Source organism: Thalia democratica, chromosome 9 (genome assembly GCF_965202585.1).
Source record: "Thalia democratica chromosome 9, ktThaDemo2.hap1.1, whole genome shotgun sequence".
Lineage (NCBI taxonomy): Eukaryota > Metazoa > Chordata > Thaliacea > Salpida > Salpidae > Thalia > Thalia democratica.
The window spans coordinates 39907180-40051358 of NC_139173.1; the positions used below are offsets into that span (position 1 = coordinate 39907180).

The window sequence follows — 144179 nt, forward strand, 5'->3', positions numbered from 1 at the left end:
CTTTACTAAATCGAATCTTTCAAATCACAAACCTAACACTTAAAATTACTAGATGTCGTTTAAAGATAAATAACAGATATTAAAACTATTATACAACTGAATGTGCGTTACTCTGGCCTTATTTTTTATATCGGTGGATAGGTTTTTTCAAATCGAAACATAAATGTTGTGTACAAATTTTAATTTACAGTTTTCATACTATTTTATTATTTGAAAAAGACCACTAAATTTTAATTTACAAAATATTTTGACTTTTAGACTAGTATTCTTGCAACAATTCGATTTTTATAACGAATGCCTGAAGTTTACTTTATGTAAATTAAACCTAGTTTCTGAACGAAATTGGACTATCCTCGAGGTAGAGACAAGTATGTCATTACCACACACTCCAGGAAATTTCCAAGTTAGAAAAATCTTACTGGTTTTTAGATTTGTTCTGTTCAACTCCCGGCAGTTTTGATAGTATCTATATAGTCAGGATATTTTAAACATTCTTAAAATCTCAGGGTATATTTTATCTCTGTATTTAGCATGAGATTTAGTTAATCCCGTTTTGAAATATTGTGGAATAAGTTAATTTTATTCAATTACTTATTTTTTAAGCCTTGCGACTATTTCTTCCATATTCTTAAACTAAAATTAATTTTTTACTAAATAATAGAAATTTTAATTAAGGATTTATAAAACCTCGGGAAGTTTCGAGTCACTTTTTGACCCGAAGAGCGACAACCCTCTTACTAGAGAGCCCTTTTATCTCACGTATTTTATATCTTTGAAACCACAAACTTAACCATTATGAAACTAGTTAAGTTATAAATTTCTTTGGTTAGGATGACAGGTGTTATCTTTTAATACGAAAACATAGTGCTTTGTTTGTTTCAGAAATATTTATTGTTGCAACATTTACACTCTTAAATAAAGTGCCCGCAAATGCTTGAAAGACAAACTTTTTTACAACTGTTTAACTTTTAATTAAAAACCCTACAACAACAAATTTTACTTTCAACTTGCAAAGCACAATTTAGCTTATAAACTTTTAAGTTAAACTTGATTAAACTTTAGCTCTTAGTAAACCTAATTGAGATGACTAAATGCTCCAAATATTGTCAACATTAATTTTTCAAATTAGTTAAATTTTGAATATTGTGCCTTATATATGTACAAATTCTTTTAGGTAAAAAATAAAAAGAATCTATCAAGGACAAAATTTGAAGAGCTTGCATTAAGGCTATCAAATGTATCCTATTTTAAGCAAGATTTCTAGATAATATACCTTAAGTTAAATAAATAAAAAACACAGGCGACTAAATAAACAATGCAAAAAAAAAAACAATAACAACACGAGAATAAAAACAAGTTATTTACAGCAAGAAGCAATTGATGATATTTAAATAATCAATATTAGATAGTTGAATTTTCTAGCAAAAAATAATATTAAGTTTGTAAGTTTTATATCAATTTATAGACTGGTTAGTTAAGTCAACTGGGTATATTAGTTATTATTATAAATTGTTATAAGCCAGACTTAAATTTTTTAATTTATCTTTTTAATTGTAAATTTTTTATTTAGAACAATTATTCAAAGTTTAGTTTCTAAATATTATCATAGCTTTATTCAACAGATTGCTACTCTGCTAACAATGTTTTACCTGTAAGGATTCTCAGAGCTTAAAAGTAACAATAAAAAATAACATGATGCGTACAAATATGTAGTAGGATAAAATTAATAAGTAATCGAAAAATAAGAAGGTAATTAGTAATTATTCATTTAATTATGTACATAAATAAATCTATTGAAAAATAATTGAAAAAGTTTTTTTTTTAATTAACGATACTTAATAAAAAACAGAGTTAACACCAATTCAGCCGAGTTTCATTTAAAACAAGATGGCAACAGAAGTACAGAAATCTCAAACAACAACCCTGTCTAAATTCCCTATATCAAACAACATCGAATTCTAAAAAATTAAATGGCAAATGCTACTTAAAATTAACAACTCAGCACCAAGAAAGGCAGACAGTTGTTTTATTTGTAATCGAATGGACATTGCTGAAGCAGATAGAATTGTACCATTAAGCATAAAAAGGATTTAATTGTCATGTGCCCCCACTTAGATCTTCTTATTTTTTTATTCATCAACTACTTACATATTTTTGTACCTAATTCATGTATTTTTGCACTACCCATAAGTTTTTTATTTTTCATTAGTATATTTTTATTTATTATCATTTTATATTTTTGATTAATGTCTTTACAGTTTTTATCAAGTGTTATTAAGTTTTAAAAAACGTTTTTTAATTATTTTCTTATAGGTTTGTTTAGATATATCATTAAAATAATTAATTACTATTTATCTTTTTACTGCTTGATTACTTGTTTACTTGATCTTACAACATATTTGTTATTTCATTTTTATTGCTACTTTTAAGCCTTGAAGATCCGTATAGGTGAAACATTGTTAGCTGAGTAATAGTCTGTTGAATTAATTTATGATAAATAAGCTCTCTGGTATTTTATATAGATTGAGCAATTAAATTCATATAGTTCTTTTACTTATGTGTTTCCCAGTAATGGTTGATTGAAATAGTTTCTACCATATAAGCTTCTGTTTATTTTTTTATTTTGGAGCACTAACAGTTATTAATAGTTAATACGTAGTAGTAATTAAATAAAAAAAAAAGAGCAAGTAAGACATATAAGAAAATATCTGAAACAAATAAAACTTTACTGTTACATTTTTTATCCTACAGATTTGTATTACATCTTTTAAATTACTCTTAAGTTGATATAATACCTAATAAATACTGGTTAAAGTGAAAAAGTTGTTAAAAAAAACTATTCAAATAAAAATTAAGAGAAAGTTATTGCCATTACAATACGTCAAATTGTTATGAATTTTTTTTGTATAATTCCAAATCAATTCATTTTTTATCTATGAGCTATATAACTACTTGTCAACCATAAGGTATATCATAAAATCTACATTAAATATTAAAAATATAAGCGAAATGATGTACATTTGTATAATTTTATTTATATTAGTATTAACAAAGATGACTACAAATAGTTTATAATTCTATACTTATGCAACCATTAACTATTGACAGAGTTTAATAGAATAGAATAATTAATATTAACTATCTAATTAGTATTACTAAGTGTAAATAAAATATTAAGGTAATCACTGAATACATTTTTTATTTGGTATTATAACATTGTAAAATAATATATTGAGTTTTTACCGAAAGAAAGAAATATGGTAGATGCTTGATTTACAACATTAATGTTTTACTAAGCTCTGGTATACCTTATGGTTGCTAAAGTACTTAGAATAGCCCAGCACATAAACAAAAACAACTTAAAATTTTTAAAACAATTTTTTAATCTTTACTTAGTCCACATTAAAAAAAATCTGTTTGCAACAACCAAAATTAAATAGCTAACATATCAACATTTATCAAAGATATTTTTTTAATGTTCTTATAACATAAAAATATTAAATTAAATTAGATTACATTTAATCTTACTTTAATTATTTCAGTTTTTCTTAATAACAGAAAAGCATAGCTTTAACTTCCAACTATTAGTAATAGTATATTTTTGAACTAGTTAAGAACTTTTTTTAGATAATACCCTTACAATTCTTAAATTTTAACTAAATACTACTAAAAAAATTATCAGAGCTTAATAGGAAAATTAAAATCTACAAGTTGGTTTTTATTGAAAGACTTTAATCTTAGCTTTTAGGATACATCTATAACTTCAATAAAACTTAAATGATTCCTTATAAAGGTATACTTTTAAACTGAAAAGGAAAATGTAAACAAAAATCTGATTTTTTCTATATTTACTAACATGGAAGTTATATTTTTTAGAGTGCTTTATTTATGACTAAAATAAATATGCAAAACCAGAAGATAAAAACTAGATTTTCGTCTTACATTTTTCTAAATTGATAACAACAAGCTGTTTAAGTTTTAAGAAAACAATAATAGTTATTATGATTTAAAATTTTAAACATTACTGACGATTAAATATACAATAAAATATACAATAAAATACACAAGACACACAATTCAGTAAACTTAATATATTTCGAGCAATTCTCATCAGTAGACTACAAAGCTTACAAGAGATAAGATTTACAAACTTATATAGTAACAAAGTAATCAAGAGAGTAATAAAAAGACAAAAGCAACTAGTAACAGTTGAAATCATTTAAACTTACTTACATTATAATTAAGCTGTAGTAAAACTATACATTAAAAAATGACAATAACACGCCTTATAAAGGTTTACGAAAATAAAGAAACAGTATAATCAAAATATTTTTGCTTTCACAAAACAAGTTTTCTCAATAAAATACAAATAGCTTCTAGTTTAATGAAATTAAAAACATCACTACAATTAATTATCATTTTAAATCTATTTAGATTATAACTATTTGCACACGTTGAGTTATTATATAACAAATGTTCTGCAATAGACGAATGTTTTGAAGCTTTAAGAACTTTTACAGGTATATCATACTTCTTTTCTAAGTAGCAAAAATTCTCGACACTCTTGGGGACATGCTCTTTTGTCCTTTTTCTTACTTTCTTGTTGTCAATTTGATATAGCTTGCTTTACAACAACAGGTAAATTGGTAAATTACCATGCTTTTATTTAAGTTGGATATCGGATCTTTACCACCTGGTGTTATTGGTGGTTTTGACGTAAAGACAATTCTTGGGTTTAAATTAAATATTTTTATGCAGCAAAATAAAGGATTGTCTTTACGTCAAAACCACCAATAACACCAGGTGGTAAAGATCTGATATCTAACTTAAATAAAAGCATGGTAATTTACCAATTTACCTGTTGTTGTAAAGCAAGCTATATCAAATTGACAACAAGAAAGTAAGAAAAAGGACAAAAGAGCATGTCCCCAAGAGTGTCGAGAATTTTTGCTACTTAGAAAAGAAGGATGATATACCTGTAAAAGTTCTTAAAGCTTCAAAACGTTCGTCTATTGCAGAACATTTGTTATATAATAACTCAACGTGTGCAAATAGTTATAATCTAAATAGATTTAAAATGATAATTAATTGTAGTGATGTTTTTAATTTCATTAAACTAGAAGCTATTTGTATTTTATTGAGAAAACTTGTTTTGTGAAAGCAAAAATATTTTGATTATACTGTTTCTTTATTTTCGTAAACCTTTATAAGGCGTGTTATTGTCATTTTTTAATGTATAGTTTTACTACAGCTTAATTATAATGTAAGTAAGTTTAAATGATTTCAACTGTTACTAGTTGCTTTTGTCTTTTTATTACTCTCTTGATTACTTTGTTACTATATAAGTTTGTAAATCTTATCTCTTGTAAGCTTTGTAGTCTACTGATGAGAATTGCTCGAAATATATTAAGTTTACTGAATTGTGTGTCTTGTGTATCTAATTGTATTTTATTATTTAAAGGCATAGGGGAGGGTAAACACCCCTTTTTGGTTTTTGATCTTATTTTACTTAGTTTTTACTAAACTACAAGATGCTTTTTACAGATTTTAAAAATTCAAAATAATTTTTGAGATATAGCTGGTCAAAGTCGGAGGCAACAATAGGATCCTTATGGGAGGCGCAAACTAAAACGGCTAATAACTAGAAATCACTAAAAATCTATCTCCTCCTACGCTTTTTAAGATAACTACCTCAAATTTTCAGGAAATATTCCTTGCTATTTTTAGAAAATTCTGTTGGAACAGATTTTAAAAAAATTAAAAAACAAAAATTTTATAACAAAAAAAATAAAAAAAACTGTTTTTTATTTCTTTATTTTTTATATAAATGTTTATTTTTTAATTTTTAAAAATTCTTTCCAACAGAATTTTCTAAATATATCAAGGAACATTTCCTGAAAATTTGAGGCAGTTATCTCAAAAAACGTAGGAGAAGATAGATTTTTAGTGAAATAGTCTATTTTTGCCGTTTTAGTTTGCGCCTCCCATAAGGAACCAATTGTTGCCTCCAACTTTGACCGGCTATATCTCAAAAATTTTTAAATTTTTTAAATCTGTAAAAAGCATTTTGTAGCTTAGTAAAAACTATATAAAATAAGATCAAAAATAAAAAAAGGGTGTTTACCCCCTCCCTATGCCCTTAACTTCTTCAATATTTTTATTAAACATATTAGATGTAAAATTATAATCTGAGACCAATTTATACTATTGATTATTGTCATAAAGTTGTAAGAAAAAAGTGGGTGGGTGATATCCAAATAACAACAAAATTTTCAACTTTTTTATCTGTTTAAATTGCATTACATAGTAAGAGGATGAAACTTGAAAATTGTAAAGATAAACAGGTTTTATATGTAACACCCCCCTATTTTATTTCAAACTTTATTTGGCACACAAACATAAAAGCCACTGAGCTAATTTTACATTTAAGAACAAATATATAAACCTCTGTGTCTTAACATTTTTTAAAATTTATCTCTTTACATATTTTTTTATTAACTCAATTGAGTATATAATTTTTGTTTAGACTGTCAGTAACCTTAAAAATATATCAACACAAAAATTTAAAATTTTAAGTACTAACTGTTAATCAACCAAAATAAATTGTAAGGGACCTTTTAATATCAAATCTCAAATTTTAACATATTTTAAATTTTTTATAGGTTCTAAAACTTTGAAGGTTTCAATGGAGTGTACAACCACACTTGAAACCATTATTAAATTGAACCTAAGCTAATATTAAATAATACTTAAAGCTACTCTACATAAAACTTATTCAAAATAAAACTAAAAAACATTGATATCTATCATTAAATTTAATAAATTCAATTTATTTACTTTTACTGGCAGTTGTTGGACAAATAAACATTTGTATTAAATTATCCATTAAATACTAATTAATAACTAATTTGTAATTTGTTATAATATAAGTTAAATTTAATTTAAGTACATTTAATTAATTATTAGTTTATTTAATAGAACTAGCTTAACTTAAAATACAGTTACTAACTTATTTTAAAGTTAATGCTATTTTAAAGTAGCTTCTTGCTGTATAAATATCAAAAAGTAAAAATTATACTATATTCTAATTAGCTGTGCACCCCTCCCACACTCCGTTGTTCCTTGGAGCCGAAAAGGACCACATCTGTGTACAATTTCCTGAAACATCTGCCTCCATGAAACTTCTGTGGAATGAAGTTGGCTTCTCCTTGCTCGCAGTTGTTCCAATTTCCTTGAGATCCACTGATTTAGCATTCCTAAGCGGTTCTGTTGTTAAAAATAAATGTTTGGAAAAAATTTTTGTAATAGAAAACTAACAAAAACTACAAGAAACTGAATTGTCAAAAACTGTAACTCTAGTATTCGATCATCAACTTTTTTAAAGCAGCAGGCTGCACTATAAAGATAAAGTAATTTTAGTATTTAACATAAAAGTTCTTTTTTAAACCAAAGTAGTGATAAAACAAGCAATAATTATAGAACTAGTAATTAACATTATTCAAAATAGAGCCAAATTGTAAGTTCTTACCCAATAAAAAACTTTTTTATTGTTTCAAAAAAGTCTGTTTAAAATACCTTTTGGGCCTGCAGATTTTTGCTTTTTAGACCACATTTGGCCATGGGCAAGTTTACCAACCCTAGCTTTAGTCTAATTAAAGAAACTTGTGTTTGTAGAAAATTAAAAATAGATACAAAAGTGTATGAGGGTCATAACCACAATACAGACATTGATAAAGTAGCTTTAAATCTTGAAAAAAGTGAATTATTTCAAAATGACATTTTATAGAAAAAACTAAGTAAAGGCCATTAGAGGGGGCTCAAGATTTTTTACAAAAAATAACATCAGCTCTTGTTTGAAAGTTTAGCAGGGTTTCCCAAACTCTTTTTCATTAAGCCCCTTTGAAGAATTTAAAAAGCTATGGCCCCCTTTATCAAAAAATAAATGTTAAGTACACTTAAGACCTTATTTGTTCTGTTCTTTATCATCAACTCTAGATTATCTAGTTGACGTTTCAAATTTTATGGCCTTACGGCCCCCTAAATTTATAAAAGGGAAGCCCTGGTCTATAAAGTTTTAAATTACCCTTAAATACGCATAAGTCCTTATTTAATTTCAGATTATGTAGAATAAGTTTCAGGTTATGGCCTCATGGCCCACATTGCCCCTTTTGCAGCTTATGGCCACCTAAGTTTCTGAAATGGTTCCCATAGGAACCCCTGGTCTATGTACTCCAAGACAGGCTACAGTTAGAAAATTGTGAATACTTCATTGAAATATCTTTTATTTCTTAAAGTTATTTGATTTTGTAATTCTTGACACGTCATGGTCACAGTGGTAAATATTCTGCTAAGAACTTGGTATAAATTTAGTTGTGGCACCATAATAAAAAGTCTAAACAAAATCAAATTATTTAGACAGATTACCAAGATTTAAAACAGATGGTTTTGATAACTCTTTATAGTTCTTTAAACATTGTTTTATTTCAAGAGGGAAGTCACGGTTTTTATTCCTAACAAATTGGTGCTAATTAAATGCTTCTTTTCAGTTACTAATAGCACAAAATACTATGTTAAATATAAAAGGAGCCGACCCAATAATAATATTTTAAGGGAACAAAATGTTATGAAACATTTTGAAAAACACTTCATATTTTAATTAAGTTCTTGACGATAGAATTAGGTAGGAGATCTGGTTGACCAAAAACACAACCTTAGATTAATCACCTCGTTCTAAGACCAACCTTTAGTCTAAACTAAAAAGCAATAAAATATCAAAACTTAAGTATAATATTTTACATGTCAATCGGAATTAAAAATTTCAACAGCCCATAACATTATCTGACTTACAAAACAAAAAGTTTTAAAAAATTTTAGATTAAATATTAATTAACATGTTACTACATACTATTTAAATAAATAGGTTAAAAACTCCTGGAATAAAATAACTAACTTATGTTAAATGTTTATCAAAGGATAACTACTGTTAATTATTTCCATTGTATAATTTAGTTTTATTTTTAAGTTAACTATTTTATCAAAAAAAAAAATTAACTTAACTGTGGCTTAACATGTAAATTTAATGTACTTTAAAATGTACTTTAACATGTACTTTTCATGATTAAATTACAAAAGACTAAGTTAATCTTTAAAAATATCAAAAATGGCATATAATTTTACATTTACCTAAAAAATAAGTAAAAATTAAAAGCACATTTAACAACAATAAAATTAAATTATTACTGTTCAAAATTGTTACCATACATATTTTGTAGAAAACAAATAAACATACCCAAGCACCCTTCCACCTTGTATCATCACTATGTCTGTTGTTGAGCAAAGGCTTTTGAGAATTGAACTTGAAGATTCAAAAATTTGAGAACTCATTACCAAGAACACTTTTTAAAATTTTAAAGTTTTAAAGCAGGTCTTTTTAGCATCAGGTCTGACTTTTTAAAGTTGCAAATTACTATAGTTGGAATTTAATCTTTGTAGAACAAAACAAAAAACTTTACTTTGTTTTAAATTCTAACCATACCTTTAAAAAAATACAGTTAGTCTCGTTTACATATGCAAATGGTAAAAGTATTACCTATTACCCAGTTCTTAGAAAAGAAAAATAACCGATAATTTTTTTTAGAATATTATTATCCAAAAAACCAATTATAAACTTTAATATATCATTCAATTCGATAGTTAAAATACCGATATTGACAGTATCGATTAAATATTATCTTCTTGAAACTTCAAGAATTTTTATCCTCAAAAAATTTTGATAATTTATTTTACTATATCTTATATAACTCCACATTAATTTAATAATGTTTATTACTTTAAATGAAATTATAAGTGGTAGTAGAAGTAATTTTTATAGACTTAAAGACTTAATTTTAAGCAATACATTTTAATTAAAACTTTTTGTGGCGTAAAATCTTATAAACTGCAATATAAGTAGTGATACAATATAAAATGTTATTTTTTATTCATTTACTCACAAGTATTTTAAAAATAACTTTTTATATGTATTTGTTTCTTTAAAATTCTAGAAATAACAAAAGTATTCTTTTAGAACTAAGTTTTCTCCTTTAAATCTTATCAGAGAGTCTTTTTATTTTTGAAGTAAAAAATTTCTTTAAAGTTATAAAAAAAATATCTTTACAAAGTATAGTAACACTAAATATAATAATATTTAAAGCTAACTTTACTTTTATCAAAAAAATAGTTTAAAGTTATATCAAAATTAATTTAAATCAAAGTTGCTACTTTAATAGCAGTTAAAATTATTTAATTCGTTCAAAAGGTTTTATAACCTAGTCTTAACTTATCAAAACTAACGGATAATTTTAAAAAACTATTAAAAAAGTCATTTACAACTGGTAAATCTAAAATATATCAGTTTGTGGCTACTAATATCTAATGTATTAAAAAAATCGAAACAAAATGTTTTTGCTTTATTCAACAGAAGAATAAGGGACGTGAAATATCTTAAAGATTTGTTTTACATACATATCTATTTAATAAATACTTGTATAAACAATAAAAAAGCTTTAAAAACTTGGTATTTTACATCCAAAAGACAAACACATTAGTAAAACTAACTCTACTACTTCTAATGCTTAAATAATATAAAGACATACAATGAGCACACAATTTATATATAAGTTATCACATAAGAGTTTTAATTTTATTATTAATAATTTATAACGAAGTAAAAAAAAATTTAAAGTTTACTTTTAAACTTAGAGCAATATCAAGCATGTACTAAAACACGTTAATATTTAAAATACTCTACGGTAAATACTTATTTGTAGTTAAAACAATAAAACAAGTATTAAAACTTTCTTTTGTTATTTTTGTTTTGTTTTACTACTGAAAACTATAGCACATTTTTAAACAAAAGCTTTTACAGTCATAAAATGTTGTGCTTATTTGTAAATGAAAAACATCTAAAACCAACAAAGCTTTTGTTTAAATAGCTATGATATAAATATGCTATAATAAATAAAAAATAAATCTTTTTATATTTCTTTTGTAAAAGAAATATAAAACTATTAGGTTACCTGTTTTTAGTATTTTATTTTATATAATATAAGAAAAAGAATTTTTACGAACAAAAACTCGACTTTGTTATCTAGAAAACTAAAAAAGTTTTCAAAGTTTTGTAAAGATTTCCTCGTTATCATAAACGTTACCTTTAAATATAAAATTTATTAAAAAACTATAATAGTAGTTGATTTTAAAGTTCATATTGGTTACAGATATTAATAAGAAACTTAATATCAAACACTTAACAAAAGTTTATTTGTTTTATGCTTTTGGGACATTTAAAAAAACATAGATAAATGTCTTCTGTTTTTTAAGCATCACAAGCTAGTATCATGATCTTAAAAATTTAAAGTTCTTCTAATAAAAATCAAACAGATAATTTAATCATCGTACAATAGATCCAATGTCAATTTGTATTTTCAACAAATATATTCTTAATATCTACTTAAGTTCTTGCTGCAGTCAAAGTTTTACATCTTTATCAATTTTAAACAAGTTAAACAAAATATAAGGTCAGAAACTTTCAAACTTTGTGGTACTGCGCACCTAACTTATACAAATACATTTACATTGTATTAAATGCTTATAAACAAATTTATGTTTTCAGTTGGAATTAAGTTTGTAGATATAAAAAAATAAATGAATACCTAAAAGTTTTAACTATTTCATTTAACTTTTGATTAAAAAATAGAAGTGTTTAATATTACAATGGGTGTAAACAAAGTATATTTTAAAAAATACTTAAAATAGTCTATAGAATTATTACTTTTACATTTTAGTATTTATTTTAACAAGACTTTTATCAGGTTTCATTTAAAACAAGCATAATTAAAATCCCTAAAGTAAAGACCAGTAAAAGTTAATGAGATTAACTAGTTACTTAAAGTTTCAATTGCTAAAAACACTTCAGAAGGGTTTTTATTACGTCATAATACTTTTGTGCGTTTTTAAAGTACTTCTTTTGTGAAATGAACAAGTTTTGGTTCCTATAATTATATTACCAATTAACAAGTCGTTTCTCATAAAACTTATAAAAAAATTAAACTATTTTTAAGTTCTAAGATTTTTGAAAGTTTCTGCAACGATAAAATTAGTTTTAAACTTTCAATTTAACTTTTATTGGAATAATATATAAACATATAGCGAACTGTAATTATAAAAGTTTACATAACCCAGTTTATAAAAGTTATAAAATTCAAATGAAACACAAACTTTTCATTTAGACTTTATTAAGCTCGTTTAGATTTAATATTGTATTATTCTATACATATATCTACCATACTTACTCACAAAGATTTTATATATAATATTAAAAAAATATTTATTTACTAAAACAGTTTTAATTAAGTTAACCCAAAAATTTTTTAAGTATAAAACATAATGCAGTTTTCAAATGAGAAATTAACTTTTGAGTGTTCAATTAGCAAGCATGTATTTCATAAAAAATTTAATTTTTAAGGTTCGAAAACATACTTACACATAAATGAAAATATGTTTTTATTAACAACAAACAGTTAAGGTATTAAAGGTATCTAGGCAGTAGTTCTAATGTAAATACGACTATTATATGGAATAATACAAAAGCAAACATGCGTTTGGACAATCAAACAAAAACTTTTCCTTTTGTTTGGACAACTTTTGAGTGTTTTACAGCGAGTTTTTAACAAATTTCAATACAAATTTTGTTGCTGTTTTATTCTGTTTAAGATATGAGGTTTTATTCATTTTTAAAAATTTTCCTATTTAGAAAATTTCTTAAACTTTTAATTTTTTTTTAATCATAGTTAAAAGGAATGTTTGAATATTTTATTTTTGAATCTAAAACAGTATTTAGTTGTATATTTTTGGTTGAAAAGTATATAAAAACTTAATTTGAAGTTATCATAAACACTTATGTTTAAAACATTTTAAATTGAATTAACTTAGTTTTGTTTTGTTAGTTAGCATTCGATTGTTTTATTCGAAACATAAAAATGAAACAAAAAAGCAATTAAATATACATAAATACTAAAAAAAGTTGCAAATATTATTTTGTTAAATTATGTTTTTAAACAAAAATTTGTAATAGTTGTAAGTAAAAACCTTATGGTAGATAACCGATTTTTGTATACAGTTATTAGTTTTTAGTAACTAACTTAAAAACAGCTCATATTTTTTTTATAAAATGATAATTCCAGAATCTTTAAACGAATTTGAAGATGAAAATATAAGAAACAAAGAAGAAAAGGTTAGTTTAATTTTAAATTTAACAGTATGAAATATTACTTTTTGATTTTGTTAATAATCTTTAGATTTATTTAAGCACTGACGAGGTCTTTGACCGAAACTTAGTTTGTAAAATAAACTGTTTAAAGAATAAATATATAAAATATTAACTTATTTTTACCCTCATGTGCTTTCTTTTCGTATGAATTTTTTTTTAAATCTTGCACTAAAAATCAACTAGTTTGTAATTTCAAATACATAACAGTTTGCGATGCGTTAAACTGTATTTTGTAAACAAAAACTCTTTTTTACATCGGTCGCGAAACGGAGCTAAGAAACAACTTCAGAAAAGAATTTAAGTTTTAAATCCCGAGCGAGTATATGTATTGATTTATCGCGAAATAGCGGAGAATCGTCGAAGTTTTAGAATAAGCACTAATGAGAGATGTTTTAATCGAATTTTGTCAATAAACATATGTGAAACTGTAAACTCTGGGGTTTTGAGTTGAAATTAATCATTCATATAACAACGATAGTTTTTTAGCCCATAATGCACTTTTTAAACTTAACTTTCAAAAATAACTTGCAGTAATAAACTAAAAAGTATGCTTAAAGTTTTTGAAGAGACAATGAAATTATATTATAAGATTGATTCTCAGAAAACTTAGTTTGCTGAAATTTTTGATTAAAAAATAAAAAAAAATGTTGAGCACTTGAATCTACTTGAATATAATTGTGTTGTGTTTTTTTATGTGGTATGTAAACCTTTGAAAAATATTTCTACAAGCTAAACATAAATTTTGTATAACTCTATATATAATAAAGTTAGACTTACTTTTTATTCTTTGGAAATAATGTAAAAAATTATTCTAAACATTTTTTAAAGCAATGTCTTATGTATACCAGTATTTTAATGATCTGCAAAATTTATGAAGGTTGAAATTAGACAAATACTAAAAAATAACTTTTTTTCATAGAATATATTAACCGACGAGCTTGCACATTTAGAAAATAAATTATCAACTTTAGAACAAAAAGACCTTCTTCAAGTAAGTAAAACATTATAATGTAACTTATAAAAATAACTAATTGGTTGTTCAATTTAAGCTGTACTAGAAACATTTGGAGTCAAAATTCTAAAATTTCATTTAAATTACCGTATTGTTATAGTTAAACATAAGCTAACGAGATTAAAATCAATAAACTTTATATAACTTTAAAAAAGTCTAAACTAGTTACGAAAAAACAAAATAAAATTTTAAAAGTGTTTAAATTGTTATGTTTTGTAGCTCACATAATAAATACCTACGGACGTTAATTGAAAAAATACATCTTTATCAAGTTAAAGTAAAAACAAAACAAAAATTAAGTTTGATCAAATTTTACAGAAAATATTGTTCAAACTATTACTAATATTTTTAATAGGAATTACTAAGCACTGGAAACAGATTGGACGATTTGTATCGTGCTTGCAAGTCGTCAACGTACAAGTTAAAAGACGATTATGACGTCATAACTAAAAAGGCGAAGGTTGTCGGAGTTCTCCACGAATTATATTACAATTCACTTGTTGGTAAGAAAAATTATGAGGAGGATAGAGACAATTTCTTTAAAGTTTGTTTGTTTTAATTATTTGCGGAAAAGTAGCATTAGTTTATTGTTCGTTTGTTGAGAGCTCACAAATTCGATATTTTTATAAATATCTTCACACAAGGTACTTAATTATCTATGCATATTTAAACTTGAGATATTTTTTAGATTTACAGTAACCTCTCGGATCTTTACGCACTCGTGACGTTACGCACTCTCGTTTAGTTACGCATTTCAGAATTCTATAAAATTCAGAAAATAAAATTTTAATTTTTTTATAATAATGTACAAATTAGGTTAAATGTATATTTTTAAACTAAAATATGTTTATGAATGCTAACACACCTCTCTATATCTTTAGACTTTGTAAATTTATGTTCCTTGACTAATTGATAAACATTTAGTTATACCTCAGTATATCAGAAGTTTTGTTAACAATAAGAGATTAAATCAAAATTCTGAAATAAACATGACTGTGTTAAATAATAAAAGTATAATGAATTAATGAGAGTTTAAAACACAAAGAAATAATACAGCAGTCTTGCCCTATATATTAATAAACACCATTTTATAATTGTAAAGAAATACTTAATTATAAATTGAATTTGCTAAGTAGAATAGAATATAAATGTCACATATAAATAAAAATAATTTCTTCTTATTATTAAAATAGTAAAATTATTTCTACTCGTTTTATTATTTTATATAAATTCAAATCAAATCCTTTTTTTTAGTATATGTATAGTTTTATCTGTTGTTTTCATATTTATAAGAAAATAGATAGATAGTTAAAAGTGCCCAGTCTGCTTTTAACTAGAAGCAATATTAAAAAACAGCCATTATAGTGAGTATATTTGGTACCTCTCGTTTCTTTACGATCTCTCATATCTTTACGCACTTTTTCTGTGGACACAATGTGCGTAAATAAGCGAGAGGTTACTGTACAGTAACTTTATCATTTATGTGGTTGAAGTATTTTTCCAAAATGTTTATTTACTTTTATAGTATGTTGTAAAAAAAGAAAGCTTTAATAAAACCAAATTCAGTAACAGTTTACGCATGAAAATATTTTATGATTATAAACCTTTTAGTGCTTAGTAAGTTTTTAAACTTATGAATAGATGTTTTAACAGTTTTGATAAATTTTACTACAATAGTAAAAGAAACGAATTTTTCAAAAAATAGTTGTAAACTTTACCGATTATTAGCACACAAAAATGTTATTTTTGTTGTAAACTATTTTAAACATTATTCTAACTTTTATATATATTCACAGCAAGAGAAGGAATTAGAACAAATGAGAAAAGATTTTGTTGAAAATTCTCAATCCTATGCCTTCGATAATTCACAATATGTAGAATATAATCAAAGATTTAGTAAGGAACGAGAAAAAAATATAAAACATTTAATGGAAGATGTTGAATTATTAAAAATAAAAAATAAGAAACTGAAAGAGCAAGCTAATAAAGATAAACATGAAGTTTGTTTTTGTACTTATTTTAATAAATTTGTATTTTTCTACATATTTATATTAATTAAATTTTTAATTTAGTTCTAGTTCAAATATTTATTTTACTTTTTTGGACATTTTCATAGTAAACTCTGTTTAAACTTAATTTATAAAAAAATCCATTAAAATTTAACTTGTTAACAAATTATTTAAATAAACTTAAAATAGTATTATATTTTAAGGTCATTATTTAAAAAAATAACTTATTTGTGTATATAAGTGCTTATACATTAATAATTAATTAACAAAGTTAAATTTTAAAACTTAATATTTTCATATACTTCAAATTATATTTCAAATATTAAAAGGATTAGATTAAATACCAACATACAAAGTAATTTAATAATATTCCTGACAAACTTTTGGCTTATTTATATACAATGTAGTTTTTTGTTTAAGCTTTTTATCAATTCGTTATATGATATTATGGTGTTTTCATACTTGGTTGAAAAAGTATTGGAATTATATCAAATACTTTTGTTTTAATATAAAGGTTTTTAAGTATCAAAAAACTTAAAAGTAAAATTGTCTTAAATTTAGGGATGTAAAAATAATAAAGTTAACCGAAGATTGACTAGATTTTTATTTAATAAATCGATCCAAAATTTGTTGAATGAAAATGTCATAAATGAAAATGTTGATTATTAGCGGAGAGTAGCAAGCAGACAAAGACGATTTTTGACATTTAATAATAATACAGTAGTTTTATTTGTAAAGATTAAAACTTCAAAAAGAAAAGAGTATATCTAGGTATGAAATAGATACGAACAAATATATTAAAAACACAAGGAGCCTTTAATCTATAAAAAATTTACTTATTAAATTTAAGATATTATATATAACTGAAATTAGGAAAAGCCAAACTTTTTGAATACTTATACCAAAGTTTACTAAGTTCAGAGCTAAAAACTAATAAAAAAACATCTTAATAATGGGAACTTATTTCACGGGTTTTAAATAGCAAACTAGTATATATTTCATAAGTAAGATTTTTTGTCAAACTTTTATATTCAAAATACAAGTTTTTTGGTTTATACGAAGTTGTATAGATCCAATTTTTCATAAAATTTATAATTACTTATTTAAGCTTCTAAGATTTTTAATTTAATAAGCTCTAGTTTATTTATGACAAATTTGAAATAAAATTTTAACATATTTAAGCTAGTTTCGTATCAAACTCAATACTATGAGCAAAAACGAAAAATAGAAAATTTAGAAGAAATAAACAAAAATTTGAATCAAAAAATAGAAAACTTGGAAAAAGTCTTCGAAGAGGAAAAAATTGAAAAAGAAAAACTCATTTGTGATATAAACATTTTAAATGGTAAAATTTATATAAACTAATTATTTCTTATCTAGAAGTGTTTTGTGATTAATTACAAACGTATATCACCATATGGCATATTTGAATTATATCAATTTCAGGCGAAAATAAAGAATTGCAAAATAAATTTCACAAATCTTCAGAGAATATTAAGGTGGCTCAAAATAAAATTAAAGAAATTTTAATGCAAATTGAAAAGATAACTAAAGAAAAAGAAAATTTAAAAGAAAGGTTTGCATTTGTTAATTAACTAAATTTAAAAATTTTTACAACCATATAATACGCGTTAATTTTTTTGTGCTTTTATGTATACTTTTACAGATAAAGATTAACCTTTTGTTTAGGAATTAGTTAACTAAAAATAACTTGGTATTCACCATTCAAATTAAAGAAAGCCTAAAAAAACTTTTTAGAGCTCAAACATTATGTCTTTTTTTTAATTTATAAAGTTATTAAACAAAGTATTTTACGAAATTAAATACATAACTTTCATAACTAAGAAAAATCAATTTAGCTTAAATAGAGCAATTTTCTTTTGTGGAACTTTCTGCCAAATATTTGTTTAACTTTCCACATGAATAAGCAACTACCAACAAAAAAAAGTTGTGTTAAATTTTATGTTTATTGTGATAACATAGTTAATGTAAACTCACTGAAAAAAAAAAAATACGTTTACAATATGTTGTAATGGTTAAAAAGTTTATATAATTTGTACAGTATTATACCTTTTAATTTTATTAAAGGTTTAAAAAAATATCAGTATTATTGACTTTACAAGTCTTTATTTCTATACCTTATAAAACATTTGAAATTTCTTTTATAGTTTGTACATACATATTATACCATAATTATTTAATTTTATTTACTTTGAGTTCATCAAAGCTCTAATGAAAACTAATAGAGAAATTTACAGGTTTATGAAAAAAGCTATGAACGGTATATAGGTTTTTATAAGTAATTCTGATAACCTCATCTTATCATTGAAACAATTTTATTTAAAGGTGGTCTTATATTTTATATATGTTATGTATATATCCACAAACAAAACATAAATTGATTTATTTGAAACCCAAAGTAGATTATCTTCACTCTGCGAATATTTTAAGCTCGAATTTAGGGAAAAGTTTGCTTTATAAAAACACAAAATATTTTGTATATTCTGCGAGCGTTTAAAAGACAAACTAAATATTCGAACTAATAAATTATTCAGTGATGCGGCGGTCTGGTTTCCATAGCAACGTTTTGTTTATGCCGATTAAAAAGATGTTTTGTTTATTTTAGCTTCAAGACACGTATCAAACAAATGACGATAGTAATAAACATTAAACATTTTGTATACGTGGTTTTGTGGTAAGCGGACATGAATTAATAAAAGCAAATAAGATTTTTCAAAGATATAAATAAAATAAAGTTTTACTTTTTAAAAACAATGTTTTCATGTATACAACTCATTTTTATTGACTTTTATTATGTTTTCAAATAAACAAGTGATATAAGTACTCCTGTGTTTTTAATGAGAGCACTTAAAGTTTAATTACGCAGTAATTACTATATTACTGCAATAAATTGTAACGACCAAAAAAACACATTTGTACTTAAATTCAATTGCTATTAAGTCTTAAAAATTCTTTTAAAGACTTTCAAAACATAAAAACAAAATACAAATTAAACTGTTTACTGCTAAAAATACTTAATATTACCTAATAAATACTTTTAATGGTTTGCTTACGAACTAACCTGTAAAATTTGTGTAAAATTTTGATAATTTAAGAAACAACAAGCAAGCATTTTATTTTGACAAACATAAAAACAAGTTCAGCAAATTTAAAAATAAAAACTCAACTTTACAGCTTCTAGCTTTAAACTAACAAAGTCAGCATTTATTATTATTAAAAAAAATTGTTAACAATATATTTTGTAAAGCCATTTTATTGTTATTTCAATCTACGGATATTACTCTTTTGTTAAGTTTTGAAGTCATTTGCCTTGTTAAAACTATTGAATATATCTAAATAAAATTTCAGTGTTTATCAAGATTTATAAAACAAACTTTGAATTTCAAAGAATGCTTATATAAAACAATTTTTTGTCCTATAAGACTCTTTAGTTAAAATAAATCTCAGGAAATTAAAAGAAACATATACGAAGACAATTATTATCTCTTTTAAGAACTCTATTATAACAAGCCAAAAGTATGAAGCGAATTTAAAATGCTTATTTAACTTTTTCAACAAACTTCACAGATGCGACCGTTTTGAACTTTATACCGTGGAATTAGAAAAAGAGATTGAGAAATCTAGACAACAACAACTTATAAAAGCTGAAGAAAATAAAAAAGCAACTGAAGAACTTATACAAGAAATAAAGTTGACAAAAGAAAAAATGAACAAGTTGCAGAAAGTAAATTATTCTACAATGTTAAGAAATCAACAACTACATGAAAAGTATGTTTTCGTTTTAGTGTTAATTTAATATTATTTATATTTTGCGCTTTTCTAGCGTTTTTAGTCACTTTTGTCGATTTACTAGTAAAAATCTAAACCATAATAAAAAAAGTTAGATTTGTACAAACTGTTATACTACAATTTATCAATTTTTTTTCAAAATAGTTGTTTTTTGATTCGACCAATTGTGTTTATGTAAAATAATCTAACATTACAAATGTAGAAAACGTTATAAACAAGTTATGGATATAAAATATATTTTATCGTATTTTTTGATGTACACAAATAAAAGCGAGTTTATGCATGTTAGCAAAAAATTCAATTCAGTGTTTTCATTATTTTTAATATAATAAGAAAAATTATAAAGAAAAACACATCAATTTTAAGAGTTTTAAACAAAAAGTTTATGCCTTGAAGTATTTCACTTCAACATTTTATGTTCATATTCGACAAATAAAATTCAAATTAAAGTTCGACAATCGTTCTACAAAGTAATAAAAAAACAATTATTATCAAATTGAATTTGTTTCACTTGATCTCAAGCGTGAATAATTTTGTATTTTACCAACAAACCTAAAAGACCTACTTAATATTTGTCTATACTTGAATAAACTCAAATTTAAAACATTTATTTCTTGTAATTTGTTGTAAAACATGTGATTACAAATTTATTTTATGTTGTATTCATCTGCTATTCTAAACTATAAATAAAAGTTTAAATTTTGAACTTATTAATACGTTTTACATCGAATTTAAAACCTTACAGTGTATTTTATAACTTTGTCTAAAGTTTCCATCAAACCTGTATTATTTAAATCTTTTAAAATATGTTATTTTAGTAGTCTGAATTAAAAATATTTTAATTCAAGTTTTTTTAGAATGACTTTTTGTGTCAATCAAGTTATATGTCCAGACAAACAAAATTAAGTAAAAGTAATATATTAACGTAATCTAATTGTTTTTTATAGAGATTTAATTAAATTAGAACAAAAAATAATCAAGTGTTTTAAGTTTTAGCGGGCTATTTCAAAACCGTTATAAATGATTAAAAAAAAGTTTTAAATATGGTGAAAATAATATAAAGAAATTTTTTAAACACGTTTTTTAAGCACAAAACAAATGAGCTAGTTATTTTTGTTTATAAATGTAAACTTTTACTTATAAAAAAGAAAAAGTTTAAAACTAAAGTAAGAAACTAATTCAGTTGCGTTTTCAGTTTGATGCTCATGCAAAATTTAAAAATATACAAAAGTTTTGAAACGTATCAAAGATAAATTAAATAAATTTATTGATTTTATCAAAAAATTTAAGGCTCAAAAAAGCGAATTTCGAATTAGAAGGAATGAAAAACTTTAAAGCAAACTGTTTGGTCGGAACTGAAAAAATTAAAAAAAGAAATGTCCATCTGAAACAAGAAAAACTACATCTCATACATGAGGTATTATTACGTCACAAAGCAAAACTATTGAATTTACCCGCCAAAAGTTGATACTACGAATATTTGCTAATAATCTTGACTTTCAATGACTCATCCCAACTAAATTAATTATCTTTTGCCATTTTGATTAAATTATTTTGTCACTTTAATTAAATTAGTTATATCTCAAGGGATCTATTGCGGTCGATCAAAGATGTTAAGCTGACATTTTTATAACAATATTTCCGACGCTCTTAAGTTTTAACTAGCTCATAATTTTTAAATTTTCTTTAAGTAAGTTATTCGATATATTGTCTTACTTAAACTAAAGTTAAAGAAATTAACAAGTATAAATAAAATTAAAAATCAGTACAAAAATTTATAAAGCTTTATTTAAAAATTTTAGGTAGTCGAAATGAAACATGACTTTTTGGAAGACAGAAAAAGAATTCTAAGTGCAGGAAAAATAAACACAAGACTAAGAAAGGAAAATGACGATTTAAAAGAAAAGGTAAATTTATTTTGTTGTAATTTTACATACACTTTTTTTTTGTTGTTGTAAGTTTTAAATCATTGTACAGCCTTCAAAAATAGATCATTTAAATTTGAAAAAGTTGTAATACAAATAGACAATGTAATATTTTATTATGAATTTTGTGCTGTTAAAACATTAGTGCAAGAAACAAAAAAAAACAACAAAGAATAGTGCAAAGTTCAGCATATGTTTCATACAAACACCTGTGACTAAATCAAAATCTGTATATAAAAAAGTTTTTTGTATTAAAAGTAAAAAAAAAATTAAACAAAAATGTTTACTGAACTTAGACGCACAATACAAAGAATACACAATGACGTGTTTATTAAAATAAACAAAAGTTATATCCATAAATGGAAAAGAGAAAAAAAGTTGCGGGGTTCCAATTACCTCAAAACATCACGCAAAATTCTCAGGTGAAATTATTGAGAAATGGGCTCCAAAAAACTTTCTAAAAATAGAAAGTCTGAAGCACTGTTGTTTCTCCCCATTAAAAATCTTGCAACAATAGAAAGTGAATTGATGCTTGAGACAAATTCGTTTGGTCTCGACAATTTGTTTTTTTCAATTCTTTTTGTTTGGAAAGCAAACAAGAAAACAAAACAAATTTTGTATTTTCTGCGTTAGACGTGATTAATTGTTAGACTTTTCAATGATAAATTGTTGAATGTTCTTCTTACTTGAATATATTACTAAATGACTAATTAAATACTTTATTTGAAATTTTGTTTAAATGAGAATATTTCTTTTTAAGTTATATAAGTTACAAATAAAGTCCCTTTTAAACTTCTGAATATAATTTTAAATGATATACCATGCAACAAAACATATGTTTTTTACTTAGTATAGACAGCAATTAATGTTTAAAACAAAATTTTTAAAAGCTACAATTTCGACCGAGAAGTTAAGTCTACCTGTAAAGTCAACATTAAACATTTGTTTAATTTTTTTTAATTTTTACTTCTATATTAGTTTTTTTTTTAACTCTTAAACTTAATGTTTATAAAATTTAAGCCAAGTTAGATGTAATAAAAGCAAAGTTGAACTTTATTACCTTAACTATATAATAATTTGCATCAGTTTTCATCAAATCATTAAATTTTGTTAGAGAGTTGTTTATAAGAATCATCAGCTTTACAACTAAATTATCACAAACTTATTATTTTACTTTGAAACTTTTGAACACTTACTTTTACTAAAGTTTTTAAGTATATTTTAGCTGAAATGTTTATCCAAGTTGTTATGTTCTTTTTAAAAATAGATTATGTTTTTTACTGATTTTTAATATTTTGTGCAGATTATTATGTTGAAAGAGAATCGTTCGGCATTCGAAATGTTGGAAGACGCGAGACATTTGAGGGTCGAGACAGCTAACAAGTTCACATTGAACAAAAGTTGCAACAGCCGAACAACAAGCAGAATACTCAACACAAGGCCTTCCACAGTCAGTTGTGACGTCACAATAAAGCTCTTGTGACGTCACAATGCATTCAGGTGCTCGTGAGATCGTTCAACCGTGAAATTTTGCGCCTCTCTACCTTTTACAACTGAAAATTTTACTTTTGTATTTTTTACTTCAATTTCTGCCTTTTCACTGCGAAATAAAACTTTATTTTGAAATTCATTTGTTTTTTATTATTTCAATTGATTTGCGGTTTTTTATTGGAGCGATATTTGTTGTATAAAAAAGTTTCCGGCCTATAATTTAAATTAAAATAATATTCAGTTTATTAGGAAATGCACTTATTATATGCGACATAAAATCATTGTTTATTTTTATTTTTTTATGCTTCTACAAAATTTTCACTAGACTACTTATGATATGGGTAATTTAAGTGCATTAAAGCCTCAGAAAATCTTCAGAATTTAGTGAAATAATTGGGTGTAACCGTTAAATTTTTACTAAAAGCTTTATGGCTATCTGAGCGTAAAAATTGATAAGTAAAATTTAATACTAACTAGACTTTCTTGTTCAAATAGTTTTTCGTTTACTTAAGGAATTACAAGCTTAAAAACCTTAAAAGTTATCATAAAATTATTTTTATCCAAAATCTGGCTTTTAATCTGACATATGAATTAATTAAAACAAATTTATTAGTAATAAAACAACTTTTTACTTGTAAAAACAAGCATTAACCTTTAAATAACCCAAAGAAACAATATAACTTAATAATACCTGAAAGCTGTATAATTTTCTGAGAAAAGTGCAGAGTAAAAATGTATAATTTAAGTAATTTAGGAAGCAAACCTTACTATGTATCACATTCTACTACCTATTTCGTTATAAGTAAGAAAATTTTTATTTTTCTCAAAAGATTTAATCACAAGCTTTTGTATGACTGATCAAGTTCTCATTTAGCTTTACTGATTTGAGTTTGTTTTATTCAAAACGCGTCAATTCTCAAAAAATAAAATGTTAATTTAACTACAGGTAACTTCATTCAGATTATATAAATCTTTATCTCTTCAGAAACTATCAAAATTTCAACTCATAATTTTTGTTAAAGTAGTACAATTTTCAAAACTAAAAATACAATTAACAAAAATTATTCAAAATTTTTAAAACCTTAACACAATATTTGGAGTGTGATAAACATCCTATGCAAGCCAGCCGAATATGTTTATTTTTAAACACTTGTAATAACAATTGCTAAACTTCTATAAGTTGTAACTGTATAATTTGTTTGTGTTTTAACACCTGGAAAACTATAAAACCCGTTTCATTTAGTTTTAATTAACTTTCAGGGGTTAAAGTTTACAACTTGTAAAATTTCAGAATGAAGTTTTTTACGACAAGCGAATTAAATTTTCTACTATTGTTTTCTCACAAGCGTGGTATAAGTAAAATAATTAAATTTATTTTTTGCCTTTATTTTTTGCCAATTGCTAAACTTCTATAAGTTGTAACTGTATAATTTGTTTGTGTTTTAACACCTGGAAAACTATAAAACCCGTTTCATTTAGTTTTAATTAACTTTCAGGGGTTAAAGTTTACAACTTGTAAAATTTCAGAATGAAGTTTTTTACGACAAGCGAATTAAATTTTCTACTATTGTTTTCTCACAAGCGTGGTATAAGTAAAATAATTAAATTTATTTTTTGCCACAGGTCACGTCTTAAAGATTATCGTTTATTTTTAACGCCTAAATAAGAAAATACTCTAACTTTGAAGTTAAGAAACAATTATTTTCTAATTATATATTTACTATTGAAGAAACTTTTGATGGTTATTGACTTTCATAAATTATGGTTATAATTTTGTTGGACAACTTATTTTCAAAAGTTTTCCTCAACATACTCTTAGTGTTAACTTTGATACATATATCAAACTTTTAATTATAATAAATAAAACAAGAAACAACTTTTTTATCAACTAACGAATTTATTAATGTACCAAACAAAATTCAGACACTTAATTTTTGTATCGTATAAAAAACAAGCACCTTTTTTATGAGACACTTTTTCTGTAGCAACCTATTTGTTTTAAACGGCAAAAATGTAACAAAAGGAACATAATTTAGACACAAGAAACATAATCAGAAACAAATTGGAAACACTAATTAAAAAGAAGAATGTGTAATTTAAAATAGAATGTATGAAAGAAACACAATTTGTAGCAAGAAGTTGTAACGTTTTTTATGTGTAAAAATTTTGTGTCGTTTTCAAATAATTCACAATGTCTAAAATAATAAAATATTTAAATCAGGAATAAAATCAGCTAAGTCATTTCTGTACAATCCTTCTAATATAAATGACTGACTATTTACTCTTATAAGAGGGAAAGTACCCTCCTTATTGTTACCATGGCAACTCAGTTTTCTTCCTCCTGTTGCGGTTGGTTACCGTATACGTCAGCAATCTTCCCGAATCGTGGCCCCCATTCGTGCAAGTAATCGTAGTTGTGTGACCCTGTTGTTAGGGAAGTTGTTGTCAGGGAGAGTTAAGCAGGGTAATAAAGATTGAAATTCATATTTGTAATACAAAATTCGTAAGATTATAAAAAATAGTTTTATAAATAGTAACAAACCATCAGTGGTTCCGGTGCCGATAGATGTCAGGCTTCCCGCTTCGGAACCGACGCCTTCGAAGTCGAAAACCAACAAACTGTCGAACGGTGGCGCCCCTGAGTCCCCGTCAGCAGCATCCTTCGCCTGTTCATTGGTTAGAATGTTTGAATGGAGGGTTTTCATTGGTTAATAATTTGAGTAGAGGGTTTTTGTTAATTTAAGTATTTTGATGAATTGGTTTTAATCATGATTTTCCAAAACTCGTTTTTATAATAGCCCTCCTTGACAGATATTTAAATAATTTTTGTTCCCTTTATTTAATATTTTTTTCTTTAGTAGATCCCTTTACTTTTTCGCAAACTTACTGGTTACTACCGCTAGAATTTTGACAATAAAGGTGATAATGATCACTTTGGGGGAAATCCTGTTTAACGCCCCTTGGTAGCAAGAATCTCCCCTAAATATACGATAATGCACATTTTAAGAAACCCTTATTTATCTGGTTGTTGTTTAATTGTATACGGTTGTTACTTAGACAACAGATTTTCTTATTTTATTGTTCTTAAATATAAAAAAATGCTTTACCAAGTCTCTAATATCAATTAAACTCTTTTTTTTTTCTTATATTCACTTAAATTTTTAAAAGATTATCAAAAACCAAATACTTGATAAAACCGGATTTAAAATAAGTGCTGATGTTTTTACAAGTCATAAAATTCACACCGTAATAAAAACATCAACGGTTGTAAAATAAAATTTTCACACAAATTATTTTTCTCTCAACGTAAAGCATATGTAAGATGAATTTCACTAAGTGCCTCAGGCTACTAACAAATTAAAAAGTGAGACAATTTTCTAGAAACATTTTCACATTTTACAACTTTTAACGCTTGCTAGTATTTCTTGCATGGATTTTTTAAACATGATAAAGCTTTAATCAATGTTACTTAATAAAAAATGCTACTAGTTAAATAGTTCATTATGCTTTATTTTGAAAGTTTGATATAATAGTCCAATTTTTAATATAAAACATTTTAAAAATAGATATTTTATGTAAACTTTTTTAAATAACATTAAAACTATATTAAGTTAATAATAGAATATTAAAAACATAAATTAGTAAGAATATATATATTGTGATATGTATAACAAATACGGAGCTAATAAACAAGATGTATAAGTTATTAAACAAGCTATACAAAACAATAAACAACATATTAACACATGTTAATATGTAAAAAGGTTAGTTATATTAGTTTGTTATACATGTGATGTTATAAATTAAATTATATCTAGTAATACATTTAAATTTTGGAAAACCAACAAAACAAAGCCCTAGTTATAAAAAAATATATATGGTAGACAATAATTACAAGCTATTTTAAAACTTGTAGACAAAAAAAATATATATTTATTTTTATTCAATATGTTTTGGAATTAAGCCATGTATGTGCTTTTAATAAACCATTATTTTACTTTAATTGAGGTTTAATATTAATAAAGCTATAAAAAAACTCAAACAGTTCTTACTATCTTTACATTGAGTCTAAAATTGAATAAGACTTAAAAATAAATACACTAAATAAGTTTTTTTTTTCATTAAGACCCATAAAATTAATTATTGATTAGTTTTATTGAAAACCATTTTATTGAACGTGTTAAAAGCGTTGAATAAATCTATTAAAAAATTTATTGATTATACTGATATAAGCAAATAATTGAAATTATTAGAATAGTTCAGATTCAAAGTTTATTTTTAAACTTTTAAAAAATTATTTTATTCTACCGGCCGGTTTATTGATTGAAATAAAATCGATAATTTTTTGCAGAAATTTATTATAATTTCAGTAATATAATTTATTAACTTGCAACTTGCGTTATCCATCATAGTAAATAGTTTTTTACATTGTACTTTTAATTTTTTTATATATTTTTACTTTATCAACCCTATAAAACACTTGTGATAAACTTTTTAAAAACTTTCATTTAAAACAGTATTTTTTTAAGTTGTCACTTGATTGAAATAAATGTTTTTTTTGTTAAATACACAAAGACCAAACAAAACCTTTTTAAATTTATTTTTATAAACCATTGTGCGGTTTTTACCCACCAAAAACAATATTTTTTTAAAACTGTTTAATAAATCTCATGATCATAATATTAAATATCAACTTATGATGATTATTTTTGCAACTAAAAACAATGATCTTAAAACATTTTACTACTTTACTATATTTTTCTAGACTTAAAAATTTTTTAATATATATCATATTAGTTGCTGTAAATCTTCAACTAGAATATTCATGTTTCCTTATATTATAAATTATTAATGTTTTATGATCAACTTGTAGTAATTAATTTTAATAAAATACTGCTTACATTGTTAACTAGCTTGAAATGGTGTAAACTTATAGTATTGATTTAACTAACATCATTGATATATTATTTAATTCTTCATTAATATAATAATTTAACTAACATCATTGATATATTTAGAAACATCAGTTCCTTCAGGCAGATTGTACATGTCAGCTCTATTAAGTGGTTTTTCGTGAACCAAATAATCAGGATTGTTCAGGATTCCAATATCAAAATCACCCTGAAATATTATGAGAATGTTTAATAAAATCTTTATTTCAGTTTCTGTAATTTAGTAAATAAATTTTCACACTAATTCAAATTAATATTTTTGAAACTTTATCACTAATTGGTATATGATGATATATTAATTCTTGGCTCCTTCAATTGTTATTATCGACTGCTTGTAGACAAAAAGTGTTTTTATACTTATTTATAACTTTTTGAATACAATATCAGAGAAATAGACTTTTGTAGTCACCAGAACTAATAGAAAGTTTATAAAGATTATGTACCAGACATTTTATTAGTTACATGCAAAAAATGCTAACTTTTTTTATCTAGTTGTTTTTTAATAAAACTTAAGTTTAATAAGGCTTTAAGAAAGCTTTTAATTTATTATTTATACCTATACATAAATCAGTAAAAAAGTTCAAATTTAATATTAACCAGTTTTACAATCTTTTTATTATTAACTGAAGAATATAAGCTTGTCAATAAGTTTGCAAATAAACATTTAACACTTTTTTGATGACTTTTAATTTATTTTACAACTTCTTAAAGCTGATTTATAAGATTTTAAAAAGTGTTATAAAAAATTTATAAACATACAGTAAAAATAAATGCTGACTAAGTTAATAAGCTCTTGTAAAATACATAGTTGCTTATTTAAACTTTTTCTCCAAAACTTTGCAGATTTTTGAAGTACATACTGTAAATTTTGTGAGAAAAGTTTTAGGTTTTCTTTTCTGTAAGTTTTTTGTCACTTCAACTTTTGTGTTTATATAAAGAAAGTAAACAAATAAGAGCTATAAAAAACCAAAAAAAGTTTTTACTGAAATTTTAACAAATTGTTTACAACTTTTTGACAATAATATTCAATTTCACAAAGAAAATTATAAAAAAAATTGTTTTTAAGGAACAATTTTGTTCACGGATGGCAAATTTGGTGATTTAACGGATAATTTAACAACTGAAGTGATTATTACGTCATAATTGTGAGTTAACGGACCAAATAAGGCGACTTGTTCATCACAGGTAATAGACTGCTGGTTTGAAATTAAATATTATATTCGATGTTTCATATAAATGAGTTTTAAGAAATGAAAATATTAATTGTCAAAAGAAAAATATATTTATGATTTTATAACTCGGCTTTAAATTGAATAATAAAAAAGTTTTAAAAACTTATAAATAAATAAGTAGTTAAGAATTGACATTTATAACGTATTGTCAAAATAATTTATAAACTTACATCTGTTATTTTTTTAAAACAGAAGGCATTTCGTGTTTAGTGTCAATTAAAAAAGGATCAAGCACTTAACTTTATTAAAAACAAACAACTAATTTAAACTGATTATATCAGGCGAGAAACTTCTAGACAATTCAAAAAGAACTTTAAGTGTAATTTGATTATTTCAAGGAAATTTTAATCAAGTTGTGTGAAAATTAAATCTTTTCAAAATTATAAAGCGTGAGTTTATTGAATCATTGAAATTTTTATTTCAAATTAGCAATATAAATATTATACATCACTCCTATTTAATGTAACTTATTAAATGTCATAAAGATGAGCGAACATATTTTATTATATAAATTAATGTTTGTTTGAAAACAAAAAAATTAATAAAATATTGTGAAAATTATTTTTCCGTTACTTTCGTTGAAATATTAATGAATATTTTGGCCAAGCTGCAAAAACTTGCCAAATAAAAATTTAACTGTTAATTTGTGTTAGGTGTGAACTAAATTCAAATTATACTTTTTTATCTTGTAAAAACAATTAATTTAATTTTGGTTGCCAAAAAAAATGTTGTATAACTTTAGTCTTTAATTTTTGCAGTTAAAAACGTTTTGATTTGAAGACAAACGAAACTTTGTTAATTTTTATTATTTAACTTTAGTACTCAGTTAAACTTAATTATCATTCTAAAATGAATTTGCTAAATTACTATTTTAGCAATGTTTTTACAAACTGTAGCTTGCTGGTAATTTTAGGGAGTATAAATTTATTTTATTTATTTGTAGAATTACCTGTTTATAGTGGGATAAATTCTCATAACAATTTGTTATGTATAAATCTCATTAACATGAATTTATACACCTAATGTTATTTTTATAATATGTTTTTATACCATACCAAAGATATAAAACATTTATATACATTTTTTTAATGAAGGAGAAATGAGCTTTTTAGTGAATCTCTTGATTTCCGAGAAAATTGAAAAAAATTTGTTCTGTTTGATTCAGAATTTTTTTATAACAATCAATATCAAATAAAATATTTTTTTTTTAACTGGCTTATAATTAATTAATTTAGTTTTAAGAGCCAATGTTATTTTCTGTAAAAATGTTGGACCTCTTTAAACTTCTTTTAAAGTAAATTTAAAGATAAATAAAAACAAACATTATCTTCTTCGCCTCCTCCCTCAATATTAACTTTATTGATGTGCTCTCTGATGTCGTCTTCATCATACAAAAGTTGTTTGCTGTCTTCGGCCTGTCTTCTGCGTTGGTACACAAGCGCCACCACTATGATGCCTATTTGTTTGTATTTAATTAAATCCGGATACTAGATCAAAATTCTTTACTTTAATATCTTTTTTTAATGTTTATAGGTTAAATATTAAAAAATACTTTATATATATGTATAAATATACTTTTTAAAGAAACTATTAAGAAACTAAATTTGTAATAAAAAGCTACCAGCTATTTTGTTGTATCATTAGAAATAAAATACTCATAAGTAAGTATCAAATTTTTTAAGCTTTTAATCATTAATTTTATTTTCAAGCATATAAAGCATTTTAATTAGCACAGCAAGCATTTAGAAAATCATTAGTAAATTAGAAAAATTTAATGTTCCTAGCATTCACTAATTACAAAGCCATTAATCACATAATTAAAACAAATAAAATAAGCGGTTTACGAAATCACCATTAAGTTATAAGCCTCTAACAACTTAATCGTTTTATAGAAAATAAAAATTAATTGAAAAAATGTTATCTTTAATCTAACTACAAAATAATATTAAACAATTTATCCTTATATGGACACTCAAATCGAGTGTATTATGACGTCACTGCAACTAACAGACGAGTGCCATGGCAACTACAACGGCAATGATCCACGTGATTGAACTACCAGAAGAAGCTAAACCGGCAATTTGACAATTTGGTATTCTATCACTTCCGCAACTATATAATTATTTGTTAGTAGCTAAATCGCATTGTTAGTATATGTTGATTGTTAAGCATGTATCATAATATCGTGATGTTAATATGATTAATATATAGCTTACATTTTGTTAATTAAAAAGCATGTCCACCTGATAACACACTCTTTTGCAAGAAATTTCGGACACATATATTGGTAAAACAGGAATTTATTGTGGACAAGTTTACTTAGATTTCTGAAACCCATTAATTCTTAACACACTTTGTCTCAAGAATTAAATCTTGGACAAAAAGTAGGTGTATGTGTTCAAGTGAGCCAAAAATTCTGGTTAATTTCTATTATTACATTTGATAATGTCTTGCTTACTTGATTTGTAGAAATCTAAGGAACTTTAATTGATAATGAAATATAATTTTCTTATTCAACAAGAGCAATGAAATAACCAGTTATTTTAAATTGATGAAGGTCAAAACGTTGATTTAGTAGCAAATCAAATTTGTTTTAGTATCAAAATATTAATCAGCTTTTCAGCTGTAAAAGTTTTTTAAAATGTCATAAGTCTTAGAACAGAAATAGAACTGATTTAATTGTTTACTACTAAAACAAGCTAACAATCATTTTGTTTATCTTTATAAATATTCACTAGAGTGTAAAAAAAGTTGACATTAGTTTTTATTATTGCTTTAAAAATTTAAGCACACACTTATATATTAGCAAACCATGCTTAAGCTTTTTATTTGAAGCATTTGTAGTTTTCAAAAACTATTTGCATATGTACTGCTAAAAAGTGGTATAAAGCAAGATCGAAATTCCAGTTTTTTGTTGCAGCCACGTGAAAAGAAAAAAGAAATGTTATCATTCGATTAGAAATTCAATTATTAGTTTTTCACGAGTTTCAGACTGGTTGCATACTCACTAATAAGCAAGAGAAGTCCTAACAAAACTCCGATAAGGATGAGATAATTGAAACCCCCTGGAGCTACAACTGCTTCCCTACACACTGAGTTTTCATCACATCTGATTTATTAACACATCTGATTTATTAACACATCTAATTTATTAACACATCTGATTTATTAACACATCTGATTTATATTTGTATTTTGGTAAAACAGTCATACTTTATTGGTGAGAAAAGTAGAAAGTATTTTTGTTATCTATCTTAATAAAAACTCTATAACAAGTTGTTAAATAGTCGTACAAATATTTGATATATTTTGAAAACTCAATATCATTGGTTAGATTGAAAAAAATTTCACCTTAATTTTCAATAAAAATGTCAAATATTAAATAAATATTCAAACCTGCAAGCTCTAACGGTCAACTCAGCAGTTAAAGATTGTTTGGGAGTTCCCGAATCAGAGATGATTATTTTTTGCTTGTATACTTTATCAACTGTATAAGCAGGCAACGCTGGAATAACCCCAATTGTTGTGTCGTTTTCTGTAATAAATAATAATCCTTAAATTAATACTTTAGTTGTGCAATCATCTTAAACTTTGTAGGAACTTAAAACAGATATTTCAAGCAAGCAGCTTGTAATTAATAACATTTAAATCATATTCAAGGCTAAAATATCGATCATCTGCTAGTAGCTAATATATATATATATAAGGTAATTGCAAACCAAATTCTAATCTGAAGTATTTATCATCTACTAGTATATTACAAACCATATTCTAATCTGAAGTATTTATCATCTACTAGTATATTACAAACCAAATTCTAATCTGAAGTATTTATCATCTACTAGTATATTACAAACCAAATTCTAATCTGAAGTATTTATCATCTGCTAGTATATTACAAACCAAATTCTAATCTGAAGTATTTATCATCTACTAGTATATTACAAACCAAATTCTAATCTGAAGTATTTATCATCTACTAGTATATTACAAACCAAATTCTAATCTGAAGTATTTATCATCGGGGTACAACTCGAATGTGAATGGTCCCTGGTTGGATGGACCGTCGATGTCTTGTACGTGGAGTGTGGTGATTGAACCTATCATCTGATCTTCATCGTACTGATGACACATCGACACGTCCCAACCCTCGCCAACTGGTTTCGGTGCGTTGTCGTTCTTATCGCCAATTATGACGTCATAATACACGTAGTTGGTAGCTCCTTCCTCTGCGATTGTATAAAAAAATTAATGGGAAGTTATGGAAAATTATTTAATTAAGATAAATATGGAGTAATAACTCAATTTAAGATTAACTTAATAGTAATGTTTTATTAAAACACGTAAAATACATGTATAAATACTTTATAATATTTTATTTTAAATAACAAACTGTCAGTTGCGGAGATTTGTATTTTGTAGACACCATCGATAACAGCAGAATTTTCTCGATCGAGGGGCTTTTTGCTGCTAATTTCTCCTCTTTTGCTGATTGTGAACCAGTTGAGAGGGTCGTTTGTAATGTTGTAACTGAAATAAATAGTTACAAAAATGTATAAAGTTTGTAATGTTGTAACTGAAATAAATAATTACAAAAATGTATGAAGTTTGTAATGTTGTAACTAAAATAAATAATTACAAAAATGTATGAAGTTTGTAATGTTGTAACTGAAATAAATAGTTACAAAAATGTATGAAGTTTGTTATAAATAAAATTACAAAAACTTATTAAGTGTAAAATATTAAACATGTCATGAACTTTACATAGGTCAGCTACTAGTAAAAGTGAAAATCCACGTAAAAAACTACTTGATTGTGAAAAAGTACTAAGTTGATTATGAAAAGCGTTTAAATGTAATTCTATACTTTAATAAAAACATTTAAAGGCCAGGGTTACAGTTTAAGATAATTAAAATTTACAACCATAGCTTTTGAAAGATTTTCAAACATAAAGTGGATTATTAATCAGGGAAAATGTACAATTTTAATTTAGGATAGAAAACATGATTTCAAGCATAAAAAAGACTGATAATAATTTATCTCATAAAGTATCTTTTTCAAATTTTGTCACCCTTGAAATTTTTAAACTACCCTAAATTGAAAAATATAGTACCACCCATAAAGTAACCACCTATTATGACGTATCAACTATATTATGACGTAACAATCACCTGACAAAATCCTGCCCTTCATCCTCGTCAACAGCAACCACACTGCCAACAGCTTGTCCGGGTTCTCCTTCCATAATATTTCCCTGGTACGATTCAGTGTTCTTGAATACAGGAGCCTCATTCACATCTTCAACATCTATTATCACTGCGAATTCCGTCTGTTTTTGAAAATAAATATAATAGTGTTATATTTATTAGTATTTTTACGTATCTATAAAAGTTCTATAAATTACTAAAAAATTCTATATAAGCTTTATATTAAAATAATAATTATATTAAAGTATCTTATAAAATTTTAGTAAATTTTAGCAAATATTTTAGTAAATATAAATATCTTTTAATCTAATTCCTTCATATAAGCATCAATTGACAAAACAAATGGTTTTTTAGATTTATCCAAGTAATATTAGTTATTTTATTTTGAAATTAGATGAACTGTTTAATAATAATAAAAATAAGTTTTGTTGAAAAAATAAATCTTAAATATTTTGCATTGAATATACAACTTAAGCCTTTATACAAAAAATGGTGAAAAAAAAACTTATAATAAATTATGTTCAATTAAATTTAACTTTTTATATTCAGTTTAAAAAAAAACATTGTTTTTAGTGTGAAAATAAGTTTTTATTTACCACATTAAAACCACATATTGACAACTTTTCAAATTGTGAATAAGGTCTCGTGGGGATAATAACAAATTGAGCTGTAGTAAAATATGACCTTAATAACCTTTGTGTGCTCATAATTAAATTAAACTTGTAGTGAAATTTGTTTACATTTTTATTACCATGTATTGTTTTTTATACAAATTAACTTGACTGTTTCTAGTTTTAGAGCAATAATAATATATTTTTTAAACGTTTTATAGACTATATAAAAAACTAAATAATAGTAAATAACTAAATATATTTTCATAAAAAAACTAGAAAATATAAAATTGAGCTTGTATATCAAATTAATAAAAACTGTTCTCGTTAAACAAATATTAAATAAAAATATCTTAATAAGATAAACTTGTAAAAAAAATTATTTATCAAAATAAAACATATTTTATAGCAATTTGTTTACTGAACTATTTTTAGCTTTGATTTAAATTCAACTTTATCAAAAAGGTAAGCTAATTTTTTTACAATAATATTTTATGACAAACTTGATATATGTGAGCATCAGCATTGGTTGCATCCTTGTTGAAAGCTCTTATTTTCAACTTGAAGTTCTTTTCCCCGTGTTCGTAGTCAAGCGGCTTTTTCACCACAATCGTTCCCTTGCTCGCACCATTTGCACGGGGCACAGATTCAACTTCGAAGTGACCTCCATCGTTGCCATCTACTATCATGAAAGTTACCTGAAATTTGTTTCAAATATTATTTAAAAAATTTAAAATAAAAGGGTAAAATACTGTGCAGTTGAGTTTTAATTATTAAAGTTTAAGATTGCTGAATTTAAATGAACTTTTTAATCTCATCATGTGTCAACCAATGTCAGGCCAGATTGATAAACAGTAAATTTAATTGTCTTAGGTTAGCTACATCTGATACCCACTATACCACATGCCAATTGAGCAAACTAGAATGGTAATAATAAAATGAAAAACTTAAAGTACATTTGTTGAAATTTACCAGTTGTGTGAATTATAATTTAAATAAACAATTATACCTCACTGTTAAGACCCTCATCGGCATCAGTTGCTTCAAAGGTGAGCACAGAAGTACCAACGGATGCCGACTCAACAACCGAACCCTGATGGGTGTTTCCACCCACAATCACCGGGGCATGATCGTTGGCATCAAGCACGTCAATCACCACATCATGTGTTGATTCAAAGTAAGACCCTGTTTATTTTACTTGTATTATTCTCCTGCTAATATTTGTGAGTCTACTAAGTAGATATAATACTATTTGATTAGTTTTAACAGAAATCAGCAAACAGCGCACTTGAATTTTCACTGTAACCAATTTTATTTTATTTTTTATTTTTAAATTAATGTTATCTTTATAAGATTTTCTATAATTTGTTTTCTATTCAAAAAAAGGTAAAAAATAGGTTTTTTAAAGCATATTAAAACTGTTCTTTTTTTGACCTAACAACCAACAATTACTTCTAGTAATTAACAAAATATGCATTAAAAATTATAATTTTTAACAAAAAAAACAATACTATAAATTATTCTGAACTAACTTATGCCTGTAGCCTTGGGCCAATCTCTGATCCTAACTTGAAACTTTATCTGACCATTACTCTTTTCTCTGTCCAGTTCCTTGTTAACTGAAAGGTTTCCGTCTGCATCAACAGAGATCAAATCATCAGGGTCTGTTCCCTCAACTTTTGTGTAGACTATTTTGTTGTACTCATTGGTTGATGTTTTCAACTCATTTTTCTCAATATCACCTCCAATGTACGAGAAGCCAACATCTGCGTCAGTTGCAACTATCCTGTGAAACTTCTTTCCTGTGAAAATTTACATGATATTACAAATTAGCATATCAAAATTAGCTATACTTCTAATTTATATACAAAACAATAAACACAAGAAATTTAGATTATAATAAAATAGATTAAACTACAGTTAAAAGCGTATCATTTTGTTCATCCCAAACTTACAAACTTACTAATAGTACAAATAATTTTCATCACAAAAACTACTTTTAATAGAAAACAAACCGATTGCTACATCCTCCTGCACAGAAGCCCTGAGAGTTTTTTCATCAACAACGGGGGGTTCATCGTTTATGTCTCGGACCCACACTGTTACCGTGGTGTCCGTGACATAATTGCCCTCACCGTCGTAAGCGTTCAGTTTGTACCTCAGGATGTCCATCTGTAAACAAAATTTAAAATTTTGAAGACATTCTTGATCACAAGTTGAGAAATATAACTGTAACCTGCATACCATACTCTAAATTCTATTAGAAATTGCAGACAAAAATGTCAAGAAAACAAGTTTATTTAAAGTAAAACACATTACAAATATTAAATTAAATAAGTTAAACCGTTTCTCTATCCAGAGGCTTGACTTGTATCATGTTACAGCCTGATTTTGTGATTAAACCACCGTTTTCAAGTTCAAAAAAGCTCAAAAGGTCCTCGCGTTGACCAGGAGGCCTCTCCAGTCCAAATGTTTTGATATCATCGTTTTCATGGCTAAGCTAATAAAAATAAAACAATTTGCAATTGGTTTTCTTCACCTTGTTAAATAAATAATTTAATCAAGCATTTTTACCTCAAGTAGAAATTTTGTAACAGATGCCTATGACTATATCTAAGTTATAAATACTAAGTAAGCATAACTGTATAAAATTCTATAGCACAAAGTAATTATAATATATAATTCTACTTATATAGAAAATAATATGGTACAGTAAACTAAATCACCTTCTACAGGCTTGAAGGGCTTTTAAATACTTAATTGAGAATAATTAAATTCTAAATTCAAATATTTGCAATAAGCTGTATATATATATATATATATATGCTGAGTTTTTAAGTTTTTAAAAAGACTAAAAAAGTTAAGTTAACTTTTGAGTAAAAATCGAAATCAAACTGTTTAACAAAATTAGTTATAAAATAAGAAAATATCGGAACTAAATCACTAAATTACACCCAAGATCTATAGAAAACTGGCCTGAGATTTTATAAAAAATACAAAACTATCCTGAGATTTCTATTAAAAAAGCAAAGTGTCCTGAGTCAGCCTGAGTTTTCATTAGTATTTTTTAAATACAATCTGTCCTGAAATATCTTGAGTATACTGAGTGTCATGCAACCCTGATATATATATAAGTTTCTATTGTAAATACCTTACAATTTTTACAAAAAAAAAAACAGTATAATAAAGCTTTTTTGTGAGTAATTTATAAAACTAACTATTATAAAGTCAGGTATGAGAGTTGAATCTTCATCAGTTTCAGCAATAACTTTTTCAAACTTGAAGTTACCATCACCTGGAATCAACGCTAATTGTACAAAAGTATTTTTTAATTAATGCATTAACTTTTGCAAGGATTAATCAACAACATATTTTTTATTGATTATATTTGATTGTAAAACTACATTTTCAATACAACAATAATCTAATAGTTTTTGAAGCTTGTATAAGTTAATTAGTATAAACTTGTAGATGTGTTTATTAAAAAAATACACCCACAAATTTTTTGTTATATACAAAATTTAAATAAATTTATTAACTGTAACTAGTTTTCAATGTAAACTAATAAATTATAAACTAAATCTAACCATTACACCCCAGCATGTAGGTGGCAAGAACCTGTTAAATAAAAAATAAAACTCTTAAAATAATACTACAAGGTTTTAAGTGAGTTTTAGATATTAAATTAACTTTGAAAACATTGCTATGTTACCAAAAAATCTATGCACAACAAACCCATATATTTTGTAATAGTATAATTGGCTTTTAAAAATTATACTAAAATTTTTAAAATGAAAGACTACTAAGTCATTATTTCTTAACAAGTTTTTTGTTATATTAAAACAGATTCCAGACCATTTTCAGCACATACTTTTATTTAGATTATAATATTTCTTATCTTTAATCCACTTTAAGCTATCATTCAATTATATTCACTAGAAACTGATGATGTAATTTCAAATACTAATATTTTATCAGCTACACCATTACTAAATTGACATTTGAAATTATAAACTCTCATCTTAATCAACAATTCATGTTGTTTTATTATTATAAGCTATTATAGTACTAACCACAATAACCTTGAAAAGTCAAACAAATTAACTTTTGTTCAAAATGACAACCTTTAAAAAAAATTTAAATGTTTCTTAAGTAGTGATATTGGTCAACAAACATTATTAGCTGAAATTACCAGTTTCAATAAAAACTGTAAATAAACAAAGGTTAAGAAAAATTATGGAGCTTAAATTTGGGCAAATCTGCAATAATAAAACTATCTAATTTAATATTTTAATTTTCATATTGGTAAATAATTCACATGAAATGTTTAGATAAAACAGTGAAAGTGTAATAAAATTAATACAGCTATACAAAATATTTTTCAATTAGGCAAAACTCACTGTGAGCCATAATACAGTTTTGAAAATGTTCATCACCGGCTTGTATTTAGTTATTATTTAAAATTTTCTGTAGAAATAAAATTTTATTTTAGTAAAAATTTAAATTTCATAAAATTCTAAAAGTAGAATATTTTCTAATTATTCTAAATCTTGGAAAGGTTTAAAATATTCAAATTTTAGTGGCTTGGGTGAAAACAAAATAAACTTTCTTATTCCTCTTAAATTCATTTCAATTATCTTAGTAGCAAATTAAAAATCTATATATATATGTATACATATTTAAAATATAAGTGTTTAAGAACTTAATAATTTAATTACATAGCTACTTATAATTAACTTTAATTAAAAACACTTAAAAATAATTAAACTTAACAAAAGACAAAACTTTTAATTTGTATAGGAAGCTTATAACTTTAAAACTTATTTCAAGTACTTTACTAAAGAAGCTTACGATATAAACTTTCAATGAGTAAATTTAGTACTGAGAAATATTCATTTGTTCATCAAAATTTTTTTGCTGAGATTAAGTTTTTTCTGTTTTATCAGCAAAACTAGTTAAAAGAGATTTAAGATATCAAATAGAACAAGAATTTTATAAATTTTTAAGTGTATTTTTTAATCTAAGTACAAAAAATCTCATTAAAAGCAAAAGAAAATGTAAACTAGTACAAGGTAAAATTAATAATACTTGACATGAATTAGGAACTGTTTTCAATCCAAGAAAACTAATAAATATGTCAAACATGCTGCAAAAAGACTATTAAAAAGTTATTAAATAATTAAACTAAAAATATCTAAAAGTTTAAACAAACAAACCTGTTATTTGCGCGAAAAAGTTTAAAAATTAAACTTGACAAATTAAACTAAATAGTACAAAGTTTATATAGTGCTTATTTATTTAAATCTACAAACTTACAAGTTATAAAAACTTTTAACTACATATTGCAATAAGTAATAAAATTAAGTTCTGCTAAAAGCTATTAAAACTTATAATATTTAAAACTACATATATCTATGAGAAAAACTTTTTTTTTTTTAAGTACAAGACAAAATTTAATAACAATATAAAAAAACAACCATAAAACAAAAGCAAGTTTAAAAACTTTAGAATCTCGAAATAAGCATAGCCTGCAGTGTTTCATGCGAAGTAAAAAGTTGAAGCCCAACTAACAATAGACAGAAGAGATACCCGTATGTTAAGTGTGTGGAGAAAAAAGATAGAAAAAGGAGGGTTATGCCCCATCAAGCATGAATGAAAGAATTCAAATTTCACTCTGCTGACAACTAGTGGTTACTTGTAATATCAAGTTACTAGTAATTGTGAGAAAACTGTGTAAGAGTCTGAAAACTTTTGCATTTTGTTTGTTTTTACTTTTTTTTCAATATGTACTAGATTGTTGTTGAAAAAAATTCTAGGCGCCATTATAATAAACTGCAACGTGTACTATGTGTTTAATTCAACTGTAGAAACTTCTAAATATATTTACCAAGCGTTGCTAAAAAAATTTGCGAACAGTTTTATAAGAAATTTTGAAAAAGTATAAAATATTTTTACAGTTAGTATGTGAACGTAAAAGTTAAAAAACTATTAAAAATGAGACTTTTTTTTTAATGAAAATAACTTATTTCAACAATTACCAAAAAGTAAAAGTGTATATAAAAGATCTTTCAAATTTATTTATTATAAAATAACCTGTTCCATTTAAAGAATATATTTGTGTTTTGGTCAAAATGCAAGCTTGCAATAAATCAACTTAACAGTAAACTAAACACAAACAATTTGAACAGTTCCTTACAAGTGGCTTACAAAATTCAAACTGCTACATAAAGTTTTTGTTGTTTTTTGTCACTTAAAATATTATTTGTGTCAACAAAACTTCGAGAGCTATTTTTGTCTTTGTTAAGCTTAAAATACAAAACAAAAGGCATAGTATTACTAAGCTTGTATAATACCTTTAAGCATAATGCTATTTTATTATTGTTGAAATGAAAAAAAAAGTGTTTAAACATGATTTAACTTTACTTTGTAGAAAGTAAAACTTTAAAATAAAAAAATTTAGATTAGCAGATGATACATTCAAGTAACTAAAACTTTTAGATGTACAAAATTGCTTTAAGTATAAAATATCGTACTAAGTTAAATTTAAAATTTTTACCATTTCATCAGTACAATTTTTTTCTTGTTAAAGTTATACATACCTTATAACTTGTAGCTAAAATCAATTCTAAGCTGTTATGTAAATTAATCAAAAGATGTTCAAAATATTCTTACACGATTAAATTATTAATAATATTTATCTAAACTTACATGGTGAAATAAGCTTTTAAAAAACATTAGTCTCTTTTTTTTGAAATAAAACTAATTTATAATTGTAAAACCAAGCACATTATTAAAAACTATTGCTTAAATTTTTTTAAAGAAAATTTAACTTCCAAACTTAAATGTCGAAATGTTAAATGCTAAAACCGTAGTCAAATAAAAATTAGAACTCAAAATTTGGTTTGTATCTGTTTAAAGTTGTAAATGGAATTTAAAACACCTTCTTTTGTGTTGTATTATCAAAATTTTTGCGTAAATTTAAATACTTACTCAGGAAGTCTTACTGTAAATAAGCAAAAAAAAATATTGTTTTTCCACTAAATGTATTTTTATTAGTATAAACATTTAGTGCCAGCAATCTTATAACCTGAGTGTAAAGAAAAATTTTGTTTCACGAAAAAATTATTTATAATTATAAAGTGCTTATAAAACTGTTTTTGTGGACTTCAGAAATAGGTTTTAGTTTTACATAATAAGAAAGGAAACTTTCCAAAATGATTTTTTTTATTTGCATGGTAACTTACACTCAACTTAATTGATTTAATTAGACTTTAGTACTTTTGTAACATTCAAATGGTATTATAGCTTTCTAAATACTTTTTTTGCATCTATACTTCTCAAGCTTAAAGAATAATTTAATTATAAATGCTAAAATTGTATTATTTATCAAACTTTTTTGAAAACTTTTTTTTCTGACAAATATTTTGTATCTTAAAACTAAGAAAATAAAACTTTTATGTTTTACTTGAACCAAGAAAATTTATCTAGTAATGAAAATTAAGTCTATTTTTACATAATATTAAACTTTATCTTTAGAACTAAAGAAACAAACTTGCTTTTTTTTTTATAAAGATCTTATGTGTTAAAGAACTAATCACCCACAACAAATAGAAACAGATGTTTACAACAGTATCTACTATACTAATCACAAACTAATAATCTAATTTTTAAAACAATTTCCATTATTAGTTAAACCTATAAAAACAAATTAACTGTCATAACGACTATAATTTGAAAAAATAACCAACTACAATTATCAAATAAATTATTAAAAAATTTTTTTAATTAAAATTTGAAGTATAAAGTTATTTTTTATGAATAACATCTAAAAAAAACCTATCCTTACATAGTATTTTATGCAACTACAAAGCTATTCAAAAAACTAATAGTCAAAACATATTCGTGTAATTCGTGTATTTTGTTTGAGTTAATTTCATTTATATATACATGATATTATTCGATATTTCCGGCGGAATGAATAAAAAATTTAGGCGCGAATATTATAAACTGCAACGTATACAATGTAATGTAGAATCTTCTAGATATATTTTGAAGTGTTGTACAAAAATATTTCGTTTCTATTACCGTTACTTACCAAACTATACTTACCTAAAAATATAAACAACAAAGTTTAAGAATAAGAGACCTATGTTTTGATTCTTTATAAAATAAAAGTTTTAAGAAAATCAAGTATTTTTAAATATGTTTCGTGAAGTTTCGCAAAACCAATATAAATATATATAAAAAATTAATGAAATACTTTTTTATTTTTCTAAATTAATTCATACTTTAGAGCTAATAAAGATTTTTGTTTCATAGTTTAAACAAAAACGTAAAAAAAACTAACCTTGTTTGTAAGAATATTGTCACAAACTGTATAAAAACATATATCAAACTGAAATTAAACTTGCTTGCATTTTTTATAAAGATATTATGTATTAAACTACTAATTATCCACAATAATAGAAACAAATGTTTAATACAGTATTTACTAATCACAAACTAATAATATAACTTAATAAAAAGTTAAATTACTACTAAACAAGTTTAACCAAATTAAATACTATAAAGATAGTTAGATTTTTATTGTATATAAAATAAACTACAATGATATACAAACGATTAAAAACTCATACTGTAAGTAAAATAAAATAAGACAAAACAAATGCTAGTTTTTGAATAATAATGCTCAACACAAAAATATTACAATAATATTTTAGTTCAAGTATCTACAAAGTCGGTGTCGTTTATTAAGATAACTCATGCTGGGATTATTGCGACATTATATTGGATAATTTATTACCATAATTTGAATTAACATTATTTCAAATTACTCTTTTTTCATTATAAACATCTGTGTTTTACCAAATTTACAAATTAAGTATTATTTTATAACTTTTAATGAAGATTAAAAAATTCAAGAGCTTTTGAGGTTGATTGAAAGTTTATTTAGTTTGTGTGAATACAATATAACTGTTTAAAAACACTTTTTTGGACAAATTACAATTGGATATTTTTTTAAATAACTAGCAACACTTAAAAATTCATAAAATTGTAAAGCAAAAATACAGTTATTTTCGATTAAAAGTAATAACTAAAAGTATATATTTCAAAAATTACTTAAAATACAGAAAACGATTTACAAACTAAAAAAATTTATATGTATTTCAAGCTTACGATACTTAAATAAACTTTCATTTTTAGTTTAATTATATTTAACTTAATTAATAAAATAATTTCAATTAAAGATAAATAAGCTTGATAAGCGTTTAATTATGTTTGTTTAAGATAATTATTCTTGTTTAAACTTTATCTTATCCAGATATATTTTATAGAAAATCTAAATAACTTTTCGTCTAGTTTTTTTATCATAACAACATACCAGTTAAGATACAATTTTTGTATTCATTTTAGTTAAAAGTAATATCATTAAAAAAAATTTAACTGTTTTTTTAAAATTTATTTTAACCACAAACTGAAAAAAAAGTTTATAGTTTAAAAAAAAAGTGAATAAATAGTTGCTGTTTATTTTGGCTACTAACAAACAAAAAAACTAACAAAACAAAAAAACTAACAAACAAAATATCTATTTGAAGCCTGTAAAAAACTTTTTTAATTAAAGTTTAGTTTCTTTTAAAGAAAACCTATTAAAACAGTTATTTTATACTTTATTTGTCTTTAAGCATGTTCACAAAACGTTTATGAACTTTAACTTTACTGATTTTACAAATTTAAAAATACCAAAATTAATTTGAATTTTTTATTTAATGAAAGCGAAATACTTAAACTTTAAGTTAAAATAGTAAATATTTTTTTTGTTGATACAAAGTTAAAATATAAAAATTTAGAAATTGTTCTTTTATATTATTAAGAAACATTACCAAGTCATATACTTACAATGTACATAGTAAATTATTGTGAAAGCAATTAACTGTTTCATAACGTTTTTACTTAATATTTTCAAAAAAAAAAGTTCTTGGTTATTTTTTTGTAATGAGTTCGAAATTTAAAGTAAAACTAATACATACTACGCTATGAAAGTTTTAACTGCTTAGTTATACAAAAAATATAATCCATTTTTAACTTTTTGTTATAGTTTTTGATTAGTTATAAAATAAATTAAGTAAAATATAGTTTTATGATGAAAACAAAACCAAAGTACAACAAAATAAAGAAATATTACTAAATTAAAAAAAATAAAAAATTTTAAGCACGTATAAAAACTTATTACCCATGAAGTGAAAAAAAAAACTTGAAAGCTAATTAAACGATTAATAAACGCAATTTATATTTGTATTTTAAATAATTCCTTTGATGTTGACTGTTATAGCGGTCTATTGAGAAACTTATTTTATAAACAAATTAAAAAGTTCAAAAAGTAAAAAAGTATAGACTTTGTTATGCTGGAAAATTTATTACCAATTTTTATGAAAGTAAATATACACTAACCTATTAAAACTAATACGTTTTTTGTAATTTTTTATTAAGTTAATAAAAAACAAATAAAAATAAAAGTCGAAATATACAACTATAAATTATAAAACCAAGATTAATTAGCAACCTATATGTGTCTTTTTAATCAGGGTTTCCCAAAGTGGCCCAAGTGGCACCTTTGAGGGCTATGACAGAAATTTAGGGGTTCATGAGGAGCAAAGGGGTCAAGGGGGGGGGGGTTGGAGCATGAGGTCATAATTTGAAACTTACACTAGGTATTCTGGATTTCGTTATTTTCAAAATAACTTGTTGACATATATATTTTTTTGTTACTCAAACACAATGAACACATTAATTTCCAATTTAATTATCTTTTAATCAAACTGCGATAAGACTTAGTGGCAACGTTTTTACAGCTTTATAACATTATAAGTTTATTTAAAAAATCGATGCTTTCCAAAATTATTTAAATAACTTGAATTTAAAATAGACTTCTATAAACAACTTAATACTGATCGATAATATTAAAATTTTTCTTGCAATAACATTTTCATTAACTCTAAAAGTATTTCGTGCTTTAAAAATCAAATTATAAACAAACAAAAAAATATTGCTGATTTCATATAAAACTATGCTTCTTTTTATACAACCGTATAAAAGGAGATAACAATTTTATATTGTTTTGTATAAATTATGAAAGTCTAGACTTTATTGGATCGATATATTTGTATAATTGAAGTTCGAGCTAATAAAATTCGGAATTTAATAAATTTAAAAGCTTTGAACTGAGCGTTTCATAGATTTTTGTTTTAATGCTGTTAATAAAACTTAAAACACCTACATATTTAAATAATCAATAAATATCGACCTTTCACAATTGATCAGAAAAGTCAATATTATTTCACACTTTTGTTCAATTGATTTCTGTGCACCATTAATGAATCAATAGAAATTTAATTCTATTTATAGTTATAATTTTTTGTTTTTGTCGTTAAAACAATATATGCACTTGATTAAGACATCTGCTTTGTATAAACTTTGTTCATAACTACTTTCTAATATGTAGTAAAATGTCAACTTGGGTTTTCAATTTGTATAAAATCAATATTAAGGATTACATGTAAACCTTTTTTTTACAATACATAAAGAAAATACTGTCATTATAAATCTAATAATTTGATGTAACTACAAAAAAACTAAATTTTGCATTTGTATTAATTCTATGTACGTATGATTAAAAATAGAATTCTTTTTTAAATGTTATTATAAATAAGAACATTTGTCAGAAAACTATTTTAAAAAACTAACAGCTAAATTTAACTAAATTATCAAACAGTATTAATCATTTATAAATTTGGCCATTTATTAGATACAATTTAATTAGGCGTTAAAATAATAATATTAAATAAGTAAAACATGTTTATAAATCATAACAAATATTATTTTACATGATTTATATAATATGGATTAAAAATATTTTAATATTATTTTTAAAACAACTTTATTTGACTGACGACGTTTCGCTGCCCATAAAATATGAACAATTTATGTAAATAATTAGTTTAAGAAAAAAATATCAACAAAAAGTATGCAACATGTCTATATGTAAAACAAAGGTTATATCGAATATAAAATTATATTTATAATTACAAACTAAACAAAAAAGTTAATCTGTAATAAGTTACCTAAAGTAATAACTAAATTTATACATTAATGATATCACAGATGTTCTTGTGCTAAAACTTTATTTCAACTAACGGCGTTTCACTGCTCTCAAATAAATTTAAGAACAGATCTACGGAGTCTATAAAATGTTAACACACATTAGAAAAAAAGCAGAAAAAAGCATGTATAATTATGTATAGTGTTTATCTAGGTAGTAACTATAAATGGACTTTATGGTTTAAAAACAAAGTTTGGGATAAAAGCATAAAATTATAAAATTGTCTACAAAAAATCAAATTTAATAAAAGTAGGCACTAACCTCAAAAAGCTCTAAGAATAGGCAAATTTTAAAAATGAAAATTAAATTGAGTTGTGCAGAAATGTTACGTCATAATAATTTTAACATATTTTTCAATAATTTATACAGCTTAAAAACATGAAGTATTAAACTTGCAAGGATATGTAAGTTTTGTGAAATAAATTAGTACATAAATAGACAGAGTTATTTAAAGTAGAATCGTCGGTTATGGGGACAGATATTCGATAAATCTTGCCGCTTATTCAGAAGTAGGTCTTTATCTTCTGCTGCAATTACTGGTGCAAATACATAATTATACATGCTTTTTTCTGCTTTTTTTCTAATGTGTGTTAACATTTTATAGACTCCGTAGATCTGTTCTTAAATTTATTTGAGAGCAGTGAAACGCCGTTAGTTGAAATAAAGTTTTAGCACAAGAACATCTGTGATATACATTCCGATAAGCTTAGCTTATCAGGATCTCCAGGATTTAACGCCTTATAACGTTACATCTTACATTAATGATATAAAACTTAGTTTAGGAATACCATTATAACATGGACTTACTAGAAACATTATAAAAGTAAGTATAAGAAATTAAGTCGAAAACTACAAGTAATAAATAAAACAAAATAACAAGCACATAAGTTCAAACGTATTAATATCAATACAATATGTTCATTTATTATTATTATTTATAGGATTATCTAATACTTCAGGCTAATAAAGTATTACTTTGTAGTTTTGAAATGTTTCTTAAATTTTATAAACTAATTAAAGTATACAAATTAAGCATTAAGACTTAAAAGAGCTTTATTATAACAAAAACAAATAACTTATAAACATTTTTGTACATGTTACTGCAAGTAATTTTATAAAACACCTTTCAATCTTATAAAAGTTCTGCTATAATGCTGAAAAACATTAAAGGTCCAAAAAAATTTTAACATTTGTCATTTTATTTCATATAGACAAGTTTAACATCTCTTCCTCTTCTTTGGAGAGCATCTTCTCCTTCGCTTCACCTTGCAAACTTTCGTCTTCTTCCTCTTACAAGACCTCTTCTTCTTCGGCTTGCTCTTCTTACAAGCGTTCCTCCTAGCTTGCAACGCCTGCTTGATCTTCTGCTGCCCGCATATGGTCCTGTCAAACCTCCTGCACGGCATGTAGTAGATCGGCTTGCCCGTCATCTGGTAATATCCAGGGCACGGCTGCTCGATGTGTCCCGAAGCGATCATTCTCCTCAGAGCTTTGCCCAGTCCCTTCCTGGTCTGCTTGTACTTCATGTTGGGGTACTTGCACCTGATGAAGTTGAACATCTTCTCCAGTCTCGCTCCCTTGGAAGACTTCACTCTGTTGATCGCCTCCTTCAGCAGAATGTCGTAAGGTTTCTGCCACGCTCGCATTGAGACTCCCACCTCCATGGATCCTGTTTCCTCCTCTTGAGGTAAGTCCTGCCACATCTGCTGGTCCTCCATCTTTTTTGTGGACAAATAAAAACAATAACAACAAAAATTAACGGGTTTTCACGAATTTTTCCTATTTAATAACTGGTCACTGACCGAAATTTATTCGAATTCGTGTTGTTGTTACGTCATTATTGAAATTAGTTTTTGCGCAATTTTTTCTCTTATAAGTATTCAAATATGTCAAAATACTTTCTGCTTTTAACCAATTATTTTATTCTAATAAGACTTTTCAATTTAAGAAAGACTGGAGACTAAAGTAAATCTACGAAAATACTCAAGCAATACTTTATTAAGTTTCTTAAATTGTGTCGTTGCAGCTTTATACTTAAGTAGCAAATATTTAGAAATGAATTTAGATTTTTCGTATAACTTACGCTAGTTTCGGTTGGTGACACAAAACATAAATCAATAATTAAAAAGCATAAATTATTTTCAACTATCTAAACCCAGGATTTGGAAAAATGTGGCCCGCGGGCTAAATGCGGCCTGTGATGTAGTTTTCAGGTAAAAGAACTTTAAAAATAAAATGTTGTTAAAACTTACAATTAGGCTCTTGATTCAAAAAAATTGTATTTACTTTTGCTTTATTATTGCTTCACATTTAAGGTTTAAAATAACTCTGTTTTTATCAATTATTATAAACAACAGCAGCAAGCTATTTTTTTGTGAAAAGTTCGTTTTTTTATAAAACGCTGGCCTGACTGAGGTGTAGCAATTTTAGACAAAATTCTACAAAAAAATTGAAAATAATTAGTTTGAACATCAAATAAAAAAACTGTTTCATTTAAATACTACACAGTGTTTTTCTATCCTTTAAAAAATGTTAAAAATAAAAAAATAAAAAACATATATTAAACTTAAAAATATCACGATATTTTTTTCAGAGACATATGAAGACAGAAATATAAACATAAAAATTATCTACAAGGTAATCTAGGGTATAAATATGATACACAAGTTATATCTGTATCATTATCTTTTAAATGGATACAAATTTTACGATGAATAACAAAAACTAAGCTTAACTTTGAAATTTATATAACCGACTATGAAAGTATATGTTAACGTGTGTGTGTATATAAGTAAGTGAACACAAACATTAAGTTTTTAAGCCTTAAAAATAATTTCATCTAGTATCGTTTGTTGGTAGCTTAATATCAATATAATTATGAAGATATTGTTTAAATAGGAATTCACGTTAGATAAACACTTAGACCAGTTGGTCATTAAATTAATTTTTAAAACAAGTTACTGCAGAAAAACTTTTAAATCATTTACACACAAAATTTAATACAAATACATTTTTGTTATTACAGATTAGTTATCTTATAACTTCAATCATTTAAGTAATACATTTTCAAATGAACGTTTCACTCAAAGACAGACATTTGAGACAAATCAGTCAATGATAAGATCTGGAAAAAATCTGCTAAACTTGTAAGAAGACATTAGGCTTAAAATAAACCAAAATTGTCAATAAGACATGAAAACAAACAAAATAATAAAACTAAATTAAACTAATAACGATTATACTGAGTAATTAGGAAAATTCTTAAAACTATTAATCTATTTATTGAAATGAACTTCTCTTAATTTTAGGAAACCATTACTTATCTTTACTAATATAGAATATTTAAAAACTTCCATCAACTACTATAGACAAACGTTTTCAAAACAACATTAAATTTTTAAAATCTTTTGAGGTCATTACAACTTCTGCTCAAAAAAAAGAAAACCAAAATTATACTTAAGAAGCATTATAAAAATATCAAAAAATTTTGATGCACACTTTGGAAACACCGAATTTGAATATTAAAAAAGTTTTGCTGTACTAAAATTTAAACTTGTAGAAAGAGTTCTATTTTTTTTAATTAAAGTTAAAACTTTTAATATAGTGATTAAAACGTGTTTTCATTATAAAAACAATCATTGTAATCTATTTTATAGTACTAAACTTACTCATAACGTTTCATTTTGTCAATTCTTAATTACAGAAGGTTAAACTACTGTAAGTAATAAACTAATTACTAAAAGATGTTTTTAACAAAATAAACAAACATATAAAATTTTTAAAAGAGTACAAACGTTTAAAAACAGTTGAAAGTTTAATTAGTTCAATGTTGTGAAAAAAAAATGATAAGCAAATACTTAGTAACTTGTTTTTGTTAAATATTTTAAAATCTATTATTAGATTCGAAACCGATTATCGTCATTAAAAATAGACTTTTCTTCTGATTTATTAATTATAAAGAAATTCAAATACGTTGAGTTGTTTATTAATCATTTAAGAATTTAGCTTTAAGATACTTTTAAAACTTTTAGTTAAGTACAGTATCTATAAACTATTTGTTTGTATCTAATATACTAATAGTTTTGTTAAGTTTTGAATTTTCATCGATAAATTCAGAAATGTTTTACTGAATTATTTCGAACAATCTTGTTTCTTCCGAAACAAAATAAAATATCCGTTAGATGTCATTAGAGAGTTTCCTGCTTAGAGGATTTGAATAAAATATAAAACAAATCTTTATTCAGAAAGTTTTAAGAAAAATTGATAAATAATAAAAGTATCTATCCTATGTTCGCAAAAAGTACTAAAAAAATAAATTTATTTTTTGAAAAGCATTTTTTAATTAGATAGTAAAATGAGTTAAGAAAATCTTTTGTTATGCTTGTTATTGATTTCGATGCTTGTAAATCCATAGCTCTTCTTGTTTTTTATATTACTAAAACATTAACCTAATCTGCAAAATTTTTAAATATATAAACTAATAAAAGTGCTTTTAATAATTATAATTAGAGTATTTTGAACTTACACTGGAGTAAAATTGTAAGAAATATTGCAAAAGTGGTTGATGTTTTAATTTAAGCCAACTTCGTTCTAACTTAAACTTTGCCTACAACATTATGCATATATAATGGAAATAATAACTGACTTTGTTTTAATAATCAAATCGTAAAAGCTTAAACTTTTAAATATATGGTATTAAAGTTAAATATTTTAACCTCAAGCAACTTGAACTTAAATCTTTATTTTAGATAAATTTTCGAGCCTTGAAAAAAAGTTTAAAACTATTATTATACTTTACTTACAAGTGGATAAAAAAAACTTTTGTTTTGTTTAATAATTTTTTTAGAATTACAAAACTTACCTTAGCTGTTGATTGATAAAAAGCAGACTTTTTACATAAGTTTTTGTATTGTACAGTTCAAAAGGTTTAAAAGGCTTTTACAAAAAGTAAAGTCTAACTCTACCCAAAATCAGATAATCATTATGTGAATTAATTTAAAACACTTTTTCTTGAAAATTTGCTAAAGTTAGTGAAACTAGGAAGAAAAGACATATATACACTTTTTTGTATGATTTAATTCAAATAAAAACTAAATTTAAGTATTAAATTTAATACAACATCTTAAGTTTTAGAAATACTTTTAAACATAAAACTTTTATAAAACATATTTGATGAAAAACTAGCTAGCAATAAAAAGCGATTTAAAATAAGCATAGATGGTAGAAGTCAAAATGTGACATCATAATACATTTTAAAAGACACAATGTGGTAAAAATAAGTGCAAATTAAGTGAGTAATTTACTGAAATATCGTAATTTAACTAAAGTACCTTTAAAACCTTAAGCTTTTCGTAATCCTTTAAAATTATATAAACAATATAAGTTTGTTTAAAAGTATTGAATTTATTGGTTTTCATTAATTTACTTTTTGATAAAAGTGTTCTAATCAAATCGTATATAAGTATTTCAACAATTATAAAACTGAAAAAAAAAAATAATGTTAAGTTTTTACAGTTTTCTTTTAAAATGAAAGTTTCAGTTTAAGTTATTGATAAAATATTTTCTTTAAGAGAGAGCTACTAGTTTTTAGTCAGAAAAGAATAAATTTTTTTGTATTAAGTACTAAGAAATTTCGTCGATAATTTTAAGTAGTATAAAACTAGTTATAATTCTGTTAAACTTTTTAAATCGTAGAAATTTATTAAGTTATCAACTCAGATATCAGTATTTTGTTTAAAACTAATATTTAAATTAAACATTTTAAAAGTTGGTTGAAAGCATTTTTTATATAAAAACAAATTTGAACTCATGACGGTCTTGAAAAATAATGTTTGTACAAATTTTCAAAACTCTGATGAAAGTTAATTCGAATATATAATTATGACGTCACAACAGTTATTAGAACTCTGCAAATATGACATCACAATAACTTCATTCGAATTCGGCAAACGTGACGTCACAATAGTTTTATTCGAACTCGGCAAATACGTTGTCGAAATCGTTTAGAGCGTCATCTAGTGTGGCGTTTTTGGAGGATTGACTTTTCAACTCTTCCCTCAGCTTACCAATGTCATTTCTCTTCACAGGAGGAGAAATGTCATCTTCCAAGATAATCGAGGAAGTCTTGCTTGAATGAGCTGGTGACGACGATATTGAACTCTGTGAATTATAAACATATCACTTTAATTAATGAAAACAAAAAACTGTTTTGTTTTTTATACAATCTTTAACAATTTCAAGTGGTTGACTTAACATAAAAAAACTTTTATTAAATATTATGTTACAATCTTTGGAAATGTTTACTAGTTCAATAATATTTTGTATAATGACGTATAACTATGACGTCACAACTGACTTTCACCACGGCCTGTTCGTTTTCCACCGGAATTTTGTGAGTTTCAGGAATTTTGACGTCGGAAGGCGTCAAATCCACGAATTTCTTCCCGAAAACCTCCATGGAGTTCCTCCTGGATCCATCTGAGCCTCCTGATTCGCGGGAATTTCTCCTGGAAAGACTCCTGATCAGGTTTTCTTTCTCTTTTTTTATATCTGCTTCGAAGATGGCGACTATTTGCTTAGCGGTAGGACTTTTCAGCTGTAAAGGAAAATTATGTAGTTAAATAATTTATTCATACACTTATTTAGTTCAAATTTATTATTATAATTTTTTTTTCATAGTAAGTAAGTTTGTTAAAAAAAAACAAAGATGCACAACAAAATTACGGCCCAAGAACTTGGGTTCACAAAAAGACCTCTCGAATATCAATTCTCACACATAATTCAAAACAAAATTATAAAAAGAGTTAAACTAAAAGAAATAACTTAACAGTTTGAACCTAAACTCTAAAATCGAAAACATATATATATGTTTTTAGTATATAGTTTTCTATATTGATAGATTTTTGAATTGTTAAAAATATTATATAAAATATAAACAAAAAAAGAAATCTAAAGTTTAAAAATTTCAACAAGTCATATTACTGTTTTGATGTAAGGTAAGATGTAGCATAAGAAATTTTTATATTTGCATGGAATTTTATGTTTATTACCTGTAGTATTCCACAAAAAAAGCTACTGAGTACTGAATAAAAAGTGATAATTATAGAGAAGAAGTACTTCTAACTTTCAAAATGCTATATATATACTTCAACCTTGCGTACAATGACATTGATAGAGAAACTTTTAGCAAACTTCTATAACTCTATTCATTTTTAATCAAAATCTTTTATACAAACAAAGCCAATATAATAATTTTTTTTTTTTAATTAGAAGGTTGTTCTATATAAAATGTTAGACAACAGTTTAACCAAAAAATATATTTAAAAAGCCATTAAAACATTAATAATTTGTAAAGGTCAAACCTCTATGTATTACATCAAATTTAAAAATAAACAAAATATTTTAAACAATGTGGTTTTGCCTTCAAAAATTTGGCTATTAGTCAAAATAGAATTTTCAGTAATTAAAATATAATAAAAAATAAGTTTTTTATTATTTATGTTAAATATAAACTTAAGTATAAACAAACTTACTGATTAAGCTAAATACAAACGTTTTCAAATTTGGAAAAACTTCTACAAAAAAATAGCTTGAAAGTAAATACATTTTAAATTTTTTAAAAGTAGACAAACTTAATTATAACGATAAACTAATCTAATTATAAGCTTCCGTGAAACAAAAAACATGACATATTTTGCTTTAATGTACTTTTTCAGTAAATTAATATACAAAATCAGACGCTTATTCTTTCAAGTTACGGATATTTTACAGTTAAAAAGCCGTTTGATGTGTTTTTGTAAGAAATATTTGACTGTCTAACAAAATTTAAAAATTGGGAAACAACATTTGTCTTTAATTTTTTAACAAAACTTAAATTGTGGTTTGCACCAATGAAAACTGTTACATAACTACAACTTTAAGAGTACTTAAGTGATACTCTATAAATATATTTTTACTATTAGCTAATGATAAACTTGAGTTTGTGCAATCATAATATTTTTTAAAGGTAAAAGTACAAATAAATAAATCCAGATAAATTTATGGCATTGAATAAATCCGCAGTGGAGCCTGAAAACCACGAAATTTCCAAAAATACCTTATATGACATCATAATACTTTAGCAAATATCAGAATATCCAGCGGTTTTTTATAGTAAACTTTATTAAACAAATATCAGTTACCGCGTGTGAATGCAAATATATTTGTGTTCATGTAAACTTTTAAAAGGTCAATTACAAAGCAATTTTGTGAAATAAAAGAGTTTTACTATTAACTTACCTAAAAAAAAAATTTTACTACCTATTTCTTTACAAAGTATTTGAAGTTTGAAAACTCCTTCTGCAAATATAATGTTGGTTTTTAAGTATAAACAAAAAATAATAATCGAAAAAAAATTATGCATATTTAGTTAAACTTTCAAAATGTTTAGTTTCCTTAACAAAACAATATAAAACATTAACTAACTGTCTTAAATATTAAAAGCACGATATTTATATGTAATTTGTAAAACAAACATTTTAGCAAGTGTAATAAATTTAAACAACGCTTAAATACGTAACAATTGCATGTAATGTATTTATATTTATTACGTAACAATGTTAGTAAGTACATACTTCTAAATTTTGCTTACTAGTAATTATTATGTAGCCTTACAAAAGCTTTAAAACTGCTAAAATTACTTTTTATTTTGCGTTGTGTTTAAAATTTTGCTAGCTTTTAAGTGTGAAATAATTGTATCTAACTTCAAATTAATCTTAAATATAACTATTTTCAATAACTTTTATAAGTTGAAATTACTATACAGATCAAATTAAAAGAAAACTAAAATGGTAACATTCTAGAGGATTGGAAAATAAATATTTATCACTTAATTGTGGTTTATAATCTGATTAAAACATACAAGGAAAAGTTTCAGACATTTTCATTCAGGAAACAGTGCTGTTATAAGATCAAAAAGAAAAATAAAGTATTTAAAAAATTTAGATGATAATATGAATAAAAGCAGGTAATATTTTTACTATTTAAAGTTAAAATTATACTCTAACTTAGTTTTGTAAAAACTCATTTCATGAAATTTTCGCTTAAAGTTAAAATAATTAATTAAATACAAAACCATTAAAAAGTATTAACTAAAAGTTTTCAGGAAAATTTACCAGTTATAAGCAAAATTTGACTATAATCCTTATGCCTTCTTTAAACAATATGTAAATTTACTTTTATTAAAACAAATACAAATCCATAAATAAGTCAAAAAAATTAATCGACCCTACTCATACTTTCAATTTAATTATGTTTGAGCAAATGAAATTCAATTAAATAGAAAAACTAGGAAGTAGTAATAAAAAAAGCAAACAAAAATAAATTGAAATTTTCAAAATGGGAATTTATTTGCGCAGCTCTTAAAAAAGAGGTTAAATTGTTGAACAAACATTTGAAGGTTTATGTGGAATTTGTTGTCATTTTAATTCAGTTGTAATGAACTAAAGCTGCTTCATGTAACAATTTGCACATTTTTGTGTATTTAATTTCAATAAATTACTTTTTATTGCTGAATTATATCAATAAAAAGCTTGAAACTTTCATGCAAAATCTATAAACTTCAGGCTACAAGTTTAAAAGTAGAAAAACAAAAAATTCTAAGTATAAAAATGATAGCTTTAACTTTTAAATAAATTTAAAGTATACACTGATTTAAAATAGTGCTTGAAAATTTAAGTGAATAATTAATCTTTACAAAATAACATCAAAAACTGAGATTTCATACAAATTTAATAAGTTTTAGGCTCTTTGATAATTGACCAACAAACTCTTATAAAAGTATTTTTTAAATACACAAAAACACATTGTTTTTATTTCTTTTAGGCGTGGCTGTTAAGTACAATGCAGTTCATTAATCTCAAAAACTTTTAGAAATAAAACCAAGAATTTTTAAGTTATTCTAAAAAAGGGATATATATCTCCAAAAAATGATTTAATCATAATTAAAAACTAATTTTTAAAAGAAAAACTACCGCAAACTACCAAACTAATAAAAATTGCATGAACATTAAATAACTATTGTACTAAATGAATTACAGAGTTAAATTCAGCATTAAATTAAAGAACTTATTAAAATGTAATTTGCTTAAAACGTTGTTTTACTGCAAATAAAAGTTGCTGATAACGCTCTGCGGTTTGAAAAGTAAATATTTAAATTCTAATTCAACTTCTGCCAAGTTCGTTTTAATTTTTCACTAAAAAGTTGAAAACTACTTAAATTCAATATTTTTTAAATCAAGCTTTAATTATGTATTATATTAAATTACTTTTGTTGTACAAATGTCAGAATATTTTTATTACAGAATGGATGGTAGGCTTTTTTGATATATCGATCATATTTCCATGGTAACAATGGAATAATTCACGTAGGCATAGAAACCATTGAGGTGTGAAGCCCACAATAATTCAGGGAAATGTTTTAGGGTTACACCATACACAGATGTTTTCCATAAATTTGATTGATAACATATTACTTACACGATTATTTTCATGAAGTAATTGGTTTTGTGTATTTGTAAAAGTTATTTTTATGACATAACTGGTTCTACAAATTTGTAAAAGTTATTTTTGTGGTTTTGCTAGATTATACTAAAGTTTAAATTTTAAGCTGGTAAATTTGATGATTGTAAAAAAAAATTGTAAAACAAGACTTTAACTATTTGTTTTTAAAACTTAAAAAGCACACTGTTTTAGCAGAACGAACATTTGAAAAAGTTTTCTTAAGATTAACTGTAAGTACTTTAAAAACATTTTTTATTTAAAGAAAGCTTTTAAAACTAGTGAATACTAAAGCTTATAAAAATTCAAACTTTAACAAACTTTCTTGTTAATTTGACCTACAAGCTGAGCAGTAAGTAATAAAGGAAAATTTAAAAGGGATACATATAACATATACATATGTTTTGTAGCAAATATTGTATTTCACAAAAATTAAATATGTACTTATAATATCATACCAAGCAACTAATAACTATTAATAAATTAACTTGTAAATAATATAACAGCTTAAATTCAGTTTGTTTGTTTTAAATGTAACTAACATTTTCATGGTCATCTTGAATATTTTGATCTTTAGATTCAGAAGACATAGTCCTTGTCGAATCGTATCTAACTACTGTGCTTAAGGAAGGTATCTGTATTAAGAATATTTATAAAAAATAAGCACTATATATGTTTCTTCTTAATGATTGTTTAAACTTTTCGAAATCAGTTATGCACAAAACTACTATAACCTATGTAGCTAAATTGTAATTAAAAAATATTTGTAAACTTTTTATGTCATAAGGCTGTTATAGTGTAATTAAGCTTACTTCTAGATAAAATTAGAACTAGTAAAAACAAATTTAGTATTTATTTTTTAATTTTATCTCTAAAAAAATCAAAGTGCTATACAACGCTCAAAGAAGTTTTTATTTTAAAAAGAATTACTTTATTATTCTAACCAAAGCAAAGTTTTGTTTTTTATTTGGTTTTATTAGAAATCAAGTTAATAGCTATAAAATAGCGATTATAAATGATATTAAATAAGTTATATTTCAAGAACAACATTTATAAAATACATATTATTTGCCAAATAACTATGTTTTTGGTAGACACAAAACAGACTATAACCTCTATATAAGTAATTAATGTTACTAATAAAAATCTATAAAAACTCTAGTATTAAAGCTTTTAGTACAAATTAAAGCAACAAATACTTTACATAAAGCTAAACACAACAGTAAAATAAGTTTAAACATGACTTAGAAGTTTTAATTTGACTTCATAAAACAGCTAAATTTACTTTAAAGTAAACTAAGCTTTACCTTAAAAGTTTTAACAAAAAACTAAAATAAAACAAATTGTTACTAAAAAAAACAGTCCTCTCAACATTTTACAAAACTAAAATGAAAGCTTTGTTTTGATTCTTTTGGTTTAATAAATACCTAAATGAAAAACATTATACTAATTAGTTAAAATAGCTAAATAACAGAACATAATTAAAATTCTTATTGTCCATTAACGCTAAATAACTTATCATTATATAATTATGCTACTAGTTATTTAAGTAAACTACTCAAGTAAATTTAAATTAATTACTAAACAATGACTAGCTTAATGAAATAATTATTTTCTTTGTCATGACTTAAGTCATGTTTTAACTTGCAAATCTTTTAATTTAACTGTTTTTTACTTTTATTAATTAAATGATAGCTTAGTTTATTTATCTAAATGGTTTGTTGATAAAAAAGAGTATTAAAGTAAAAATGAATACTGTTGAAATTTTTAAACGAAACAGATTACAAATAAAACGCTAAGGAAGCTTGAGCAAAATAATTTTAACTATACAAAACCATATCCGTAATAAATAATTTCTTAGAAGTTTGTGTTTTTTATGAAGAAAATAAGTTTGTTTAGTTTCTTATAAAATTTCAAGTTTAGTTAAAACTAAATATCTCAAATTTATATTCTACTGACTTTTTAAAAAGTATAAAATTAAATATTAAAAGGTAATACAGAAAGAAATCATCGAAATAAAGCTTTAAATAATTTTTACATAAATTTTATTTTTCCATACTTTCAACATTTTAAGAAGTATCTCGCTATAAGGTTTTTACTTTAAAAGTAAAAACTTGTTTTTTAAGTTTCGACATTTTGCTTTTATTTAGTTTTAAGGTAGTTTAAAAACTTTATAAAGTATTAGTAAACATTAAAAGTATGTTAATTACTAAGTAGATAACTCTCCTAACTTATAAAGTTTTTAAAACTTATAAAAAAGGAAATATTCAAAAAATTTAAATTTAACAGTACATATGTTAAAACAAATAAAGATTCTAAAAATTGCAAGAGAGATAAAATATACAATTAAAAACTTTTCGAAATTCCGTAAATAAGTTGAATCTAGAAACTGTCGGACAAGTAAATAATATTTGAACAAGTACTTTTAAACTAAGCTATTAATTTAATTAAAGTATAAAATGTATATTTTCGAAAAATGTAAATTTATAACGTCTTCAAAACTTTATATAACAAAACTGAATCTTAAATAACAAACTTAAAATAAATTTTTATCAGCTGAGTAAAGTACTGCATTGATGTAAAAGCAAATAAATTTTTATTCTTTGCATAAACATGATCTTACATGAGAAGGTTTTAGTGGCTATGTTCAACATGAAAATTACAACAAACATTGACTAAAAAAACATCAAAGTTTTTATTTGAACAAGCTGCTAATGTTTAAACTTATTATTTTAACTTACATAAATGTGTATCAGCACAAGTGCCTTCTCTAGACAGTAAATGTAAAAATTTATTAGTGGTTTCTTTAATTAAAATATGGCTTAATGAACTACGTTTTGTTATTTTAAGTAAAAGTTTTTATTATATTTTGCATATCTTTGAAGTAAAGAAAACAAATAGGAACACAAATTTAGGTTTACTTTTAGAAATACTTTCTTTAAGTGTGAGGAGCTGCAAAATTATTAATTTATTCAAAGCATTCCTTGTTTTTACAGCTGAGTTTAAAAATTACTAAAAAAGCTTTTAAAGAAAATAACAATAAAATTAAAACAATAGGTACACCCTTTCTATACATATCATAAATTTGATGACTTATACATAAAACTATCGAGATGTGTTTACTTTTCAAGTATTAAAGCAAAAATTTATTAAAACAAACACAATTTATAAAACAAACACTTAAATTGTCATGTATAAAAGACATAAGTGTCATCTACAAAAACTTATCTAAAAAGTGACAAGTTGAACCAAGTAATTGAATTATTACGTCACTCATAAGTGCAATGAGCTAACTTGTTACGTCATAATGTAATAAAACTGGGAGTGTGTCCCATTTCAACCTCAAAAAATTTGTAATTTTTTTTTATTATAATGTTAATTATAATTAAATTAATTTTCAAAAAAAGTTCAAACTGAAAACCTGTACATTGTAAATCTATTCAATCAAACAAAATTATAGTATTATGACATCACAGTATACAACGTTAAAACATTATGTCATCATACTGTACAAGTTTAATACATTATGACATCATACTCACCCTATTAGGTCTGATGTTTTTCGGTTTCGCAAAGTCCTGGTAATCTGGTCCACCTCTGAACATTTTCCTGATATCTTTTACCTAAAAAAAGTTGTTGTGACTTTTACAGACTAAAAATAGTATATACTAGTAGGTAGAGAGTGAGTTAGAATTTTATGAAAATTTTAAAACTTAAAGTTTAAAAATTATGATTTAAGTATGTTTATTTTAAAGTTGCCGATATAAATTTAATTAAAACACAGTTTTGATTGTCCATACAAAAACTTATCTATTAAAAAAATAACTAGTTTAAATATTTGCAAAGTTTATGCAAATAACTTCAAGTGTTTCCAAATATAAAGTTCAAAAATAAGTCAAGTGTTTATTGTTAATTATTTATAAAATACTTCGATAAATGTGACCACACAAAGTACAATTTCTTATTATTAGTATTAAATTTAAATACTACTATTTCAATAAATAAATAAAACTTGAGTTAAAATATAATATAATTATGAACTTAAAAAGCTAAAAAAAAACAACTTTACTTATTTTTTATTTCATAAACTTTTTCAAAACGTTAATTATTGTAACTTTATTAACAAAACAAGCCAAGTTAATTAATAAAATCAACAACAAAGATTTTATAAGTTTATTTGAAATTTTTTAAACTAATCCTTGTTGCTTTTTTTGGTTATCAGTTTACGGCGACTACAATAATTTTAAAAAAACTTTTTATTATGATTCATATTTTGTTAAAAATTACTAATATCTTAAAACTTTTTACAGAAAAAAAGAATAATTCGGTAAATAATTAAATAACTTACACTTAAGTTGGGTTCTTCAATGACTCCGCTTTCATTTAATTCTGTATTATTTGAATTATTTTCATTTGATTCAGCATTTTTCGAATTTTTTTCATTTTTATCTATATTTATTGGACTATTTTCTTTCATTTCAATGTTGTTTGAAATGTTTTCTTTTAATTCGATGTTATTTGAAATGTTTTCTTTTAATTCGATATTGTTTGAATTTTTATCATTTAAATCAACATTTTTTGAGTTGTTTGATTTTTCTACATTTTCTTCGTTTTTATTGGTTACTTGTGTGTCTTCCGTCATTATGTGGTTTTCTGATTTTCAATTATTTGTTTTACTTCTGTTTATTATTTTTATTATCACTAGTTTTAGTTTAAAAAAACTTCAGCTGTTTTGATTTTGTTATAAAAATACTTAGTTATAAAATAACTTTGTAAAAATACTTTGTTATAAAAATAGTTATCACAGTTTATTCTTTATGTTAACTAAACAAGACAACTTTTGAAACAGTGGGAAAAGAAATTGAAATATAATATTAAAAAAGTTGAAACTGGGTAACTAAAAACAAACAATTCAATTGAAGCGTAAATTTTCAATACATTCAGATTCTCGAGTTATCAACAAAATTTTGAGTGCAAATATTTCAAGAGTGTTTCATGCAAAAATAAAAAAAAACTTGATAAACTACTTCAGATAGTATCATGAAAAAGTTATTTATATTTGAAACTAAACATAAATAACTTTCGTCTCTCTTATTCGAGTTTAACAACATTTTAAAAGTTTTTATGAAAACTTTCTCGTTATTTTATTTATAAGTTTATTTAGATATTGTAAAGATATAAAATATAAAATAAGCTTGTTAAAAATTTAAAAAAGGCTTAAGTCTCAATTGTAACCTTAAAGTACATGACGAGCTCAAAATATATCTTAAAAATAATTATTTGCGATGAATTCATAAACTGTTTTCAGAAATATTTAAGTTATGAAAACACAACAAAGTAGGTTATATATTCAGTTAAATGTTTTAATTTGTTGATCGACTTACTATCTGTTTTTCAATATTTTGTTATTTTAGACACTCCCTCAACGAAATACAAACTCAATTGTTGTTTTCAGTTTGGAATTTTAAAGTTTTTTTTTATACAAGCTCAACCTTAGCTTAAACAAACACAAAAATAAAAAAAATAAAAATCAAGTTAAAAACACAACTATTTTTGAACATTGACAAAATAATTTTAAAACAAATCAATTACCTCTTCAATGAGTTTAGAAATAAAAATAAACAACTTTTACACAAGCATAAGAAGCTAGTAAAAAATAAGTTTTGATAAAAAATAAAGCTGAAAGTATCAAGTTACTTTTATCTCGCAGTAATAAATCTTTGAAGGAAAATATTCTTAGAACACCCAGAGAGCTTGAAATGTTTTAATTAAAACTCATCAGTCACTAACGGCTTAAAATAATTTGCTTTCAAATGCTTTAAAATTTAACTAACACTTTGCAGAAAAACTTTTGAAGTGGTTTTATTTTTATTTCTATTAAAACTTTTACAAACAGAGACTTTGTACTCAAATTTACAAAAAACTTTAATTAAAAAACAATTGCTTAGGATTGCTTTTAAAGTTATCTAACCAATAGAGTTTATATATATATACTGAAAATTTTATTAAGTTAATAGTTTTTATGATATTTTTAAAAACGATTTGCGATAAAGTTAAAGAAAAAAAACTTTGTAATCTATCAAAACTTTGTATAGAAGTAGTTTAAGTAATTGCTCTGTTTTGAAAAAGTTGCTGACAATCACAAATAACTTCAAGTACTACAATGTTTTTTGTTTTATCTAATTCAAACCCCTTTCTACTTTTCACACTGTTTTAAAGGAGTTTTAAATTTTAGCTTTTGTTCTAATAAATATTAATTGTAAATATTACTTTATATAGTATCTAAACCTACTTAAACCAATTATAAAGCTTAGGTTAGTTTATGTAGGTTATGTTTAAGCTTTAAAAATTCAAAATTATAAAAAAAGTATACATTCTATAACTTTTTTTAAAATTTTCTCATAATCAAAAGTAAATATTTTTCAAACCTCAATAAACTTATAAAAAATAAACTTTCACTTTAATATTTTGTTTGTAAAAGGTTTAACAAGGTAAACTTTACTTTCATGTTAAAATAGTAGTACATTTGCATTCATGACAGTTTTGAAAACAAAAACAATGTAGAACAAGTACAAACAACAAACAAAATAACAAATTATAACTCTAAAAAATTTATGGTGTCGCCATAAATCTTGTTGTCTTTTTAACGCTAAGTGTTAATAAATTATTTATAAAAAAACTGCAAAGTTTTTCTACAGAACACTAATCTAAAATTATAAAGTTAGTAATCAAATTTAAACAAAAAAACATTTTACAATAAAACAACAATAAAAATTGCCAGTTAAATAATGAAAAAACAATGAAGTTATTTAACTAACTACCTGCACCTAGCACTTTACAGTGTGTGCATTTAAAACTTAGCGCAAGGGAAGTCGAAAAAAGTGAGGAGAAAATGGTCACCGCATGAAAGTTTGAAATACTTCACCAACTTTTGTAAAAGTTAACACTTTGCGCTTTGTTTTAAATAAAACTGTTAATTGTGAGATAATAGTTTGAATTTTATTTGTATAAAAAGTATAAATCGCTTTAATTCCAAACACCATGACATATTTTGATTCAAACAAATACATTTAAGGGCTTTAAAGTTTGTATTTTTCGTTTTTACTTTGTATTTGCATCATACATTGATTTAATAGTTCTATTGTATTGTTTATAAGTAATAGCACCTTATTAATTATCCTTATTATTTCTATATAAAACTTCTAAACAAGATGCGTTGTACTTAATGTTTGTTTTTGAATGAAAATTTTATTTTTTAATGAGTTTTTTGTCATTTGCAGTACTTTATACTAAAGATATATTCAATAATTTTGTGGTATAGTATCTTTTTTCATCGTATTTCTTTTTAAAAATTATTTACCAACAAAAGTTCTAATTTCAAAACTGTTAAAAGTTTATTCGAAAAAAGTTGTGTTAAAATTAATAGTAGATTTTATAAACTTTCATACTCAACATATGATCAAAAAATAAATATTTAAGTTTTTTAATAGGTTATAGTTTTCAGGTGTAACAAAATATTTGCAAATTTTATATTCACGAGGTAATTATATATTTGGAATGGCGTGAAATATAAGTGGTTATATATCAAATAGTTTGGAATGAAATAACTTCAAATGATGTGGTAATAGAAAACGCGTGTACTTATTTGTTGTGAATTTATTATAGGAAGGGTTAATCATGTTTTCGTGGTTGTAGTTACTACAAATTTTTAAAACAAGTAGTCTGAATATTATTTGTTAATTAAACTTATTTTAGAAGTTAATTTAAAAAGTATGATTTAAGTTAATAAAATAAATCACTAAATTTAGCTTCGTGCTACTAAATTTCAGTCACTTAAATATTAAAAATCTAAAATAGTAAAATAAAGTTTTTAATTACTTTAAAAATAAAATGATAATTTTTCAAAAGTAAATCAATACCCGACTATTTTATTTGAGTTAAAATATATAGTTTAGCTATATAAATTATTAAAAAGATTTTTTAAAATGGTAAACAATTATTCGTTGCATCCGCTATGATATCATTAAGACGAATTAAAATGTTTTTACATTTGATGATAGCATAATTATTTTGAAAAGCATAGTAAAAATCTTACAATAAGTCAGCTAAACATTATTTTTTTTGTTTTTATACAATAAAGTTTAAAGTATTTTAATTTGATTTTTACAAAAAATTTAAAAGTGATTTAAAAAAGTTTTGTAAAACGTTGAAGAAAAATAAAATAGAATTTGTCTTTATTATAACCTAGCGGTTAAATTTTTTACAAAAAAATTTCATCTACGATTGTAAAATGCGTACAAAACCTTAATTGTAGTAGAGCTGTAAGAATAAGTTTTTAAATAAAAAAATTAAATAGAAAATGATACTTTTTTAGAAAGTTTGGTTGATTGTTGAAGTTTATATTGATTAAGCTCAATATAAAGCTAGTAGACATTTCAAAGAGTTATTGTAATAATGCTGCATTAAAAAACAATGCCTGTATTGTAACTTATTCATATGAGTTTAAATTTGAAAACATTTTCAAGTTTTTACATTTTAGTTTTATCATACTTGACTCCTAAAAAACTGCTTACAAACTTTAAAAATCATTTATCTTTTTGCTTTTTTCATTTTAGAGCAGGGATTCTTAACCTGGGATAAGTTTACTCTAGAGGTAAATTTCCTTGTTTTAAGGAGTAAATTTTCTTTATTACAAGTTATGTAGATTAATTTATATTAATTGTCTTTTAAATCTATTAGTTAGTGTTTAAATGTATTTTTTAAGTTAAATAATATCCTTGAATTTTACTATCTTTTTATTTAATAAGCTTAAAGCTCTAAAAGTCTAGTTTTTTCGAATTTAAACATTACTTTGTATACTGGGGGTAAATTTGCTAATTACTTTCCAAAAAGAAGTAAATTTGGTAATACTGCTGTATAAGGGATAACATTTGAAAAAACGGTTTACAACCGCTGATTTAGAGCTTAATTTTTAAGTTTTGTTTTTCATATATTATCATTTATCTCATACAAAGTATTTAATTTTACCAATTAGAAAACTTATAATAAAAGTTTTATTATTTAAAAACGTATCGGATTTCTTATAAGTTTGAATACTTTTTTATTTATTTGCTTTACAACATCTATCACGATAAATGTCTAAAATCCTTATTTTTAATGATTAACTAATAATACAAAATTTTTATTTTAAATGTGCTTCAAATTAAAAATAATACAAGGTGAATGTATTTTGCTAGCTTTATGTAACATTTATCTTTATTTGTATCTTTCTGATCAAGAAATGTAACTAAATTTTCGCTGAATTAGTTAAAACTCATTAGATAGATAGACTGTTCAGATATTTAAATTTTTTTGTACTTAACAAAACTTAATTTTCCAAGACAAACCTGATATGTAGCATGTAATAAACACTTTTTTAATTTTACACTATAAAGGACTTGTTTTGTTTAAAACTTATCAAATATTGAACAAAAATCTAAAGAGTTAAAACTGTTTGACGGCCTAAAATTTCAAAATTGCTGGTCTTTTGCCCCTTTACATGTTGACACCCTTTACTTCCTAAAATTACCCTAAAGATGTGAACAAAACCTTTTCGGAAGCCTTGATGTAAACTGTTTTCCAAATCAATGTTTTTCTTTATATTGCAAGTTAAAAACTGCTTATATGACGGTTGGAAAACTTGAAAAATAAAAGTTAAAGTTGTTTGAGAAAAAACCAAAACCTTGTGTATTTTTTACTTAAAATTAATATATTAAAATCATGGTTTTCATGCAATTAAATGGTTACAACAACATGACTAAAAGCCTTATAATAACAATTTTAATGATACTTAAACAAAATTATTGTTAAGTTTAATAAAAAAAAAAATTTACTACTTTGCCATACTTTTAAAATATTTTTTGAAAAACTGACTTTTGTGTCTTTACTTTAAACTTTAAATAAAAATTATCTTTTCCTCTTAAATCATTTTCCGTACAAGAATTTAGTTCTAGAAACAATAAAATCACTTCTTTTAAGTTTCTTAAATTTGAGTCAATGTGTTTATTTATGTTTTATACCAATGTGCTTTTACAAATACTTTAAGAGTTTTTGAAACTTTTGATATGTTTTTCTATGTAATCTAAAAACTGTGCATACAAAAAAAGATCAAAGAATTGTAGATTTTTTACAAGTTGAAAAGTCTTATAAACATATAAATAAGTAAGTACTATTCACACTTTGATATTTTTATTTTTCTAGTTTTTTAAAAATTGTACGGTTTGGTAACTTTTGAAATGATTTTAATGTGAACAAATATAGAATTAATTTTGTTTTATAAACAAACACCTATTCCATAAATATTCCAATTACTTAGAACTAAATATATTTATTAAAAAAACATTAATCAAAACTAGACTATCTTAGTTTGTTTACAATAATTTGGTCACTACGGAATAAATCAAAAACGAATATTTTATAAAATAAATAAGCTTAAATTAGTTTATACTTTTTGAATTTAAGCTGAATACAGCATTAACTTTAATTTGAACGCTTATCTAAATTTCATATTTATAAAAAAAATTAACTTTAAAGTTTTCAAATCGGACAGTTCTAGTCTATAAATAAAAAATTAAATCATTTCAATTTCAAATGAGAAAACTTAACTTTGTAAAAGTTGTATTGTGTTTTACAGTTAATAAAAGAAAAGAACAGTATAGTTTTATTACGTATATTGTTTCAGTCTATCGTCTCTTTTTATAATTATGTTAATCTTAATAATCGTTTTAATCATTTTCACTTAACACTGATATACGTCAATTTATTATTCACTTAACACTTTAGTTTTTACCACAACGTTCGAAAACTGTAGAAAAATCAAGAAGTAAATTCTTTAAAATCACTTTAATACAACTTCTCTGGTTTGTACTTATTAATTAGATAATCCAAGAAATATAAAGCGTTCCAGTATTTAACGGTACAGCTTTTATTAGGTTAATCTATTAATCCCTACTTTAGCCATATTGTCGAAAAATTTATACCTTTGTCTGAAAGTATTAGATTTTTAATTAAAAAAACTTGTTAATATTTTTAATTAGTAGCATCAAGCATCAAAAACAAAAGTTAAAACTTTTTATAAATAAGTAAACAAAGCTAATAGTATGCAGTGCAGTGGCTTGATTAGTGAAGATCATTATCAAAAGCTTTATTACGTCATAGTCATTTTGAGAAATAGCAGACAGATAGCCTTGTATTAGTGATTTTTATTTTTATCGTTCAACTTATAACACGATTGTCTAATAACAAGTGATCAGTACAAGTTTTTTATCGAATATAAATTGAATTTTAAACAAAATCTAATATTTAAACACAATACACATTTATACAAGATCAGTTTATTTAATAAGAAAAATTCAAAACAATAAAACTCGAATAAAACATAAAAAATAATTTTAGATATAGTTTTTTTTGTTATAAAAAAAATTAAAAGCATCAAAAATCAAATTGTTCAAAGTATACATTTTGAATTAAATTTTACTTTTTAAAAAAAGTTAAGCAGCTTTATTAATTCTTAAGTTTGATAAAGTTAACAATTATTAATTAAACAAACTTTTGTGTAAAATTGTGTAAGTCAACATTAGAGCGTATTGAAATTATAAAATAACTTTAAACTTTTTTATTCGGTCAATTTGAGAAAAGTAAAAGTTAGAAGAGGTCAATAAAAAGGCAAGAATGGTTTAAGCAGCTGTAAATATATTGGCAAGAAGTTTTATATTTCATTACACAGCTATAACAAGCAAATATAAGTTCAATTTCTCAAATTTGTGTGTCATCTCTTGGTACTTTCTGAAATAAATTAATAATAAAGTATGTTCAACCACAAAGGTATTTCCAACTATACTGAAGAAGATTAATTGGAAGTTTCTCCTAACTAATGCTTCCAAGCAGTAAGAGATAAAATTAAAGTTGAATTTTCAAACAAAATCTTCTTAATTAAAGTTTTTTGTGAGCGTTTAAGAATTTTTTTATTACCAAGAATATTCTTAAAACAAAGTGATATAAGATTAAAATATAATTTATGAATAAAGAGCCAAAAGTAAAGTATTTGAAAAAATATTTCAATGTATACTAGAAATATATAGACGCACAAATAGGTTAAAAATTGTGCAAATATTTTTAATCACCATAAACAAAAAAAAAATATAGTTCGTTTATAAATACTAAGTAAAGATAATTAAAAAAAAAAGTCAAATAAGAAAAAAAAAAGTACTGTTTATATATTTGTAAAACCTATAATAAAAAAAATATTCAAAGACCTTTACCTAACGTTAAACTAACGTAAGTTAAATACTTTATATACTCTAGCACCTATTACAAATTTAAACCTAGTAATTAATTTTTTATTAACCAAGCCTTTGTTTTGAAACTAAACTAGTTAATAAAACATACATAGTTAAAACGATTTTGCACTTTTAAAAGCATTTTGTTAGTGTTAATAAACTTGTCATGTTATTTGTAAACTGTAAGGTGTTTGTTATATATAGTTGCATACGCAGAGCTTTTAAAACATCAATTATAGTTAATAAAACATTTATAAGGTTCAAAACAACTGAATAAAGTTCTAAAGTTTATGGTTACGTCTCGAGACAAGATCTTTGCATTTTATTTGTGGTTTTAATTGGTCGTTTTTGACTCGTCTTTTGATTAATTTAATATGTAACGAACTTATGTATTACAAAAATAAACAATCATATACTGTAAAATAAAACAAACTCCGTTGGGAATAGTAAATATTATTTGTTATATAAACGACTATGACATCACAATCATATCAAAAGACAAGGTCAATATCAAGCAATTAAGTACAAGTTGTTGCAATTGTACGCAAATATTAACATTGTTATTCACTTAAAATAATGTGAAAACATCTTATAAGTTCAATAAAAACTAGAATCGTAGCTTTTATAAAAATTTATAGTTACTAGTATTACTTAAAATAAAATTTATTTTAATAATTTTGTCATAAAATGAATTTGTTAATGTTTTTTTTGTGTTTTTGTGAACAAAACGTGCAAAAAACTTGTGTGTTGTAGATTAAAATGAAATTAAAAATAACAATATTATTAAAAGAAAACAAATCATAAAACATTAAATAAAACATTAAAATAAAAAATAAGTTTAACAAATGTTTAATTGTGATTTATTTCTGTTTTTTATTTATTTTAGTTATAGTTTATACAAAACTTAGCTAAAAAACGATAAATTACAAATCTTGATTTGAATAATAAAAACAAACAAGATATAACAAAGTAACAAAGTTTAATAGAGTTTAAATAAAAACTTTTCAAAAACTCAACATTACTGTTAACTAAAGAAACTGACCTCTGTTATATTTACTTCTCTCTTGCGCCGTTGGTGTTCGAACCCTGGTAACTCGCACACTCACCCCATCCCTGTTAATTTCCTCCTTTCCACTTATATCAGGGGTGCAGACCCTCCTACCTGGGTAGTTGGTTGCGATGTGGGGATTTACCCTTCTATGAAGGTGTTGGTACCTCGCTTTGGAGTCACTCCTCATCGGAGGTACCGGCTTGTCTGTTCGAAGTTTATGTTTAAGTAATAAACAATGAACACGTGTTTTAAGCTTATTCTGTGATCTTCTATCATTTTGAATTTGATTTTATAATTATTGAAAATTTGTCGTAAACAAAAAAAATTCAGTTGCTTTGCGTATTTAGATATAACAAAGTAGAATTAAAAATTACCGTTCGAGCTCGTTGATTGACTGACAGAGGGTGTTGAGAAACTCTGATTTGTTGATGACGTCACCGGTTGCAACCTCGAAGTGACGTCATTTGGATTTTTCAGCGATGACGAAGTTGAGTACCTGCCAACTTTGACGTTTCTGCCAGGCTGCGTGCTCACCGAAGTGTGAAATGTGTCTTTATGACGTAGTAGAGACTGTCCACCTGGTGTCGCTGTGTGAAGAGCGACTTTTCCCACGGAGTCTTGCCTCCTCGGAGGGATGGGAGTTTGTGATATCTTGGATCCGGGTCTGATGATCTCTTCAGTCACTTCATCCGTCTTCTTGTTTCTGTTCAACCGAGAAGTTACAGTTTTGATGATGACCATTTTGTTCGATCTCTGTGGAGGATCCTTCTTTGGAGGAGGTTCTTTCTTCTTTGGAGGTTCTTTCTTCTTCTGATGAGAGGCAATCTTCATCTTCTTGCTCGGGACAGTCAACTGCCGCATAATCCTCTCCTTCTCACGTTGTGCCAGGATCCTCTCTTCTATCTCTATCGGGTACCTGCTGATGGGTCTCTCCTCCCTCAAGTTCGGTGAGAAAGTCACTCTCTTCTGCGGTGACGAAGATCTGTCGATGTCCAGGTTTTTCAATGCCGACAACGGTCTGTTCTCGTACTTGTGTTGTTGGGGAGCTTCTGTGATGTTGCCATGGGAATCCCTGAGAAAAGTTGACTTTTTAGTTTGGATCTTCACCATCTTGACCGTCTTCGATCCCTCGTCCTTTTTCGCTTTGCTCTTTCTCTGCATCTCTGCCTCTGAAACGTTCTTCCTCACTTCATTTAGAGTTTTAGAAAGACCTTCTGAGATTCTACCTTGTGTTGCCTCTTGTAGTTTTGATTCAGTACCTGCCGGCTTTTCTTTCTTATAAGGTTTTTCCTTGCTAGTAGCTGCACTTTCCCCTTGAACAGATGAACTTGGAGTGTTGTTTGTGCTTTCAGCAGGTGTTTCGGAAGCTTTTTCATCTATGAAGTTTTTACTGATTATTTTCGGATCCGAATCACTTGGTATTTGGATTTCAGCTTTTCCAGGTACACTGTTTTTTTGTTTAAATATTTCATCTGAAATTACAATTTCTACTTCTTTGGTAGGTTTTTCAAAAGATTCTAAACTTTGTAAGTTTTGGTTCATCTCTTCAGGTGTGATAGTTTCCTTTTTTTTCTCTTTCAATTTTTCAAATTTTTCTTTGTTTTTTTCTAACTTTTCATGTATTTCTTTCAATTTTTGATTATCTAAAAGCTGTTGCAATATTATTGCGTTTTGTATGCTGTTGTGTTTTTCATCTACTAGTGAAATTGCTTCATTTTCATTATTTTGTTCATGCTTTAAGTTTTTAAGAACGTTCTCTTTCGGCTCAGATGCTATCTCTTCAACTATTTCATCAGATTCTTTTAATTCATTATCATCATTGGCAGAAATACCAGGTATATTTTTATCAGCTTCACTTAATTTATTATCATAATTGGCAGAAATTTCAGGTATAATTTCATCAGCTTCTTTATCTTCATTTTTATCCTTGGTAGAAATATCAGGTATATTTTTATCAGCTTCTTTTAATTCATTACCATCCTTGGCAGTAATATCAGGTGTATTTTTATCAGCTTCTTTTAATTCATTATCATCATTGGCAGAAATATCATGAAAATTTTCACTAGTTTTTTTTAAACAATTAGCTTCTTCGATTTCATGGTCGGGAAATTCTACTTGATTTAATTTTTCCACTTGACAAATATTTTTCAGCTTATCGCCAACAACATATTCGTTATTATTTTCTTGTTTTTGTTCAAAATTTACTACCTTTTTCACAGCAACACTTTGCGCATTAATTCTTGGTATCGGTTTCTTATGTAAAGATACTTCATTTACCTGTGGTCTTATTACATTCTTTCTAACAGGTGAATGATTTTCATATTCATTCTTTCTAACAGGTGAATGATTTTCATATTCATTCTTTCTAACAGGTGAAGGAGTTTCATATTCATTCTTTCTAACAGGTGAATTATTTTCATCTTCATTCTTTCTAACAGGTGAATGATTTTCATATTCATTCTTTCTAACAGGTGAATTATTTTCATCTTCATTCTTTCTAACAGGTGAAGGAGTTTTACCCTCATACTTTCTGTTTGGTGTAGGCGAAGGCTCTCTTACAACGAGCCTGTATTGTATTTTCTTTGTTACTTGTTTGCACTGCTGAGGTTTTATTATAACTGGAGGAACTTCTGATTCATTCTCGTCTGCAATGAAGTTTTCTGCAAAGCTGCTGCAGTCTTTTGAATTTTCCACAGTAGTTTTTTCTATAAAAGTATTATCAGTATCAAGTTCTTCCCTTTCTATAAAACTTTCTTGTTTAACTTCTTGTTTTTCTGTAGAAACTTCTTGTTTACGTTGCTTTTCTGTAGAAGCTTTTTGTTTACCAATTACCTGCTCTTTTGTACAAACTTCTTGTTTATTACTTTCTTGTTTTTCGAAAGAAGCTTCTACATTCGTTGCTTCGCTATCTTTACTATCCGTTTCTATATTTTGTTCAAAATTGTTTTCAAATTGAAGCTTACTGTCTTCTTCAATTGGTTGTTCAAAACTTTTGACATTTTCTATACTTGAAATTACTTTTTCATTTTTCACAGTTTTTAAATTAGAATCTCTAACTTCTACTTCGTTAGCTTTAACTTTAGTGTTTTCTTTTTCTTCACGAGTAATATTTACTGGCTGAAGTACAATTTTAGTTTTATTTGTAACTGGAATGCTTGAATTATTAAAAACACTTTTATTATCTTCTTTTTTCAGAGTAACTGTCCTTAAATCAACTTTAGAAGACTTGTTAGTTTTCAAGTCAGAAATGTTCTTGTACGAAACTTCACTAATCTTTCTTTTTGTTGAGTTCTTAGGTGCAACTCTGCTAATAATAACAACTCTTCCGTTATTTTTGAACGGCATTTTGTTAAGTTCTAACAAACTATCTTGCTCTTTACTTTTTTCAACTTTATCACTTGCAACTTTCAAATCAGTCTCTTTACCTTCTTTTATTTTTTTATCACAAACCACTTTTTCTTCTGCTTGCTCAACAACTGCTTGCTCTTTCAAAACATCTGCAACTTTTTCAACTCTATCAACTTTATTATCTTCGTCTGTCTCACTTTTAAACGTCTGTTTCTCATCAATTTCGAGCTTCTCATCAACTTCAAGCTCATACAACGCTTTAGTAGCTTCAATATTCTTCACCGAATTGAAACTCAAGCTCCTGTTTAAAGTTTTATTGTTTGAATTGGAGTTTTTATTAAACTCTTCGTCGTTTAGTGTTTCCAGTCTGTCCAAGCTGCTCTTGGGTCTGAAAGTTTCTTCTGTCGAATATTTTTCATCAAAAATCCTCTCCATGCTACTCCTTGGCCTCAAAACCTCTTCACTCACAAACTTCTCACATCTTTTCTCCTTATCTTGTGATGTTTTTATCTCAATTTTTTCTTCACTTCTGCTCCTTCCAATGCTCACTTCACTGACGAAAGTTTTCTGAGAAGAGTTGGATGCTGATGAAAGGGGTCTGGGTGGGTGGGGAATTCCCTCAGAAAAGAGAGGTCTGGCTGCTTCTTCTGTGGGGTTAGGGGAGTCCTGAAAAACTGGGGTCCAACTCCGGCTGTCGATAACCGAAGGAGGGGATATCATCGAAGCGTCAATGATTTCGTAGGAGCTTTTCGCATCAGTTGTTTCGTAGAAACTTTTGCTGCTTCTAGTGCTTGTTGAGCTCGAGGGTCTTTCCAGAGGAGAAACTGGTCTTTTTAGTTTCGAACTTTGAACATTCAAGGTGTTCTTGGAAGGTTGAAGCGGCTTAACGATGCTTTTGGTTTCAATTTTTTGTGTCCTCCTCTTGTTTTGCGGAGTCTTCGGTCTTTTTTCAGGCTCCTTAACTTCTTTCACATCTTTCCTTTTGACTCTTGTGATAAACTTTTCATCAAGTTCTCGCTGCTTTTTTCTCAATTCATTTATTGTGATCAGGTTCTCCGCTCTCGCTTTGTGATCTTTGTTCTTCTTGATAACCTGCTTCTTCTTTGTACAAAACCAACATAATGGATTCACTGTGACCTGTTAATGTGAGTTTAGAGAAATATTGGTTTGAAAGCTTTTAACTTTAGAAAAAATTAAAGATAAGAAATACCACAGATGCACTAAAATTAAAAGGCTGTTTATTGCTACTTTTTTTTTAATAAGTATTAAGTGTTTGAAAATATTCATTTACATATAGATTCAATTTTGACCAATAAAATTTATAAATCTTTAAACTAAAATTTATAAAAACAAGTTTAAAATACTTACTTTAATATGAAAACTGCGCTATTTAAAAAAAACTGTTTTCAAAATAACCCCATTTTTCGCACGAATTAAAGTTTGATGATAAGTAATCACAATTATATTATTCATTATGATGTCACACAATCATCAAAATTTAACATCATATATATCATTATGACGTCACACAAACCTTGCAAGCCTATTTCACATCAAATATGTTATCATGACGTCACATAAACCTTGCAAGCCTCTTTCACATCAAATATGTTATTGTGACGTCACACAAACCTTGCAAGCCTATTTCACATCAAATATGTTATCATGACGTCACACAAACCTTGCAAGCCTCTTTCACATCAAATATGTTATTGTGACGTCACACAAACCTTGCAAGCCTCTTTCACATCAAATATGTTATCATGACGTCACACAAACCTTGCAAGCCTCTTTCACATTAAATATGTTATTGTGACGTCACACGAACCTTGTAAGCCTATTTCACATCAAATATGTTATCATGACGTCACACAAACCTTGCAAGCCTCTTTCACATCAAATATGTTATTATGACGTAACACAAACCTTGCAAGCCTCCCTGACGTTGAATATTGCCTCGCAGCCGGAACACTTAAGTTTGCAAGTACGTACTTTCTTCAGTTTCAACACCGGTGTCGCCATCGTCTTGTCTCGATCGTGGGGAAACACCGCTTGTGAGATTACCCTCCGTGCCTATAAATATAATAACTAAATTGAAATTGTTTAATACAACAAAGAAAAAACTGACATTAAATAGATTTATATTAGTACTTGTTTTAAAAAAAAAGTTTGTTTAGCAAACAGTAATTGTTACAAACTAATTATAAGCCAAAATTTTTATAGTAAAACAAAAGAAACTCTAAGTTTGAAACAAGAGTTAGAAAGTAAAAACTAAAATTTTTATACCTTCACTGAAGTTGAAAAATTTATTTGTTTAATTGTAAAGTAGAATCATTAATTAAAAAGATAAAGTTAGACAATACTCGGAATACATCAAAATTAGTAGATAGATACTTTATAAATCAGTAAAAACATTTATAGATAACAAAAAAACCATCTCTGGCTTAAAGACTTAAAACTTAATACTTATTGAATTTTTTTCTCAGACTACTAAAATATTGAAACATGTTTATCTTTGCTGACAAATAAAAAAAAACATATCACTTTATATATAAAGAAAAAGTGCAACTTTTTATACATAAAAATGAAAAATGATACTTATAACACACTTATTTATTAATCTAAAAAATTACTAGCCTTATTTTTCTTCTTCTTTTTTTTGATACAATTGAAAAACATAATTAAGTTTTTAGTTGAAGTGTAAAAGTTCTAAAACCATATAAATCCTTTTCGAGCGTAAAGCATATAGAAATGAAAACACTTAATTTTAAAGTACTAGTATTAAAATGTAAATGCACTTAAAAGCTTTAGTAAGTACTTTTAATTAAGCTGATAAACTCTCAAATAATAATAACTGATTAAAATTGGTACAAAATCCTATAAAAATTAAAATTACAATTCATTTACAGTTGTATATTTATGCAATAAAAGCTTTAAACCTTAATATTTAAGATTTTATTGTATAAATAAAACAATTAAAAGATTAACGTGATCGAAATTAAGTAGCTTTTGACTTAAATAAAAAAATCAGTAAAGTGTAAATTAACTACGAGAGATATTAAGCTCACATTGAAATGTGATAATATTAAATGTTTTTAAACAAATTAAACTGTTCACATGATTTACATAATTTTTTTTTAATTGTTATAAAGTTACCTATGATTATAATTAAGCATTTGTTTAAGTTTCACATGAAAGTATTACATTTTGAAAAAGTAATAAAACTCTTATTTTTGTATGAAAACAATATAGTGCAAAATGCTTTAAAAAATTTAATTATGTACACAATAATTTTTTTATTTTAAAATAATACACAGAAAATAACAAACAAATAAATAAAACCTGTTGTGTTTGTTGTGAATCGAACAAATCTGTGGAGTCGTGTCGGTAAACTCCGACGACCGTCCTCGCCGGAGATTTGCTCCTTGTGACGTCATAATCGCTTGTGACGTCATGATTTTTTCCCGTCAAGTTGAAAGTTTTGGTCGATGTCACGCTGTAGTTTGACGAAGGAGAGTGAGCCCGATCCGACACGGAAGAGTACGGGAAGTGGGAATCCATGGATACCCGAGAAATCTGAGAAATCTGGGATGGGGGCCTTGAGGAGGTGCAAGACACAAAATCGAGGTCTGAATCTGAACTTACGCTGCTTTCAGGTCTCTCCTGATTTGTTGGAACCCTGTATTCAGGTTTTCTCAGCAGACTGTTTGGATTCCTGAAATCTACCTGATTGTTGTTGATGTAGCTCCTCGAAACAAACTTTTTCTTTCCGTCTCTCGCATTCTTCATCTTACCGCAAATAAAATGTCAATTCTTCAAATAAATCTTCAGTTAAACTGGTGAACTTTCAGCACAAACACAATTCGCAACACTGTCGAAAACTGATTGCTACCGACCTTTGCTTACAGACGATGCTTTCTCACAGCGCCATCCAGCGTTAACTATGACGTCACAATCGAGATATCCAGCTGTTGTCAAGAATGTTGAATGTTGCGTAGTAACTGATTATTTTTATAGGTTCTGCCGATAAAATGATTATTTTGATTCGATTAATGGAACTTATAATTAAAACAATAATAAAATAGTTTATACCCTTAACTAAATGTTTCGTTGAAGTATTTTTAAATAGATTAAAAAATAAAAACTCTTGTTTGCTAACTCGTCAACAAAAAGTCACAGTGAAAAATACTATTTAGTAAACTAAGAAAATTTTGTTGTACATAGTATTAGATAAATATAAACTTGCATTAACTAATGATAAATCTATAAAACTATATGACCTATAAATTTGATAATTTTAATTTACAAGAAATACAAAAGTCTAATGTCTAAAATTAAAAATACTTTTAGATTAAGATCAACTTTTATTTTTGATTAGCGTGAAAAAATAAGAAGAAAATTTTTTTGAAATTTAAAAGTTTTTTGTAGGGTACTTGTTAAACTTTTGTGGTAAAATATTAAAAAGTATTTATAGAATTTTCATTCACAGCAATTTCTAATTAAACAATTTATAATACACTGAATAAATGATATTTTTACGGAAGTTTACCTTAACATTTTTTATCAAAAAGTTTTAACTTTTAAACTATTTACAAAAAAAAAAATAAAATACTGTACTTACAAAAATTTTTATATAAGAGTTAAAATAATTTTCTGTACAAGTGGTTATAATTTTTGCAGCATAATAAACACTTATAACTTACAAAAATTTAAATAATTTAATAGTCAGTTGTAAGCTGACATTACACTGATAACAACTGAGACTTTAAATAACACTTGTTTATTACTTCGATTAAAATATTAAAATATATATATATTAAGTAAAGTATTAAAATACAACAAACCTTATATTTTGCGCAGAATATAAAATTTTCATTGTAAAATTTTTGCAAGTTTTAAACAAATTATTAAAAACATTTCTACCAAACTAATAGGATGTAATAGTTGTTTTATGTCTAAATTACTAGTAAAAATCAAAGTAAAATTATGTAAAAGCAGTATTTTAGCTATTAAACATCAGATTTGTCACTTTATTGCTAATTAATTGTTTGATAATTGTTTGAAATAAAACTCTATCATACAATCAGGTGGTTTGTTGAATTTTTCGTACTTTGAATAATTAATAAAAAACCTGATTTTAAGTATAAACTTGAGACTTATTTTAAATATTAAAATAAATACAAACTAATCGAGTTTTAATTAGTTTGATTAAAAACTGCATTAGTGTAATTAAAAGTTAAACATAAAACGTTCTATTTATAATCAAATTATTTACAGATAAGATATTCTAATTAAAATAAAAGTCTGTACAAGCAAAAATTTTTCTTTTACTTAGAGTTGTTTTTTGTAAAAAAATTAACGAAAATAATAATGAATAATAACTAATTTGTAGTTCAAACGCTTATTTCACTGTTGTATATAAAAAAATTATTCGAAATAAGTTTTATGTTTTGTATAAACAATGAAGCAATTAACAACAATACTTTGTGTAAATTAAGGAAAAATTATAGTTTTTTTATAATTTAAGAATTATAATACTTACTTTTTAATTTAAGGTATGTTTACACACACACAAATGTTCTCAAAGTATCTATAAGTGATTGATTTGTTTTTACTTATAGCCCAAAATGTCAAACAATACTTTATTACCTAACGAATTGTAACAAATTTTTTTATAATGTTTTTAAATAAAAATGTTATTAATTATAATAAAGATAGTTTTTTTTAAGTAATATATATTTTTGTTTAGCTCATACTTGTTCTCTAATTTTTAAAACTTAACATTTTTATGTTTTAGTTATTAAGTTTATTTTATCAATTTTATATTTTAGTTAGAGGTTACCAAATAATAGAACGTTCATTATTCTTTTCAATTTAAATAGTTTTGACTGTTTATTAAAAAAAGACCTGTTCTTCCAAGTTTTTGATTTTTATTTAATGGTTTAGCTATCTTACAAAACTAGTTATAAAAAAATAACTAGATTGAAACACTTTTGTTTTACTAGCTCATTTCTACATATATCTTTCAATTTAGCTTAATTTTCAACTGAAGTACTGTGCAAGTTTGATTGGTGTGGCTTTATAAATTGAAAGTTTTTAGCTAAAGGTTTATTTTAAGTAGATCTTCAGTATAAAAATTCTTTAACAGGCTAATTTCTTTACAAATTGTTCACTTCACAGTCAATTTTTTTTCACTAAACTATTGAAAAAGGTTGATAGAAAAACTTTTAATTTAAGCTAAATTATAAGAATACTTTGTTTGAGTATTCCTATAAACATTTCGTACACGAACCAATACAGTATTTTTGATAATGATCATAATCAAGTTTATTTTTAACGTGTTACAGACCTAACAGTTTATTTAAACAAATACTTGCTCAAAAAGTTATCAAAGCTATACCAAGTAGGTTTGTGATTACTTATGTTTACTTTTTAGCTTTTGTACTCCTCTATCAACAGTATTTACAAATGTTTACTAGCTTCAAGACTGAAGAAAAAGGTGATTTTGTTTGATTATGTTTTAAAAGACTTAAGCTTTTTGATAATAGCATGTAAAATATTGTTTTGCTTCATTAATTTAAGACCATACTGAAAAATAATCGCAATAGACCTTCAAGCATTCGTATTGATCAATAATTGAAACATTTTTATGACAATCTTCATGTTTAGATTAGTTAAAAGTGTAAGAATTTAAATAAAATCAATACAAATACATGTATTTGTTTTTTTATGAATTAGGACTCAATAAACAATTTTTTTTTGTTTTCTATGTATAACGTTAATGTTTCACTTTATGAGATCGTCCATTATTAATTGATTCTGAAAAAATAGTGTTTAAACAAATAGATGGAAGATATTTTAAAGTTAAACTAATAAAAAAAAATCAAGGCAAGAATTTTATTGTTTTTGATGGTCTATTGAATAACATCATTAGTAGAGATAACTTCAAGAAAAATTCCCTCAAATTTATACCTAAAATTCCTTAATAAAAATATCAGTAAAAAATAGGTTAAAGTGTTTAGTATGAATAGATTTTAACTAAATATAAAATAAACAAAATTTTAGTGCTTTTGTTAATGAAAAAAGTTAAGTAAATAAGAAATTAGTTGTTAAGAAAGTATGCATTTTGCACGCACTTTTTATCAAATAAACATTGTTTTTGTTTAATTATTTAGCATAGTAGCAGTTTTACAAAAATAATTATAGCTAAACTAAAGTAATTCAACAGAATTTAGTGCTTATTAAAACTTTGACTGATATAGTGTAAGGAATATTGAGATAACAATTTAAGGTAATAACAAGTAACGTAATTTTATAATAAATAAATTTAAACTTTCTAAAAATTTTCAGCCACAAATATTTTTGTTGAAAATAACTTTTAATGTTTTACATAATATATTCACCTAAATACGCATTTAAATGTTCATATTAAATAATTTTGGCTATTAATATAAATGTACTAGGGCAAACTTTAGGGTTGCCAAAAGTTTTTGAGAGATTTCTTCTAGGTTTTCTGAATTTATTCCAGGTTATCGGAAGTACAAGTTTTTTAGTATAAACCTAATTTTAAGGTAAAAAATTGTTCTAATTAGTATTAAAACATTAAAAAGATGTTGTAGAGCTACTTACACGGTATTATTTAGTAAAAAAATTAACAACTATAATTTTTAATCTATATGCCAGGTTTTTGTGTCAAATTGAAATTTTATTACTTTACATGTCAATATTCTTTACAATTCCAGGTTTTTAATGATTTTTGTTAAAAATTCCAGGGTTCTTTTTATAAATTCTAGGTTTTTCCAGCCTAAATATACAAACTCTAGTATTTCCAGGTTAATAGCAACCCTGAAATTCGTTGAAAAAACTTTTTTTTTGCAAATTTTATTACGTACATACCTAAACTTAATTTACATGAATTATTTATTTTCACAATGTAAAGTTTTTCACATTAGCATGTGAAGTTATCTTAAAATAATTTTATAACAAAACAATCAATTTTAAATGTGCATAAAGTTTTATAAAAGCCGTAAATATCACAGAAAATTTACAAAAATCACAGTAAATAAAAACACAGTTTGGATTATACAGTGTGGATTAATATGTTTGTTTGGAATTTATTTCTTTGGTGCAATAATTCCCTCAAGCTGAGTCTGAAATTAGTATTTTTTTTAATTCGTATACCTAACTTGAATTATAATCTAACTTATACTGTATATTAATGTTCGTATAAAGTATTTTAAAACTTAAAATACTTAACTAAAATAATAAAAGACTATAATCTAAAACTTTAAGTACAAGTTTTTAAGCTAAAAGCAATTGTTTCCATTATTGAAACTATGTTTCTTAAAAAAGTTAAACAATAGTAATTATTATAAATTGAGTTAAATTTAATAAATAAGCTAAACTTTAAAGTGAAAACAACTTTAAAAATAAAGTTTAACTAAAACTTATGCTTCAGTAAACATAATATTTGTAAGGAAATATTTGGAAAAATTTAAGAACAAATGTATTTAATAACACAAACTAAATTAAACTAATATAACAACCAATAGTTTATATACAAACTTAATTTTAATAAAAATCGTTTTGATTTAAATACAATTATACTAACTAAGTTATTTAATACAGTTGTATAAAAATGTTTTACAATCAAGTTTATTTAAATTTACTCAGGTTTTTTAATTCTAGTACAAGTTTCGTCATGATAGGCCTACATAAGTTTTACTTGGTATCAAACTGTATAATTTGTAGAAAAACAGTTTTTTATTAAATTTATTAATACCAAAGTTCTTAGTAAATAAATATATTTTTAAGGTATATTAAAATTTCATAATTAACCGAATAAACAAAACATAGAACTACTATAAGTAAAATTAAAAATTTGTATAGTTGTATGACATCAGTAACGTAAAAAATATTTTCAATTTATATTTGGCTAAAAGCATAATTTTATAAGATTTGAAGCACCTTTAGAATTTTTACATAATAAACAATACCTTCAATTGTTGATTGGTTCTTTTGAGGAACTGAATTTCCTCCGCATGTTTCTTTTCCTCCACACTCCTCCTTTCAGCCTCCCTCTTTTCAATTTGCTCACATCTCGCCTTCAAATCAGCTACTTGTTTCTCCAAATCGCCCTTATCCTCCTCTAAATCAGCTATCTGCATCATATTTGTTCTCATCAAAATCATATTCGCCCTTCTTAGCATAAACTTGAAAAATGGTATCTAGTAAATTACCCAGTTACTTTCTTGCCGGCTCCCTATTTCTTGCCTCCAAGAGGGAGATATCGGTAACTTTGGAAAACTCTATCCTAAGCACTTTTATTTAATTCTACTTGAGCAAAAATGGACGTTTTAGTTTAATTCTTACCTCAAGATCAAATATTAAATATAAAGCTAAAATTAGTAGAGTAGCGAGCTAAAAAGTGAAAATTTAATGACTGCCTAAAATTAAAATATCACCTTATTTGGGAAAAATGGTTTACATTAATAATAAACTTTAATAATTTGTTATTCATGGTTTCAGTTTATATACTTATTACCTACTTAATACAGTATAATATTTAGATTGAATGAAATATGTCAATTGAAAATTGTTAGGGTGCACAGATATACTTTTTAGTTTAGTGTGCATAGATTTCAATTAGGTGTAGACCACTTGTATACAGTGCCACTTACACAAGAAATTACTCAAATTTGTTTTAAATGTATAGATTATTTTCCAAATTTTAGTACAAGAAGTTTTATCTATGAATAAAAAAAATAAAATGTCAATTTCCATGTTTATACTTATTAAAAAAAGAAAGACATAACATACAAATGTTGGTATAAAAATGTTTTTAAAAAATTATTAAATTAGCTAAATGTGTAATATTTTTTTCTAGTAGTCAAGATATTATAAAAACAGATATAAAATTATTGGTATCTCAGTTTCAATACAGTTTCTTGATACTTCTTTTTAATTTTAATACATCGTTTACCAACAAAAAAGCTATAAAAATAGTAAAATTTTACAAAAAAAACTTATAATTTAGTACACAAAAAATGCTTACATACTTTTGTTAACTTGTTGTAAACTTTGATAACCAATACTTTATGTATCATCTGAAATATTTCAAATAGTTTTAATTTTGTATAAAAACAAACTTTTTGTTCCATTTCAGATTTTCCTTGTTCAGACTGAAGTGCTTTTCTCATGCCAAAAGCAACAGAACTTTCATATAAAGTCTGAAAAGCCGCAACAGTCATCCTGATTTCATCTCTGACGCGGAGAAGTAGCAACCCGCGTTCGGCACAATTTATTGTCACTTGTCTGATCAACTCATCTGTATAAAGTTTATTAAAACTTAAATAACTAAACAAGATAAAAAAATGCATTTTTCTAACTTGATTAATTAATCAACAAAATAAGATTGGTTTTATTTTTATTTAATTAATTTTTATTTTATACTTTTATTGGGGCTCACTTTATATTTTAAACGATTACCTTATTTTGTAGGACTTTATCAAAGTTTTCATACTTTTTAATATTTTAAAAATTTCTGAGCAGTTTTAAGATATTAGGGGTCGAAGTTGGTAGGTTTAATAGGTTCTTTATAGAAAGCACAATCCAAAAATATTAAAAATGACTATGATACTTAAAATATATCTTCTTCTTCATTTCTGGCCAATATTTTTTTTCAAATCTCAGTTTATTTCTAGTTATCTAAAAAATTAAGCATAGGAGTTTTGATAACTTTAAGAAAACTCCTTTTTCTCAAAATAATTTGGAACCCAAAACGTTTATTTAGTTATTTTAATAAAATTTTAACACATGACTCCTTTTGAACTACTTGAGAAATGTTTTCTAACCACTTGAGTGAATCAACTCAAAAAAAAAAGTAAACATATATTTTTAATGACTTTTCAAACTTTTATGAAAACTGGCAATAAAAAACTGTAGAGGTTAAAATAAAAATACTTTTTACAAAAATTCAACACATCTAACTAGTGTAAAACAATTCATAAAAATTTCTTAAAAGTTTCATGCCAGAAATGTTATTTTTTTGTAAAAAGTACCTTTTCCCCACTTGCCTTAATATTAAACAGGGCGAAAGTATAAAAATATGTTTGTTGAAAAACATATAAAAATTCTGCTGTTTTGCTCAGTCCTTGAACTAGTTTAGTTTTGTTCAAAATTTTATCCTGCAACTTATACAACTAACTCATTAATTTTAATTAAATTCAGGTAAACCAAAACAAACATTTAAATTTTTATATATTTAATAAGTCAACTAGTTTGTAAGAATTTGAAAAAAAAAAAAAATTTTTTTTTCAGAATCTTTTGAATTTGACATTAAAATGCTTAAATATTTGTTTAAATAGCTAGAATGTCAAAGTTATGACTTTTAAACAAGCTACAACATATTTTTAAAATTTGAATGGTTGAAGGCCATGGGGGTAAACCATGTTTATACAAGTTGATCTTATTTTATAGAGTTTTTTCTAAGCTTCAAGAAGCTTTTTATCGTTTTAAAAAATTCGAATTATTTTTTGAGATATGTCCAGTTAAAGTCGGGCTGCATAATAGGTTCCCAATGGGAAGGGAAAACTAAAACAGCGAAAAAAGACTATTTTAACAAAATCTATCTCCTCCTACATTTTTCAAGTAATCTTCTTCAAACTTTCACAGTCTAATCTTTATACATTAACAAAAAAACGTTACTTAAGAATTAAAAAATTAAAATTGTAAAAATGTCTTTTTTTTGAAAAAAAAAAAACATTTCATTTTTAAAATGTTGTGATATTTTTTTTAGTTTTTTAAATTATTAATATTCATAAGTAAAATTGTTTTCTTTTATTATGAGGAACATTTCCTGATAATTTGAAGAAGATTGCTTGGAAAATGAAGGAGGAGATAGATTTCTAGTGAATTTTAAAATTTCCAAGAAAATTGACCCCAAAAAATTTGCGGTCCATACATTTGTATCGGAAACTTTTTATAAAAAATAAAATATGTCAAAGGTTAAATAATACTTTTGAATTCTATAAAAACTGGCTTGTAGTTTGTATTTAAAGCTTTCATATAAAAGCCAAAATTAATTTTTGTAAAAAAAAGTGTTATACCCCCCCCTTAAAATAAATAACAGCAGACTTGTTAAAAATTTATAAGAAGAAACCAACCAAAACATTGTCCATAAAGTTCTCTTCTAACTGGGCAGATACCAGTTTCTCTAGCTTGTCTCTGTTGGAGTCTTTTGTCAAGCTCCTCCTGAGTTTGAACAACATCCAGCCTTGTTGCTGGAACACTTGCAACCTAATTCGTATTAATTGATTGCAACATGTGTTTTTAAAAGCTTTATAACCTGAAGTATATTATTTACTTTTGTTGTAATAAATTATAAATTAAATATTAATTTTATCAATGAAACATAGTGGGCCCTCAAATAGAAACTTGGAAAAAAAAAGAAATTCATCTTTGAAAATGTATGGCTAGAAACTAAGATTCAAGTGCATTCAGAGCTTCAAACCAAACTTCTTGATGCAACAAAAGTTATGCCAGTTGGCACAAAGCAAAATGAAGGATTTTTGCTTAGTTCAAATTTTAATGTCTTTAAAAATCAAAAATCATCTGTCAAACAAAAAATAATAATATAAAAGTATTTTATTGCTGTTTTAAAAGTTTAAAAACTTATTATAAGGATTTGCTGAATAAATTAAATTAGTCTTTGATCAATTAAAAAATATATATACTTGTTTTGCTTATTTTTTTATGTTGAATTTTTTGTAAACTTTCAACATATGTTTTTATACTTTTAAATATTACACATTTACATATTTAATAAAAACAAATAAAATATTTCAAACTTATTTCTAAAATATTTTTTTGGAATTTTATACAGTTTTAGCTGAGGTATTCTTTGAAAACACCCTATAGAACTTATTTTTAAATTTTTGTTGAAGAATTTCAGTAGAAAGTGTTCTTTATATTTGAAAACTTTATAGTTAATAACTAGTAAATATTTACAAGCTATTACAAAAAGAAAATAATGAAATATAAGTTTGACTGCTTAATTCAAATTTTTAATGTACCTATTTTTTGATACAAAAAAGGATAGCAGCAAAAATTTTAAAGAGCTACTACTTGAAGTCTGATAAATTTTCTTAAAACAGCAACTAGTTAAACTTATTATTTTTGTTAAAAAAACATATAGTCTTGAAGTACATTAAAATCAAGTATTTGAAAACATTTATTAATATCAATTTTCAACAGAACTTCATTCCATATTACTAATATAAAGTAATTTGGGCCCTGTATGTAATGAAGTTAATTAAGTATCAACAATCAAACTATAATTGCTAGAATTTAACAGTTATAAAATCCAATCAATGTATCAAAACAAATCAAATCATAAATAATTTAATTACATATATTTAGAAATTATGTTTAAAAACATTCTTCAGCAACACATTAAAAAAAATATATTACTTTAAACAAAACACTACAAATAAAAGAAAATTATAATGAACCTGCTGAATCCACAACTGATTGTTGTCACTAAACTGTCTCGGAGGCAGAATACTGTTGAGTATTTCATCAGTTTGCTGCTGATGCTTGTTACCTCCCTCTAGTGTTGATTTTGGAGGAGTTACAACAGGTAAATCTGCATTTGGAAGAGGCGAGGACGTCTTCAATGCACGAGCCTTAAATTGTAAATATTGAATTTTTGTTATTGTATAGTAAAAAAATATTGACTTAATATATTTTTAACAAAATAAACTTAAATGATAACTAGCTCAACTAATAAAGTTTAAAAACGAAGTTGTTTAAATTTTAACAGTAGTATTTCAATGAAAAAGATTCAGAATAAGTTTCTAACAATGGAATTAATATTTTTTTTTTGTCATCGAAAACAATGATTTTAGTATGAAGTTGTAAAACATTTCTTCTAAACAAGTTAGTTACATTTAATTATAATCTTTCAAGAAAAAATTACCTTGGCAGATTTCTTTTCAGAGTTTCTGGTAACCAACACAGGGTTATCATACTTCAACAAAGATGTGTTTGGTGGAATCATTTTATTTAAAAATATCTATGAATTATTTCTATTTAATATATAAAACATGTTCAGCATATGTATATATAAACTATAAAAATTAGTTTTACTTTAAATTTATTTTATGAAAGTTCTTACATAAAACAATTTAAAACCTAATTTACAATTGTGTTAAAACAGAATTTGCAGAATTATTTAACCTTCCAAGAAGATACAGATACATAATTTTTTTTCCAAAGCTTTTTTGGTTTTATGACAATTAATTAAAGAAGTTAAAAATAAAGCTCATATAGTATGGTTGTATAATTTGTATTACTCAACTTCAATTTCAACTTGATCTTAGGTTGAAGAGTTTTAACTAAGCTATAACAAGTTGCTTATTGCAGTTTATAAACATTCAAAATAACCTTTTAGTTATAGCCAGCTAAAGTTAGAGAGTACAGTAGGCTATTTGTGGAAGGAGAAAACTAAAATACTGAACAAATAAAAGTCACTAAAATATATCTCCTCTAGCATTTTTATCTAAATATAACTTGAATTTTAAGAAAATGTTACTTACAATGTTTAGAAAAAGCTGCAGTAATTAATTAAAAAAAATATTACAAATAATTAAGACAATTATTTTTTGATTATTTAAAGTTTATTTTATGTTTAGAGTTTAAAGATTCCTTTCTTCAGATTTTTCTGAATCTTCCTGAATGTTTGAGGTGCTAAACTAAAAAAACAGAGGAGAAAATAAATTTTTATATAAGTTTTCTGTTTTTGCTTTTAGTTTGGGCCTTCTATAAAACACCTATTTAACTCTTTAACTTTCACCACTTATATATCAAAAGCTATTTTGACCCTCCTCTACCCCCTTTGTGCTCTTAAAAGCATTAATTTATACAGAATTTAATATACGTTCTAATATGAAAGCCTAAGTTATAAACCTTAAGATACAAAAAAAATGTAAACATTCTTATTTAGCATTGATATTTTATTTTTATGATGAAAATGCAATGCAAAATATCAATTGGACCACTATTTTTTTAATGTAAATTTTCTTTAAGATTTCAATATTCATTACTTAACAATCTATTTTTTAAAAATTAACTTTAAATTTTACAGAAAAATAATATTTTGGCATTTACAAAAAAAATTGAAAGTAATACTTTTAGATAGACCAAAAATTTTAAAATCAATGTGTTTTTTAAATAAAAAACTATTTTTTTTCAAATTAGAAAATTCTATTGAGTAAACTATCTAAATATAAATAACAGAGTAGTTTTAAAAGCTTTAATAAGATTGATTAAAAAATTATAAAAAAATTATAGTCTTTTACGCAATTTTTTTCAAGAGTATTTTTTAGTTTAAAAGATAGCTTTTTTATTTTTTGGTTAATTAAGTTTAAATATTAATGAGGCAGATAAAATTTCGCACAATACAGTACACTCCCTTCTGCTCAGAAAACGCTTATTATTGGGCAAGTGGAAAGTTCTAAGCTAACCAGTTCTTTTAAATTTGAAAACAAACTGCTTTATAGTTTTAATAAAGACTTTTAAAAGCTTATTGTGTAAATAATAAAAAATTGTTAAAAACAAAAACATATATTTTTAGTCTTATTTTTGTGATTTTGATTCAAGCCTTCTATTAGGAACCTATTGAGCACATCAGTTTTGATTACTTAAATCTCATAAGTTACTTTGAACTTTCTTATGTGAAAAAAACATCTGATAGCCTAAATAAAAATATAAAAAACTATGTCAACTTAATAAGATATAAAAAACCTTTCCTATTCCCTTAGCTTTATTATAAGGGTAAGTAGAATTACAAACTATTTTGTTTATTTCCTTTAGCTTGGTTAAATTCTTAGTTTTACAGAGGCCTAGTTGATATTAATATATTTTAACTTAAAATTTCAAATTAGTAGTAATAGATCTTAAAGTGTTAGCCCACATATTAGTTATTATTGGTGATATTTAAATAAAAACTTGCTGAAGTGATAGGGTTTGACCAACTTTAAACAGTTATATATATCTTGAAAATTACAAAGCATGAAAGCATAATAGTAATATTTCAAAAATTTGTTATTTTATGACTTTTTTAAATATATAAATATTTATGGCTCAATAATATTTTTATTCTTTTATAATATATAAAATACCTATAAATAATTCAAACTGGATTTTATAATTAGAATAACTTAATATAGATAAACATAAAATTTTCTCAGGTAACTAATAAATAAAGCTTTGGTGGTTAAACTAAGACAAGAAAAACAACTTGTTAACTACCTAGCATGATGCTGCCCTAATATCAAACTGAAATTACATTATATTCACTAACAATTTTAACCTTAATTTTGGCCTAAAAATTTATGTTTAATGCCTAATATGTTTAGTCTAAATAGAATCTTTGTTTAAAACAAGTTTTAAAAATACACAAATTAAATTAAATTTATTTACTGTAATTTACTAAAAGTCAAATATTTAATTGCTTTTATTTTACAGATTTGTAGTGAACATAAAATATTGTATTATATAATTGATTTATATAATGAAATGAAAGCGATTAAATATTTAAGTTGTATGATAAACAAGCCTTATTTTATTATTTATGTATTTATAAAATGTCCTTTTTAGCTTTAACTGTGGTTAAAATAGACCTCAAATAAAATATAATTTAAGTTCAATGTTGGTGCTTAGGTAATTACCTAAAAGTTATGCATAAAAATCCGAACCCTGAAACACCGCAATATAGCTACACAAAACTAATTCAGTTTAAATATTACATACAAAGTTGTTATAAATAATTTTTTAAATGTATTGAAAATTCTACCATGTAAAGTTTTGTTTACTTTTTAACTTATTTGTACCTAGCTTGTGTATCTATAACAACTTTAATGGTGGCGATAGAGAGTATGTTTTAAGAACATTGAAAGTATGTAATATTAAGATTATTAGGTTAAACTGATAACTACCAATAACAAATTTTGTAAATGTTGTGTACGTAGAGCATTTATAATAGATTTCAACGCAAGGAGTTTTAACTTTAGCATTTTTTCAATGTTTATTTTAGAGTCAGTTGTTCTACTTAAGTATTTGTCGTTTTTGAGTAGATAAAAACCTTAACCCTTAAAAATCTGCAAGTAAAAATGTAGACGTATTTTTTTAGTTTAGTTTAATCAATAACCATGAGCAATATTTTTCGAATTCTTTTTAAACTATGTATTGTTTATCTATTTACAAAAAAGTTCTCAAAGGTATAGTCAAAAACCTGATACACGAAATAACATTTCTGTATATTATTAAAATAAAAAAAATATTAGTCAACTAAGACTATAAAATTTTACTAATATAAATATAACAACTAAACAAAAACAAAATTTCTTTGTTTTAAAACTTTTTTTTATTGACTTTTTAACAGTTGAACAAATTTGTCTTTAAATTTCAAGAAAAAAATTTTCAAAAGTATGTATAGAAAAACTTGTAAAGGTAAATGAAAAGGCTTTGTTACCATATTCGGTTATAGAAGACATTTTAACCAAGCTTATATGGGAACGAGTAAATAAAGAATTTATAAAGTCGTACCGAATAATTTTTGTAATTGTCTTGGTAAAATAAGTAAAATATTTAAACAGTAGTATGAATTTTCTTAATTTTTGTTCAATAAATTTAATGTTCAGAATTAACTTATATACTTAAAAAAATACACTTAACCTAATTTTATTTTTAATGCACTTATAGTTGTATGTTGTTAATTAATATTTTTATATAGTCTTTAAACTGTGTTAACAAAATCTATTTATAGATATCTCCATTAAATATATAGACATATTTTTAACAACTAACTATAAATGATTTATTTAAAACTAATTATTTAAATGGTTTATAAACTAAATTTTAGAGTGCATTATTTTATGAGTTATTAAATATATGAGAATTAGTAATTAGAAAAAAATTACGTTTAAATGAAAAAAAAATCGTTAAAGAAAAGCAATCATAAAATAACTAACTTCAAAAGTTTATTTTTATTCAAATCGTCGATCACCTAAAATTTACAGTTAACCCAAACATCGTGAAGAAAATAAAATATTAAAAAACTATTTGAACACAGAAGTTAACATAGCTTATAAATATCTGTTAATTGTGTAATTCTCTCAATGAAGTTATCTGATTTGCGGTAAGTATTATTACGTCACAACATTTGTTTATGGTAGCTTGCTTAAACATAGTTTATACACAGTTTTATATTGGGATATGTGTATAGTTTATTTTGAACAGAATAAACTGTATTTTATTTTGTTAAAAACAACTTCTGTCTTGTAGCATAATTTAAAAAAGATATCGAAACTATTCTAGTAAAAGTCGTTCGTAGGCCGGATTTGCTTGAATATCTTTGCTTAAACAAAATATATTAATGTTCAAAATATAAGTTGTAATATAATAATAGTTTTGTATAAATTAAGTCAATGGTTAGCAACTTTTTATATGTCGCTGGTAAATTTATATAGAAAAGTATGCTTGCGGGCCGAACTTATTTCAAATAATTGAAGCAACCAATATAATTATACTAGTTTGAACCAAAGTTATAGCAAAATAAGTAAAAATAGATCTCCATTAATTATAAGTTATAAGGTTCAGCACCTGTCTTTAAGTTATTACCACAAATCTTTTTTAATTTGAAAAGATTTATGCTTTTCGGACGAAGTTTTAGTTCAAAAAGCGAACATTTTTTTTCCGAAAAAGCTTTATTTTTTTATTTTGTTTCCATAGTTTTTTTTACATATAAAAGAACGTAGCGAGCGTAGGACGATGTACAAAAAAAAAAAAAATATTATTTTAAACAAAGCTAATCAAGTTGAAATATTACTTATTTGTAAGAAATGTAAAAACATATACAGGGTTTGAGTGAAATATTATCTAAGTTTATTTTAAGGCTTAGGTTAAATGTGGACAACTTACGGCTCGTCAATGGAAATAAAATATTTTACTTTTAAAAATAAGCGTTTTATGAATACTTTGAAAGTCCATTTCATCTGTTTTTAGTCCCCATTTGTGCTTATTAATGTTAAATGACTATTTAGTTGCAATTCTTTATACAAGATGTTTTTATTGTATAAGTTTTCTAAAATACGAGTCTTGCTTAATTTTTGTTACTAGCTCGACCCACGAAAGACTTTGTTTATAAATCTAGACCGTCTAGTTTTAAATAGAATTAGCATTTTATACTATATATAAATTATTTTAAAGTTCTTAAATAACGAGTGCAATGTTTTTTGAAATTGTTTTAAAAAATTAAAAAGATTTTACTTATTTTATATAAAGTTTTTACATCTTTAATAAAACGTATAGTCGTTCCCAAAATGCTATTGTAAATATAAAGTATTTAGAAAAAGCTTATGTAGAAACTTTCAGTACAAAAATTAAAGAACATCTATATGAAGTAAAATATTTGTAAAAAGTCAAATAACAGTGTTTTAGTAACTTAGGTTTTAAAAGTATTATATGTAAGCTTATAAAATGATTAAAGCCAATAACAGTGGTTTAAAAAAGTACGCTTACAATAAGCTTTAGTGCTCACTAATTAGTAAAACGTTGACTATACAAAAAAATCTTATATTATTATGTAGACCAAACTATTTTAAGTAACATTATATTTCAGTACACTAAAATAACTAATTAATATAAAAAGATTATCTAAGCTTACAATGTAACTTGATAAGTACAAATTAAAAAAGTATTGTTTAAAAACGTAGCATTAATGGTGGTTACTATTTTAACTTATAAACTTTTACAGTAAACTTTATATAACTTTATTTTATAAAATTTCCATGTCAAACTAAAACTTTGTAAAAAGTTTTCTATGCACTTCTTTATATTAACAGAAAATATGTTTAACATAAGATATTTTAAATTTCATTCAATAATGTTTAAATCCACTTTTAAACCTTACTAACACCCTTGCTGTTTTCAAAATTAAACTAGTCGATAACTTTTCAATTACTACAATCTAACAGTTCTAAACTATTATACTAGCTATACTAGTAAAATAAATTATTAAAATAAAGTAGTTGTATTATCAATATTGCTCGCTCTGATTAAAAACACGGTAAAATTGTTCACTACTAGATATTTTTATGCTTAAAATTTCCGTAACTATTGAGGAAAACGGTATATATATAAAATAGAAAAGATTAGTTGTAAAACTTCTCTATGAAAGTTGTTAAAGCAGTATATATTTTCTATAAAATTGAAATGTTTACTATGTTTTTAACTATGATTGTTAATTGTCATTCTTTCAATTTAGCTGTATTTTTTTAACGAAAAATCGAAAACTTTGTACATTTCATTGAATTTTAAGCGGTTTAATTGAAACTATTTAACAACTTGAGTCATTTTATTATTAAATCCTTTTTCAAACTACATTCAATTGACTAAAACTAAATCTGCACGATCGAACCTATTATCTTGATTGTTCGTCTTTATTATTACGTCACAATGTATATTTTATCAGATAACACCGTTATAAAGTCGATCTTTGTGATTAGGTTAAGTTGAAAATGCAGAATTTTTAAAATGTTTAAAATATCTATTATTTACATTATTATAAATCTGAACGAGTAAGTTTAATAAAAAAACTAAACTTTAAATTTCTTAACGAAAATTTTTTTAAGGCTTGTAAGTTCTTGTTTTTTACTTTATTAAAAGTATCTAAAAAATTAAGACGCAAAGGTTTAAGTGATCAATGAGCAAGCTTTAAATATTACTTTACAGAATGAAAGCTACAAGTAAGCTTTAAAAATCAAACCTAAAGCGTAGAAGGTGTAAAAAAAATACATTACCCATAGTTTCACGCAAAGTTATAAAGTAATTACAGTTATAAAGTCTTACTTACAAAATTTTATTTACAAAACTTTTTTTTTTCTAATCTACGTTAAAGATATATTGTACTCTGAAGTATTAAAAAGTTTTTAAAAGAAATCTGCCATTATAATATTTGCATAAAAGTTAAATAGAATATCTAAAGAATGTACTAAATCAAAACAATATATGAATTCAATCAAGTTTAAAATGTTTAATACTTAATAAAGTTTTTAACACTGAGTAGAAACTACTAAATAGCACACATGGGTAAAGCTTTCTTACTTTATTATTGAAGTAAACCTATTGTACGGTTTTGTTTTGTACAAAATTCTAAAAACTCATGTGCTTAGATACCACGCAAAAATAATATTAAAAGTTTGAATGTAAAATATATTAATTTTAAGCTACTTACTTTAAATACTTAATTTCTTTAGCAAGCTGAAAAAACTTTTGTGGACAAAACCCTGAAGAAGTTTAAACATTGGGAAGAAAAATTCTCGTATATCGACAACAAAATTATGTAAATTTAAATTGTGTTATATGTGTACTTTGTTTCAGAAATTGATATGGTTATCAATAATTTTTTTTACTAAAGTTTATATGAATGTTTAAAAAAATTTAAAGCTTTGATTTTACAAAGTAATAAAAAAATAATTTTTGAGCATAAAATATTTTAAGTTTTTAACAAATTGTTGTTTTAAGACTTTAAACTATCCGTGTATTAACTGTTTTTGCTTGTTAGTACTTCTGTATATATCTTTGAAAGATACATTACTTTAATATAAGTTCTTTTTGAAAAAACTTCATAAACTGATCTGTTTACAAAAAGTTCCTAAGCATTGTAAGGGTAACCCTTGTAAGGTATTTAACATTCTACTTGAAAATTTTATCTGTAACAGTTTAATTTAATCTAGAACTTTAATTTACAATTCGATACTTTTAAAAAAGTATTGTTGAGTGATTTTTTTAAACTTGTCGTCCGTTAATTAGGCTAAACCTATGTCGGCCATCTGTTCCTGTATGACCCTTTTTTACACCATCGGTACAAGGCAACTAATAAAACGTATTAAACAAAAAATTTACGATATAAAATTTGTTAGTATAGAGTACAATCTTACATTATAAAATTTAGTATACAATTTTCATTGTTTTTAAATTACAGTATAACTTTTATCTTTTTGAAATTTGTGTTTTATAATTAAAGCTTTTTACTCTGAAGACTATTGAAATTCTTTCCATAATGATTTATTAGTAAATCGTTAAATATTTTAACAAAAAATAGTTAAAGTTCAGAATTTTTTTTATACGTTTAGCTTAAAAATATTTTAGTTGTATTAAAATTAGGATTTAGATAAACTTTTGTCTTTAGATATTTTCAGAAAAGTATTTAGTAAAAATATTTTGATCAATTCTGTATAAAAATGTTTAATATTCAGCAAAGGTACGGTTTTAAAAATTTCAGTTGAATGAAAATGATGTAATGAGCAAAAGTGTAAACAAAGTTTGTCATTTTTGAAATCCCGCTTAGTAAAAATAATCGTTTTAAGTCAGAATTTGCTTTTGTTCAAACTTCATTATCAAAGTTAAACTTTATAAAGCAAACTAAATATTAACGTGTTGTTCGACAAAGTACGTCAAAGAACTCCTGATAATAATCTTTTTTATTATTCAAAACAAAAGAAAAACCGATATCTGCTAATATTATATCGGCTTATGCAACAAAAAAGAATAACATGGCTCTTATGACGTAATAAAGCTCTTATGACGTAATAATACGGGTTATTGACAAAGTTAAGAAAACAGAGTTGTTTGAAGTTAGATTAACAATTAAGTAAGTAATTAAATTAACTAATAAAATTAAAAATCAAAGTTATGGTAGATTACTATAGTTTAATTTTTCAATTAACAATTCATATTAAACTAAAATTTAAAGAAGTCTGTTAGTAGAACACCTAATATTTTTTGAAAGTTTTTAATTTTGTTTTAATAATATTTTTACTTTGTAATTTTGTATTTCTTTAACGCCAGCTCCGTTTTTTAAATTTCATTTTAGTTTGAAAAACCCTGTTTTTGCAGTATTGAAGCTAAAACATGATTATTACTTATAAAATGATTTTTAATTGATTATTTTTTTTTATAAGGGTAAAAAATATTTATTTCTAGCATGTTTTTAATTATTCATAAAATAAGTACTTTTTGTTAACTTTTTAACTGGTTTACTTTTGTTTTAAGTAGAAATAGAAATATTTATTTATAGGTTTTTGTTAATGATAAAGATAATAAAAAGACAGGTGTTGTTAACTTTGATGTTAAGTTTAAGGTAGGAAAATACAGTATATATATCAAATTAAGTTGTTCTTCATGAACATTTACAAGTAAACTTTTGTAATTTATTCTTCTTTGGGAATTTTTTTACATAATTATGTTCTAAATATTAGAAGAATTTTATCTAATAGTTAGTAATATGTGTCTAGTTAACTTACTTTAGCTAGCTTTAGAAGTGTTGTAGTACTTTAATTAGTTCTTAGTTTGTTTAAAGTAGTTTATTATATAACTAAAAGTGTTTTGAACTATTCTGTTTTTAATAAACTTTTTTACAGGAAATTTTTTTTTTTTTTTTTTTTAACTGTATTTTTGTCTTTCAACCTAGTTGGAAATGCATATAGTTTGTATTCACTTTAAAGCATATATTGATTTATAATTATAAGTTTTTATGTTTTTATAATTAAATACATTTATGATTTATTATTAAATAGATAAGTTTTTATACTTATAAGTTTAACTATTATTTGACTAGTATTAGTATTTATCTATTTTTTCTGAAGTTTTTTGTTTTAAGTTGATTATAATATCACAAGGTTTATTTATAGTTAGTTTGAGACTAGGCTTATCACTATTTATAAAATTATATTAAATATACCACATTTGACAGATAAACAATTAAGATAAGTAATGTTTAAATATGCTTTTCTTTCTAAAACAAAGAAAGAACATCATATTACTAAATTCTAACAACATAAAAGAGCTATAAAGTTTGATTTATGAAAACTAAGGTTGCTTTGAATTACTGATAAACTAACTTTTGTTCCATTACTTAAACAAATAATTATTTCAAGTCTCAAAACTCATGACATTTATTGAAAAGATTACTGGGTGTTACATGTACTTATGTTCAAATTTCAACAAAGTCTTTATAGAAAAAAAATGAATACAAACAAAGTGAACCCGAAATCGCGCTTATCTAGACTTTAATAGTTTAATTATTATATATATATAAATTATATTAATGTAAAATATTCTTTAAGTGTAAATATTTTAACATTGAAAATTTCATACTGCCAAAAACTGCACCAAACATCGTTTTCACGGAAACAAATCTGTATTTTTGTAAAACGCATTTCCTAAACGGGTTGGCTGTAGCAGTAATATATTTTTTAATTCATTATATTATTCAAATAACAAAAAGTAACAAACAGAAGTAAAATAATAAACATAAACTCTTATCCTAAATGTATATTACACAAAACTTTACATCAAATTACATAAAAACTTTAAACTAAATCAAAACTGTAACCCCAAACACAACTTACGAAACTAATAATAAATAATACAAAGCAAGAATTTAATAATAATAATAAATTAGAACAAAAATAAAATATATATTTTAGCTAATCAGAAGCGCTTTAAATTTGTAACTAAAAAGTTACTTTAATATACCAACAAAGTTTAATTCAAAAAAATTTTGATAGTTTTTGTTTCTATGAAACTTTTTTGAATAGTTTATAATTTATGTTTATAATATAAGTCAAATCAAAACTTATAGAAATTTAAGAGGTAAGACAATACGTGCTCATAATACATTGAATTATTATTAAAACAAACTAACTTGTTTTTGTTTAAGTACTTACTTAAAAGTTTTGAAATAATCCTAAATCTTGCTTAGTTTTCAACAACAACAAATTAAACTTGTTGTAAATTATTGTTTTCATAATACTTTAATTAATTTACAGTCATAAACATTTCGCTAAGCGTAGATATCTGACCAAAACGTGTTATTGATAAAAGATATGCAAAAAAACTTTATGCTAAACTCTCACTGAACATTATTATTCAAAAAACAATCATTTTACTTTGATTTGATTTGTTTTAGATAAACATTTCAGACTTTTGTAAGCCCGCAAAAAACCTGATCCCCAACTCTTAAACTTTATATTTTCCATAAAAGAAACTTAATGGTATAATTTTATACTTATGAATACCAATAGTAATATACTTTGTACTTAGAAACTTTAAATTAAATAAAAATAAATAAGTAAAAACAAAGTTAGTGCAAGATTTAAATAATTATCAAAAAACAGCACATTTATTCCAAAAAAACAGTTTGTTTTTAATTTAAAGTTTAATCCTAACTTTTTATTGTAATTAAAACAATTATTTTTTAGTATTATTTGCATTAAATCATAAATTACATAAATATTTTAGTTTGGAAATTTGTTTAGTTAAAATGTTGTATTTTAAATCTTTTTTTGACTAACCTATTTAAATTATATGCAAAGTAATTTTTTGCCCTGTATTCAGTTATCAGAACCATACTTATAATTAAGTTACAACTTTAATTTCTAAAAAACGGTAGTAAGTAAAGTCCACAAAACTAAAAACCATCATCACACTTACATTTTTTAGGTATTTTATATAAAATACGCTTTATGTAAAAGTTTATAAGTATATGTAAAAGCAAGTTCTCTATTTTTAATAACTGATCACAATCTACATAATATACTGAAAGCTTACCAAAAACTTTTAAAATCGTACATGACACATGGAAAATCAGGAACTAAAATTATTCAAAAATATCATTAGCTTCTGAGATAAACTCCGGCTTTACTGAATAAAGATCTTTTTGCTCAATGTTATAGTTAGTAAAAAATATGTTGTAAAGTTAATCGGTTTATGAATTAGTTTTAGATTGTAATAAGGTATAAACATTAATAAAGAGATTATTAGAATACGCGCACGTCTAAAATTAAACATTTTTAATAACAAGCATTCTTTTTAACACATTATTTTATTACAGAAATATCGCCCTTTAAAGCATAAACTCTAATTTCACTACTTTTGGTTTACTTAGTTTAATTTTTGTATTAATACAAAACAACTTTAAACAGGTACTAGCAAATTTATATATACATTAAATTTCGTTTTGACACTAATTTTTTATTTAGTAGTCTACTATCTTAAAACCTTGAATAATTTAAAAACAGCAAAACGATAATAAATAAATCATTCGTTTGTAAAAAAGTGATTTAAATTATTAAAACTGAACTATATTAGCTATTTTTTGCTATAAGTTACTACTTTGCAACTTTATTTTAAATAGTGTCTTGTTTTACCTTACTTCAACAAGACAACACTATGCGACATAAAACAAAAAAGTTAGTATTTTGACAAATAAAAATTAATTCTATTTAATTTGGTATGATTTGTTGAGAAAGAACTTTGTTGTTGTTTACTTCTTTATATAAGAATCTCAAAATTTAAGATTTCACTTCTGTTTATATAATTTTCAAATATATTACATTGTTATAGCTTAAGTGATTTTTTTAAATAAAATGCTAATGCTTAAGAACGATGCAATAAGCAATGCAATGCCACAATATTTGCACGACTAAAACTGATTTCAAAAACTATTGAGTAAAAAAAACAAAACAGAAAAGCAAGAAAAATGTTTATTTAAGTACTAACATTAAATGAGTAGAATTGAAATAAAATGTTAATGTTTATACTACGATCAACACTTTGTAAAAAAGCCCAACTTAAGACTATAGCTATATCATTATAAAAAGTATATGTTTTGTACTATAAAGTTACTTAACCTTGACATGACAATTTAAATTCTTAAAATATTTAAAAAACTAAATCATAAAACGTAATATGTATTTCAAAAAAACAAAGATACGTACGTAGGTCTTGTTATTGCACGGGCCAAATTTTATTATATTACTTTATAAACTTTTTTATTAATTTTAACTATTTTATAAATTTTAATTTTTTTTACTATCACTTTTACCCCTAACCCTTACCCTCGGTCGGTAACTTTTTATTTATTTATTTATTTTTGGATAAAACTTATTAGTTGTTTTTTTATTTTTGATTTTACTGTCACTATTTTCATTTTTATCTTTTTTCTATATATTTTTTACTTTCGTGAAAAAATGTAACTCGTGCAAATTTGTCTTCGTGCAACTTTGGCTTTGTGTAATTTTTTACACTCGTGTAATTTTGTAACCCAGGTCTCAGTTTACCAAAAACTTGTTGTCTGATGATAAAAGAGCTATGATCTCAACTTCATTAAAATTCTAAAAACTTGTAAGAGATAAAACAAAAAGTAAAAAACAATATTTTAAGGCAACTACAGGTTAATTTTGAATTTTAATAGTTTTGTTAGCTTCGCTCATTGTTTCCAAGTTTTATATAAAAAAATATTAGGTGTTTTAGCAAGTTCTGCATTAAATTTTAGTGGAAAATGAAACATATCAAGTTACAGAACAAATTAAATACAACTTGAACTGTGAGAAAAATATGAGCTACTTATTAAACCCTATTTTAACTGTAAAGTTTACTTTGAAAGTTTCAGTTTTAATAAAAATGTTTTCAATTTTTTATTGATTTTTATAATTTTCTATTTCAAAATTAACTAATAATTTTCTTGCAAAATTTGTTTCAGTATTTCAAAGCATTCAAATTTAAATAACCTTTTTATAACTTTTTAAATCTAAATACATACTAAATTATAACTCTTAGACATTATTTTCAAGTAGTTTTTATTATAGGTTTTTATTTTGGTATATTTATAGTTGTAGTTTTTATTTTATGTTTTTAACAGTATTAGCAACGTATCAATTAAAATTTTTACTGAAGAAACGCAACAATCTATTTCCGGTTTTAATATTTAAAAACAAGGAAGAAATATTTTTTCATAACTTATACTAAAATCTTGAAAGCTATATGTTTTTTACAAGAAAGGCCTAAAAATATAAAAATATATTAGTTATTAAAAACAGTTTAAATTACAGTATAAGATTATTAAAATTTTTTATTCAGTATATTACAACGTTTCTTCCACTTTCTTAAAATCTAGATTAAAGTTATCGTTTTGAAATTTGTTGATTGTATTTGTTTTTTAGTTTGAAAAGTTTCAAAATATTTCAGTAAGAAACTAAATTCAAATGTTTTCCATTTTGTACAAAAGTAATGCACAGTAATTAAACAAAATATAGTTTCCATAAAGTTTTAGTATTTTGTTCATTTTAAATTACTTTTATAGATGTTTTACCACTATAAGATATATTTGAGTGTACAAAAAAATATTTAAAACAGCATAATCAATCAAATTAAATGTGTAAAAACAATCAAAGTTTATTATTTTCTAGTTTTGACACATTTTGAATTTTAGAAGTTTTTTGTGCACTTTAAATTAATTTTTATGCACATCAATGTACACAGATGTTTTTAGCCATTTTTAAATCACTTTCTTATTTAATACTTGATTAGATTAAATTTAGTTCAAGTATAATTTATTAACATTATTGTTTCTAGATGTAATATCGAATTGTGTACACATAAAATATTTTTGTGAATAAAGTTTGTTTCTGTGGTTTGCATATTAATATACCCAGATGTTATTTTTTAGAAATACCTATTTAAAATATACTATATTTAGGGATAGTAAATTTACTAAGTCCACAAATTGTTAATCAAAATAGTTCAAATGCAGGTAGTTAAGCAACTTAACTATGTCACAAATTCAGATTAAGTCAGACTAGTTTAAAGACTTTTCAAATTTCATGTCAATTTAGCCTCGCGAAGATTTTTGATACTTGAAATTTGGTCCGCAAGCACCAACTGGCTGGTGACCCCTGATTTAGGGTGTAACTAAAACGACTGGTTGTAGCACTTAAATTTGTACTACTAAATTTTCAGACTAAATATTATTATTAACCAAGTTTTTTTAATAAGAAAGCATCTATTTTTTTATTAAAAATCAGTTATACAATGCAATAAAATATAGCAAAACACACTAATTATTTACTACAACACAACCTAATAAATTTTATAATGTTCTAGGACAGGGGTCGGCAAACTGCGGCCCGCGGGCCAATTGCGGCCCGCGAAGGGTAAATCTGCGGCCCGCGAGCACGTTAATTTTTTGATTGGAATGTGGCCCGCGAAAGAAAATTTTGTGGCCCGCGAGCATGTAAAAGTGGCCCGCTGAGCAAAATTATATTTCAAGTAAAATTTTATTCGGTAACTCGATTTAATTTGTTTTGTTTGGTTTTAAGTCTCTGTATTACATTTAAAAATAATTAGAAGAAGTTACTACTTTAATTTAAAAATGTGAAAAAGACAAATTAGCATTCAAACAGGATATTTTTCTGAGTTTCATAATAACTTCTATTTTACAACAGCAAGTAATTATCTGAAAAAAGAGTGCTTGAATTTAATAAGTTAGTTATATTGTACCTATTTATCAAATAAACTAAATGTAAATGTTTTCCATTTTGTACAAAAGTAATGCACAGTAATTAACTAAAGTGTCATTTATTAATAACTTAGATATTCTTTTCAATATTTTTTATATCAAATTTCTTTTATATATTTTTTATTTGTAAATGTTATGTTTTAGTGTAAAAACATTTAAAATAACGTAGTAATTAAAAAATAAAGTTTATTTAAGTTTTGTTTTGACACATTTTAATTTTCTAGAAGTTTTCTTTGCACTTGAACTAATTTATATGCACACCAACTTAAAAAAATACTCATATTATAAACCACTTTTTATAAAATACTTTAGTTAGTTAAAGTTTAGTTTATGGATAATTTTCTAAGTTTGTTTTTTCTACATGTAATATCTAAATTTGTACAGACACAATTAAAACAATATATATGACATAAACTAAAATAGTTTTTGTTAGGTATACATTTTCATTTTTCAAACACTGATTTTGTCAAACTAAGTTAAATTTTATGCTTTGCATATCAATACACACATTTGCTGTTTTTTGGAGCTACCTTTTTAATATAAACTAAATTTAGGGATGGTTTATAAACATTGACACACACTCAGACTATCACTATTTGAAGACTTCAAATCTCAGGCCAACTAAGTCATTTTATAAGTTTTTGGCTAAATTGTTTTTTTATACAAAAATATCAGGAATGTTTTTGTTAATTCAGGCTGGCTTTTTTGCTTAAAAGAGTGGCAAATTAAACTTATGATGTAAGTTTTGCTCAACACAAAGTGCTAGTTTCAGTTATAATATATGTTATCATATATCAAGTTCAAGCTTTGAAATTTTTTGCTTAAAAATTTTGGAAAAAAACTTGAATTTGAGAATTTTTGAAAAAACTGAAGTTTCAAACAATTTTTACATGTAAAGTAGTTAAATTTCGATTTGACACAAAAACTTTAGCAAATAAACATTTCTTTATTAAAACATATACTAAAGTAGCTTAATAGTGTTTTTTTAATATTGATATACTTTATAAGACACTTTTTAAACTTTAATTAAATTTTATACTAAAAATAAAAAAAAGGAATTGTACTTCCAAAAACTTTTAGTGCATATCTCCTTCACTTGTAAAGTTTCACCGATTGTTGTGCTTCGTGTTTGAACTAAACCAAGAAATTATACTAAAGTGTCAAAGTTAAAAAACATCTCTAATAGAAATTCTCAGATGAGCAATAGTTTTTCTATCAGTGCTCTCATCTTAACATATTTATTAAAGTCATAATTTGATTTATGCGACTTTATAACCTTAATGGATTTCCTAAATAGCACTTTTTGTTGTCACTGAAGAATAAACAAAAGTTTTTCATTACTGCCAACAAAAATTCTTCAAAAAAGTTTTCAATTATAAACGGTATCTCATTATTAATAATAAATTTTGCTACTTTATAACTTGCCTTAACATCTTTTTTCCGATAATTCTGTAGTTACTGAAGATAATCATGTGCTTTGTTGGAACTGACTTTGGTGATTTGTTTTTTTATTGTTTCTCGCAATAACTCCTAACTAACATTTTTATTTTGTTCTCGTCTTTTATTTTACAACTAATATTTTTAAATTCTTATTGCAGATAAAGAATTGCTGTAATGCTTAATAAAAAAGAGGTTTTTCTCTTCGCTAATGACTAAATTAAGTTTTATACTTTTGTTAAAAATATTTAAGAAAGTTAATTGTCCATTCCAGCTGACTTATATTTTTTTGGCAAGTAATTTGTTTACTGTTAATAAGTTTCGTTATTTCTTTAAATGTGAACTTTGTTTTAACTGGGTTGCTACCTAAACAGGCTGTTTTAAAAGCTTGAAAACTCAGATGTGTGTGAAACTTTTATTTCAAACACTTTAAATAAATCTTAGAATTCCAAGAATAGTTTTTATGACTGTAGTATAGTTTACTAATTGTAGCTTTTCTTGTTTTTTTACACTTTGTGTACTTTTTAATGATGATGATATTTTTACTAGGTACTTAAGCTTGATTTACAACGATTTACTAGCTTTTTAAACTTTTAATGAACTTACGCTGGTTTGATACAACTCAGACATTTTTGCTTTTTAAGTGATAACCATGTAAAAGACTAGTTACTAATAAGATATTTATTTAAGTATTCGAGAATTAATTATGTTAAAGAATTTTTTTTAGCTTTCTATAATACAAACAGGTATTAATTAAACTAACTAATTACTAAATTTTTTAATGAATGTTAACTGTCTAACACGCAAAAACTTTTTTCTAAAGTTAATATTCTTAGAAATATGAAAAAGGGGTTGATAATATAACAAATACATAAAAGTAACTAATAAATTGTCTTTCAAGTTTGGTTTTTATAGAGAGTTAAATTGTATGTAAAATTATAAAAGTATTAAATTTAACTTAGTAAGTGCTTATGAAAGTACATAGTTTATTAACACATAAGTATATTAGTCAGTGTAAATTTTATTCTAATTTTATTTAATTTAATTTAAATAGTCATTCTATGTATAGCTAAAAGTTATTTAAAGTGATAAGGTGAAAAAAAGTAAACTTTTCTCTAGTGTGACTAAAACTAAAACCATAAGATTTTTCAAATGTCACTAAAACTAAAACTGCGGCCCGCGAAGACTTTGTAAACTTGAAATTTGGCCCGCGACCACCAACTGCCTGCCGACCCCTGTTCTAGGACAAAGTTTCAAGTTTAACATTTAATGGGTTTGGTGATTTGGTGTAGTCCTAGAGGGCCTATAGGAGATACTGTTAATATCTACGGGGGGTGCGCGTCTAAGTTAGGGGGAAGTGAGCTAGAACTTGTAGGTTCCATGTGGGAGTTACTAAGTAAAGAAAATGCTCTGCCTGTATCTCTTTTTTCTGCTAAGCGTTTGGACCTTTTAAAACCTGGTGTCAGTAAATTACTTACAATATTAGGGAATGGGTTTCCTGAGTTTTCTGAACTCATATCTTTAATTATAATTTTATTGAAATTATTAATAAACTTAATTAATATAGTTTAAATGTGATGTGAATTTATTCAAGTTAAAAAACACAGCTAAATCTGTAATAGTGACGAGACAAAACTGCGAATAAACGATAACACACAAATAAATTCTGATGACAATAATAGGTGTTATTGTGACAACTAAAAAATTAGAAGTGAAGTGCATTTTAAAAGTTGTTTACATTTTTAGTTATAGATTACGTGGCCAAGTTAATATTGACCCTCTCGCGCCACCTGGCGGAGATTTTAATAACAAAAATACAAATTTGGTTACATTGGTTTTGAGAATTTGTAAACAGTTCTATTTTTAGCTATAATATCAACTCTTTTAAATTTTTTGTCTTTTAAAAAACTTTATTCTGTATTTCTAATAATTTTTTTCACATAGATAACAAGTTTTGTATTTTCTAATTTGTTAGCAAATTTAAATTGATATTCGATTTTCAATCAAAGCGTTTTAAATTCTCCTTGAAAGAAACATGAATTTTTAAATTATATAGAGTAGTAAACAAATATATTGTGATTTTACAACCAAAAAATTTGTGTTTTTAGTTTGATTTTTAAAGAGACCTCTGCTTTTAAATTTTTTTACATTATGGAAATATCAAATGTTTTACATCTATGAATTTTTTTATTTTGTAGTTCATGTTAATGACAAAAAGCTTTCAACATTTTTTTAGTAATAGAATTACAGCAAATTTTTAATTTGTAATAACTTAAACACAGTCGTACTGTAACTAAATAAGTAGTATAAATAAAAACATGGAAATGTGTTGAAAGATAGTCAAGTAAGTATGATATTTTGTGCTGCATGAAAAGTTAAATTTAGTAAAATTTACTAAATTTAAATAGTGTTTAGATCAACTGTTGTTCTGTTAATTAATTAACTTAAAAAACTACAAGTTTACAACTAAAATAGACACTATACATTATATAATTAAGTTTACAAAAAATCCAATTGTACATGATTATTTTGACTTAATGAACTTTAAACAACTATTAAACTTCAAACAATATATTAACGGGCAATTATTCCTAGACAAGACGTTAAAAGATATCCAAATCGTGTACGACTCGATGACCGAATGGTTTTTTGTACACCAGGTCTTCGAACCAAATTTTTTAAGCACTCTTTATGTCGTTCAATAAACTATAATATAAAAATACCATACCAGATTTTGAGTATTCATTATGTAAATTAAGTAGTTATTAAGTTGGCAAATTTTTCAATTTATACTAAAAAACTCCTTAAAAATCTACTTAAATAATAATAAGAACTTTACTTGAAAGTATGAAAACTTAAAAGTGAATCTATATAAATCTATTTCAATATTATTATTATATTGTTTATTGTGCAATGTTGGACTCTGGCATCAAAACCTGAGCCACTTAAACAGGACACACAAAAAGAGAAAAAAAAAACTTATACTCAAAACTTTAAGATAAATTACATATATATATATATATATATATATATATAAACACAATTTAAATGAAAACACAAAGTTAAACACAATATGATATACAAATGAACTAAATAAAAAATTCAAATTCAAAAAATTCAAACTCATATATTACTTAGTACACAAAACAAAGAAGTTGATCTAAACTCATCGCTTATAAAAGAAAAATCATAATTACAAAATAAATAAGTAAACTAATAGTTTGTAGGGGGGAGGCGTAGGGAAAGCTCTGTGAAACAGACTACCTCAGGATATAGTATCTTGTGAGGGGGTAGAACAATTTCGTTTAAAGCTAAAAAGATTTGATTTAAATATAATAAATACTAGTAAAATTCACTAATTAATAATTTAATAATAATAATCTAATAATAATTCTAAATAATAATAGAACAATCTAATATGTAGATTGTTGTTTGTATTTACAGAAAATTTGATATAAACTATCTTACAACATAAAAATACTAAATATAACTATAATTTTTCCATAAAGTAAATGTACAATTTAGAGAATTTTAAATATAAGAAATAAATGCAGGTAATTTTTTTTTATTTATCTAAGTAGGTAGATAATTTTTATTATGTAATTGAATACCAGTTTCACTGTTGATCATTTATTTTAAAATCAAATTCATTTAATAAATTAACCAGAAAGCAAGCTTTAGTTTTTAAGATACAGATATATAAAATAGCCACAGTGTGGTTACAGTATATTCTAGTCAAGACCTTACAATTGAAGTTTCAAGGTGAACTTACTTATTAGTATATGGAATTTATTGTAAAGTTATTTTTTAAATAATTTTTGATAATTATAACTGATTTTTTGATTATAACTTAAAGCTATCAATTCTCAATTTACTTCTACATTGTTATAGTATATTTCTGTAGAATAAATTCTTATCTAATAGTTTTGACCACATTTAAAGTATTTTCTAAAACAGTAGTTAGTAAAGCACATACCTAAATGTTAAAGTTAAATTTAGCCCTGGTGTTTGATAGGGCTTTTTATAAATTGGCCATTTTATTTATAAGACTAATTTGGTCTTTAAACTACCTTCCTTCAAGTAAATAAAGAAAAATGTGGCTACTCTCAACTATTGTCAATTCTATGGGTTAGTTAGGTGTAGTTAGAGTGTAAGTTATTAACAAGCTACAACTATGATAAAGGGTTAATGAACCAAGTTTTAACAGTCAATAATTTCTTGTTTAAATATTATAATTCAAATTTCTATATTATGATTTACTAAACCAAAATCCTTATTTTTAAATAAAAGTAACTAGTATTTAAAACTTTTTAAACTTAATAACTATACTTACATGGTACTAAAAGTTGTTTCACTAGTAATTATGATTAAAAAATAAATTTTTACACTAACAAAGAAACTTAAAAAATTATATTTAAATTTAAAAACATGTTAATTATGTAAAAGTTTTCTAAAGTATATTAACTCTTATCTTTTATTCACCATATTGGTTATATTAAATAAATTAAAAGCAACAATTTCAGATACAAATAATTAAAACTATTAGTGATTTTATAATTTTCAAGTTTATGATTGTATTTACATATTAATTGAATTTTAAAAGTATATATAGAAGTTAATGTAAATATTTGATTTTTTAGTATATAGTTCCTTACACTTAGGCTAGTTTCTATTTATTAAAAGTTTGGTGAAAAATTAATGCTGGCTTGGGTTTTTCTTAGACATTTTTGCAAATCTCAGGCTACTTAAATTAAAAAAAAATCATATTTAGTTAAATCTTATTAATTTCTGGTTTTGTTTTTTTTTTTTAATTATCTGCCATTTTTAGTTATTTAGTTTTTTATATTATTATCAAAAAAATTAAATCAGAAAACTATTAATATATAATGTTTATTGTTAAGTTATTTTTTAATTCATTTTTTTAAATATAACTGAATTTTTGATTTTAATACAAAGGAAGTAATTTTCAATTTATTTATACATTGTTATAGTATATTTCTGTAGATTTATTTCCTGTTTAAAAGTTTTGACCACATTTGAACTATTTTCTAAAACAGTAGTTATCAAACAGTACACTGCTACACACTAGTGTACACAAATATATTTTGGGGTGCACAAAACTTTAAGGTGAACGAAAGTTATTTAGGGGTGCACAAATTTCTAGTGTACACACAAAAAAAATTTATACTTTTTTTTCTCTTTTTTATTTTTTTCAAAGCACATATTTAAATCTTAAAGTTGAATCTAGCCCTGGTGTTTGATTTAGCATTTCAAAAATTGGCTATTTTAATCATAAGACATTTTTGGTCTTTAAACTGCCTTCTCTCAAGTAAAAAACGGAAAAATGTGGATACCCACAACTATTGTCAATTCCATAGTTTAGTGTAAAGAAGTTCCCATCCATTAACAAGCTACAGATAGAGGGTTAATGAACCAAGTTGTAAGAATTAATAATTTTTTGTTTAAGTAATATTTTTCAAAATTTCAATATTATCAGGGCCACTTACCTGGAAACCTGGAATAACTGGAGATTGACAGTTTAGGCAAAAAGAAAACTGGAAGAACCTGGAGCTAAAGACATTTTGAAAAAAAAAAAGAAAAACCTGGAATTTTAAACAAAAATCACTTTAAAATCTGGAAAAACCTGGAATTTTAAACAAATTTTACAGGTTGAGTAGAAAATTTTTGATATGCCACAAAAAAACTACCATATAGATAAAAATTTTTTGTCATCTTCAAATTTTTTTATTAAAAAATACATTTGAAGTAGCTCTACAGTATCTTTTAAATGTTTTTGCTCTGTTTAACACAGTTTTTTTACCTTGAACTTTGGTTTAAACTTAAAATAGACCCAAATACAAGTACTTTTTAAAACCTGGAGAAAATTTGCCAAAAGTCAGTGGCAACCCTGTATTATGCCTGATAAACCAAAATAGTTATTTTTAAATAAAATTAAATAGTCTTACAGGCTTTTCAAACTTATTAACTATTTTTACATGGTATTAAAAATAGTTTCACTAGTAATTATGATTAACTAACAATTTTTTACACTAAAAGAAAATTCAACAAATAATTTTAAATTAAGAGATATATTAATTATGCTTAAGTCTTCTAAACTCTTATCTTTAATTCTTTATACTGGTAGTATTAAACAAATTAGAAATAACAATTTCAGATACAAATAACTTAGTTATTAATGATTTTAAAATTTTCAAAGTTATGATTTTATTTTCAAAGAAATAGAATTTAATGAAAATATTGGCTTTCATTAATACAGAGTTGCTTAGACTTAAACTAGTTTCAATTTTTTATGGGTCGGTTGGTTTTCATGCTGGCTTGGGTTTTTCTGAAGCTTTTTTGCAAATCTCAGGCTAATTACATTTTAAAAATAAAGCTTAATCTATATAACCTTAGTATTTTCTGACTGATTTTTTTTTTAGTTATCCACCATTTTTTAGTTATTTAGTTCTTCAGTATTATCAAAATAAATTAAAACTATAAGTATATATTATTTGATGTTAAGTTATTTTTTAAGTCATCTTCATTAACTATAACTGAATTTTAGATTTTAATACCAAGTTATTAAGTTTTAATTTATTTATACATTATTATAGTATATTCCTGTAGATTTAATTCCTGTTTAAAAGTTTTATTCACATTTGAATTATTTTCTAAAACAGTGGTTATCAAAAAGTGCACTGCTACACACTAGTGTACACAAAAATTTTTTGGGGTGCACGAAAGTTATTTAAGGGTGCAGAAAATTTCTATGGTTCACACAAAAATTCTTTATACCTTTTTATCACTTTTTTTTTCAAAGTACATACTTAAATGTTAAAGTTAAATCCAGCCGTTGTGTTGATTTGGCTTTTGATAAATTGACCATTTTAGTCATAGGACTTTTTTGTCTTTAAACTCAACTATTTATCTTCAAGTAAAAAAAGAACAGTGTAGATGCTTACAACTATTGCTAATTCCATGGGTTAGTGTGGAAAGATACCAGTCCATTAATAAGCTACAACCATGATAGAGGGTTAATAAAGTTTTAAAATTTAATAATTTCTTGTTTTAGTAATATTTTTCAAGTTTCAATATTATCAGGGTTGCCACTTTACCTTAAGAAAAATTGGAATTTGACAATTTAGGTAAAAAAAGCTGGAAAAACCTGGAAATAAAAAAATGTCAAGTAGAAAAATTTTGGTTTGACATAAAATATCTACCATATAGATTCAAAAATTCTGTGATCATCATCAAACATAATTTTATTAAAAAAGACATTTGAAGTAGCTTTAAAACATCTTTTAAATTTTTTTTTAGTGTGTAACACAGTTTTTTACCTTAATTTTAAAATAAAAATAGACCCAAAAACAAGTACTTTTAAAAACCTTGAAGAAATTTTGAAAACCTGGATAAAATTTGCCAAAAGTAAGTGGCAACATTCTTAATAAATATTTATGCCTATTTTCTCTTTTTTTTTCAAAGCAAATACTTAAATGATAGAGTTAAATTCAGCTCTGGTGTTTGATTTGGATTTACATAAATTGACCATTTAATCACAAATTTTTCTTGGTCTTTAAACTCAACTATCTTCCTTCAAGTAATAAAATTGAAAAATGTGGATACTCACAACCAGACATGGTATAATCAAGATGGCAGTTAAATACAGCTGTTTTAATTGTAAACACGCGCTTTAAAGCTCTATAGTAAATTGAGAGAAATTTGGAGAAATAAAAGAAACTAAAGTGAAAAGTGAGTGGTACGCTGGAGCGCGCTCGAGTTATTCTCTTCATTTAAGAACTTTACAAATAGACGCAAAGTTTTAGCGCAAAAGTGAGAGAGCTAGAAGAAAAAAGAAATTTATAAGCCAAAATCGTACGCTTGAGTAATTCACTTAATTTTAAAACTTTAATAATGCATGTTAATTTTTTAAGTTTTAACTAACTTTCACGTCTTGTCTTATATTTCTTAAAGTCAAAATTTTTTTTTGTTCCTGCAAAAATTTTATTAAAGTGAAAAACTACATAAGTGTTTAATTTACAATTTACTTACTTATTTTAACATTTTTTTTTCTTATGAAAATTTTTAACAAAAATTTATTTGTTTATATACCTTAAATTTTTATTAAATGTACAAAAATAAGGTCAGTTTAACTGGTTTGTTAAAGATTTAAGCTTAATTTACTTTTTTAAACTAAATTAAAAATATTTTCTGCTATAAGTTTTATAACAATCTAATTATACTAAAGCTTTTGCAGTAAGAATATTCGCAGCTAAAAATGTTAACTTAGTGAAAAGATATTTTATTAGATAATAATGACTATGATATAAAGCAAAGACTGAAATTGTACATTTAAAGGAATTCATGTTAAACTACTTTAATTTGTTTCATAAAATAAAACTTTATTTAAGAGAAAAAAAATCTAAAAGGTTATTAGTATTACTTATTTCATTTATCTTTAAGTTTTAAACCATTTTCAATGTTTAATTTGTAAGTATAGTTAACTAAAAAGTAATTTATTTTTGTAAGTTGCTTATGTACTTCTAGGTTTATTCATTTAATTCAAGTTTCAAAGTTTGTGAAAAAATAAAAACTAGGATATATTGTAATTAAAAAAATTATACAAACCTTCGACACTACAAAATATTATACTAATACAAGCTATATACTCTACATACTTTTTTGATATATATATAAAGAGCTTGGATTAATTTTATATGTTTATTAATAAAAGAACAAGTGCATAACATAAGGGCAGTTTACAGCACTATGACTTAAACTAATTTGTATTGCAATAACTAGCAGTTATGGCAATTAAAAAAAAATCTATATTGGTAAATAAAGAAAATTGTTTAAAAAAAAAGCTGAATTGAAGTAAAAATGTTTTGTTTAAAAACCTAAAATTTTAAATAAAAATTTTAAAAAATACAAAAGTTAATACGGAAATTTAAAATAACAATTTTAAGTATTAAAAAATACTTAATAAAAACTAGAAAATGAGAAATTTTAAAGTTTGTTAGGCAAAAGAAATTTAGCATAATACTCATATGATAAAAAATTAGCGCGATTAACGGTTGGATTATTAATGAACTTATTATTGTTACTACAAAAAATGTAAAAAAGTACAAATAGTCTAAGAAATTTAAGCAATTAATGTACAAAACTTTGTAAATAAACAAATTTGAAATTTTTGAATAAAATACAGTCACAACAAATTTAAACAGTAGAATGCTTTAACAGTCACTCAAGTAAAAGTGTTTTTAAAATAGTGAATTGACTTTAAATGAAAAGCATTTTTTTTTTTTTAAATTAACTGCTTTTTAACACGCAAAAATTTTGTTGAAATTTTATATTACATTGTTTGCTGCAAACATTGTCAAATTTGAAGGTTTAAATTTGCTGTACTCTTCGTTTGTCAAGATTTCATTGACATCTTGGCTTCTTGGTTTGTACAAACTAGACTTACCAACTTCTTCTATCAATGTATCTGAAAGTGGAAATTTGTCACAGCATAACTCCATTCTTTTGCAGGTTGATCTGAGAAAAATAGAATTTATTATAATTTTGGGTAATAATTGGCTTAAGAATGTAAAAAGTAATTGTAGGAATTTTTTATTACTAATGTTTGAATTGAACCTTTGAATGAAAAAGAGTAATTTATAAACCATACATTGAGTTATAATTTTGTACTTTACCAATATTATATTTATGATAAAAATATTCAACAAACAGATTAACACTATACTTTACTTTATCTAAAAAGACAACAACCTATATAATATTTAAATAATAAGCAAACGCCAAGCTTTTTAACCTTGTACAAATAGTTTTAATTAGAATAAAAAATTTAAAAAACTACCTAAACTAAAATTTGTTAAAAAAGTTCTAGTAACTTTTACTAGTGATATATATTATTGAATTTTACTGATAATATACCGATAAATTTAGCAAAAAAATGTTTCAATTCTTATTATGCATTTATTCTTCCCTTATATTTAAAATAAAAGAAAAAAATTATATAAAACAAATCGTTGTAATACAAAATATTAATTTAGTTGGATTACATTAAAAAAAACAAGTTATTAATAGGGCCTTTATGTCTCCTATAATAAAATATGTTTTTTAAAAGTAAAAATCAAAATGATAAGGTTTGTTGAATAATAACAAAACAAAATTCAAAAATTTCTTGTTTCAAGGATCCGGGTACACAAAAAGACCTCTCGGTCATCGAGTTGCATACCCAACTTTAACTAAAATTAAATAATCTAAATAATGATTAAAAAATTTACAGTTTAAATTACACATTAAAATTTCATTTCTATGAAATAAATAGTTTAAAATAAAAAGACATAAATCCAAATACATTAAATTTTTACTTACCTAATAATCATTAAGGAGTTTAACAAAATATGGCCCATATTAGATTGTCTATTGTTTTTCGAGATATTCATCAAGGAAAAGTCTCGCTCGATTTGCGCGTTACTAAAAGGTATCGTTTGTAGTTTCATCATTAACTCCTTAAGTTCTTGGTATTCAACGCGAACACTGCTCCAAAAGTTAACGTTTGTTGATTTATCTGTTAAGAATAAACTGATAACTTTTTATGTACATAATCAATTGTAAGTGTACTCTTACAATAATAAATCATGTTTTTAGTTTATCAGAACTTAGTTTTCGGTAGATTTACAATGTTTACTAAATTACAAAACTTGTTTAACATTAACACTGAAAATTTTAATTTATATTTAAGTAGTAGGTTACTATTGTTATTTTCCTTTAGCTAACCGATACTTGTTTGATGACGTCCATGCAAACTTTTGTATTGAAGTGAGATAGTATCTCTGTGGTTTCCTTCAAACAATTTTTTTATTTTTGGATGTTCTAAAAACTTCTCAATATCCGGCATCCGTCTATTTAAGGCCTTTAAAAAATTATAAGTTTTAATGATATTTAAATAAGTTATTTTATTTTTTGAAGATATATTTAATACCAACTAACATCGTTTACAACTTCATACTGAGCCATAAATTCAAGATTTTGCAGCATTCTTTTTTCCAATTCAATTATAAACACTACAACAAAACTTTGAAAAATATTTTTTACCTGTATTAAAACAATTAATTATAAAAATGTTGGAATTATAGGAAAATTAGTTACAGATTAGAACCGTAGCGTGTCATTAACAGAAATTTTTTCACGTGTAATACACAACATTAAGTAAATTACTTAAGTATAGTATGAGAATTTACTGAAAAAAAAAAACGATTATGTAAAAAAAAAACACAGTTATTATAATAACTTGTATTTTGACTTAAAATTTTTTCAAGTAAAGTAAAAACAATTTCAGAAATTATTCTCATTAAACAAATCCTATTTAAAAAAAATCAATTAAGTTTAGTTGTTAATAAACCCAATTGACTAAACAACGTGAATTTTAATTAGTTTAACCTCTGCCTTCTTACTAATGGATAAATTTGCATAAACTTCGTTTACTTCTACATGAAAGATAGGTTCTTCCAAAAAGTTTACAAAAAAAATGTAAATTTTAGTAACTACAACTTAGTTTATATAGTAAAATAATAATTTAACAATTAATTTAATAAAAAAATAAAATATTGATAATAATTACTTATATCGTTTACTCTGTATCTAAATCTAAATTTGAATGTACTAAACCTTTAACAAAATGTTAGTAATTTTTTGTTATAAGAACGTTATTGTACGTTTGTTTGCGTTACTAATTAAAAAAATAATGTTTATTTACGCCAAAATGTTGTAGATGTAAAATCAAACGAAACTTTATTATTAATAGCCTAAAATTAAAAATTATTCTTAGTTGCCTTGTGATCTAAATTAAGCTTACTTGAATTTGGTTGGTAAATGAGGTCTTTTAGATGCTGTATAAGTTTTGTTATTGCTAATCCAAACTTAAAAGGTTCTACTTTACTTTTTTGTAGAAGAATATTAACAGAATTTACCTGATGAATAAAAATAATTAATTATTACACTGTAAAAATTTAGTCTTGCTTTACATTTAATACTTACAGCTAAGCTTGGCATGACTACAAAATAAGTAATTAAAAATAAACATTTAAAATCAAATTAGAATGATTGAAATTAGTTATGTTATAGTGCTTAGGGTGTTAATTCATTATTAAGCAGATAATAGGTCTTAGAAACTAACTTTCTCTAAAATTTTGCCCATAAATTTAAAAACAAAATTTAATCTATTGCTATTTAGCATTTTTCGAATACTTTCAGCATGTAAATCGTTTCTTCTTCTTTCTGGCTAATATACAAACAAATGTTATAGGTAAAAATAAAAATTTCGATAACAAACATCATTATAGTTAATAAACACTAATACTTATAAAACAAGGCTCATTAACAAAGAAAGTTTTGTTTAAAAAGATATATATTCTTATTAAATCTATGTTAATTAATTTGTGCTTTTAAACATTTATTATATATCTTCTGATTATATATTTGATTTAATAAAATGTTACCTTAGTAAACATATGATTACTAAGTTTCAGGGCAGATTGAATTTTAAATTTATAGATATTTGTAAAAATATAATTGTAAATATGCTAAATAATTTAAAACAGGATTGTTTTAAGTTTTATACTAATAATTTTTCTAATTATTAAAGCGTCTTGAAGTTTATAGTAATAGTTTAATACCTACTTCATTAAAAAAAGCTTTGAGTACTTCCCAATTCAATAAAATTCTTTCAATGCATGGAAAGTGTGATATCCATCTAGTTTTGCTTAAGGCTTTAAATTTTAACGGAATTTCACCCGTCATACACACACCTAAATTTTCAAAGTCACTTCTTCTTGTGTTAGATAACTTGAAGTAGTTGAACGTTTTCTTAATAAGCTCCTCAACCTTATTTAATTTAAAAGTATACACACTTTTATTCAACAACAATGGTTTTTTTTAATACAACATATTAAAATATAATAAAATATCATAAATAAATATAAAAAAACAACTTTGTAACTTGAATAAATGCAGCTTACTAAAATTCTCATTCAACAATTGAATTAATAATTTATATAAAATAGTTTTAATACTTACTTCATTAGGTATTGTAGCTTTGGTTGCATTTAAACATGCATTTTGCAAAGCATGATTTGTACAGGATATTGTTATAAGCCTGGGATTATCTTTTTTCAGAATTTGTCCTACTCCATTCTTAACTCCTGTCATGGAAGCAGCTCCGTCTGTACCTAAAAATATATTTACTAAGTTAAAAAACAAAAAAAATATTTTTCTTAAATTATAAGACCAGTTTGTGCTTAAATTTATACTTTTCTTAAACAATTGAATAAAATCAAATTAAGTCTATTAATAAAGATAGATCATTGTAAGATATTAAAACTAGTTTATAAAAGTTAGCAAGAATACACAGAGAATAGCTGAAATAAACAAAAATTAACTTACTATTAATATCTAAATTTAAAATTAAAAACACGTTAGTAGTACATATTTAATAAATACATAACCAGAATACAAAAATGAAAAAAACAGTAACAGTTCATATATACTTACATATTGAAACTACATTTTTTAACTGAACATTATACATCTTTAAGACTCTTTTGAATGCGTTAGCAATAGATAACGCTGATTTGTCTCTTCCAAGGTCTTCGAGGTGTAAAAATGTAGATACTGAAGTTTTCTTTATTTTGCTTAGATAACAAATACTAACACCTGTGATTCAAACATAAAGCTTTCTAATTTTTTTTGTTATAAGTTTAATAACTGTAAAATTTTGAATGAAAAGAACTTATAATCTGTATACTTTGGAATAAAAAAAAATATAAATGTTTTAAAATTATCTGTTGGTAACTACTACTCATGCTTTTTTAAATAGATATCTAAGAAAGTTAAAAAATACCAAATATAGTCGAACTTTTAAGTACATAAAATCTGTGAAATTAAAGGACTACCACTTTGTTCTAGTTAAACAATTGAAGGTAGTAGAACAAAAGTTTAAGAAAGTATAGCTTTAATTGTAATTACAACCGCTGTATATAAAAGGAAAACTGTTATAATTATTTGAACATAAACTGCTTCCGGTTAACCACTCGGTATTTTTAAAATTTTTTCCAGGTTTTCTAAATTTCTTCCACGTTTTTAAAATTACACATATTAAGGTCTGTTTAAAGTTAATAGTTAAGTTTAATGTTAAAACTGTATTAAAGAGTATAAAAACATGGAAAAGGTACACTAAAGCTGCTTTATAAATGATTCATTAATAAAAAAAAATTGATGATGACAAAAAACTTTGAAAAATAGGGTATAATTTTCTATTCAAATCCAAATTTTATTACTATACAAGTAAAAATTATTGAAAATATCAGGTTTTTCAACGTCTTTTAAAGATTTATGTACAAAATTCCAGGTATTTTTATGCCTAAAATTTTAACTCCATGTTTTTCCTGGTTTCTAGGTGAAGTGGCAACCCTGCTCGTTAAAGCAACAAATTGCTAATTTATTCATTATTTTCTTTATTAATTAAAATTTTTGCTGTTTAATAAATATTATAATAATTAAATCATTCTCCTTATTAGAAAAATAAAATCAACAATATTTTGACATATTTCTTAAACTATTAAATAAAAGTCAACACAAAAATCAAATATATGTTAGAAATGAAACTGACTTAGTTTACTAGAACGAGTTTACTGTATAATTATTAAAAAAAATCATAGTAATTCTAACTTTAATTTTATGTAAATTTTAATTTATTAACCTATTAAATTCTGTAAAATAAAAACTTTTTCCTTTAACTGTCATTAAACCTACTTACATCTGAGTAATCTAACAATGTCCAACTCATTGCATAACAAAATATTTTCTTTTACAGCTAACGTGTTACAAGAATTAATCTATATTAAAAAATTAAAACAAAAAACAATGTGTTTAAAGCTTATTTCAAGTTTGAAATTTAAATTTAATAAGCTTTTTGTATTAAAATATTTTTATATTCAACAGAATGTATGTAAATAAATAACAAATTTAAACTTAATTAAATTAACAAAGCTTAAAAGTAATTTTCTTACCTAGAAAACTTTGTCCAGCAGTATCTGTACTCTCATCCAGATAGAAAGAACAATGCTTCACCATAAAATCAGTTATGATTAGTCTTCTGCAAATTGGTGCGAGAGTATTGCACAGAATCATTTTTGCTTTCCTCCTTTTAAGCGTTGCTGATTCGTGAGCTGTCCCAAGTGTCTTCATGACATCTATCTGGTGTTCGCCTGCTAGCAAGTTCCCGTGAAGAGCTTGTTGCAATGCTAACCGGACTTCTGTCTGGCGTACGTTTTCTTTAAGGAAATTATTGAATTGCTGTTTAAAAGATTTTTCCATCCTAAACTGATTTATTGAGTTGTGGTTATTTGTGACTGGAGATGCGCGTTTATGTCGGTCAGAATAAGAATGAACTTTTAAGTTGCTCTTTTTTGCTTGTAGTTCTACATTGCACCACTTGCAATAAGCTTTAGTTTCACAATTTGTTGGAGCAATCCAATCTAATAAGTAAAACAGCATTACACATAGTTGACATAACAGATATAACTAATAAAACATTAAACACTATTTATATTTGTTTATAAATAAGTTGTGTATCTAATATTTATTTTATTAATAAGTGAACAATTGAGATTTCAATGATTTAACAAAAACGTTTCACAATAAATTAAACAGTTTAATAGATGTAATAGTGTTGCCTTGTATTTTCAAATTTTTTTCAAAGTATTCCAAAATTCTTACAGAATTTTAAAAGTTCACAATTTTAATCTTTATTTGGTCGAAAATTAGGTTCAAAGTAAGATACTGCGTTAAATAGTATGACAACATTAAAAAGATACTTTAAACTTACAATAAATGTGTTGGTAGATAAAAAATTTTTAGATGAAGAAAAAAAATATTATTTATATTATAAATTTTTGTGTCAAATCGAAAATTTAACTACTGACAATGCTTAAAATGTTAAAATTTCCAGGTTTTTTTTTAATTTGAAGTTTTTCCGATTTTTTTTCAAAAATACAAACATTCCTGGTTTTTTTTTGGGTTAATTTGACAAATTATAGGCTTCCAGGTAAAGTGGCTAGCCTGATGTAAGCATCACAGTTCAACTTGAGCTAATTAAGTATGTATTTACTTTTAAAACGTGCTTTTTAAAGTTTTGTTTCACTACAAGATCAATAAATAACAATTTTTTTTTAATTTATTTATTCTCAATTAATAAAAGCTTTAGTTAAATCTATCTTATAAATCTAAGCATACAAATGGGATAATAAATTTGCTTATAATAAAATTGTTATTTATATCACAACTTTTATCAAAAATTTATATATAAATTTAATCAATGCAGTGAAATAATTCTTTTTTGAAATAAAAAAACTAAGTAGATCTGTCTAGTAATTAAATCAGTCAAAGCTAATCTTCTTAGCATTTATAAAATAGTAAATAAAAATTTTCTTTTTGTAATTGAAAGCAATATACTAAAAAATTTTATAAAGAATTCTTGATATTAACACAAACCATTTGTCAGAAAAATGTTTTTAATATTCAAATAAATGTATTTTATGACAAAAATTAAAATTTTTTTTTTGTTTAACAAACAAAAATCATGATAATTTGTAAGGTGTAAAACCAAAAAATTGTTGTAAATAAATAATTTGCCCATCTCACCGCCTTATGGCCTCTATGAACCATTTTACTTAAATAATAAAATTAGAAATTCAATTTTTGTCTATGAAGCGAACTTTGTTTTATACTAACAAATTTTGGTTTTAATTTTATAATAAAATTAACAGTTTAATTTGTGTGTTGTTATTATAAAATGTATTTTAAGTATATTTATTTAAATAAAGTAGTCAAAGGTTAGTACTAAAGTAAAAAAAATGTCATGCTAAAGTATTGTTAATTATTAAATTATTAAAACAAAATGTTAATTTTTAGGTAAAAAGTGAATTGGAATTTTTGACTTTAGATGATAAAATTTTTTGTGCATTATTGAAATGAAATTACAAAAAATACTTTAAAAACTATTTAAAAACTATTTTTTTTTCAAAAATTACAATGGAAAAATTAATTTAATTCTATAAAAACATGAGAACTTTCCTTTATAATATTTAATAAAAAAGCTCAGTATTAAAAAAAATTGTTGTTGAATTCAAAATTGAAATACTCAAATGTGTATTCTTAAATACTACAAATTGTTAGAGATAAAAAAACCTTTTAACTCATAAACAGATTCCCAAGATTTCTGGTACCTCATCTTTTTAGGTGGTGGAATATCTAAAGTTGGTAAATCTTCTTGGTCTGGAATTTCATCTAAAATAATTTCAACGGTTGTTACCTACGAAAATGTAACTGCTAAAGTAATGTGTTTAGTGTGTAACTTAATAACTATTTGTAAATCCAAGAAAAAAAAAAACCATTAGAGACTTACCTTAACTACTACAGAATAGCATGGTTGCCACAAGTCAAGCTGAGAAATTTTTCCTGACTTTTCCTGACTTTTTCCTGACATTTTACTAAAGTTTTCCTGACTTTTTTCAAGATTTTTCTGACTTTTTACTATAATTTTACTAAAAAAGGCATTGAAAATTAAGTAATTTTGTAAAATTTAAGGAAAATTTTGCAATTTTAGTCTGACTTTAAAGAATTTTTAATTTAATTTTCACTAATCGAAGGCTTTGAAATAAAAGGAAATAAATAAATTTGAACTGATAATATCTGAGGTTTTTATAAATTTTTTTCCTGACTTTTTCCTGAATTTTTTCAAAAACCCCCCATTTTGACCTCAATTTTCCTGACTTTTGTCATTTTTCTTAGTTTTTCCTGATTTCCTGAATTTTCCTGACTATGTGGCAACCCTGAGAATAGCCACCTGATTTTTATTTAAATTTTTTACATGATTTCAAAAAATCTTCAAAAATACACATTTTAGAGCCTAGCTTTAGTTTAAAGTTAAATTTATTGTAATAAACTGTTTGGAATAGTACAAGGTTGCCACTCATGTTTATAAATTTTTCCTGGTTTTTCAAATCTCTACAAGGCTTTTAAAATTACATTTATTTTGGTTTATTTTCAGTTTAAAGTTATGTCTAATATAAAAAACTGTGTTAAATAATAAAAAAACATTGTATATGTACTATAAAGTTAATTAAATTGTGTATTATAACTAAAAAATTTTAATTGAAATCTTATTTATATGATAGTTTTTTTGTGTCAAGTTAAAATTGTACTACTTAACATGCTGAAATTGTTAAAAACTGAATGTTTTTCTAAGTCTTTGGTTAAAAATTTCTCAAATTCCAGGTTTTTTTTGCCTTAGTTGTTAAGTATCAGGTTTCCAGGTAAAAACAGATTTCCAGGTAAAGTGGCAACCCTGATAGCATAAGCCATTGAAAAATACTTAAGTTTATTGAAATGCGTTTTATGAAAAAAAGTTTTTTTTGCTGATAAAAAAAAACTTATTTATATGATAGATTTTTGAATCAAGTTAAATTTTATTACCGAACTATGTAAACTTGTTAAGAATTTCAGGTTTTTTAGGTTTATTGTTAAAAAATGTAGGTTTTTTTTAAATTATATCTAATTTCAGCTTTGCTAAGGTTTTAATTGCCTTAATTGTCAAAGTACAGAATTTTTAATTTCTAGGTAAAATAGCAACCCTATAGTTATTATCCACTCTTTAAACAATTTCCTGATTTTTTATTACAATTTTCCTGACTTTTCTAAATCAAATTATCAATTTAAACAAATAATATAATACATATTCAAACACTTGGAATTAATAAAGCCTTCAATTTTATATTTCAGTTTATCAATATTTATAAAATTAGTAGTAAATATTTTACCCTTATTTATGTAAAAAATATTAAAAAACAACTATTCTACAATAAACTATAAATAATTAAACTTAACCATGAAGTTCACCTCTTTTATAATTTATTTTAAAAATTTAAACAATTTTGAAAAAATTATAATGAGGTAAATTATAAACATAAACTTATTACCCAAAACACTAAACCTAGTGTTTAATTAGAATGAAATTATTTATTTACTTAAACAAAAAACAATTCAATTCTAACATATGCTAGGTAAACAAACTTATGTGTATTATCATTGTTTTACTAAAAAATGCTACAGATTATCAAACTGCTTACAAAAACTGTTTGTTCTAGTAGGATAGTTTAAAAAAATTTTAATAGAAACATTTTGCAGTTTTATAAAGGATATTCATTTAATTTTACCAGATGAAGGCATTAAGTAATTTTGTAAAATTCTTGGAAATTTTTTCAATTTTAATCACACTTTGAAGAATTTAAATTAATTTTTTACCATTCAAAGACTTGTTTTTGAATATAAGGAATTCAGTGAATTTAAACTGACAAATCTGGTATTTTTTAATATTTAGTCAAACTTCCTGACTGTTTAAAAAAAAACCTTACTATTCTTGTTATTTATCTTTTTTTTCTGCTTTTCCTGAGTTTTTTGACTTTTCCTGACCTTGTTTCAACTCTGCTTAATTTACAAAACTAGTTTTAAAAACCTTGAGTTGTACACTAAAACTTTCAAGTATAATATTTTTTTTAGATAAACTACCTAACTATAATAAAAAAAGACTCAATAAATTTGTCACATTAAAAATTTTAAATAGATTTAATTTAAGCAAATAGTAGTTTCAAGTTTGTAAACAAAAATAATAAATTATATTCAAATTACTTTTAAGTGAAATCTATGTCTTAATAAAATAATTTATAATGAATCTTAAAAAATTATAATAATCAAACTTTATTTTTAAGTTTAAAAATTCAAATAATTTGATAAAAGTAGGATATAAGAAAAAATAATTTGTCTATTGCATCTAATTTTTGGATAAAAAAATCAAATAATAAATTAATTTAACATCGATTAGTTCCAAAGCTACAATGTTTTTAGTTTATTAACCATTTAAATAAGTGGAAGATACTTTTCTTTAATTTTTCTAACCAAACATTACCTACTACTACAAGGTTAAAAGGTAGTTATGATTAAATTAACAATAAAGTGAATAAAATTAACCTTATGAAAATAAAAAACATAAACTTACATTTAAGGCATTCATACTTATAAAAACAATATGCTTTTAAATATGTTGGTGTAATTGAATATATGAAACTTTTATGTTCTCAACTTGTAAAATACAGCTTTTGCTTTCATAAGAAATTTTGATTCTATTGCCATGCTTTTTATTTTTTATTCTACTGCGGGGATTTTGTGCTCTGCGATTTAACATCTCTGCTCACAACTATTGTCAATTTCATGGGTTAGTGAAAGATTCCTGCCCATTAACAAGCTACAACCATGATAGAGGGTGATAGCGATGATAACCACAACCAAGTTTTAATAGTTAATAATTTCTTGATTTGGTAATATTTTGTAAATTGCAATATTAAAATTTAAAAAAAAATCATGTTTTTAAATAAAAGTAACTAGTGTTAAAAACTTTTTAATAGAAATAAAATATCTAGTAATTTCCACTTGAAAATTATTTTTATACTGACAAGAAAATTTGACAAATTATTAAAAAAATAAAATATCTTAATAATGTAAAATCTTTAAATTATATTGACTCTTACCTTTAAATATATCATAGTGGTAGTATTAAAAAACTTAAAAGTAAAAATTTTCAGACTCAAATATTTAAAATAAAAAGTGATTTTATAGTTTTTTAATTCATAAGTGTATTTTCAAAGAAATATAAGTTGAAAAGTACATATAGAAGTTTAGGTAAATATTGGCTTTTTCAATACAGAGTTGCCTTACACTTAGTCTAGTTTGAACTTTTTAAAGATTTGGTCAAAAACTCATACTTGCTTTGGTTTTTCTAAATTTTTTTTGCAAGTCTCAGGCTGGTCACATCTTTTTTTCTTTGAACAAATCTTAAGCTAGTAAACTTTACTAGATTTATCCAAATTCTTTATCTTTATCTGATTTTTAAAACTTCTCTTTTTCATTATGGTATCTATTATTTTCTAGCTATTTAGTTCTTCTGTTTTAACAAAAAATGTTTAGGGATTTATTTTTGTTTAACTGTACATTTTTCAGTTTTTCAACTTTTTTTTAATTTTTTTTTTCAAACTCAGGCTAGTTTGACCTAACTCTGGCAAGATTTTTTTTACTCTAAAAAGTAGCAACTCTGTTAATAACCAGTTCTAGGTTTTGGTATAAGTCAGGGTTGACTCATGTTAGTTAAAACTATACTTAAAAATACAATCTGATTCAGGATGTTTTTTGCAAAACTTAAGCAGTTTAAAGCATTATATAGTTGCATCTTTGGATGCTTTAAAGACTCATATTTAAAAAAATATGTTTTTTTTAATTTATTTTATCTTTATAAATTTCAATTTTTGAATTTCTCTTGTTTTTTTACTAATAACTTAAGATGACCAAAGATAGTTTGACGTATGTTATGCTGAGGATAAGTGAGGTCAGAAAAATCTTTTGAAAATCTAAGGATAGCTTAGAATAATTCAGGCTATTAAACTAGTTTAAAATTTAAAAAACTCCTTATAACTCAAGCAAGTTTAAGATTTTTTTTAAACTCATTATACTTCTAAAATTTTTAGAAAGTCTGTGTACAGCAGGGTTCCCCAAAGTGGGCCAAGCGGCCCCCTAGGTGCCATGAGGCCATAACTTGAAACTTACACTAGATATTCTTGAGTTGTAGATGAAGAGTAAAAAAAAAAAGGTCTGATGTGTATTTTATGGTAGTTTAGAAACTTACACTAAGTATTCTTGAGTTTCAGACGAAGAGCAAAAAAAAAAAAAACAAAAAAAGGTCTTATGTGTATTTTATCGTAGTTTATGAGTGATCTATATGTAGAAGGGGGCCATTACTTTTTCAAACTCTTTAAAGGGGGCCATTAGCAAAAAAGTTTGGGAAACCCTGGTGTACAGTGTATATATAAATCTTAAATAAGATTTTAGTTTCGACATTCTGATACTTCAAAGCCAACTATGTTTAAATTCTGATTTAAAAACTTTATTCAAATTTATTATTAAACTTATTTATTTAAGACTTTTTTAAAGGATTAAAACTTAGGTTGACTTATGACAGTTTAAAGTTACTTCAGGTAATTTTTTTAACTAAAAAAGGGACTAACTTTCTTATACTTGTTATTAGTTACTCAGACTGATTTTGTTTTAGTTTTAAGAAAGGCTTACCTAAAAATTATAATTTTTATAAAAAATTATTGATTCTATTTAATTTAACTTTTTTGAATAACTTGAACAAAAAACCTTTTTGAACTTTTATATTATAAATCTTTAGACAAAAATTTTTAAATTGAAACCTTTAAAATCTAAATAGCGAAATAATTGATAATCTTTAAATTTAATAGCTTCAATTTAAAATTTTTTGTCTAGAGATTTATAATATAAAAGTTCAAAAAGGTTTTTTAGATACTTAATGAGATTTAGTTTAGTATTTTTTTGTTTTATAACCAATGGTGTTAGAAAATTTGTTTTAATTTATTTTCAAAAATGTTTTTTTTTTCAAATTTGGTCAGTTTAAGATCACTCAAATTGTTGTTTTGATTCAAATAAATGAAAACAGTGTTTATATTTTTTCATGTGTATTAATACTTTGTTTCATAACTAATGGAATAATTAATATTTAAACAAATAATCATTTGTTATACACTAACAAACTTTGTCTTTACTTTGTATACTTGATCAACAAACACACTGATTAAAATACTATTACAGACACCTAAGTAATTAAATAAAAATGTCCACTGAATTTTAAATGACAAACGCATCTGATAGTGAACTATCATGTTTCGATGATTCGGACACTTACTCATCATACTCTAGCTGCGATGAGTCAACAACTAAAGTTGCAGACCAGTTTGAAAATCAATGCTTGGTTGGAGACAAAATTTGCTTCAAGTGCAAGCAGCCGTTTCACTACCCCCTGGAATGCGCGATGCTGAAAGACTGGATGGATAAATGCCAGGAAGAGAGCGGAGATCAAGAAGACTCCGACATGAGCAGTGATGAAAACAATAAAGATGAAGATCAATTCGCGAAGTACTATGACGTGTACGCAAAACATGAAGAAAGCATTGCGGAAGAAGGTAAAGTCTCAATGGAAGACATATACGAAAGGTTTGAAAATTCAAAAGTTGCTGCTGAAGACAAAGATGATGAAGAGATGGAAGTAGATGAGATCACGAAAAGACCGGCTGGCTTCATGGAGCGATTGTTTTTGAAAAAGGCCTGTGAAGTTTTGAGAGAGTCTCGCTACTGTCTGATGCAATCCTGCATATACGCCTACAATATCACTGATGAAACTCAAAAGATAAACTTTAAAATAATGACTGATTACTTGCAGATCTCTGTTGAAAAGATCAGTGAGTTTTTGGAAAACGACGTCCACAAGTTGTCTGACGAAAAGATAAGTAGGGAGATGAATGGAGCTGTTGACTTTTGTGAAAATCGTCGCAAAGCCATCATTGAGTATATCAAAGAGAATTAATTTGCAAGTTTTAGATAATTTACAGCAATCGTTTAGTTTAGTGCTTTCCAAAGTCATTGATTTTAGTGCTGAATAAACTAGTATATTTTAATCTGCTTAGTATTATATATTATTTGAACTTTTAACTAAAAAAGTAAATACTTTACACTAAAGTTATATGATTAATAAAAGTAAAACTTAATTTATGTATAGTTTCGAATTCCAAATAACTGTAATTATATTAATTAGATAAAAATTTATATAACCAAATATTGTTATCATTAAACACTGCCCTTTCAAAAAGTAACAACCCTTTTCTTTGAAAAAGTCAAAATAGCGCTGAATAGTAAAAAGGATGAAATACCTAAAATTGTAGTGGAATATATTTCTATATTTTTAAAACTATAATTAATAAAGCTTAAAGTTTATAAAATTTAAATCAAACTTACTAAAAATAAAGGAAATAAGTTATAATAATTTTTTAATCTATCTAAAATTGTTTCAAACTACAATATAATGCTTTCAAACTAAATCATGGTAAAATAAAAAAATAGTTGTTTTAGTCTTTAAACAGACCTTAGTTATCTAACATTTTCTGTATATGAAAACATTATTAACCTAAACAAATATGAAATTGGTAATTTTAAACAGGGTATACAACGGCTAAAACTGGACAGAGTGTATGGAAAAAATAACTAACTTTAAAACATAAACACAGTAGAGGGTTTAAAAAAATACCCATCTTCAACTTTTGCAACTATACTGAAAAAAAGTTTTACAGTAAAAGTAGCAGCAAACTGTAAAAAAACTTTATATATAAACCAATTAAAAGAAAACTATTTTTCTGAAAGAAAGGTGCCTTATTGTATAGGTTGACTTTCTTATTTAAAAAACTCAACTTTGATTTTGAAAAAAAAATACGGAACTTTATATTAAGTAAGAAGCCCAATATTCATTAGGTTTAATTTTTGAGTACTTAAAAAAAAATTAATTGCATAAAGTGTGATACATCATAATAAATTTGATTTTTCTCATTTTACTAATCGTTTAAGTTTCTTTATTTTTTGACACAGAAAGTTTTAAGGATATGTCAACCAAACTAAAACTTTTACAACTTGAATTGAATGCAAATACCATAACTTGGGGATAAATTAAATTTAAGTCAAACTTTAATATAAATTATAGATCTCAAATCTAGCAGACTTATTCTCTAATTAAGTCATAAAACGACTACAAATAAAATACGCATTTAAAGCAAATTATGCAGTGTTTATTGGATTTTTCCATAATTAACATAACCTAGCAGTTAAAAATACTATAGTTTTAAACTGAGTTTTAATAGTTAATTGGAAAGTAAGTTATAATATAAATTCGAGGTGTTTTGAACTATAAATGCAGGGTTTATTAAAACGTTACGCAAGTAAAAGCTATAAAATATTTAGGATAAAAGATAAGTACTTAATATAAATAAATGTTTTTAAAACTCTTGTTATAAGCTAAATGTATGAAAGCTTTTTTAAGAGTTATTTTTTAGATTCTCATATTAAAGGTTCTCGTTAAAAATGATTGCTATATGTAATTTTTTTTTAAGTGTAACTAAGAAATAATGTTTTTAAATATAAATACTTCTGAGCAAGTTTTGATTTTTATTACTACTATTTGTTTTTCATTTAAACATAATTAAAACTAATTGCTTTACACTTATAAATGATTGTTTTGTGATATACAAAGTTTAGTTTCGTTTATTTTTAGGTATAACACAAAACTAACGTTAAAATATTTAATTTTTCTTTAATATACAACGACTACAGATAAAAATAGAGTTGCAAATTGCTAAAACTTTATTCATTTTAAAACTCTCATTGCAAATAAACAGAAAACCAGATTGAAATAGACTATAGTCGAGGGCTTTACAAAGTGGGCAGCAGAGATGCCATAATTTAAGTACTATGAGCTCGTCATGCTCGAAGAAACCGATTACTAGAGTAGAATGAGTTATGAGAAAGTAGTCACATAAAGCTTCAAAAAAACTTGATACAATAGAAGTTTTCGCTACTTGTAAAGTAAACTGCAAGTTTTGGAATACAAAAAAGTTTATAAACAAATACTGACTTGTTCAGCAGAGGTCTATTAACTTATTTATTTAGATTTATTTTACAAATATAACTTTAAAATAAAGTAAAATATATAAATTTCATTGTATGTTTACTTTTTTAAATCTTGATTAAATGATTTGTGAAACATGAATGCAAACTGCTCTTTAACTACGCTATTTTCTAATAAATTTTATGGACCACAACACAAATTGACATGTAGAAATTTCTATTTAAAGCAAACAGTTTTATTGTATAACTTCAAATCAAAAATTTAAGTTTATTTAGCAGTCTAAATAAATTAATTTAAACCAGTTGGTAAGCTTAGTTAAAAAGTATAGATTTAAAAAACATACGATAAAATGCAATTAAAACTTTTATTTTGAACTGCAAGATATTTTTAAATACAAAATTACGTTCAATAGTTTAATAAAGTATACTTTAAAAATAATGAAGCTTTAGGACACAGAAAAAGGAAAAAAAAAGTTTGTATCAACTGCAAAATTTATAAACGTTTCAACTTTTAGAAACTTAAGTTTTTAGAATAACCAACAAAGACTATTATAGTTGATCAAAAAAAAAATTACTTAATAAAAGCATTATTTTAATTTTTTTGCCAACTTTTTTAATGTGTTTTTGTTTATCATATAAAAAAAACATGTACATTACAGCTTTTAAAGTTTCGTGCTTTTAATCATACTTATAAATAAAAATCAATCTATAAAACAATTTTTTAAGGTAAATAATTTAAAAGGTTTCATAAAACAAACTAGTTAAAAAAAATCGAAAACTAATAAGCTGTAATTTTATTATTAAACTTAATCAACGTAAAAAAAAAATTGTAAATGGTGAAAAAATTTGTTGTGTATAAAACATTCAAGAGAAAAATTAAAATATAGCTTGATTTTGAAACGGAAAAAAAAATTTAAAACAAAACTGGATAGTTATGTAAAAAATAAACTGTTTATTCCTACTTCTCCTAGTTTGAAACAGTTGTTTGTTCTGTTAAAAACAGTGGCGACTCGTGTCTTTTTGTTAGGAATTAGCATGGTCAAGTAAAAAATATCGTAGTTTAATACATTAAGATGAAACTCATAATGGTTTTATAAAGAAAAAGCAAATTAAGAAATAAACAATTTTTAGCTTTTAAGCAAAACTTTCTTGAATATACTAAATTCAATACATCTTAATTGAACCATAAACTAATAAATACATTAAAAAATATTTTTCTTGACTTTATATATGAATTTTTAATAACATGCTTAATTTATTTAAAAGTATTTTAATACGCGTAAGAATGAAAAATAAATTCAAATAAAGCAAATAAATTATTAGACTACTAAACATTGTTATAATCATACAGCTTATAAAATAAAAACGTATCATAGATTGAGAAAACACTCTTAGGAATAAATATAGCTTAAATTCAAGAACAAGATAAGTATGATTGTGCAAAGTTAACACTAAAATACTTTTTACAAACAAATTGAAACAAATATATGTTTCTAAAACCTGCAAATATTTAATTCAATACACAACATTTTTGTTCATATAGTATGTATAATTTTTTTTTTGTTAAATACTTTTTTTTCGGAGATAAAAAAAATCAAATTACATGTTATAAATAGTTTACTACCATCCAGATTCAAAATAATTTAAAAAACTAAGCTTTTAAAACCATTTTATTAACTATAAGCTTGTTAGAAGTTGGTTTATTTTACTTAATTATGTAAATCAATCAAAGTTGAACATTTAAAAATCAATAAATGTTTAAATAAACAAAATTTAAGTAGCTATAGTTTGGTAAAAATAAGAAGAAAAATAAACATCAGTAATAATTTTTTGTAGATATAAAGTTGACTTAAAATGTCAAGAAACTTTTAAAGCAGTTAAGAATAAACTGCTTTAAACAGTAACTTTTATTTTAAGACACTTAATTTATTTTCAGAAGTTAAAAGTAGCATTCAAAATTGAAAAAAATAACACAAGAAGGAATTTTCGATTGAGACTTTAACCCCTTCAACAAAAAACTTTTTTAAAGTTAACTACTACAGAAGAATTTTTTAATATGTTTGATCTTTTTATAAACATGACCATAAAAAAAATCACCAAAAATCTACTTCTTTGTTCAAAAATAAGATAAATTTAAACGATCTAATAAAACAAAAAATAAAGTTCTTCTTAATACATTTAAACTTAAATAGCTTTTATATTTACTGAAGTTTTTGATAAAACTATAACTCTTAAAACCAGATAAAAAAGAACAACATTTTCTTAACGGTTTAAACACAACAATTTATCTTTAAAATTTTTTTTATTTAAATGATAAAGTTGTTACAAAAACAATTATGTGATAAAAATATAAATATTTACTAAAATATGTTAGTATAAAAATGATTTTATAAAGTTATATTTTATGAAAACTCATCTCAAAAACATTAAGAAAAAATTACTATAGTACTTCAAATATACTCTGGCTTTGAAGAATGTTATTTTACAATTAACATTATAAATAAAATTGCATTGACTTTAGAATATATAATAACTTGGATGCAACAACTATTTTTTATAAGCAACAAGACATGTATAAAACCATGACATTTTTCGTCTAAATCTTAAGCATTTAAAATATTTTTTTAATTAAGAAAATGCAAACCTCTTGCTTTACACCTTTGTGTAATGGTAAAATCTAGTGTGATTAAACTGTTTTTAACTTGAACTTTTCAACAGTTGTGTAAATAAGTTTTTCAGAAAACTTGACTGTGTTTGCTTGAAAAATGAAGATGGTGAGTTTCTTTTAGTTGGTCATTTATTTTTTTTCCCATAAGAATATTATTGTGGTCTCCAAATTTAACCATCTATATGTCAAAATTTTGTTATAGAACAGTTAAAAAAAAATTTGTAGTTCATTTAAAAATCGAAAAAAAAATTAAACTTTAAAAGTTTATTTTACTTATTTCTTAATAACAATTCATTCTTCAATTAACCCATCCAGTATTCATGGAGTAGTACAAAAGTTCTTAAAAAATAAAAGCATAGTTTTATTGATTAGAAAACTATATTAAGTAACAAAAAAACTAGAGCTAATTAAAAAAAAAATTACAGTACTATCAATCTCTACTGTTTAAAATAGTTTTTTAAGTAATCATATTGAAATAAAAACTTATATGTAAAACCTTAAAAATTTATGATCAATATTGATTTATAAAAACAAATTATACAGTAAATTTCCTTTATTGTACCAACATATGTTTCTGTGTGTTAACGAATCAACACACTTCAACTGGTTTTTTAATGGAAAGAATGGTTACCAAACTTTTAAAAATGTATAGTACAGTATAAGTTATGAAAAATCTTTAAAATTTTATCAATTTGGTTTGTAAATACTTTTATGACAAATAAACTGAACTTAAATACTTTCAAAAAGTTATAAATTTAATATTTTTCTTATTTAAATAACTACTACTTCAACTACATTTTTTTAAATAGGAAATATAAAATAAATTGTTTGACTTGAAAAACTTAAGTTAAAAAATATTTAACTACAAAAGAAGTATGTTACAAAAACTTAAAAATCGCAACTACATTTTGCATTATAATGTTGTAAATTTTTTAAACGTTTTTAAAACCCTGAGCTATTGCAGCACCGGTTTTGTTTTTCAACCTTTTCTAAATGTAGAAAAGTTGAATTAGCTTCTTGGGTAGTGTTGCTTATGTAGCAAATACTAACACCTGTTATCAATCAACAGTTTAAAACTTAAAACATAAAATATTTAATCCTTTTTTTTTTTATCTCACTAAAAAAAGCAGAATTTTTAAAATAATTAAATTAGTTTAGTAAAATTTATATTTTGCACTGAAAAAAAAAATTGCTGAAACTGTTTTATTTTTGACATTCAAAATTTTAATAACTACTGAAAACTGATACTTTACTAAGAAACTCATCTTAAATAACAAAAACAACTAATTCTAATAAACAAAGTAATGTTAAACTAGAGACTTTTTAAGTTTATTAAAAAAAATTTAATACATAAATTTTTTTTTTTATTTGTGAAACATACAAATAAAATGATTTAACAAAACTCTATGTAAACTTTGATAAAAAACAGTTTGTCTATATAATTTAAGTTCATTTTGAATTCTAATTTTTATTGCAGTACAAATTGGTAAATCATTGTGATGAATAATTTAATTGGAGTAAAATTAGCATCAGTTAATAGTAAACAAATTTGCAAATACAAAAAAAAAAACAACACTTGATAAGTGTGTACATTTAAAAAAATCAAAATAACTTAATATATGATAAAACATATACAAAAAAATCTAAATTTTAATTATGATTATAACTATGATAGTATAGAAATACTTAGGCATTCTATACACATTGAATATTAGACAATTTATATATTTTATTCACCCAAAAAACTACTTCTTGAAACACCAGTGCTTTCATCTAAGTAGAAAGAGCACTGCTGTAAAATCATGTCACTTATAATAAACTTTCTAAATATAGGAGCAAGTACATTGACTGTTATAGAGGTACATTTTGTACGTCGAAGTGTACAACTGTTTGAAGTGCTACCAGTTGCTTTATAAACATCAAGCAAGTTGATAGAAGCATTCATATTATTGTGCAATGCTTGGTACAAGGCAAGTATTACTTCTATTTTGTGTTTCTGTATTTTTTATCTGTAATGAAATCATCATCTTTTTCAAAAGATTGTGGTAATAATTGACGCAATAGGTGCTTATTGGTTTAGCGTGCATTTTTAGTGTATATTTCTTTGGAAGTAACATAATTTTACACTTTTTACAGTGAACCATATTCCCACCATGCCATGGCTGAATCCAGTATAAAAGAATGCATTTTTATATGTTAAAATACAAAGTTAAGTATGTTTTTAAACAGTTTTTGCAAGTTTTTGCAGCTTAAACAGTTAATTACCTTCACAAAAATAGACCTTGCAACTGATTATTAAGGGAATAGGGGGTCCACTTTCATTTTAAGCAATCTTCTTCAAGTTTTCACAAAAAGTTAATTATTAAATTCTAAAATTATTGAATGAAGGAGCATTTAAATTTTGAAAAAAACAAAATCTTTTACTTTAATTCAAATCACTAGTTTTTTTTTTACTAAAAACATGTATGATACTTTTTTGTTAAATTAGTTAATTTAAAAAAAAAATTCTAGAAAATTTGATGTAAATTGCTTAAAATATTCTTAAGAGAAGAAGAAAAAGATTGACCAAACTTTTGAGAAAATTGGTTGTGAATATGTTTATACTTGAAATTAGTAACAAAACTGTTTATATTTCATTAACTAGTTGAAATTTTTAGTTCAATAAAGCTTTTCTTTTAGGATATATTTCAAGCTTAACAATATGGGCCTGAGTTAATTGATAAAACAGTACTCTATTATTGAATTAATAAATTTTTGATCAACTATGTCTAAACATTTAGTGGTTATTGGCCAGGCTAATCAGTTTTTTACAATATTTAACTTTAAAGAACCAATAAACATGTATGAACAACATTACAATTTAGAAAATAGCTGTGTCATAAATTACTTTTAAGTTGTGGATCTGTATCCCATTCTTTACAATATTTCCTCTTGTATTTCTTATTAAGTTCAGTTTTCTACATCTTCTTCTACAAAATCTTCTTCAACAAAAATTTCTACAGTTAATGGCTGAGAAAGAAATATATCAAAATTAAAAATAATACATTTTATTACTGGTATACATGGTTTTCAAGAAAATGTTTTATAAGACTTATTTTAAACTACAAGACCGTAACTAAAAATAATTATACCCATAAAATACTCTTGTCAAACCTAAAAAAACATTTATTTTTAACCAATAATAAGCTTTTACTTATTCTAAACTAATTTAGTCTTCATTTTAAACTAGTTAGCTTAAAAAGTAGTATTCCTTAGAGTTTTCGAGCCTGTTTAAATGTATTACACTATTTTTTTATCTAACCATCTAACTGTTTATTTATTTAAGCTAAAATAAATACGAAATAAAGTCAGATTTACTAAAAAAAAGATTTGTAGGAAACTTTTTGTCATATTAAAAAATACTATTTCATTAATATTATTGAAACCTTTGTATAAAAGTAAAAACAAATGTACTATTGATCTTTTCTAATTATCAGTCTTTTTTTTACCTTAATGTCTTTTTTTAGTATTTTTAGAATTCTAGTTTGAAGAAAATGTTAAACTTTATAAGTAAAGTTTCGTAAAACTTGAGGTAGATAATTTTAAGAAAACATTTAAATATGAGAATATGTAAAGAAACAAAAGTTTGTTTCGTGTACTTGTATATGCTCTTATAATATATCAAAAGTTAATTAAATATTTGTTGGTTTATGAAAACTTTCTTACCATTTTTTCTTTAGTTTTTATATTAGATCTTATGTTAAGGTGACAAGAAAAGGAGTTCAATACTCTTTTTTAACAAAAGTTTACATAAGTTTTTGAATGAAGACTCAAATTAAACACTATAAAATGTTTTTCATTGAATACTTGAATTGTAATTAAGTATAACTTTAAGGTTTAGTTTAGTAAAAAGTTTCTGGTACAAACTCATTATGAAGAAGTTTTTTATTTCCAATTTTCAAATATTTCAATCAAATTTAATTAAGATCAAACAAATGTTATAAAAATTATTTCTCTACTTACTTTTTATAAAAACAAATTCAAACTTTTAGGAAAAGTTTCTTCCATTATATCAAAAAATAAATAGTAAAAATTACAAAATATTAAAAAAGTAAATACTTTATAACCAACAAGTAAAAAACAGTTATATGGTTTTTTTGTAAGTAAATTTACTCAATTTTTTAAGCCTAGAACAGGGTTGTTTATAGATAAGTCAATGTTAGACTGAGAATGTTTAAGAATGATTGCTTATAAACTTTGTGAGGATTAATGATTTTAATGAAATAGTCTACTTTATTTTTCTTTTTAATTTGTGCCACTGATTTTAATAAGAACTGAATGAACTCTCTGACTTTGTTTCCTTAAATGTTAAAAACTAGTTTAAGCACAAAGTAAATGTAAAAACTAACTTCTAGCCAAACTAAAAACTTAAAATTCAAACTATTTTTTTAAAAACTATCTAACCCCTTTTGGGCCTTAACTATTGTGAAAAATAGGTTCTTACTACCTTAATAAATTATTTTTTATGAATCTTGCTAAAAATTTAACTATTTCTTTGTATAATTTAATCTGCTTTTTAGTTTCGATTAATTGTATCAAACATAAAATGTAAGTTAAGTTAAAAATGCCTAAACTTAAAACATAATTTTAGTAAAAGTATTTATTTAATTTTTTTTTAAATCTATATAAATTGTAGGCAACATAACTACTAACATTTTGATATAAAGCTATTTTATTTGATTATAAGTTGTTTATTGAATAAATTTATTTATACAAGTTTATTGAAATTTGTAATGTTTCTAATAGTTAAGCAATTATATTTATTAAAATGAGATTTTGTTATTTAAACAATATAAACTATAAAAACACTCTTAAACACAACTTTAGTCAGATGAAAAATTTTAAAGTAACTTAAAAAAAACATTTATGTACAAAAGTTTAAGGCATGTTTTTTTAATTTTTATAATCAAGCTAAAAAAACAAGGTGTTATTCTAAAGTCTTGTTTTAGTAAAAATTTTATTGTTAAAACAAAATATGTCAATATGAGCTCAAAAAATTAATCATTTAATAACTTACATGTTTTTTTTACTTTGTCTGTACTCATTTCTGAAGAAAACTTTATATAGAAATTTAACTATTTCAATATTTTAAGTCATGTGCATTTTGAAGACAGATTTTAAATTCCATCGGTAAATCCCCTTTTTCATTGATCTTATTTTTGGCCTTGAACCTAAGGTCGGAATGTCGGATCCCATCTATGGTGGGCAGTACCGTCCCCCTGGGGGCGATTATAGTAATTTGGGGGGTAATAACTAGTTAAGGGGCGAAAGGGGGTTGACAATTTTAAAATTTTGGGCGATTTTAAAGTTTTGAAACTTACACTAGATATTCTTGACTTGCAGTTGAAGAGCAAAAAATGTGGGTGCTTTAAATGGTAGTCTTGTTGGAGGGGGCAATAGCCTTTTTAATTTCTGCAAAGTAGGCAATTTAAAAATAAAGTTTGGGAAACACTGCTCTAGTCGAACTTAAAATTTTTAATGCGTATAAGAAAAACAACAAATTCTAAACTTTTCAAATGGGCTGAATATTCTACACATGTGTCGCTGATTGGCTGATCTATTTTCATAAAGATAAAGCTATCCAACCGTAAATTTTGATGCTATTTATCATATTTTGGAACCACAAGTTGTTACAAGTTAGCAAAAGACTTAGTTCAAAATTCAAAAGTCTGTTCTCAAATATTTAACCTTACTAGTTTCAGAAACTTGTATACAATTCAACTGTAATACATCTGTAGGATGAGAAAAAATATTAAATAATAATTTAATTTAGGATTATTTGTTTTTACTGCTAATATAAGGTAATGAGTGGTGGGGTTCATTATTTTGGTTTAAAAATTCACAGTAATTACCTAGGATGAAGTTGCACCAATGTCAAGCTGAAATATTGAGATCTTAATTGGCTAAGATTTTTTCTGGCTAAGATTCAAAAAAAGACTGAAAACGTTCTGCTTGAATAACTTCATCGCGGCTAATGTTGGCTAAAGTAAAAACTGGCTAATGTTGGCTAAAGTAAAAGTTATCTAAAGTAAAAACTTGGCTAAGATTTTTTTCTGGCTAAGATTCAAAAAAATTAATAAAATTAATAATAAGCTAAAGTAACAATAAAAAGGCTTACAAACTGATGAAAAAATAAAAGCAAAAAACATAATTAAAAAAACTCAGTTTTTTAACCTTATTAAATATAAATACTGTTGATGGTTATTATTTATCAAACTAAAAAAAGCTTTGAGAAAAGTCATATCACTATTGACGATTTTAAAAATAGTAATAATAAAAGTAAAGTATTTTACGAAGTACCTTTTATACATTAAATATCTATTATTAAAACTTCGCGAGTAATTGTTTTAAGAACCTTGCATATTAGGCAATCGAGTCATACACTATTAATGAATTTGAAAATAGTATTAAAAAAAGTAAAGTACTTTACAAAGTACCTCTTATACATGAAAAATCTAATATTAAAACTTCGCGATATCTGTAAAAGTATATGTTTTAGAGCATAAAACTGTTCTTGCATGTAGAGTTTAAAAAGTAAGAACTTTATACAAATTACTATTTTAAGATAATAAAATTTTTTTTTTCTAAATTTTAAGAGGTTGATTATATCAAAGTAAAAATAATAAAAATAATTTGTTTCCATACGCCATTTTTTATAAATTAAGCTACATATACTTGTAAATGTTTTTAAATGGTTTTTAAATCTCTTTATATCTTGTATAAGTGAACACATAATTTAGTTTCTAAACAACTTAACAACTATTTTAAGTAAACATTAAAACTTTTGAAAAAATATATATAACTGTCACATAAACTTAAATTACATTATTTAATCAGTACAGCCGTTGACATCCTTAAATTTAAATTCGACGAATTTAATTAAAATTTAATCGCGGGCATATTTTATTTAAAGTATTTTAAATCATTTATAAAGCAATTTTGGAAAATATGTTATTAAAATTACTTTTGTTACATGAATAATCTGCGTTTAAAACTTAGTGCTGTATTAAAAAGAATTTGTTCAAGAACTAAACACTGTCCTTGCCATTATCATAACTTCCACAGTTATACTTAAAGGGTATCTTTAAGAAGTACGCATCCGTGTAAGGTACGCACAAATTTTTCAAAATATTTATCTATTACATTCAAAGAGTATCTTTAAGAAGTATGCATCCGTGTAAGGTAAGAATAAACTTAGGGGCATAGGGGGGTTAAAACACTTTTTTTAGAAATAAATATTAGTTAAAGGTTAGTTAAAGGTCAGTTATTCATAAAAAAAAAGTGTAACCCCCCTGTAAAAATAAACTTAGGGGCATAGGGGGTTAAAACAACTTTTTCGTAATGTGATCTTGTTTTGTATAGTTTTTAATAAGCTACAAGTTGCTTTTTACAGACTTAAAAAATTCAAAACAACTTTTGAGATATAGCCGGTCAAATTCGGAGGCAACAATAGGTTCCATATGGGAGGCACAACTAAAACAGCAAATAACTAGAAATCACTAATATATATAATCTTCTAGGTTTTTTGAGATCACTACCTCAAATTTTTAGGAAGAGTATATATCTTAGTCATTTCTAGGTATTTGCTGTTTTAGTTGTGCCTCCTATAAAGAACCTATTGTTGCCTCCGACTTTGACCGGCTATATCTCAAAGATTGTTTTGAATTTTTAAAATCTGTAAATAGGATCTTGTAGCTCAGTAAAAACTATATAAAATAAGATCACATTCTAAAAATAGTGTTTTAACCCCCCTATGCCCTTAAACTTATCCTTATCTTACACGGATGCGTACTTCTTAAAGATACTCTTTGAATGTAATAGATAAATAATAATTGACTTTTTATTTATTTTTTATAATTAAATGTGGTTACTTACATAATTATATAAATAAATAAAAATATGGAAGTGGTGGGCTTTGAACCCTAACACAGGTGTTTCTGAGCAAAAATACATTGCCTTAACCACTCCTCGTCCTTGTTGCCTGTGGTATTGCAGCACATTTTGCGTTTATTAATGTAAAAATTTTAACAATTTTTCAAAAGTTTTTGCGTTGAAATTTATTCATAAATACTAATTCAATAAAAATATGATAACATAATTAATTATGTACCTATTTTGTTAACATAACAAAACAACTAAATTAATGTTTAACTTAATATAATCATTATATTTAATCAAGTATAATACTTGCTATTTAATAAAATACAAAACAACAAAACAAAAACTATACGTAATACACACAACAAGTTAATACATAAAACAAACAAGATAATTGACTTACTTAAACTAAATAAAAGTAATAGTTACTTTAGTTTAAACTGTTATGCCTAAGTATAAGCTTAATATTTTAACCTACAATTAATAAAATCCTACGCCTACCCCTTACACTAATTTTATTTCTAAACTATTTAGATCTCATAAAATTTACTCCCTTATTAAACTAACTCTTAATTATTTTTAGAGCTTTGTTTTTCAATAATTTTAAAAATTTTTCAACTATACTTTTATGTTTATTTTCGCCAAAAAAAAACTATTTTAAGTTTATAATAAAAACTTGCTTGAATATTTTTTTACTATTTTTTGTTTATATGTGATAAAAATCTGGAATCAAGATGTTTTGTAAGCGTTTTGTGTTATTTTTTATTTAAAGTTTTGTTTTCTCTGAGTGTTTTCAATGAAAACAGCTTAAATAAAAATGAAAAATATTGTTTTAAAGAACAAAGAATTAAAAAAATTTATTACTAAACGGGTTATCAACCAATGAGAACTTAAAATAAAATTTTTGATCGTACAAACCTTGATTTAATTCCTTTGGTAAACCTGTTTTGACCATATATTTAATATTCTGTCATTTATGTATTAAAGGGTTATAAGTAGAATTCAAAATGTTTTTAAAGTGTATTCTTGTCTCTTAAAACGTAAAATTTTATTTATACTTAATTTTTCTATAAACTTCTCATCAAACCATTTTTTAATAATATTTTGATATTTACATACAAAAAATTGATCTATATAAGACGTTTAAACGACGTTTTATTGTTTATTTTATATACAAAATGATTAAATACCATTGTTTTTATTTAAACTGATTAAGTTATAACGTTTTTAGGTTTTCTTATTTTTTTTCTGAGTTTTAACATATAAATTTAATCACTATTGAATATTTTATGTTTTTTTACCCAAAAGTACGTTTCTTTAAATTGTTTATTTTAAAATTTACATAAATTTGGTTTTTTATAGGTAATTATTAAAAAACTTGTTAATATACTAATTATAAAAACACTAATTAAATTATTAAAAACTAACTTTTTTATGTTATATTACTTAAATTAGTTATTTTACAAGTTAACTTAGTACATCTAAGTTAAAAATATTAGAGTTGTTTTAGATTTTTTATTAACAATATGTTTGCTTTTTTAATGTTATCTCATCATTTTGTACCTGGTTTCGTAATAAATAAAAAAATTTAAAGTTTTTTTATGCTCTTTAGCGCTACAAATTTTAAACAAATCAGCGACGCATTGGTGGAATATTCAGCAGTTTTCAAATGATGATTAGAAAAGCACTTTTCTAAATCAAATAGTTACATCTTAATTACTTCAGTTTTTCTCAGTTCACGGACTGTTTTACATTTCTTTAAAACTTGACACAAAGTTTTAAGTATTTTTTGAAGCTTACAGCTAAAACTTATTATTATGTGAAACACATTACAGTGGTTTCAATTTCCAAATAGTATTTGTATGTATAAAAAAACCTTTGCCAACAGAAGAAATTTTCATAATATTTAATAATAAGTCTAACTTGAATAAAATAAAGTACCACAGTAACTAATTATTCATATACATACTGAAGATGGACTATATTAAGTTAATTTTTAATTGAATAATTTAAATTTATAATAACTAGGTCTGAATTTAATAGCACTAAACTAATTGTTCATTCATGCTTCCAACTCACTTAAGCTCTTACTCAAGCAACTCAGGGTAGTTTATGTTTTTTAAAAATTCTAGGTTGTTG

At 24.4% G+C, this 144179-nt stretch overlaps 8 protein-coding genes across 10 annotated transcripts; 2 read left to right on the top strand and 6 right to left on the bottom strand.

Moving 5' to 3' along the window:
* The first annotated feature begins 13192 nt into the window (after window positions 1–13192).
* Window positions 13193–23682, top strand: LOC145844245 (uncharacterized). 2 transcript variants are annotated; one of them, XM_082951620.1, is made up of 10 exons: window positions 13193–13270; window positions 14226–14297; window positions 14674–14862; window positions 16115–16318; window positions 17510–17672; window positions 17774–17903; window positions 19916–20116; window positions 21428–21554; window positions 21940–22044; window positions 23366–23682. In XM_082951620.1, exons 1-10 carry the CDS (start codon window positions 13208–13210, stop codon window positions 23543–23545), a joined length of 1434 nt encoding a protein of 477 aa, XP_082807746.1. In that variant the 5' UTR covers window positions 13193–13207; the 3' UTR covers window positions 23546–23682. The 2 variants fall into 2 exon arrangements, with proteins under 2 accessions (XP_082807746.1, XP_082807747.1); XM_082951621.1 differs by having other exon boundaries at window positions 17786–17903.
* A 1754-nt stretch (window positions 23683–25436) lies between these two features.
* On the bottom strand, window positions 25437–40044 carry LOC145843771 (cadherin-10-like). Of its 2 annotated transcripts, none has more exons than XM_082950995.1 (17): window positions 39956–40044; window positions 39143–39173; window positions 38774–38850; window positions 37900–38055; window positions 37571–37727; window positions 37088–37357; window positions 36565–36740; window positions 36059–36253; window positions 34909–35066; window positions 34131–34267; window positions 33733–33966; window positions 33134–33272; window positions 32746–32846; window positions 31060–31193; window positions 28555–28674; window positions 26096–26219; window positions 25437–25977 (listed from the first exon to the last, which is right to left on the bottom strand). In XM_082950995.1, exons 1-17 carry the CDS (start codon window positions 39986–39988, stop codon window positions 25880–25882), a joined length of 2340 nt encoding a protein of 779 aa, XP_082807121.1. In that variant the 5' UTR covers window positions 39989–40044; the 3' UTR covers window positions 25437–25879. The 2 variants fall into 2 exon arrangements, with proteins under 2 accessions (XP_082807121.1, XP_082807120.1); XM_082950994.1 differs by lacking the exon at window positions 32746–32846 and adding an exon at window positions 31746–31849 and having other exon boundaries at window positions 39956–40043.
* Window positions 40045–53160: 13116 nt separating this feature from the next.
* Window positions 53161–62922, bottom strand: LOC145844274 (uncharacterized). The gene is made up of 5 exons (XM_082951657.1): window positions 62597–62922; window positions 61791–61871; window positions 58791–58883; window positions 54068–54307; window positions 53161–53871 (listed from the first exon to the last, which is right to left on the bottom strand). Exons 1-5 carry the CDS (start codon window positions 62888–62890, stop codon window positions 53680–53682), a joined length of 900 nt encoding a protein of 299 aa, XP_082807783.1. The 5' UTR covers window positions 62891–62922; the 3' UTR covers window positions 53161–53679.
* Window positions 62923–69613: 6691 nt separating this feature from the next.
* Window positions 69614–78819, bottom strand: LOC145844700 (uncharacterized). Its single transcript, XM_082952116.1, has 5 exons — window positions 78307–78819; window positions 76891–77037; window positions 71991–76101; window positions 71608–71820; window positions 69614–70071 (listed from the first exon to the last, which is right to left on the bottom strand). The coding sequence occupies exons 1-5, from the start codon at window positions 78751–78753 to the stop codon at window positions 70055–70057; spliced, it is 4935 nt and encodes a 1644-aa protein (XP_082808242.1). The 5' UTR covers window positions 78754–78819; the 3' UTR covers window positions 69614–70054.
* Window positions 78820–82965: 4146 nt separating this feature from the next.
* On the bottom strand, window positions 82966–89053 carry LOC145844001 (33 kDa inner dynein arm light chain, axonemal-like). Its single transcript, XM_082951306.1, has 6 exons — window positions 88943–89053; window positions 88476–88649; window positions 87129–87261; window positions 85113–85291; window positions 83961–84125; window positions 82966–83114 (listed from the first exon to the last, which is right to left on the bottom strand). Exons 1-6 carry the CDS (start codon window positions 89021–89023, stop codon window positions 83079–83081), a joined length of 768 nt encoding a protein of 255 aa, XP_082807432.1. The 5' UTR covers window positions 89024–89053; the 3' UTR covers window positions 82966–83078.
* A 26086-nt stretch (window positions 89054–115139) lies between these two features.
* Window positions 115140–116845, bottom strand: LOC145845255 (uncharacterized). Its single transcript, XM_082952680.1, has 4 exons — window positions 116819–116845; window positions 116606–116741; window positions 116201–116396; window positions 115140–115357 (listed from the first exon to the last, which is right to left on the bottom strand). Exons 1-4 carry the CDS (start codon window positions 116843–116845, stop codon window positions 115168–115170), a joined length of 549 nt encoding a protein of 182 aa, XP_082808806.1. The 3' UTR covers window positions 115140–115167.
* Window positions 116846–117701: 856 nt separating this feature from the next.
* On the bottom strand, window positions 117702–121154 carry LOC145844140 (uncharacterized). Its single transcript, XM_082951499.1, has 4 exons — window positions 120895–121154; window positions 118904–119055; window positions 118636–118711; window positions 117702–117798 (listed from the first exon to the last, which is right to left on the bottom strand). The coding sequence occupies exons 1-4, from the start codon at window positions 121070–121072 to the stop codon at window positions 117785–117787; spliced, it is 420 nt and encodes a 139-aa protein (XP_082807625.1). The 5' UTR covers window positions 121073–121154; the 3' UTR covers window positions 117702–117784.
* Window positions 121155–128639: 7485 nt separating this feature from the next.
* Window positions 128640–129371, top strand: LOC145845256 (E3 ubiquitin-protein ligase ariadne-1-like). The gene has a single exon (XM_082952681.1). The coding sequence runs from the start codon at window positions 128640–128642 to the stop codon at window positions 129369–129371; it is 732 nt and encodes a 243-aa protein (XP_082808807.1).
* Window positions 129372–144179: the final 14808 nt, after the last annotated feature.

Coding starts and splice junctions, on each gene's coding strand:
- LOC145843771 (XM_082950994.1), bottom strand. CDS start 39,988: ATGAACATTTTCAAAACTGTATTATGGCTCACA. Junction 38,056..38,773: donor TCATACCTGACTTTATAATA/GTTAGTTTTATA, acceptor TATTTTTATTAG/CTTAGCCATGAAAACGATGA. Junction 35,067..36,058: donor CTGATGCTCACATATATCAA/GTTTGTCATAAA, acceptor TTTCAAAAACAG/ACGGAATTCGCAGTGATAAT.
- LOC145844140 (XM_082951499.1), bottom strand. CDS start 121,072: ATGAAGACACTTGGGACAGCTCACGAATCAGCAACGCTTAAAAGGAGG. Junction 119,056..120,894: donor TGCTGGACAAAGTTTTCTAG/GTAAGAAAATTA, acceptor ATATATTTTTAG/GTACAGACGGAGCTGCTTCC. Junction 118,712..118,903: donor AAGCTACAATACCTAATGAA/GTAAGTATTAAA, acceptor AAATTAAATAAG/GTTGAGGAGCTTATTAAGAA.
- LOC145845255 (XM_082952680.1), bottom strand. CDS start 116,845: ATGGCTCAGTATGAAGTTGTAAACGAT. Junction 116,742..116,818: donor AGTATGAAGTTGTAAACGAT/GTTAGTTGGTAT, acceptor AATTTTTTAAAG/GCCTTAAATAGACGGATGCC. Junction 116,397..116,605: donor ACGTCATCAAACAAGTATCG/GTTAGCTAAAGG, acceptor TATTCTTAACAG/ATAAATCAACAAACGTTAAC.
- LOC145844245 (XM_082951620.1), top strand. CDS start 13,208: ATGATAATTCCAGAATCTTTAAACGAATTTGAAGATGAAAATATAAGA. Junction 14,298..14,673: donor AACAAAAAGACCTTCTTCAA/GTAAGTAAAACA, acceptor TATTTTTAATAG/GAATTACTAAGCACTGGAAA. Junction 14,863..16,114: donor ATAGAGACAATTTCTTTAAA/GTTTGTTTGTTT, acceptor ATATATTCACAG/CAAGAGAAGGAATTAGAACA.
- LOC145844700 (XM_082952116.1), bottom strand. CDS start 78,753: ATGAAGAATGCGAGAGACGGAAAGAAAAAGTTTGTTTCGAGGAGCTAC. Junction 77,038..78,306: donor ATTCACAACAAACACAACAG/GTTTTATTTATT, acceptor TTATATTTATAG/GCACGGAGGGTAATCTCACA. Junction 71,821..71,990: donor TCAATCAACGAGCTCGAACG/GTAATTTTTAAT, acceptor AACTTCGAACAG/ACAAGCCGGTACCTCCGATG.
- LOC145845256 (XM_082952681.1), top strand. CDS start 128,640: ATGACAAACGCATCTGATAGTGAACTATCATGTTTCGATGATTCGGAC.
- LOC145844001 (XM_082951306.1), bottom strand. CDS start 89,023: ATGATTCCACCAAACACATCTTTGTTGAAGTATGATAACCCTGTGTTG. Junction 88,650..88,942: donor CTGAAAAGAAATCTGCCAAG/GTAATTTTTTCT, acceptor TTACAATTTAAG/GCTCGTGCATTGAAGACGTC. Junction 87,262..88,475: donor ATCAGTTGTGGATTCAGCAG/GTTCATTATAAT, acceptor AATACGAATTAG/GTTGCAAGTGTTCCAGCAAC.
- LOC145844274 (XM_082951657.1), bottom strand. CDS start 62,890: ATGACGGAAGACACACAAGTAACCAATAAAAACGAAGAAAATGTAGAA. Junction 61,872..62,596: donor TTGAAGAACCCAACTTAAGT/GTAAGTTATTTA, acceptor AACTTTTTTTAG/GTAAAAGATATCAGGAAAAT. Junction 54,308..58,790: donor TTCAAGATGACCATGAAAAT/GTTAGTTACATT, acceptor TTTCCTTTACAG/CTGAAAAGTCCTACCGCTAA.